Genomic DNA, 144,179 nt, shown 5'->3' with positions numbered 1-144,179 from the left:
AGGGAGACCCACTCTCATCATATTTATTTCTGGTGTCCATGGAGGGCTTGACAGCCTTAATTCAAGATGCTGAGAGAAGACGTTTACTAGCTGGTATCAGGGTGGCAAGGGGTGCTCCGAGTTTGACGCACATGTTCTTTGCAGATGACTCGTATATTTATTGCAAAGCTAATGGTGATTCTGCAGATCAGATTAATTTAATGCTTCAAACATACGAAAGAGCTTCAGGGCAAAAGATCAACAAAGCGAAGTCGTCTGTCTTTTTTAGTAGCAACACAGATCATGAGGTAAAGGAAGCAGTCTGCAATATGCTTGATTTTCAAGAAGCAACAGAGCAAACAACTTATCTTGGCCTTCCTAATGTTATAGGAAGAAACAAAACTGCAGCGTTTGGTTATCTTAAAAGTCGAATGCAGAATAGAATTGAAGGTTGGGACAAGAAATATCTTTCAAAGGGAGGTAAAGAATTGATTATTAAAACAGTCTCTCAAGCACTTCCAACGTATGCTATGAGCGTTTTTCTGATTCCTAAGCAGGTTTGCACTGAATTGGAGAGTTTGATGTGCAATTTTTGGTGGAGATCTTCAACTAAGAAAATGAGAGGCTTACATTGGATGTCGTGGGATCGTATGTGCACGAAAAAATCTGAAGGGGGTCTGGGATTTAGAAAGATGCAAGATTTCAATTTAGCACTCTTGGGGAAACAAGCTTGGAGGTTAGTTACTAGACAGGATAGTATGGTGAGCAAGGTGTACAAAGCGAGATACTATCCTACGGGTAGTTTTTTGACAGCGAAGCTGGGACCTAACCCAAGTTACGTGTGGAGGAGCATTTTGGAAGCACAGGAGTTGGTAAGAAAGGGGATAGCTAGGAGGGTTGGAAATGGAAGTACAGTAGATATAACCAAGGATCCTTGGCTTCCCTGTGTTGAGGACCCTTATATTCATACAGAGCACGAAGCATTAAAAGGCAGTATGGTTTCTTCTTTAATGGAGATGGATCAAGACAGATGGAATGAAGAGTTATTGAAAGATATTTTTGTTCAGAGAGATATCAGTTTAATTCTTTCGATACCAATAAATCGCAATGACAATGATTCATGGTTTTGGAGATTCGACAAGTTGGGCCATTATACAGTCAGAAGTGTTTATGATAATGTAAGAGTCAGTGTAGCGCATAATCAGGCAAGTAGTAACTCTGGTTTTTGGAACAAAATATGGAACTTGAAAATTCCGTTAAAAGTGAAGCATTTTGTCTGGCGAGCAGTTCGTGATTGTTTACCTACTAAGGATCGACTGATTTGCAGAAAGGTAAATGTGGACAATAGATGCCCAGTTTGTAATTTACAGGAAGAAACAGCCTATCATACGCTAGTAGTTTGTCCTGTAGCATAACTATGTTGGCAAAAGTTGGGTCATTTCTCTGGTATTAGCAGTTGTATGATGGACTGGACAGCAAAAAACTTGCAACACAGAAGGCGTAGTGAGGTAAATAAGGTGTTTATGGTGGCATGGGCTTTATGGAAGAATCGTAACGACATTGTATGGAATCAGAAAAGTAAGGAATACCGACGACATTGTAACATCAGCATTACAAGTCCTTAACAACTGGGAGAATGCACAAGATAAGTCCTTCGACAATACTATTGGGTTTGTAACTCAATCGGACGGTGATGTGCATTGGAAACAACCACAGATTGGAACTGTTAAGGTGAACACTGATGCGGCTTTGTTTGAGCATTCCAACTGTTTCAGTTTTGCAATGGTAGCTAGAGGTCATGAAGGAACAATGCCGGAGGCTGCCTCAAGTTGTCGACCAGGAAGCTTACATCCAGAACTTGCAGAAATCATTGGTATAAGGGAATCTCTGAGTTGGATAAAGAATAAAAACTGGTCATCGACGGTTGTGGAGTCTGATTGTCTGGGAGCAATTCAGGCTATTAGGTGTTCATCAATAAATCTCTCGTACTTGGGTCGAGTAGTTGATGAATGCAGAAAATTACTTGATGATTTAGAGTCACGAAATGTGTCTTTAAAAATTTGTAAAACGGTCCGCGAACATGGTAGCTCACTATTTAGCGAGATACTCAAGTTCAATAGCTGATCGTAGTTGGGATAGGGAAAATGTCCATCCCGATTTGCTTCATGTTTTGCTTGATGATTTGAAAGAGTAATAAAATCATATTCCTTTCTGGCAAAAAAAAAAAAAAAAATATAACCATTTATTTTTTTGCTAATCAAATATAATAATTTTTCACAATATGTAGGCCATTTAGCTGTATTTTTTGTGTGTCACATATAATCAGAAAATGCATGGGCAAAATGATCAAGCTTTCTATGCTCGCAATTTGGTCAATGAATCTGAAGTTTATAAAGTTAGTTAAATTAAGCAAAAACGGCGGGCAGAAGAAGAGATAAAGGTATGAATAATATATATATATATATATATATATATATATTATATGACTTTGGATGTTCTTATAATATAAATTAAACAATTACATTTCTTAAAAATTACTATTAAAATTTTTATGTATGTGTTCCGGCATGAGGTGATGTGTTATGTCAAACTGATGAAAGTAAATGATTCTGAGGACTGGTGGTTTTTTGGTTGTGATAAATGTGCTTATGAGTTATCGAACATTAATAATTATTTTAATAATTATTTTAAGTGCCCAGGATGCTATACAATCGATTTCAATATAATGCCGAAGAGTAAGGAACTTTTACATGAAAAAGGATATTAAAATAAAATACAGAGTAAAATACTAATTACTGAATTATATCGTTTTGTTTTTATTTTTAAAAGTGATTTTATTAAAAATATATTTTCATAAATATTTAAATTATCTTTAAAATTATTTTTATGATTTTATAATTTCAATAATTTTTATAGGAATTATAAAATTTAAAAAGTAATATTTTGCCAAATAGTTATCACTAAATGATTTTCTGATTGTATTTAAATGTAATTTAATATTAAATTCAAAGATATTTCAAAAATTATGAAACTTATGCTTTATTAGTGTTTGAATATTTCGAGAATTTTAAAATTATTTCGGAAATTTTTCGGGTTACTCACACATTTGTTCGTTAAATCGTAAAATGCGGGTTTGATACATAATTCAAAAATATTTTAAAAATTATGAAAATTTTATTTTATTAGGTTTTAAATATTTCGAGAATTTTAGAAGTATTTCAGTAATTTTTAGAGTTAGTTTCACTCGCAAATTTGTTCGTTAAATCACGAAATGCAGGTCTGAGGTTAAATTCAAAGATGTTTTAAAAATTATGAAAAATTATTTTACTAGTTTTTAATTATTTTGGAAATTTTAAAATTATTTTAATAATTTTTCATGTTATTTTCACCTGTAAGTTGGTTAGTTAAAACCAGTGTTCTAGAAATCGCTAGGCGTACTAGGGCGGTGAGGGTACCTTCGAGAGATTAATCGGCAAGTCGGAGATTAATCGGACCGATTAATCGGAATATTAATCGGAAAAATATAAATATTATTTTTAATTTTTATAATTATATAATGATCAACATGTCAAATATTTGTTTGAAAAAAGAAATTAGAATGGTATTAAACAATATCTACACATTTGACATGCGTTATGTACTAATTATTGAGTTTACAATATTAACTATATTTTAATTCACACTTTTAAATTAATTATAATATATTATTTTTATATTTTAAGTGAGAAAATAAATATATTAGATTACTTGTTATTTCTTACCAATACTTTATATTATAAATTGACATGATATTGTGTGAAATTATGAAATTAATGATTTAAAATTATAAAAACGTAAAAAAAAATATTTTTTTAATGATTTTCCGCCTAGACCGCCTATGACTGATTTTTGACTGTCTAGCCCGCCTAATCCCGATTTTGACCTGATTTTTTTAAAAAAGCCTAAATCACCGCTTATATCCGAGTCAGGGTGTTTTACCACCGCCTAGTGCCTAGACGGCCGCCTATACCGATTTTTAGAACACCGGTTAAAATGCGAATAGCGGGACGATAATGAGCTGCAGGGGTTCATATCAATCCTTTGGACGCGTGTTCGATTTACAGAAGTTGTTTGCCGCGTCTCTATTTTTACTATATGTGGCTTGAGCTGAGAATTAGAAATAAAAAACACAAAAAAACGCACGGATAGCACCCCTCACCCTTCTTTCTCCCTGTTCTCTCTCCCTTCTCCCTTCACTCTCCTCTCTCTCATCTTCTCTCTCTCACGCGCCAACACCCCCACCCACGTTCTCTTTCTTGTCTCTAGGATGGTAAATTAATCCGATCCGACGGATATCCGATCCAAAACCCGATATTTTGGATATAACGAACCCGAAATTTTGGATTTAGATTTGAATTTTAACTATATCGAACCGATACCGGATCCGAAATCCGAAGTCCAATCCAAACATGAAACCCGATTAAAACCCGTCATATTTATTATAGATTATATGTAATATTTTAGATGTAGTACATATAATATACATATTTTTCTTGTATTATTTAAGTAATAGTAGATTATTATCAAGATTGTCAACACTTATTTAGTTAATTATAATTTTTTATTTCCAAATCAGCTTTTATTATGTAAGATGTACTTTGTATATATTTATAAAAAAATAATTTGTGATAAAATACTAAATATTATGTTATCAACATATTTTAGATATTACTCACCGTGTCAACCCGTGTAATATAATGTGTTTAACTACTTATTAGTTAATATATTTTAATTTTAGTTATCATATAAATGTGATTAATAGTGTTTGTATTTATAAATAATATTAAATTTGACTACATTATTCATAATTTTGGATACCCAAAAAATACCCGATTCGATCCGAAATCCGACGGATTTGGATTTGGATAACCCGAAAATATTTGGATTTGGATTTTACAATACCCGATCTGCACCCGACCCGTTGTCATCCCTACTTGCCTCTCTGTTTCTCCCTTCTGTCCCTCGGTATATATTTTAATTTTCAAAAATTAATATCTTACAATTTGTTCATCCAAATTTCAATTGTTATATATAGAAATGATCAACGTTTCGATATCTACGCATAGGTATATATATTGCAAGGTTTTGAGAAGAAAATTTTCGGGACATAGTTTCCGTTTAAATTCATTTTCGGGGTATAGAAAAAGAGTTTGATTACTCGTAATGGCATTTTAGCGTGTGTATTTCTATGGCTATTAATTTCGGATTTTTCTGGAGATATTTTACGGACATCGGATAATCTCTTGGTGTGATCAGAATTTATTTTGGGTAAGGATTTTGAGATTCGGCTTTTGTACTTGGGTATATTAGTATTTATATTTTTTTAATTTCATAATTTTTTGGAGTTTATGTAGAATTCTTTTTTTTTATCGTGTTTTTCATTTCTGGTGTGTTTATACGTGCAAATATAAATTATTGTGTATTTAAATTTATTAATTTTATTAGAGTATAATTGGATGGTATTGTTTGTGATTGATTTTGAGGGGTTCTGACCCCAAGAAAAGTTCGTTTTACAAAGACGTTATTTCGAATTTTTTTGTAAAATATCTATTGCAATTTCAAATCATTATCTTTTATTATTTTCAAAAATAATAATTTGATTTAATTATTTATAATTTATTTTGATTAATTGATTATTCATTTAATTAATTGATTAATTCATTTAATCAATTGATTTTATTTATAAGTAATTGAATAAAGTGTAATTATGTATAATTGAGCCAAACAATATTCTAAAATTATTTTGAGCTTTTAAAAATATATAGAGGTATTGAATATTCAATTAATATTATTATTAATTAAATTATTCTTATTTTATTCATATAAAATAGATCGTTTGTCCGTTTAATACGAAACGAACGCGTCTAGACTCAGAAAAATATTCTGCTTTCATTAAAAATACTTTCGAAACATAAATTGTTTTGTTTCGAACGGTCTCTTATTTTGTAAACTATTCTGAGTCGCGTATTTATCAAAAAAGTCGTATTTTGACTCAGTTTTAGTTTTAAACATACCGAGTCAAATATTTTGACGATCTGAGTCATAGGTTATATGTATTATGTGATACGTGAATTATATGTTTATATGCTATATGAATTACGTTCGTACGTGGGTCAGGGGTATTGTGTTTGACTAATTTCTTTATATGCGTGTTATCGTATGGGTATACGATAGAGTTTTGACGTGCGGATTGTCGGATAATTATCTCTTAGATGATTAAAGTGTATCTTTTAATTATAGATGCAGATCATTTGAGACGATAAGAACCAGACGTTGGATAAAGAGTGAAATGGAATGGTATTGCATATCAGGCTTGTACCAACAGCATGAGCAGCAGACCAGAGAATTAGCAAAGTAAATGATGGTGATGACTTGAGGCAGAATGACTGAATAATTGTGATTGCAAGTGTGACTAACTGCTAATCACCAAAGGCAAGTATCCATATCTTCACTTATCATTCAAGTGATGTTTATTTGGAACCCTGTTAAGCAAGTTTTCTACGCTATTCTAATTCCAAAATAGTTCCATATCTTACCTATCCAACTGTTTATGATTATGTAAATATTGATTTTCTCTTCTCGGTTCATAATAGATAAATGTTTTACATATCATTGAGTTAAATGTTTATCATGCAAGTACTATCTGTTATTCTAAGTTTAAAATAGTTAAGTGTTTTTACTTATCCAAATACCAGATTTATAAATGTTTTATACTTTGAGAACAAATGGTTTTGTTGCGAGTATTCCTGCCCAAGTGAGTGTGGGGAAATTAAATTTATAGGGGTGTCGATTATTATGAAACTTTTCAATAAAAGGTTTTAAGATTGGATGGTTGCGTAAGAGGTCGTGGCGACAGTCCAGTGTGAGCCATGTATTATACTTGACTATAATACCTCTCTAGGCCAATATGTGCCTTGGGTAACCCTTTGTTTAGTTGGATATGCTTCGGCATACCGGTGTTGCTCCGCGGCTGATCACTGGCGGCAACACACCATCGTTCGAGGATTCCAATCTAAATTATTATTTCCAAATTATTTTGATAATCATATAATAAATGATTTATCCAGTGTTTCTTTTTTGAGTAAAATGTGAAATACAGTTTTGATTCAGTTTCTGATTAATGTTGATATTTAGTTTGTTGTTAAATATCAAAAGTGGTATTAATATAGATGATTGATGTTGACTTCAGTATAGGATGGTGTGAGCATCAAAGTTCGTATTGATATCTTATTTGATATGACATCAAAATGAGTATTAATATCAAAAGTTGAGTTTTGAATAAGTTTATGATTCAGTCTATAATCCTTGTTTCATATTGTTGTTACGGTATTTTTGTAAACACGGTTTTACGAGTTTTATTCTCGTCGAGATTCAAAGTATTGCTGAAGAATTTCACTCAAAAATACCGAAAGGGTTTTGAATACACTTAAGGAATCAATTTTGGGATTCCTTAACTAAATTTTCTAATTCAGCAATTATGTTTTTAATTGTTATGCTCTATTGCAGATACCGACTTCTATATCAAAAGACCATTTATATGTCATACTGAACTTGTTCAGCTTTTCTTTCGCTCATACTTGCCTATTTTTAAATTTAACCTTCCAGTGAGGATTAACTTGCGTTATTTAGCCGCGTAATTCGAGAAAGCGAATGAAGGAGCGTTTGGAAGGTGGTTGGTCCAGGGATTGCGGACTAGTGTAAGTTCTGTTGTGTAAAGCTTTTTGTATATATATATATTATAGTTGTGTTATTGTATAATTGGGCCTAGTATACTTCCTTTCAAAATTATACTAGCGGGTTAGTCTCGAGGTTTAGATTTGTTCAAAAAGAGTTTTAAAAGAAAGTGAAAAAATTATTAATGGAAGTAGGATATCTTGTTTCTAGAACTGTAACCTAAAAAGATCTTGGTGTAGTTTGGGGTCACAGATGCTATATTTCAGTTGCTGGCATTTATTTATTGATTAAACATGTTATTTGGATTGAGGTTTCATAGTGATGACCAAATCCTCTGACCCTGTATTTGGGGGCGTTATACATCTTATAGTGCTTTTCACTCTCAAGACTCAATCACTTTCCCTCATTTTAAATTTTTCATAAAATTAAACATTATTAATATTTTCTCCTTAAGCATCTTAATATTCCAGAGTATTTATATTGACACCATTACCTCCTGATAAATAATACCTTCTAAAAGCTGAAACTTTGAGCGGTTTATTTTTTTACCCTTCCTTTGTCAGTGCAGTACATGTGTGTGTATCAGAAAACATAAGGTTATACAAAATTTAGGTGGCAGAATCCAGGTCTACATCTAATAATGGGTTCAAGATCTAATAACCGATAAAGAAAATGACATGGGATATTTTGGTAGCTTTTTGTGCTTTCACTGCAAAACAAGCTAACCTACAAGGTGTGGAGTTGCAAATTCTTTACTGTTTCTAGCCAGTGATGGAGTAAGGTACATAAGTGGGGCGAATATTATAATTGATGAGATTTTATATGTATAAATCACTCGCTTGGTATCTTCTTGTATGAGATATATTGTGTTCCAAAATGAGATATATTGTGTTCCAAAATTTTCACTGGTTGCATGGATGTGTTGTTTCACCTAGATATATATAACATGCAAGAATTCATCTATATTTTGCACTCAATTATTAAGATGTTATTAGTTTCAGATATAAAAGTTATACAATAAATTTTTAAGTGATTGAAGACATTGTCAGAGTCATCAAATTGACATCGTCAGAGTCATCAAATTTTTAAGTAGTCCAGTTTTACTTTTCTCAAATTTTGACAAACTGATTTAGTCTAAAGTTTTACATTAGATCCTTGCTTAACAAGGTGACCCATATCAAGTACCGTTGTTAGTAAATAGACGCATACATTAGGATCATTTTGATATCAATCCTGGTATGTAAGGATCTTGACATAAATGGTATTAAAAGGTGGAATGACACTTTGATTTGATATTTTCACAAATGCCCACAAGTAGTTGATAGCCAATCTTATAACATATGTTACAAGATAATAGTTAATTAGCAAGAGCAAAATAAGTTAGTTACTGCTGATTTCTCTCCTCTGAGTGAATTAGCAAATGTCCATTCTTTGCTATAATTTGCTTTTATATTGTAAGTCCTGCAAGCTTTTGTCTAGGTTTCTTTTCTTCCTGGCAGTGCCTCAGCAGGAGGTGCAGAGTAATTTGCTAGCTTCTTTCGACTAAGTTATGTTCAAGTGGTATTTACATATGTCAAGCTTATGCATGTTTGGTTTATATATTTTTGGGTTTGACGGAAAAATTCATATTTGAAAAGGAAAATAGGTGTCTTCCGTTTGGTCTTTGTACTAATTGATAAGTTGTAGCTATTATCAATCAAAATAAACCTTAATAAACTGTGATGTCAATAGATTTTTAACAATGGTTTGTTAGATCGATTGTATCCTGCATATTTGTAATTCAGTAATGTCTTATAGTTTGTTTTATTTCAGAACGTGTTCCCTTAAGTGACAACACAAACAATCAATAAAGTCCTTAGGATGTCAATATAAATAACATTACGCAAGATGCAACCACTATTAATTCTACAGGTTTACACTTTTAAACCTGTCATTTTATTTTGGTACTGCATGTAATATTTCTTCAAGTATGTTTATAAATGTTGATGTTTTGTTATGTTGAATTCCTTAAAAATCAGGTAGTGTGTTGATGACTAACAGTCTGAGCCATACATTGGAAAGCAAATATTTTAACAATGTGAGAACAACTATGGTTGGTGATTCAATAGTTAAGCGGCGGGGTCGAGGACCGTCAATTAATACCTTACTCCATAACAACAAGGAAAATTTGATGTCAACATAAGGAAGTTTACTTAATTCCAACAACAGTGCTAGGGTAGACCATGTTAAGCGTCGAGGTCGCGGTCCGAGTATTAACACCATACTCCAGAAGAATAAAGTTAACTTGATATCAACACAAGGAAGTTTAATGACTTCCGATTTCAGTCTAGTGTAAAATGTCTCTGTTGTTGCCAACAATGGTCAGTACTATTAATAGTTGTATTTATTATCTTAATTCTAAACTCTTCTATAATGTGATGTCAATAGATTGTAACCATATTATTTGCTAGATCAATTTTACCCTCCGTATTTTTAATTTAATAATTATTTTTAGTTTCTTTTGTTTCAGAATGTATCCCTCCAAGTGACAATATAAACATATACTAGAGTCCTCAGAATGTAAATGCCAACAACGGCATAAGAGAAGACCAAGTTAAGTGTCAAGGTCGTGTACCGAGTATTAACACCATACTCCAGAAGAATAAAGTTAACTCTACATCGACACGAGAAAGTTTAATGTATTCCAACTTCAAAGCTAAATAATTTAGCTCTACACGGAGTCATGCGTCATCATGTATTTCTAATAATAAGTTTGTGTTAGGAAATGAATAACACACAGAGGGGGGTGAATGTGTTTTTCCATTTTTTTGAGCTTTTCTTGACCTTTTGTGGTTAAACAAAGTAAATTAAATCTTGTAGTAAAAATGTGTTCATGCAGAAATTAAGCTTGCAGAAACTAAAGAACACAAATCTTCAAAACTCGCTTAATTTTATATTAAAATTAAGAATGTTTTGCTACAAAATTTCTAGGATCTTTGTTGATAAAGAGCTTAGCTTCTTCTTGAGAGTGTTACAAGATTTTCTATCTAAATTGTTACTTCTGACTAAAGAACCAGTGTTAACTTTTTAACTCAGTTAACTGTTGGTTTACACAGTGTACAATAAAACATGTTATTAGCTTTTGTAAACAGTCACTTGTCATTTCCATTTATAAAAAAGTATATATTTTATTTCTGGCTTAGCATATCTTTAGCATCATGTGATTATCTTGATCTTCCTTTGTCAGTTAATCTTCACCATTGATCTTGCACATTCTTCAAGCTGCTTTTTGTAGACTTGTCAATCCAGCTGTTTGGATTGTTTGTTGATTGTTAATCTTGGATATTGAACTGATCTGCAATTTTGTACTTTGAGATTTTACCTCGAGATCTCCATTTGTTCTATAGAGAACTTGACATCTCGATAAGTATATTGGCTTATCGAGATCTCTAATACTCTATAGGAAATTTGACTTGTAGAGGTCTCTGAGTTCTCTATAAGTGAATTTGGCTTGTAGAGATCTCTAGTCTTCATATCACCACTTTGACTTATTGATATCTCTGAGTTCTCTAATGGTTTACTGACTTATCGATAAATCAGAGTTCTCTAGTCAAATTTGACTTATCGACAACTCAGAGTTCTTTAGTGAATTTTGGCTTATCGATATCTCTGAGTTCTCTAGTGAAATTTGACTTATCTATAACTCAGAGTATTCTAATGAATGTTGACTTGTCGATAACTCCGAGTTCTCTAGTGAATAAATGACTTGTCGAGAACTCCAAACTCCATGTCTTCAATTTGGCTTTTCGATATCTCTGTGAGTTCTCTAGTGCCTTTCCTGACTTCTCGATAAGTCATTTTGAGTTCTCGAATGACTTCTCTATAACACTAAATCTGTGACTTGTAGAGATCTTGACTTAGAATATTTTTCCTAAAACAGATTTATTCAACTCCAAGCTTCTTCATAATTCTTCTGAGGCATGATCTTCTTGATCTTCTTCCAGATAGAATTCTTAGGCTTGACACTGTTTATTGAAAAAGACTCCAGTCTGATCCTTTGACATTTTTACAGACTTTAAGTGTTACAAGTACAAAATACAAATTAAGATAACAATACAACTTACTTAGGGTTAAAAAATTATCTTAGTCTTGTTAGAGTACAGGCATGTCTTATACAATAGTTTGCATACCACTTTTTCAATTAAAATTTCAGGATAACTATTGTTTGCACCACCTTAAATGATCGGTTAAAGAAATGATCTGTTTCTTTTACTTAGTCATATTGTTACTTGCATGTGCGCTCTTTACATATACTTTTGCTACTGATTTTTTGCTAACAACTATATGGCCAACTAATCCATACTCAAGTAGCTTATATCTAAATTCTTGAAAACTAATATAAAGAATATAACTACAAATTAACAATAACTTGATATACAATAAAAGAACTAGAAGAATAAAATATAAGAAATATTATTTAGACCACTTTAAAACACGACCAATCGAGAGCAAAGCTTACTTAAAACCTCCTATACTATAAAAAAGCATAATACACATCTAAAAAATATAGTTTACTGAGAAGATTAAATATATTGTGCACGAGTGAAGCACGCTATAATTGATTATATAGTGTAGAGTCGGCCAACAAATGACCTAGACTAAAGTAACTAGCTTTTAATTTATTAAAGTACTAACAAATATAAATGTCAAACTGTATGTAATATTTTAAATGAGTTGTTAAAGAAATGACCTGTTTCTTCTCACGAGGACTCACGAATAAGTATATAAGGACAAGCCCTATAAACAAAATGATTGTTTTCAGACCACTGTTTCAAATTAAATCTAAGATAAACTATCTTTAACCTTGCTCACATTGATTCTAATTCATCCCATTCACATCTCAGGTTTTACAACAGCTCCAAATCAGACTTCTAAATCTAACTTTGAAAGTAACGCATCCAGAACATCTACTTGCCGGTTTGTGGGTAATCCAATATTTTTTCTTATGAAAACCTGATATTAGTTTGATACTTGCACTACTAATTTCATTATATCTATGTATTTTAAAAAGGATATCGACTTATCACAAATGAGAATTCCATACATTTGGATGATCATTCCCATAGGAATAGAACTTGCAGACTTGATGGGCCGGAAAGAATTTATAAGTAATTATGATTCATACTTTAAGCAATTGTGCGAAAATAGAGTGTATGCATTTATCATTAAATCACAGTGTGCTGGCAATTAAACTAATTTGATATTTTGATACAATGTGACATAAAACACCACCATGTCATTAATATTTTAACTAGGAGTGTATTACTAACTATTTTTATCATATTAATGAATGGTAAAAAGAAAAGCAATCTATCGAAAATGAATATTCCCAATCTCATATGATGGTGCCCGTGAAAATAAAAGTGGCAGACTTGATGGACCAGAAAGTCTTCATACGCACGGTATGATTCACTGATTTTTTTTACAGATTCTCGGGTTAACACGCTTTTGATAACTGTACCACTGTGTGTGCACATTGTTATTGTGTGCTGATAGGTACTAGAGGTCGTAAATCCAGTGTAATATCCTCATTTGTACAATCAACAATCAGGGAATCAGGTTATTAAAATGTTATATGTCTGCCAAAAATATTTTTAATAGCAAAATTATATCACATATACAAAGATATATAAATGTTTGATTACATGATTTCAACAGATTCCATGCAGAAGAGCACAGATCATTACCATAAAGGTTCAACTTCTGGAGGATGAAATTTGTTTTACACTTTTAATGAAGCTGCTGAATAGCTCCAGTATGAAAAAGAATATTTTGAAGAAATTATGTTAATAATTTTAAATGCTCTGTCAATTATGTGAAATTTAATACCATTATTATGTTGGATATTGTGTGTTGGCATAGTGATTTGTACTGTATTTTTTATTGTTAAGGTTGTATGGATTTGCCACAAGAAACAAATGTTGATACTTGGGAAGGCTATTAAAATCTAGGAGGTCCTGATGCACAATATTCTCTTTGTGGTGCATTTATGTGGGATCATGAGCGCAACAATAAGTCTAATAAAAATGCATCTGCAACATTCTCTCTATGTTGCAAAAATGGACAAGTTGAACTTCCTAAAGAGAAGCAACCTCCAGAACCTCTTGCATCTCTTCTCACTTTAAAACATTTCCGACTTAATATTAGGGTGTATAATGCTATGTTTTTAATATGTTCCAGCGGAGGAAGAATTGACCATAAGATAAATAAAGGCAGAACACCATATTATTTTAAAGTTGGAGGACAAAATTTACATTTTATCGAAAGTCTATTTCCAGACGAAGGTGAAAATCCAAAGTTTTGTCAATTGTACCTTTATGACACCGATAATGAGCTTTCTAATAGGCTGAATACAATAGGTTCAATTCGAGATCAGGTCGACCAAAATATTGTTGAAGCTTTGATGCAGATGTTTCATGAACATAACAAAGTAGTTGAGCAGTTTCTCACTGCACGCGAATGTTCTAAAAATAATACGCTGGATGAATATAGGTTGGTTTTAATATCTTCAAAGGCAGCTAATGGGTGTCCCAACATTATTGGTCCATCTAATGAGGTAGGTGGATTGATAGTACAAAAAAATCCAGACACACCAGGTTTTAGGGATACAATAGTTCATTCAAGACAACATGGTTTGAAGCGAGTCTGGGAGACCGATCTCTCCTTTATGCAACTACAGTACCCTGTCCTCTTCCCCTATGGAAATGATGGTTTTCATACCAAAATCCCACTAAAGAAGATCAACAATAAGAAAAAACCCGTGGTGGAAGATGAAATCGAAGAAGAAGAAAGAAAAAATAGGGAACATGTTTCGATGAAAGAATATTATTGTTATAAACTAATGATACATCATACAGAAGGTAAACTCCAAGTCTTATATTAAAAATGTGTTCATTCTACATAATTCGAGTTTAGCCATTGATTAGAAACTGTTTTTATATTACTAAATTTGTTATGTAAACGTTATTTTATAGGTCTGGCCTCTCATCTAGGCGGAATGTTGTGGCAACAATATGTTGTTGATGCGTTTACAGCTGTTGAATAATACAGGCTAGATTGGATTAGTAGAAACAAAACTATAATTAGGTCTGACCTTTACACTTCAGTTTGTGATGCATTTTGGAGAGGAGACAACGATCCAGATCACGTTTACAAGTGCATAATTTTACCAGCCTCATTTACTGGATCTAAACGTTATATGTCTCAGTATTTTAAGAATTCCTTAGCATTGTGTCGTGTTATTGGACACCCAACACTTTTTCCAACAATGACATTCAATTCCAAGTGGCCCGAAATTAAAGAAATGATGAAGCATCTTCCCGGTATTGACGTTTGCGATGTGTAATAACTCAAATTTTTGAGACCTTATAAAAAAATGTTTAATGAATAGTAACCCTGACAGACGGGAAAAACTTTTGAGCCCACACCATGTAGTGCATGAGAAAATGAGTTTCGGAATTGATATTACGACTATATGTTCCAAATGAGTGTATGTAAATGCTATTAGTTTTCGAAGAAAACGAACTTTGAAAAACGACCGTATTTACGACTTATCGAGGATTACGAGAATCACAATTTAATTACGAGATTAAAATCCTATGAATTTATATTTTAGTAGGATAAATAAAAATATAAGGAATAAATATGAAAGGAATTACATTGCGAACCATTTACGAGTTAGTATTACGGAGAACGTTAAGTGACCAAGCGAACGCGTAAACGATTAAATAAACGTAACGCACTAACTAAACCATGGTAAGGAAGTAACCATGGTTACTTCATCAAATAGTGAGCTAACCATAGGATGACCAAGCTAGCTAGCAAATAGTGTGCTAAGAAGCTAACCTTGTAGTTTAGCTTGTAAGCTAGCAAGCTACAAAGATATGTCCATAAATTTGGCAACAAAGAATAAACCTAGAATGTTATCCTAGGAAGAATATAATCAAGTTACAAAGATATCAAGTCACCTTTGAAGAAGCAACCTATCCAAGCATCCAAGAGAAGCAACCAAGTAGTATAAATACCCCCCCCACAAAGCTTCCATTCGGCTATTTTGAAGAAAAAAGGGGAATTGAAATTCAAAACTCCAAGCTCTAGTTCTTGTAAAATCACCCAATTAATTCCCAAGCCTCCTAGCCACTAAACTAAGGTAAGAAAAATCTTTCATCTCTTTTTATCAAGGTTTGATAGGTGGAATAAATTCAAGAAACTCACTAGTGAATAGTGTGAATAGTAACCTCTCTTTGGTTTCTTGATTTTAATGGTGGTTTTAGGTTCTAAAAATCATACCAAGCACTTCCGAGCCTCCACCATCCTCAAGAACACATCTCAAGTTTTCAAAAAAGGTAAAAATCTTTGACCCAACTTTATTTAAGGTTCATTTTTAAGATCCATTTAGTATGTGGTAGTAAACCTAGCTTACTAAGTGTTATTGATGAAATATTGATGATTAAGTTAAGTACATTTAAGGTTGGTTATTGTTGCCTCAAGAACATGATGTTCTTGAGAGGATTTTGTGTGTTGATGCTGATATGATGATTGTTGGTGGTTGTGTTGATAGTTAAGGCTTAAACGAAACCCCGATCGTAAACGTAACTTCGTTAAAACCAACAAACCGTAACCTTAAGTTTCTGCAGAAAATCCCGAAGTTGTAAACTGTAGATTATTGAAAAATAACCTTTGTTTAGGATAGAAAATGTTATAAGGATCGTTTAGGCGCTTGAATCGCTTGATTCCGATTTACGGATCAAAAGTTATGGTCATTTTAGTAAAAGTAATTTACGGGATAAAAACTGCTACGAATTACGAACTTTGAAAATATAAAAGATAGACTTAAAAGTATTCATAAATCATGAAATCTTTACAGAGAGTAACATATTGAGTTTACTAACTGTCATAAAAATTTCAAGTGAAAATAATGATTTCTAAATTTTATAAAAATATCGGAGCCGAGACCGCGCGAATAGAAACCAAGAATCCTTAAGCGGAGCCGACGACGATATTGAGAATGAACTCAAGATACTTAGGAAAATGAAGTGACCATAATGTGAATGTGACTTAAAAGAAATTTTAAGGGTAGAATGAGTTGAGAGGGTGTATAATGAGTAGCGCATGAGTGCGAGTTACCGTTAATTAGAACGGAACCTAACGAAATGAAATGTGTTTATGGTTATAGATTTCCGAGCGGAACCTAGAGCATCCTCCACCTCGAGATACCCAGGCAAGTTTACAAACCCAACTCCATTTTTTGCTGTTGTGTTGTGAAAGGATTATTTTACTATCATCGCTTAAATACCATGTTTGCCATGATACGTAGTTATTGAATTTTCGCATTATGTAGCGATGTTGTACGATAAGTATATATCGTGAAATGTTATTTCGCTTTAAGCGTGATATATTATATAAGACCGAGGGTCGGTCGGGATTTAAGATAAAACCCGGGAATCATTCCGGAGATATTATAGGATGAGTATAAGTCCATAATAGTACGTTCTAAAGGGACTCATCATCCATTTACGAAACATTAAAAACACCTCGAACTTTTATTAAAACGATTTGCCAACGATCATATTCCCTCAACTATATTTTATTGTTCGGATAACAAATATTATATACGTATTCCTTTACTATAGGAGTAGTATACTTCAACGTTTATTTATTCAAACCCGATTAATTATTATAGATTATTAATTATGTAGACACAAACTAGTTGAGGAATATTATTTTAAATAAATCTTTTAGAAAATAAACTCATTCGAGGTATGATTAATATCAATTATCTTTTAAATAATTATAGACTATTATTTAATTAATTATTACTTATTAAAAGATTATTATTGATTTAAAAATCATAGATCCTGATATAAAACATACTTTCTGATTTAGAAGTATCATTCGAATAATTTCAGATCGTCGGTGAATATCATCCCGACTTATTAATATTTTGAATATAGTTCCAAGAAGAAACTCCCCCCCCCTTATTAATTATCTGTTGACAACGGTCAACTCACATCCTTAGTACTTTCTCCGAAATTCTCGGAAGTACGTATATACATATATATACACTTATATCTTAGAGAGTTAAGCTATTTCTATCAACAAGCAAAATGCTTGGGGAACTTCGATGTGGTTCGAGTTCTCGAAATTGATAGAATTCTTTTAAAGGACAATGGAGGGGTAGACTCTGGTACTATGTGTGCTAGATGGACTACTAAAGGTACCGCAGGCGAAGGTACTCAGTGTACTCAGGAACTTGTGAAGTATGTGTATACCCGAAAATGGGACTCGTAGCCCGAATGCGGCAAGGGTGATACCCGAGAGATGACGGTTTTGTCCTTCTACTAGTAGAAAAGGTTACTATTTCCGTAGTACGACTGATCATCGTATGCGGGGGCTCCAGTGAATGTCCAAACTCTTCCAATTGGAATTGAGATGCAATACCGTAACCCAAGCCTAGGTGTTGGGATTACTATTAAGGTATTCGCAGGTTATAAGAACCCCCTTAAAGAATTGTTTTCGTAAGAAGGTGTGTGACACCAAGGAAAACTATTTTCGAATAAAACATATATATAATATATGATGCTATCATACAGTCCTTTCCATACTGTACATTATTATGCTAAGCATTATAGCTCACACTTGTTTTCTTAAATTAACACAACACAACAGTAAATCAAGATGCCTGCTATGAGAACCACATCCAGGAAACGGGTAGGAAATGGCCAGCTGTTCCGTAGATTGTTTGGTGTTGTACCTCAGGTAGTCAGAATAAGCTGGATTAGTTTTCAGTTGTTTATAGTTCGGCTTATTTATAAGTATGGTTTATGTAAGATAAGAAACAAGAAACGTATATTTGGACGGCGGACTAACCTTACCTAAAGGTCACTCCCCGGTAAGACTAATTATATTTGGGTTGTAATAAAAATTACTCTAGTGATGATGGTTCGTTTCCAAGACAATAACCTGTAAGTGTGTGTGTGATAAGTGTGGGGTCGTGAAGCGTGAGTATTTACATATTATAGTGTGAGTTATGTGAGTTTAGATGGCGTGGCTTCCGAGACTCCTGACCCCGGGTTTTGGGGCGCCACACGATGCCCCTGACATTATAACACGAGTATTTAAGCTAAAGCTACAGCAACTGATTGATCTTATAAAGAAAAAGAATTATTTTGGCAAGTGCATTGGAAGTGAGTTAAATATATCATGCTCTTATTATTTCTTACAATTTTTACAGTTGTTCTTAAAATAGTTCATAAAGTTGCTTCACTATAAAATTAAATTATATCATTACTGTAAAATATATAATGATATTCTTCTTCTTTTTTGCAATAGTCATGCACGTCATTAAGTTTCAGAAGAGAGGTTTGCCACATTGTCATATGCTAATATGGCTGCATCCGGATGACCAGAGAATTCAGATCAGATAGATGCCATTGTGTCTCCCGAGATTTCTGTCCAACATACTGATCTTTGTGGATATGATTTTACATATTCTCCGTGTATGGTCAAGGGTAAATGCATGCGTCATTTTCCTAAAAGGTTACTTTATCCTTATTGTTCTTAACATCTTTTCACTTTTTCAACTACATATCCTAATATTTAAACAATTGCTACATGACAATAGTTTTTTATGTTTTTAGTATCTTCTGATAGATATAATTCGAATACATGCTTTGACGAATGTGGATTTCCTATTTACCGTAGACAGAAGACCTCTGCAAGTGTTAAGGTCAAAGGTTCATTTCTGGATAATCAATATATTGTACCCTTCAACAGAGATTTGTTGATTAAATTTCAATGCCATATAAATATGGAGATATGCAACAACTCAAGGTCACTAAAGTACTTATTTAAGTATTGCTTGAAGGGACATGATAATGCAACAATGATGATTCAGAAAGAAAGAGGAAATTTGTCCTTGAAAAAGATAAATAATCAAGGGAAATCTATGGATGTGGTGAAGCACTATCTCGATGGACGCTATGTATGTGCTTCAGAAGCATCATGGAGAATTTTTGGTTTCGACATCCATTCACATTGGCCAACTGTCGACCATTTACCAGTCCACTTTCCAGGTGAGAAGCATATGAGTTTTAAAACTGGAGAATCTCTACAAAAATCTGTGATCGTGCCAACTCAAAATGAACTAAACTGGAGGCTTGGTTTTTAGCAAACAAGAATATACCCAGTGCATGTAACTTCACTTATTCAGAGTTCTCAAGTCACTTCACTTGGTTTCCTAAGGAATGAAAGTGGAAAGAAAGGCAGAGAGGTGAAGTTGTTGGGCGTCTTTCAGAGGTTCACGCGACGGCGGGAGACCTGTTGTATTTGCGCATGCTGCTAATGCGTAAAAAGGTTGTTTGTCATTTGAAGATTTATGAAATGTGAATGGTAATGTATATGATAGTTTTAAAGAATCATGTGTAGCTCTTGGACTCCTACTGGATGGTAGCCAATGGCATGAGGCAATAATCGAAAATGCTCACTCATCATTTCCTAATCAATTTCGCGAAATGTTTGTAAACATACTGGCATATTGTTCTGTATCAGACCCACTCAATTTGTGGAATGAGCACTAGAGTTGTTTTTCAGATGATATTGAACATCATAGAAAGAAAGCCACAGTAAATAACAACATACGTCTCTCTGAATCAGATGTAAAAATTATGATCTTGCAGGTATGATTTTATTTAAAGTGGAAAATAAAATTGGGCTTAGAATCAATTTATTGCATTAATTAGTTGTCCAGATGGTTCTTATTCTTCTTATAACTATATTAATTTATTAATTTATAGCTATGAATAATAGTAAATTAAACTACACCTTAATTGATTTCTTAACTCGCAGAAATTGAGAAACTCTTGAATGATATCAAAAAAAATTTAAAGGATTTTCTAACAATGCCTTTCCCTCCTGATGTATTTAGATGTACGGACTTAAATCGTTTCATAATAGAGGAGACTTCGTATGACAAGGATGAGATGAAAAAATTACATGATGCTAATTATAGTAAACTAAATGTTGAGCAGATGAAGGTTTATCAATCTGTTATTAATAGCATTGAGCACGATAAGGGACGTCTTTTTTTTGTTCACGATAGCGGAGGATGTGGAAAAACCTTTATATGGAAGACTATTTGTTGTCGATTGCGTTCTGAAATAAAAATTGTTCTACCGGTGGCATCATCTGGCATTGCATCCACTCTGCTACCAGGTGGAAGAATGGCGCACTCTCGATTTCATATTCCTCTAAAACTCTATCAAAACTCAACTGCAGGAATCAAGCATGGGACAAATATTGTAGAGTTATTGCATCATACAAGCCTGATTATTTGGGATGAGTCCTCTATGCAGCATCGTCGGGCTTTTGAATGCGTGGATCAAAGTTTGTGTGATATAATGTCCTATGTTAATCCTGCAAGAGCAAAAAAACCAATTGGCGGTATTCATTAGCTGTCATGACCTCAATCAACTCATACGCTTTATTATAACTTTTGGCCCATAAGGCTCCACCAGACGCTGCATCGAGCATAGGTCTAGAATGAGCGCCCAAACCATTGTAGAAACAATTTTATAATCATCCAATCAGGCATGCCATGGTGTGGGCACTTCCTTAGCATCTCCTTATATCGATCCCAAGCCTCACACAGAGATTCTCCAGTTTGTTGAGCAAACTGAGTAAGAGCATTCCTGATTGCAGCAGTCTTCGCTATAGGAAAGAATTTAGTGAGAAACTTTTGAGCAAGATCCTCCCATTTGGTGATATACCCTGGTGGTAGAGAATATAACCAGCACTTTTCTTTATCCCTCAGAGAGAATGGGAAGAGTCGCAGCTTGATAGCATCTTCAGTCACCCCATTGAACTTGAAAGTGTCGCAGATCTCGATGAAATCCCTGATGTGCATGTTGGGGTCTTCTGTAGGAGAACCCCCAAACTGAACTGAGTTTGGTATCATCTGAATCGTGCTCGACTAGATCTAAAAAGTGTTAGCTGAGATGGCTGGTCTGATGATGCTCGACTGAATATCATTGATCTTAGGTTGAGAATAGTCCATCAGAGCCTTAGGAATTTCTGCTTGATCTCCCATCACTACTAAAGTTGGTTCCTCGACTTTCTCTTTTTCTTCTACTTTCTCTTCGTCCTCAAAAACTTCCCTTCGAATCACTACAGCTTCTTCCTCGGCTTGATCCAGAGTTCTCTTACGAGCCCGCGAACGCGTATGCATACACGCTCGCTAGAGTACCAGAAACACGACAAGGAAAATAGTAGGTAAGTAACCATGTCCGAGTCAATGAACTTTAACGATCACTAATGACAAACACATAAACTAAAAGTTAACACTACAGTCCCCGACAGCGGCGCCAAAAACTTGTTAGTCGCTAAACACGCGCTAAAATTCATGCAAGTATACACGTTCGCAAGTAATATAGAATTATTTCTAGTTCATTCCCACAGGGACAGGCTTAGATTAACTTTGTGATTTATGCACCTATGCAACAATGATATGGCTATTATTCAATGCTAAGATGAATAACAATTTGAGTTTTGATTATACTATGATTAACTATTGAGAATTATACTAGAGAATATTAACTAAAGAGAGTAAAAAGAGTTAATTAATGTATAACACAAAAATGGGATTCTAACTTCATTAAGTACTTAATTCAATAGCCTTTTTGTTCTTAGACTTAGCATGTAACGATGATGACACTAATCAGATAACACGAAACTGATAGACGGCAACTTTCGTTGCACGAATATCATACTAGCAGACATCCACAAAAGAGATAGAAGCTGAATAGACACCAATTATATCGAGAACCTATATGTCAATAGAATTTGACAACATAACAGTTTAATGCAAAAGTTATTTATCGTGATTATATAGGCAAGTAAGATGGTTAAAATTACCTACGAATCATGCATAATAATAACACATGAACTATGCTAGCATGGCAAGTTCTAAACCCTTAAATTCACTTTTGCTTCATTAAGAATTAACACGCTATCTTATAAGTTTGTGATGCTCACAAGACGAATAAGCACAACCAATACTAGGTTATCATACAATCACCACACACTAAGGCATCGAAATAAATCAACTAAAGAAATCCACAAATAAATCCGCTAGAACCCCACAATAACAATTTGCACATAACCGGACTCATCATCAACGTGGGTTCCGATGAAAGCATGGTATAATAAACGTAGTCTTTATAAAAAAAAATAAACAAAGTATGAAATCGAGAGTATTAGGTTCAACAAAATAAGAAACGAGCATCCAAGATTACAACTTAGAACAAAGATTCACAAGAATAAACTAGATCTTCTTCGCCTTCGTTGAATTATGATATAGGTCTTCTTGTTGTCTTCTCATTAAACTCTGTTACGTCTCTCTCTTGAAAAACGTCTTTTATTTCGGTATATATAGCAGCCCATGCAAAGTAGAAGTCCTCCAATTAGAAGCCAAGTAGAATCAGGATTTTAACATCCCGAACCGACGTGGCCGCGCGCTTGATCAGCGCGGGCGCGCTGTATCTCTAAAGTTTGGGCACGGCCGCGTGCTGGCCTCCTGGATAAAATTCTGCTTTCTTTCTTTTCTTGCTGCAATAAGTTGGTTTCCCGAGCTTTATTCCTTGGACACCATCCTAACACCATATTAGCACTAAGACAATGATAATTCACCTGAATTCCGGATTAATGCCTGAAATGCAAAAACACCAGAAAACATATTAAAACACCAACAACTTGAGTACAAATACACCAATTCAAAACTTAATAGAGCATTATAAAGTGTCATAAATGCCACTCAACATACCCCCAAACTTGAATCGATGATTGTCCTCAAGCATAAATAGACTCAAAGAACAAGAAATAAAAATGCATGAATGCAACTAAATGAATGCAACGATCCCTAATAGAATAATTAAACCAATCAACAAGCAACATCTCAACAAATGCAGTTATTCGCATAAAGCTCAATCAAACCTTACAATTCAACCTACAAACCAGAGACGTGTGTGTGTGCAACTGCTTACAGATATACTATCGCAACTAGATCAATAATCATGACTCACTACTCATCAAAGCAATCGCAAGGTTATAGATAAAATAAAAGCTAGACACAAAATAACTTATAACACTTCAATTCTTATAATGGAGTTTTATATGGATTCATGCTTTTATTCACAACAAAACAACACAAGTATGCTTATTTGACTGTGCAATGAGTGAGGTCCACAAAAGACTTATACAATAGTACCCATGTAGCAAGCGTTAGGTTAGCGGATCCCAGACTATGAAAGCCTTAGGCCACCAGGCACAAAGTCCCCTAAGAACTTAATAACTCGAGTACTAAAGAGCCCACTCGTGATCAATTATACATAACACTTATTCTTTTTTCTTTTCTTTTTTCTTTTTTTTTCTTTTTCCATAAATTTCTGAACGAGTGTGTTTCGCTCCATCTCGTTCAACCCTAGACTACTCATATAAATATGAGCCGGCTACTAACCATTTGACACCTAGACACAACAACTAGCAATGAAATCAAATTTCTCCAATTTTTAAAAATCCATGTTATTTTATCATTAAGAGAATATCCTAAATTCTAAATATACACAAGCGATTAAACTTCGACAAACAAACAAACCATGACCATGATCTAGCACTCAAGCAACCTATAAGACTTAGTGAAATACAATTGTCTCTAGCATGCAAATCAATCCGACAAGAATTAACATCACTAAATACAACATCACTACACTAGCATCAATATCACAAGTCAATCGGAAAAAATCATCTAAGGGATCATGTTAATGCATGAACTATATGAACAAACTATCATAAAACTACAAAAATAAAAATAAAATATGATAAAAAACTACATGGCAAAATATGCAACTATATGCACTAAACTATCATGAATATGCAACTATATGCGACTCACATAAAACATATTCCTTCAACTACTACCCCCAAACATAAAATATTCACTGTCCTCGGTGAAGGTAATAGTAAGGAATCAGGCATACATAATCCGAATCAGGATCCTCACCCACAATGGGTGGAGTGTCAGGCGTGTCTGGAGGTGGATACACAGAGTCATCACCAAATACTGGCCACTGGATGTAAACACCAGTGGCTCTGAATGCAGTCCTTAGGGCCTGGGTGAGATCACGTGCAAACCGACTATGGATGTCATGCATCGCATCCAACCTCCTCGCTAGACGCCTATACTGCGTCGTGCTCAAACCAGCTCCAACATCTACTCCTGCTTCCTCCTGCTGCTGCTGCGATCACGAAGGACCAGCCTCTTCTCCTAAGTGAGCTCTTCAACCCGCCTCACGGGCATACTTTGAACCACCAGCGAACGTCTGATCAGCTGGCCTCTTTCCCGGAAGAAGATCATATGAATAACCAAGCCCCTTAGGATCGGGCTTACCACCATACCACTCCACCATATTTAATATGGTCGAACTATCGATAACAAAACTAGGAAACTGAAGTTGCTCATGTGCATCCCAACGAACACCAACTGCCGCACATAACTTCGTCACAATGGATGCATAGGGTATAGAAACCGTAGTACTCCCTCTCAAGAATCTCAGAATACCTTGGTGAATAACCCTACCAAGGTCCACATAGACACCCTGCAGAATTCCCCACAACAACCGTGCACGCTCCACAGTAACCTCATGCATATGAGAAGATGGCATGATATTAGCACAAATAAAGGAATTCCAAGCACGTGCAAACCTGTTCATACAAGAAGCAGGGAATGTGGCATAATCATTCGTGCCCCTCTTGAACTTCCAATGAGTCTCAAATACACACAGAGTAGCAACAATCAAATCCAGATCAAAGTCCTCTGGAGTCTTATCGTTCCAGGTGTCCTGATCGGGCTTCCTCGTGGGCTGCTCAATCACCCTCCTTATTGCATCCACACTGTACTCCACCGTCATCCCCCTGACCACAGTGAAACCATTCTTCTCCGCTTTTACATTAGCATAGAACTCTCGAACAACACTCATGGGCACAGCAGCAGGTGCCTCACAAAAAGCAACCCAGCCCGTCTCCAAGATCATCTCCAACAACTTACCATCCTTCCCCGATGGCAGAAAACCTCGCTCATTTGCTATAAGCTTTGAGAGAAGCCTCGTATACCCCACTTCAGCCTCGGGAGTAGAAAACCTCGGCCTCACACCACCCGCACGAAGAATCGGTGGTGTTGCAGCTTACTTCAGTTCTTTGTCTCTTGGGTTCCATTGGGATTGAGTAGAGAGAATAAGAGATATGTGTCTGAGAGAGAATTTGTGTTTGATAATTTGAGAAGTGGTGGAGAAGTTTGTGTATAAGTGTATGTATATATAGGATGTGAGAAGAGAATTATATATGGAATAGAATTGGGAATTGATTATGGGAATAGTGGGAATAATGGGTTTAATTTGGAGAGGGAAATTTGGGAGGTGGAAGAGTGAAATTCGTGTAGGAATTGATTTTTAATAAAAGTCCCCGATTTTCTCTTTAATTCCCAGCTGTTATTTTTTTTCAGAATTCAGGGACCAGCGCCGTCGCGGGCTACCTCAGCGCGGGCGCGCTCACCTTCTGCCAAATCGGCATGGTCGCGCGCTAGATAAGCGCGGGCGCGCTTGATTTTTGGAATTCCAGTGCGGCTGCACGCTAGATCAGCACGGGGGCGCTCAGCTTCTGAAGTTGGCCCAAAATTTTTTATTTTTATGATTTTTTTGTATTTTTCTTCTTTCTTATGGCTTCCTTTACCTAATAATGTACAACAACCTTGGGTTGCCTCCCAAGAAGCGCTTGCTTTACGTCGTTAGCTTGATGTAGAAACTCGAGATCAAACGGACAACAAAACGACACTAACCACCTCGCGGTTTGCCGTGTCACCATAGTAATGCTTCAACCTCTGACCATTTACCTTGAATGCTTGGCCCGGATCATTCTCAAAAATCTCCACCGCTCCATGTAAAAACACAGTTTTGACAACAAACGGCCGTGACCACCTTGACTTCAACTTTCCAGGAAAAAGACGGAGACGAGAGTTAAACAAGAGAACTTGTCGCCCTGGCACAAATGATTTGAGCACGAGACCCCTATCGTGCCACCTCTTGACTTTCTCCTTATACATTTTGTTATTTTCATATGCTTGAAGTCGAACTCGTCAAGTTCATTCAATTGAAGCATCCTCTTCTTTCCAGCTGCATCCAAATCAAGATTCAACTTCTTCAAAGCCCAATACGCTTTATGTTCGGGCTCCACCGGCAAATGACACCCCTTACCATAAACCAACTGAAATGGCGACATTCCCAATGGAGTCTTGTATGATGTTTTATACGCCCAAGCAGCTTCATCAAGCTTCAAAGATCAATCTTTTCTCGATGGACACACAACCTTCTCTAAAATGCGCTTGATCTCTCTGTTAGATACCTCGGCTTGACCATTCGTCTGAGGATGATAAGTCATAGCAATGCGATGATTCATATTATATATTTGCATCATAGTAGTGAACTTGCGATTGCAAAACTGTGACCCCCCATCGCTGATTATGACTCTTGGAGTTCCAAATCTTGTGAATATTTGCTTGTGAAGAAAATTCAGCACTACTTTCGCATAATTCATTGGCAACGCCTTAACTTCAACCCATTTCAACACATAATCAACCGCCAACAAGATATACTGATTGTTACAAGATGAGATAAATAGCCCCATGAAGTCAATTCCCCAAACATCGAAGACTTCAACCTCGAGAAGCACATTAAGAGTCATCTCATCCCTCTTGGACATATTACCCACACATTGACATCGATCACATTTCAACATGAACTAATGAGCATATTTAAACAAGGTCGGCCAGAAGAAACCTGCTTGAAGAATACGAGTTGCTGCTGTCTTTTCTCCACCATAGTGTCCTCTATAAGCCGTTGAGTGGAAATCTCGCAAGATCCCCCCCCGTTTCGTTGTAAGGAATACATCTCCTGATGATTTGGTCAGCTCCTTTTCAAAAGAAATGGCTCATCCCACATATATCACTTCACTTCATGCAGAAACTTCTTCCTTTGAGCATGTGTCAAGTCGGGAGGCATGATATTACTCACAAGATAGTTCACAATGTCTACAAACCACGGTCTTTCTCTTACACTCCAAACAACTGCTCATCGGGAAAAGACTCATTGATCAACGACTTATCTTATGAAGTAGCAATTGGATCCTCTAAACGCGAGAGATGATCATCGACTTGGTTTTCAGTCCCTTTTCTATCCTTGATCTCTAATTCAAACTCCTGGAGTAAGAGGACCCATCAAATAAATCTTGACTTCGAGTCCTTCTTCGAGACGAGATATCGAATTGTAGCGTGATCAGTGAAAACTGTCACCTTTATCCCAAGCAGATAAGATCAAAATTTCTCAAAACCATAGACGATAGCCAAAAGTTCTTTCTCTGTAGTAGTATTATTCAGTTGAACACCATTTAGGGTCTTACTAGCATAGTAGACCACATGAAATATGTTGTTCTTTCTCTGCCCAAGAACTGCTCCAACTGCGTAATCACTTGTATCGCACATCATCTCAAAAGGTTCACTCCAATCAGGTGCAGTTATGATAGGTGTCGTGATTAAACTCTTCTTTAAGAACTCGAAAGAAGCCACACACTCGTCATCAAACTTAAATGGGACATCCTTCTCCAGAAGATTACACAAAGGTTTAGAGATTTTTGAGAAGTCCTTGATGAACCTTCTGTAGAAGCCCGCATGACCAAGAAAACTGCGAACTCCCTTAACAGAAATTGGTAGTACTCATGCCCAGCCAATATGTCAAACATCTGATCAATAAACGGCAGAGGGAAGTGATCTTTTCTCGTGGCCTTGTTCAACTTCCTATAATCCATGCAAACTCTCCACCCCGTGACTGCTTAATTTTTATATAAAATTAAGTGAGTTTTGAAAAGATCTGTGTTCTTCATTATTGCATGTTTAATTTCTGCAATAACACATTTCACTACAAGATTTAATTTACTTTGTTCAACCATAAAAAGTTCAAGAAAAGCATAAAAATAGTAAAACACATTCACCCCCCCCCTCTGTGTGTTATTCATTTCCTAACAAGAAAGAATCTTTGGTATTTGGATAGTGGGTGCTCAAGGCACATGACTGGAGATTCTACCCTACTCACTGAGTTCAAGGAGAGAGCTAGCCCAAGTATCACTTTTGGAGATGACAACAAGGGTTATACAGTGGGATATGGCTTGATTTCTAAAGACAATGTCATCATTGAGGAAGTTTCCGTAGTGGATGGACTCAAGCATAATCTGTTGAGTATCAGCCAGTTTTGTGACAAGGGAAACTCAGTAACATTCGATTCTAAAGTCTGTGTTGTGACCAACAAGAAAAGTAACAAAGTGGTTCTCACTGGAGTGAGAAAAGGAAATATGTATCTAGCTGACTTCAACTCATCAAATGCAGAATATGTTACTTGTCTCTTCAGCAAGGCAAGTTAAGATGAAATTTGGATGTGGCAGAAGAAGTTATCTCATCTAAACTTCAAGACTGTGAATGAACTAGTTAGGAAAGATTTGGGAAGAGGCATTCCTCAAGTGGAATTCTCAAAGGATGGATTATGTGATGCCTGTCAAAAAGGTAAACAGATCAAGGCATCATTCAGGAAAGAAACTTGACTCAACAATTGAAGAACCTTTACAATTACTACACATGGACTTATTTGGACCAATCAATGTATTGTCCATCTCAAAGAAAAGATACTACCTAGTAATTGTGGATGATTTCTCAAAGTACTCTTGGATATATTTTCTAAAATTCAAAGAAGCTAGTGAAATCATCATCAATCACATCAGGCAAGTTAACAATCATCCTGATTTTAAAGTTAGAAGAATCAGGAGTGGCAATGGAACAGAGTTCAAGAATTCTGTGATGAGATTATTTTGTGAAGAGAATGGTATAATGCATGAGTTTTCAGCAACAAGAACCCCACAACAAAATGGAGTGGGGGAAAGGAAGAGAAGATTGCTTATTGAAGGTGCAAGAACAATGCTAGAAAAATCAAATTTACCTACATACTTTTGGGCAAAATCTGTAAACACGGCATGCTACACTCAGAATATTTCTTTGGTTAATCAAGCAAAATGCATGACACCCTACCAATTGTTCAAGAATAGGAAGCCAACCTTAAATTTTCTTCATGTCTTTGGTTGTAAATATTATATCTTAAGGAATCAAACTGATCAGCATGGAAAGTTTAATGCCAAAGCAGATGAAGGCGTTTTTGTTGGATATATAGTTGGAAAAGCATACATAGTCTACAATCTCATAACCAACATTTTTATGGAATCTGTACATGTTGTGTTTGATGATAAAAAGATTGAAGGACTGCAAGATGGAGATTTCCATGAAAGCCTCAAATTTGATAATGTTGAGATGATTTGCGATGATAGTGATGATGAAAGTGATCAAGAAATAATATCTAAGGACAATGCAGAATAATATATAACTAATGAAGTACATAATTCAACATCCGTCGAAAGACCAAGTGCATCATCCATTGAAAGACAGTCTGCATCATCCGTCGAAAGGCAAAGATCAACATCTGTTGATCCATCAATAGGAGTTGAAAATCAATATAGATCATAATCAGAAAGAACCCCAACTTCAAGTCAAAGATCCACAAACTCAGGGGGAGTTTCTTCTAATCAAAACTCTATCACACATCAAGACAAAAATGAGGCCTCTTCATCTAGAGCTAATCTACAATAATAGAGAAAATGGACTAGAGATCACCCATTTGAGATAATTATTGGTGATGCATCTTCAAGAGTGCAAACTAGGAAAGCAACTCAAGAAGAATATCTTTACAGCAGCTTTCTATCACAGGAAGAACCTAAAAGGGTAGAAGAAGCTACGTTGGATCCTGATTGGGTTTTAGCTATGCAGGAGGAGCTAAACCAATTTAAAAGAAATAAAGTTTGGAAGCTAGTACCCAAGCCCAAAGGAAAGAATCCTATTGACATAAAATGGGTATTCAGAAACAAGATGGATAAAAATGGCATAGTAGTCAGGAACAAATCTAGATTGGTTGCTAAGGGCTACTGCCAACAAGAAGGAATAGATTTTGATGAGACATTTGCTCCTGTTACAATACCTGAAGCCATCAGAATATTTCTAGCCTATGCAGCCCATGCAAATTTCAGAGTCTTTCAAATGGATGTTAAAAGTGCTTTTCTAAATGAAGATTTGGAAGAGGAAGTCTATGTCAGTCAGCCTCCTGGTTTTGAAGATCCCAATTTTCCAGAATATGTCTACTACCTTTTGAAAGCACTTTATGGACTAAAGCAAGCACCTAGAGCCTGGTATGACACTTTGTCAAAGTTTCTCTTAGAAAATCATTTCACAAGAGGTACTATTGACAAAACTTTATTCTATAGAAATGTTAATGGCTCTAGTATACTTGTTCAAATTTATGTAGATGATATAATATTTGGCTCTACAGATGAGAAACTATGCAAGAAGTTTGCCAAATTGATGCAAAGTAAATATGAAATGAGCATGATGGGAGAACTAACTTACTTTCTTGGTTTACAAGTTAAGCAAGTTAGTGATGGAATATTCATTAGTCAAACCAAATATATTAATGATCTTTTAAAGAAGTTTGACTTAATGGATTGCACATCTGCAAAAACTCACATGGCTACTGCAACTAAACTTGAATTAAACACTACTAAAAAGTCTGTGGATATTTCAAGCTATAGAGGCATGGTTGGCTCACTTTTATATTTAATAGCTAGTAGGCCAGATATAATGTTTTCTACCTGTCTTTGTGCTAGATTTCAGGCTGATCCTAGAGAATCTTATTTAGTAGCTATTCAGAGAATTTTCAGATATCTCAAAGGGACACCAAAACTTGGCATTTGGTATCCTAAAGATTCTGGTTTTGATATTACTGGTTATTCAGATGCAGATTATGCAGGTTGTAAGATTGATGGAAAAGGTATTACAGGAACCTGTCAATTTCTAGGAAACAAGCTAGTATCCCGGTTTAGTAAAAAGCAAAATTCAGTCTCTACTTCTACAGCTGAGGCTGAATATATTGTTGCTGTTAGTTGTTATGCACAGATTTTATGGATAAAAAATTAACTGTTGGACTATGGTCTACGGGTGAATAAGATTCTTATTTTCTGTGATAACACAAATGCTATTGCAGAAACTGAAAATCCAGTACAGCATTTAAGGACCAAGCACATTGACACCAAGTACCACTTCATTAGAGAGCATGTTATAAATGGTACAGTGGAACTTCATTTTGTTCCAAGTGAGAAGCAACTTCCAGACATCTTTACCAAGCCACTTAATGAATCCACCTCTACTACGTTGGTAAGTGAGTTAGCAATGGCACCAGTAGTCAACATCATGTCCCAAACTGGGTTTGTTTATGAGAAGAATAACTTCGTCGCACTGGTGAACAAGGAGATTGCAGCTTCTGAAGATTACCACAAAATGATTGATTTCATTCGAAGTTGCAAACTGAAATATGCTATGTTGGAGTCTCATGTCATCTATTGTGAAGTGGTTGAGGAGGTATGGACCACTTTTGTTTATAACTCAAAGGACAAAACAATTATCTTCACTCTTAAAGGTAAAAATTATTGCATAACCAGTGATATAATTCATGCCTATTTTTAATTGCCTGAGAATAACACACTAGTTCCACACACTGACACAGATGTAAACTCTATGCTTATTTCTATGGGTTATTCTTTTGACCTTTCCAAGCTAGGTGAGGTTAGAAGAAAAGGCCTTAGAAAGGAGTAGAGCTTTCTCTGTGACTCTTTTATTAAAGTCTTTTCTGGAAAAATTAGTAACTTTGATGTTATGACTTACTCAATCGTTAACATGCTATATATGTTGCTTAGTGACAAGTATGATAATTTCAGTGAGTCTGTCTTGTATAAATTAGGTTTTAAGCTAGGAGATATTAAGAAAAAGTCTAAAAACATAAATTATGCTAGATTCCTTATGTTGCTAGCTAACTTTGTTTCTGAAGATCTTATCATTGAGAACCCAACTAACAAGCTTGATTGTTGGGTTCAAGAAAGAAGGGTTATTGCTGATATGAACAGGGTAAATAACCTCAGTGGCGTTCCTCTAGTCTACTTGCCAATCATGGAGGGACCTCAGGTAAGTGAGGTAAATACTTCTGTCTCTGCTACTTCTCTACCACCAGTTTCTTTGCAGACAACTGTGGCTATGGCATCTGTGACATTGACCAAACAGGTGCCTACCCAAGCCACTAAATTAAAAGTTTCCAAAACCAAGTCTCGAAAACCCCACTCTAGTTCCTCTCAAAAGGGACTAGTTTTAAGATCTACTAAAACCAAATAGGGGAGTGTGAAGGGGAGTAAGTCTGATGAGGGACAGGGTGAACATAAAAGAAACCCTATGGATAAGGAGAGAGAGGTGTGTGTGACACTGCAGTTTCCCAACAAACTGTAGTGCTTAATAAGGATTTAAGCTCATTACTAGTTTCATCCTCCCAAAAGGATGTCACTATTGAAACAAGCTCTCAACCAAGAGCACAGGCCAAGAGAGTTAGGGACACAAACTTACCCTAAACTTACACAAGAAAGAAGAAATCCAAAACACTTGGGGATACACAGGGTGCACACATAGTGCAAACTGCAGCCAAAGACTCAGTTACAGCACCTTCTCAAAGTCAGGTTGTTGTGGCTCCTATAAATATGGAGTCACAGCCAAAATATTTAATCATAGAAGCACCATACACACAAAACTCACCCACAAATTCTTTGGATTTGGACATGATTCACACATCAATTCATGATTATCCATCTTTAACTCTCATGGAGAAGCCAAAATCTACAGCGAGTGAGCATCATCTTTTAGATGATTTGTTGGCTCACTTGCCATTTATTTCTGATTCTACTGAGCAATATGTGCCAAATCTTAAATCAATCACCACAGATTCTACAGTAGTTTCAACTCCAAACTCTGTTATTTCTACTATCTCGGCAGATATTGTTCATCCGTTGACTAGTGATTGTATCTCGACGGATGTGCTTAACAGCAGTCATCCGTTGAAACTCTCAATCACTACCTCGACGGATGTTTCTCATCCGTTGACTATCACTGTACCACTTAAAATCTCAACTATTATTACAAGTGCAGATGATTTAGTAGTTGTACAATCACTCCTAGGATTGAGGTAAGAGAGTGAACAGAGTGAGAGGCTGAGTTGCTCTCAGGAAAAGGGAGAGGAAAAGAGTGAACCTATGCAAGCTATTTCTTCCAGCTTGGCAAAAGTGAGTGAGTGGAGTCCCACCTTAGATGGTGAAGGTGAGGGTGGGAAGCCAAGGGGAGACCTTGATGCAAGAAAATAGAGAAAATGAGAGAAAAGCAAGTACTGAAGAATGGGAAGATCCCATTATTAGTGAATTAAGGGATGTCAATGAGGCTGAAAAGAAATAGCTATTTCAGCAAGATTATCAAGATGTCTTAGACTTTGTTTCTTATGAAGCTGAGGCATTTACTCACCATGTTCCAACTTATCAAGTTTTGGTTGAACAGGACAATGAGGCTGCTGAGAGAATTCTAAACTTGATGCACACAACTGCTTCAGTGCAAAGGGCCAAGGATGTAATCACTGCCATGCCCTCCACAGCTGGTGCTGATTTTGAATATCCAACTGGTGGTTCTGAAGACAGTTTTGGGGATGATGGTGAAGATGATGAAGGAGATTTCATGTGCATAGGGGGAGAAGCAGGTCCTAGCTCCAGTACAAACACTTCATCATGGATGTTTAGCAAAAAATACAGTGAGCACCACTTCAAATCAACTCTCTTCAACAAAATCCACCAGACTTAGACAGCTCTGCAAGCTACTACAGATTCCAACACCAAGAGTCTTCTTCAAGCACACCTTGAGTCTCTTTAATTACATAAAATCAAATCTTTAAAGTAAAATCAAGATGTTTCTGAGATCAAGAAAGAGATTGGACAAGTCAAAAAGGACATCTCAGAAAGATTAGAGTTTATACTTCCTGCCACTACAATGTTAGATATCACAAGGGAACTCGGGAAAAAATCTGATCTTAGTAGCAAGGTGGATTATTTGGACACCAGGATAAAGACTCTAGAAACCCCTATTACTCAAATCCAACTCCATCAAGCTCAACGACTCTGCTTCTTCAAAAGTTGGTAGCTGCACAAACCTCAAACTCTGCTCAACTTGATGCTAACAGAAAGGGGGAGAAAGACTCTATCATTCCAGTTAGCCAGGGAGAGTCAACTACTGAGGGGGAGAAAGTGCTCAACATTTATGTCAGCAAGGTAATAGTTCCAGCAATTGCCTTCACAAAGCCACAAATGCTTGACAACATTGATGTGATCAAGATAGCAGCAGCTAAGCTAGAGCAGAAGGAACAATGGCAGAAGCTTGATGAGAACATCGAGAAGAAATTTGGTCCAATTGAGAAACAAGACAAAGTCTTTTCTCATTTCTCTCAATTGAGACCAATTTCAGCCAATGACATGAGCTTAGGGAACATAGAAAGGGGTCAACCCTCAACAATCAAATCTCCAAAGGCCAATGTAATTTTTCAGCCACAGAGAAATTATCCAAAGAACTCAGACAAAAAACCATTGAACATGGCCTATGAAACTCCCAAGCATGATGAGAAGAAGCTTCTTGGAAGGTCTATTGCTTTCTTCAAAGATCCCAGAGATTCAGTCTTAAAGAAAAGAATTTCCAAAATCTACAGGAATGGAAAAATGATATGTGTGGTGACTGGACATCCACAGTTTGTAGAGGCTAAAAAATAAGAAAAGGTGAGGCTCAAACAACAACAAAAGCAAGCTGCTTTAGATGCCAAGAATCTAGCTAAAAATCCTGCAACCACGAATTCTGTAATGCTCACTGTGACAACTGAGACTTTGATTGAAGAAAAGCAAGTAGAACCAAAGCAGATTAAGAAAATAAGATACAAGCTCAAACCAAAGAGGAAGCTGGATTTTAATGAAGATAAGGAAGAATATATGCCTACTCAATCTACTACCTCAAGTCAAACAGCCATGCCCACAATGGAGCAGGCTGAATTTAAGGTCTATCCTGACATGAACTTCCATGATGAAACCATAGTTCCCAAAGATGAACCTGTAGATTGGGAAAGCCTACCACTTCCTGATCTAAACATTCCAATCCAAACCAAGCCGAGGAAAACAAAGAAGAGAGCAATCAAAAAGGTCAAGCCTGTCAAACTTTAATCCAAAGCCTTAGCCAAGCCCAAACTAACTGTCAACAAGGAAGATCAAGTCTTCATCTGTGACATCAAGAAATTCTCAAACATAAACCTCTATCTGGATGAGCTAGAAGAAGTTAGAGCTATGGATGCTTACAAACATCTTCCAGAGAGATTAGTCTTCAGGTACAAGGTTGGAAAAGAGCTAACTTGGCCCCTTCACAGAATTCTCAATGATGGCTATTCTGTTTTGGTGAAGATTTTCTCCTCAATCAAGAAGAACTTTGGGTTCATCATAGTTGCCAAGAAAATGGTACTAAATAAAATTGAGGAAATACGGAATAGATGGAGAGGATCAAATACACTCCCAAGAGTCCTAACAATTCAATACATAGGAAATAAAGTGCATCAGAGGCCATACTGGTTGATGGAGTTCAAAGATGAGAAATGTACCAGAAGATTCTTCAGATTGGAAGATCAGCTAAAAATTTCAAGCAATGAAACTCTCTTGGAGATGCAAGGAATGCTGGATAAGACAAATGAAGATGAATCTGAATTCTATAGGCAACTTCAACACCAGATTGAAGAAAAAATTGGGAAAGAAGTTCAGACAGTCAAGGAAATAAGTTATACTTGCTCAGTCTAGAGGAGCACCTTGAAAATGGCTTGTGACATTCTCTGTAAACCTTCCTCTACATAATTTTCAATAAATTTACAGCACTTGTTAATTTTATCTACTTTTAATCAGTTTTTATTCATTGGGTGTTTTGTTATCATCAAGTTTCTCTTATTTTATGCCTACAATTCCAGTAGACATAAATTGGGGGAGATTGTTAGGAATATGTTGTGTACTTGATGATAAGTTGAACAAAATACTTAGTAGATTTAACTTAGTGATTTTGTAGTTTTTGACGGATGATCACTTTAACATTCGTTGAACTTATGTAATAATAAGTTTAGTAGCATATTTATGCATATTGTAATACCTTAGAGAACTAGATGTTGTAGAATGTTTTAAGTCATGTTGACTACTAGATTGCTATGCAAGATAGGTTGGCTAATAATAAATATTAGATGCCTTGTAATCTTGTATAAATGAAATGAAGTTAACTGCTATGAAGACTCAACAGATGTTCCACAAGGCTTCAACGGATGTTCCACAAGGCTTCAACGAATGATCAACTAAAGCTTCAACGGATGTTCAACCAGACTCTCAACGGATGATCTAACTGAGGTTCAACGGATGAACAAATTGAAAAGAGCAGTTGATACTGACTTGATAGTCACATGCGTTGATTGCATGCAAATGGAATGTGGAAGCCTATTTACAGGTTTTAGAGAATAAATAAGTATTTCCATTTTCATGCTAAACTGAAGATATTAAAAGATGTTGGATGGAGAAATGAAGAAGCATGAAATTAGATTAGAAATAGTTTGTCTTATTTGTTTGTCTTTTTATCATGTAACTTGGTGATATATAAATCAAGGGTAGCAAGTAGAACTGTATCCAAGTTAGTAAACAATTACCAAAGAAATAGATAAAGCCATATATGTAAAGAATTTCTCTGTTCTTGTAAGTTCAACTTGTAAGCAGTTGTGTGCAAACATTGCATCACAGAGTTCTCATATTAATATATATCTCTGGTGGAAAAATTCAATCTACCAGAAAGTTTGTAAATACTTGTATTTGATTACTTTGTGTTTGATTTCTTTAATACTTTCATTCTGTATTTTATCTAAATCAAACACTATTATATATCCGTAGTAGAACAATTCTTAAAATTTAAGAAGTTTTCAGAATTACATTCAACCTTCCTTCTGTAATTTTTCGTTAGATTGTTTGGGAATAACATCTTTTTACATACATAATTCTCATTATTTCTTATTATTCTAGGATATTGCACCTTAAGCACCATAAAATCATCAAGAATATATATTAACCCTCATCACGTTTCTGTCAACACCCCTAAGAGAGAGGTAATATTGTATAAGTTTATATATATATATATATGAGATTTCTGGTGAAAAAATACTATTAAATGAATATTTAAATGACTAACAAAATATCAGTCTTTCGTATTTTGGCTTTTCAGGCTTCTTGTTGCTTAACAAAAAGCACTTTGATGTGATGGTGTGCCATGGAAATTTTAAATAGAACTTGCAGACTTGCAATATTTTAAATAATTTTGGTTTTGGATCAATAAGATTTATAACACTACTTTGTTCATGATTTCATGTTATTTTTTTTAGTTTGAGAAGTTGAGTTTTCAGATTTGTAATAAGTTTGACAATGTGGTTGTTTTGTTTGATTTCTCAATATTGATATATTTTGCACACATTGAATTTGTTTTACATTGACAAGTACTTAAACTCATGCAAAGAAGCAGTTTGTTTACAATTACATTTGCTTTAATTTTTTGGTTCTTCCGTGCCATAATACTTTCAAATAATATTTGCTTATGGATTAGTCTGCCATAGTTAGATTACATAAAAAAGGAGTTCAACATATGTCAATACTTATAGTTATACATTAGAATTCTAATGTAACACTCTAAAGACCAAATATTGTAATATATTTGCATACTCATTTCTTCCCAAGATTTGTTGTATAATAACATAATATATCTGGCAGCAAGTTCTGTATCTCTTGCAAACTCATTTGAGGCATTGTCCAAAAACACAACTCCCACGCATCCACTCCACCTCCATTTTCTAAATTATTTTAATTAATTTGTGCCAAACTTTGCTACTATTCTTATATTAAAACATTTTTCCAAAATTTAAGATTTTTTTATTAAGTGCAGATAGTATTAGCACGCGTATCGCGGGCATAGGTCCCTAGTTGTATCAATCCCTGATAGAAGGTAATATGTATTACTACTTTATCAAGAAAAATTATTTTAAAACTCTTACGTTATTTATTAAACTAAATAAAGTTTATTATAATCATTTTTTGAACAGATTTAAGGTTTCAGCTTATGTTGCAGAACTCTACCGACATCATTCAAGTGATATTTTTTTATCATGAAATTAGAAAATTAATATCTAAAACTATGAACAATATAACTGAATTAGTGTACCACATATAAGACGATAAAATTTATATATATATACATATATATACACACACATATATATTATGTTTGTGTTAAATTTAAATAACTCAATTATCATTCCTTATAATATATATATATATATATATTTGTTTTAGGCGGGAAAAACAAACAAGTTTCCGGTCATGCTGAAGGATCTTGAAGGCAAATAATTAACACTTACACTTTTATCGGATAAAAGAAATTTGGTAGATAGAAACTCGGTCTTTTATTGCCTCAAACTTGTTGAAGGTGATAATAAAAAAGTAATTCAAATCTAATATTATATATATAGTAATATATTTGTTCTATAATTTATTTCTTTGAACTCTTCATTGCACCAAATTATTGCAGCAAATTTGTAGCTGAATAAGGAGGCATAAGTTCAACAAATAAAAACCTTGGACCTTTGATATTAATAGTAGAATTTTATTTTTAAGACTAGATCTTTTTTAGAGTATTATGGTGTTGGTTAGTTTTATTTGATAAAAATAGTACTTTTAATGTACTTTTTAATAATTATGAGTGAACCGCTTAGTTTTTAAAATTATAAAGTTCGTAAATATTCATCATATTCTATTACTTTTTAGTTTCAGTATAATCCATTTTATTATACATGCATACTCACGTATCTCTTTAAAAATACATTTTACTTAATGATTTGCTTAAAATTTTATAATTTTAATAATAAAAATGAATGAATTTGTACGCACGGGAAAGATACTGGTAGTGATTTTATTAAAAAGCTTCATACACCAGATCATCATGATCGGTTCATACTTCCAGAATCGAAGGGGAGTGTTCATGATATAGTGGTCTGTGCAGAGTGTGGTCGTGCTACGGAGAAGTCCTTGATGCGCCGATTAACTGCAAATCTACTAATATAATAGTTTCTGTTGCGTGATTGTTGCAGTACGAGATTATTATGGCCGTGCTATGGTCAAAATGATTGTCTCTGGTTTTCCTCTTTTAGGGTGTTCTTGAATTTTTCCAGGATACTAGTATATGTAACAATATGTTGTCAATAAGCATTGCTTTAGGAATCTTTTGTGGTTCTATTAGTTTAAACCTCTCAACATAGAAATTCAAAGCCAGCTGAGAAATGGGAAGCACAAGCAATGAATATTAGAGTCCTCGAGGAGCATTAAATTTTAACTCGGCTAGCTGATGCCTTACGCCTACATGGGCATTACTTTAGACCAGCATACCCGAGTTATATTCGAAGAATTATATTATTGTGCTATTGTCGATGCGTATCTTATTTTGGTTTCTCCTTAATCGGTTCATGCTGTGAATACAATCTGTGATTAATACATATAAATCAAACAAGTGTGTGCGTGAGTAAATGAAATCAAACAGAGAAAGAAAAGATATAAGCAGAAGAGAGATCCTCGAGTCCAGTTGAAACTGTCTCCTTAGAGCTATTTCGCCTCTCATCGTATGTGCGAGTCGATAGCCTCCCAGGATAAAACGATGTAGCGGCGGCGTCACGGATAACGAGCACCTTCAGCGAGCTTGAACGAGCACGAAACTATCACCGACAGCGAGAGAGAGAGGTAGGGTTTTGTGTTTAGAGGCGAATGTGTTTTTGGTGTGTCTAACCCTAACGCCTTAGAGGTGTTTATATAGGTGTAGATTGACTTGTGCGCTACTCTTTTCCATAATTAAATATCATTAATTATGGAATCGGTGTAATACTTGCAAGCTACTCTATTCCATAAATAATCTAAAATAGAATCAGATTAAATATATCAAGACATACCCCATATCAATTAATCTGAAACAAAATCAAATTAATTTATTCCATAATATTTGAGCCAAATTCTAATGGAAAATAATAATTTCCATTATTAAGAGAATATCATCATATCTCACACATCTTTTAGTCATAATGCTTAAATAATTGACTTACCAATATGGGACTTATACCCATATTTTCCAACAATCCCCCACATGGGTGAGATTGGTGATCTTAGTAGCACACACCAGACAGACAGACAGACACAAGGCTTGACTTGGTGATAGTTTCCTCAATCAGATATAGCATACGATAGGTAGAGAATGCTCCTTAAACCTTTGCTCGAATAAGCATACCGACTTTACTGGTAGACAGTCGACGTGCTTGTCCTTGAACTGTTCGACCGTTTATGTAAAAGATGATATACTTATCACTATACCGTTTCTGACTAGTTCAGCTCTCATGAGTATGTCCATTTCGGTCATGGAACATCGTTCTGGTTCTGTAGGAGTTTCTAAAGAATTGTGCCTTGCAATTCTCCTTTGAAGTGGCCCCACTTCTCTCCCACATAGGTGATATTTATCTTATAGAGTAACCCGCGTTTACTCAACTAAATTCCATGCATTCACTCCTGAACTCCATGTATTCATCAAAGATCATTAAAAGCTCAAAGTTTAACCTCGTACCTTACGGGTCTCACTATTTCCTCATCATAGGAACAGGCCAGAGGTTACCCCCACAGTGATTTGGTCATCATGATTTAGTTGTCCCATTGAACTAAGTTTTTGGGATCTCCAATCAGCAATGGTTGGGTGTCCACCATGATGCCGTTAAGCAATAGGCTTAAGGCCCATCCCTCTCGATGATTTCTCAACCACTTCTCTTGATAACCCTTTGATTAGTGGATCCGCGATATTATCTTTTGATGGTATATAGTCCGCGATATTATCTTTTGACGGTATATAGTCAATAGTGATAATTCCGGTTGAGATCAATTGTCTAATGGAACTGTGCCGTCGTCGTATATGACGAGACTTTCCATTATACATCGTGCTCTGTGCTCTGCCAATAGCGGATTGACTATCACAGTGAATCCCTATTACAGTTACAGGCTTTGGACATCTTGGAATATCCTCTAGAAACTGACGTAGATATTCAGCCTCTTCGGCGCATTTATCTAGTGCCACAAACTCAGCTTCCATCATGAAATGAGTTATCACTATTTGTTTTTAGGATTTCCATGCTATTGCCGCTCCAGCTAATGTAAACACATAGCCACTCATAGACTTAAGTGCTTTCTTGCTAGATATCCAATTTACGTCAATATATCCTTCTAATACTGTTGGGTATCTGCCATAGTGCAGTCCATAGTCTCGAGTTCCCCTCAAGTACCTTAGTACCCTTATGATCGCTTTCCAGTGATCAGCTCTCGGATTACTCGTAAACCTACTCAACTTGCTAATTGAGTATGCAATGTCTGGTCTTGTACAGCTCATGAGGCACATCAGACTACCAATTATCCTCGAGTATTCCAATTGGGAAATAGCTACACCTTTGTTCTTGGATAGGTGCAAAGTCATATCCACGGGTGTCCTAGCTTTCTCAAAGTCATCCTTAAGAAACTTCTCAAGGATCTTGTCAACATAATGTGGTTGACTTAATGCGAGACCCTCTGATGCTCTAGAAATTTGAATTCCCAAAAGTATATTTGCTAGTCCCATGTCTTTCATGTCGAATCTTGATTTCAACATGTCCTTTGTAGATTTGATCACTTTATCATTGCTTCCGGGAATAAGTAAATCATCTACATATAGTGTCATCATGACATAGCCATTCTCGTTATCCTTGTAATAGGCACAACTATCACATTCATTAATTTTGAAGCCATTGGCCAGCACGACCTCATCAAATTTTTCATGTCATTTCATAGGCACTTGCTTCAAACCATACAATGATTTCACCAATCTATAAACTTTCCTTTCTTTTCCTGGGAAAATAAACCCTTCGGGTTGTTCCATATAGATTTCCTCATCTATGTCTCCATTTAGGAAAGCTATTTTTACATCCATTTGATGTACAGTTAGATTACACATTACAGCAATAGCAAACATCATCCTTATGGACGTTATTCTCATTTCAGGAGAATATGTATCAAAGTAATCAAGGCATTTTTGTTGCTTGTATCCTTTAATTACAAGTCTGGACTTATACTTATCAATAGTGCCATCAGTTTTCAACTTCTTCTTGAAAACCCACTTGCTACCTAATGGGTTGCAACCAGTTGGCAAGTCCACTAATTCCCAAGTATGATTCTGCATAATTGAGTCAACTTCATTCTTGATGGCCTCTTTCCACATAAGCCCATCAGATGAGGTAACTGCCTCCTTATAGGTTTTTGGGTCACCTTCTTCGAGCAATTAGGTCATAAAATCAGACCCATAGGATTTCTCCATTCGTTATCTTTTGCTCCTTCTCACTACCCTCACATTTTCATCTTCACTTTCGTCACTCTCATTATCGTCATCTACAGACTCATGAGATCGTTTAGACATCGTAGGTTGTTGGTTTCCTGGATTACATGGAAACATCGTCTCAAAGAATGAGGCATTCCTTGATTCCATAATGGTATTCTTTTGAATTTCAGGAAACTTGGATTCATGAACAAGAAACCGATATGTAGTACTGTATGGAGGATATCCGATGAAGATACAATCCACAGTCTTAGGACCTATCTTCACCTTCTTCGGTATAGGGATCAGTACCTTTGCAAGGCACCCCACACTTTCAGGTGTTGGTAGCTTGGTTTCTTTTTCTTCCATATTTCATAAGGACTTACATCCTTATTCTTGCGCATCGTAATATTTAAGATATTATTTGCGCTTAAGATGGCTTCTCCCCACATCGATTGTGGAAGCCCAGAGCTTAACAACATCGCATTCATCATCTCTTTCAGAGTGCAATTCTTCCTTTCAGCCACACCATTTGACTGAGGGGAGTATGGTGCAGTGACCTCATGGATTATACCATGTTGTGAACAGAATTCCCCAAACGGTTCAACATATTCACTTCCACGATCACTTCGTATTGTTTTGATTTTCTCAGTTTGTTGTGTCTCAACTTCTTCTTTATAATTTTAAATTTGTCTATAACTTCGTTTTTGCTTTTCAACAAATATACATAGCAGTATTTTGTACAATCATCAATGAATGTAATAAAATACTTGTTTCCTACTCTTGTTGGAGCGAATTTTAAATCACATATATCGCTATGTATTAGGTCTAGCACTTTGTTGTTCCTTTCCACACGTTTAAATGATGATCTCGTTAATTTTGCCTCAACACAAGTCTCACACTTATGTTTTGAATCAATAGTGAGTTTTGGTATGCATTCTTTTGCACTTAAACCTCGTAAAGTGTCATAATTTACATGTCCTAATCTAGCATGCCATAAATTAGGAGACTCAAGCAAGTAAGCAGAAGAATTCTTCATTTCATTATCGTCCTTAACGGACATCACATTGAGCTTAAAAGCCCATTGGTTAAATAACCCTTGCCTAAAACATACCATTCTTAGACAAAATAACATTATCTGACTCTATTACAATACGAAAGCCATGATTATTCAACAGAGAACCAGACACAAGGTTCTTGTGAATATTAGGCACATAAAGTACATTCTTCAAAGTCAGATTCTTCCCAGAGGTCATCTTCAGGATCACCGTGCCTTCACCTTCAATGGTAGAAGTCGTTGAATTCCCCATGTAGAGCTTCTCACCAGCATCGGAAGCTTCGAGGCTAGAGAAAATCACCTTGTCTGAGCAAACATGCCTAGTAGCACCAGTATCAATCCACCATTCACGTGGATTAGAACCGACCAGGTTCACTTCAGAGACCGTAGCACAGAGGTCTATATCACCCATCTCCTTGGAGTTATTATCAACCATGTTTGCTTCTTTCTTCTTGTTGGGCTTTTTGGGCTTCTTGCAGTAAGAAGACCTATGACCAACCTTATCGCAGTTGTAGCACTTCCCTTAAAATTTTGACTTCAAAATCCCTCCCTTGGGTGCCAGCTTTGCCCCTTTACCAGAACTAGTCTTATTGGGCTTGGAGCTTTGAGCATGCTCCACCATGTTTGCCTTCTCAGTGGCAACATTAACTTTCTTCTCGGACCCTCTGTTGTCTTCTTCAATACGAAGTCTAACAATAAGATCCTCCATAGACATCTCTTTTCGCTTGTGCTTAAGGTAGTTCTTGAAATCTTTCCATCCAGGTGGAAGCTTTTCTATAACAGCAGCGACTTGGAAAGACTCACTTATGACCATTCCCTCAGCATGAATGTCATGAATGATCACCTGCAGTTCCTGCACCTGACTAACCACAGTCTTAGAGTCTGCCATCTTATAATCAAGAAAGCGACCAACAATCCACTTCTTTGCCCCAACGTCCTCGGTTTTATACTTATGGTCAAGTGACTCCCATAAGGCCTTAGTTGTTGGCTTCGTGTTGTACACGTTATACAACTAGTCAGACAAACAATTTAGCACATAGTTCCGACAGATATAGTCGGAGTGCTTCCAAACATCAGCAGCATACACAGTCTGCACGTTACTCTCAGCAGTGAGCAACGGTGGTTCTTCCTTAAGGAGGCGATCCATATGCAACGTGGTCAGATAAAAGTGCATCTTTGTTGCCAACATTTGAAGTTTGTTCCGTTGAACTTATCAGGTTTTTCAGCGTGTGCAGCAGGCACAGTTGGCATAACAGGTCAGCAGGCACCGCATGTATAATCGGAGGAGTAAATCCTGCCGATATCTGTCCAAGAGGCACACTAAACTGTCCAATGACATTGTGTCCCACAGGCACATGTCCCGAAGGCACATGTCTAATAGGTGTCTGACCCCCATCAGATACTACGATCTGTGCGTTAGGGTTAATCGCCTGCTGGTGAACCCCATCAGATCCAGCGATCTGTGCGTTGGGATCAGCCATCACGTTTCCGGCGTTAATCATAGTTTGGTTCTCCATCGATCTGTTACTCAACAAAACAAGCAGATACGGATGTATCAGTCACAGATGTATAGAAAAAAATATCTTTAAGATTGTGAATACAATCTGCGATTAATACATATAAATCAAACAAGTGTGTGCGTGAGTAAACGAAATCAAACAGAGAAAGAAAAGATATAAGCAGAAGAGAGATCCTCGAGTCCAGTTGAAACTGTCTCCTTAAAGCTATTTCACATCTCACCGTATGTGCGAGTTGATAGCCTCCCAGGATAAAACGAGGTAGCGGCGGCGTCACGGATAACGAGCACCTTCAGCGAGCTTGAACGGGTACGAAACTATCACCGAAAGAGAGAGAGGTAGGGTTTTGTGTTTAGAGGCGAATGTGTTTTTGGTGTGTCTAACCCTAACGTCTTAAAGGTGTTTATATAGGTGTAGATTGACTTGTGCGCTACTCTTTTCCATAATTAAATATCATTAATTATGGAATCAGTGTAATACTTACAAGCTACTCTATTCCATAAATAATCTGAAACAGAATCAGATTAAATATATCAAGACATACACCATATCAATTAATCTGAAACAAAATCAAATTAATTTATGCCATAATATTTGAGCCAAATTCTAATGGAAAATAATAATTTTCATTATTAAGGTAATATCATCATATCTCACACATTTTTTAGTCATCTATATATTCTTAATGACTACTCCTTAATTTACCCATTTTCCAAATGGGTACCCATAACCCATATTAAGTATAAAATCACTAGATCCATGGATATATCCACAAAATTTATCCAATGGGTAAATAAATTTACCCATGACCCATATTAAGTATAAAATCTATATATCCATGGATATATCCATATAAGTTTACCCATTTTTTTACCCATCAAAACACTAAACATGGAAATTTTTTGAATTTTAAAATTTAAACATCTTATCTAAGGAAAGATTTGCATGATTTTCTCACATCTGTTACAACACTAATTCAATGATAATTATTGATTTCCTTATTCTCTCTCATCAATATATTCTTAATGTGTACTAGAACTAGCTTTTTTATTTTTTCAAATTCTGGATACTATCCAAACCCATGAATACTATCCATTCACTTTTACCACTATTTTTACATGTAAACATGGACTATCCATTTTATAAAAGGGTAATGGATTTTTCTACCCGGTATAATATGGACTATCCATAAAATTTATGGATCTTATACACCAATCTTCAACGTAATTCTAGCAACCCATCTTAACTACTAAAATTTGAACTCAGTTTTGCAGCCGATAGGCTTTTATCACACTCATCACACATATTTGAATTACTAGACATCAGTTATCTGCACAAACACGGTAAACATCACATGTTGATTCATCTGTGTCTATTATGCTTCTTATCGGATAAAACCTAATTTTTGAATGATTTTCTATTCATACAATCGTGTCATTTTTTTCCTTCTTTTTTCTTTCATATTCTTTCAGCGAATTTTTGTTATTTATGTGTTCATATATGTGTATGTGTATAAGATATTTGTTGTCTACAAATGTTTATTTTTTTGTTTGATTGAATTTACAGGATGTGAAACGAGGATGTCTTACAAAGATTTCTGATGGAGACAATTTACCAGATACAAATTCTAACAGATTGTGGGTATTTCTTGCTTCTAAAATCCGTATTTCCATAACATATATATGAATCCAATATTATCTTCTTAGATTATTTTCAGCATTCGAGCTTCTCAAGTATATTATGGACCTATCACACCTCATGTATTGAGTTTTGATTTGGATTTATTTTTTTGAGTACAGACAAATATTATACTCCCATAAAGTATGCTCGATTTAGATAAATTATTGCTGGTATATGCGAATTATAAGTCATATACTAAACATAAAGTTTAGCTTAATTCTAATCTCAATATGCTCACATTTCGATTTTCATCATATGACTAGATTGCGATATGTATATATATATTGTATTTACATTACTACTTGCGTAATACAGGTGAAGAAGTTCGAGAATGTGGAGTCCACTTCTTGAAAATGAAAGTATCCTTATTCAGATGATGGATACATGTACTCTATTGATGATGAAGTATCGTTTATTTGCTAAATCTAATACATGTATATGTTCTTTAGCACTTAACAATATTTTAACTTTTATAGCATCCTCTATTTGTTTCCATTCCTTATTATTTTTCTTTCGACTGTGACTCTCTAATTTTACAATTTACTACTCTGGTTTGTTAACTTTTGTAGATTGAACAGAAAATTCATATAATTTCAGATATTTAAACTATTCTCATCTTTCAATTCATGTTTAGTACTCTATATATAAGCAAGCATGGGCAGATGCCAAAAAACATATAGCAATATAGTACATTAGAGGCTTCCTCTCATGCTGTATTACATTAGAGTCTTATATGTACAATTCCTCTCTTATGTAGTTCTATGTCCAGACACCAATAGTGCAATACAGGTTTGTAACTAAATTGATGCACAGTTGGCTATAATTTATATCTAATGAAGAAACTAACCATATGTGAAACCCCTATCATATTTTATAATTTTGATGGTCTTTGTATCCAGGAAAAAATAGCATTGATGGTAACCAACAAAGCTATCTCACACCACCGCAAAAGGAGACTTAGTGTCGTTAATCTGTCTGGTATGCTATTGAGCTATAATAAAAAAATTATAATATGTTTATGTCACTTAAAATTAATTAACAAATTCTATGATTACCGTATATCCATTTTATGTGTGATTGTGTGTTAAGAACTATAAAAATGGTAAATATATCAAGCATATACACCCGTGTACACTGACATTATGTACCGACTTGCTGTGATCATGTTTGTTATGATGACCTTTTAATGCAGGACAAATTAACAATGGTGGTAACCAATCACACAATAACAGAGATGACTTAGTTCCTTTATTATGTCTGGTATGTTCTAGAGTTGCAATTAGACTTAAATTTAGTAGTGAGTATATAATTTTAAATTTACAATTTATGATTTATCTTAATCCGTCTATGTGATATTGTTCAGGTTTAGCCAATCACACTCTTTTGTAGCAAGTAACTTTAAACATAAAACTACAAACTACATTAATAAACAATCTTAATAGACAAATTATTAAGATTACGTAATATTTTATGTTCAATTGTGTTATTTGCAGCCTCTACATTTGTCCAATTCAATCTACTAATCGATCGTTCGGGTTAGTGTTATAATTATTTTTAATTTATATTTGAATTTTTCCGTTTAATCATTTTGGTCCTATGTTGAATTGTGTTATTTTTTATTTTTCAAGTAAGGTGTTGTCAATTAATGCTAATCGTTTTGGATTTAGTTTTAAGAATTAATTAATGGTTTGTCTTTATGGTGTTTCTTGGCACTATACATTGAATCTGAACTGGACTGAATTACTTAGGGTGTGGATGTTAACTTTATGGGTGAATTTTGAGCAAAGAATACAACTAAAGATATTGTTCCAACCGAAGAACTTACACATGGAAATGATGATCATACCCGTTCTGAGGTAGTTTCTCAGACTCAAGGATTGCCTGTTCAGAGATAACAATTTAACATTTCCCTTTACTTGAGAAAGCTTTAATAAACAATTAAGATAGCCCTTTTTGTTTCCTAATGTAAATCTATATCTTATGGAATGAATGTAGATGATAAGATGGAATACCTCGATTTTGTATGGCATTGTCAAGCAATTTGAACGCAACAAAATCTAAGCAGCTGCATCTGAAAAGAGGTAAAAACAGAAAGCAGTATTTTAATTTAGCAATGAAAAAAAAGCACTGTTCTAATCACTTTCAGTGTATATGCACATACGTAGTGATATACATATGTTTATATATATTAGGCATATTAGATTTGATATAGATTTTGGTTGTTGATTTGGGGATAATTTTTGCAATTGTATGATAGTTATTGTAATGCATTGTGATTGAAACAGAGATGAACTGAAAACTTTCTCGAAAGAAGTGGCTCATTTTGGAAATATTTATTCTTGAAACAGTTAAATACAGATGAAGCTGAGACCATTGGAGTTGCAATCTTAAAGTCTCGAGGTTTCTTATTCATACTGGTATTGGATAGCGGCAGAGGCATTTATTGGATTTATTCTCATACTTAACATCGGCTACACGTCAGCACTTATATATCTCAATCGTGAATTTTTTAGTTTGATCTTAATTTAAATAGTTAATTGTTATTAGCAATTATGGCTTTTGATTTTGGTATTTTATTATGGTTCCATTCCAGCTCATGTTTTTGCTACAATAGCATATAATTTTATGCGTTAATGAAAGCATGAAAGATTTATTAAAAAAAATCCTAACTAAAAATGTATATTGTTAGTTGTACGAGTTATTCGTCCTAATTTTATTAATGTCCGATCATGTGAACTCAAAATTTCATTAAATTAGATTGACGGCACAGAGTTAGGACACTTTTATCTACTTTTCAATAATTGCATTAACATTATATTTGCATATATTTTTAAATTCAATTTGAATTCAAAAACTAAAAATCTACGGGAGATTCAGCTTGCTTGATCCTCCTGCTTTCTCTTACACTTCTGGTGTACCCAACGAAGCCATGTCGAAGAGGCGGAGAGAAATGCACAACCAGGGTTTGTTGCACAAAAGAAAGCCTTTTTTGAAGCTCATTAGTCTCATTACAGAAGAATTGTTGCTACTAAGAAGGCAGCAGTTTTACACTGTTTATAAGTAGAACATTAGTAATAAATATCATGTTCTGCACTGTTTATTCGTTGGTGATCCATCATAGCTAGAATGTATTGAGATATGTACGCCATATCCTAAAGTGAAATATTTAATTTTTACAAATTCGGGAAAATTATGATGAATCTAAATTATGAGGATTATGGAAAGGTGTTTAACCTACATTGATCATGATAGGTAAAAAGTATCACTAATATATATTACTCAATGATTGATGATTGTTCTCACCAGGACATGCAGACCAATCCTTTCTTGCAGTTTGTGCTTTATGAAACGTTATTGAAGAATTTAAAGAAAAAGTGTTCTCTGAGCAAAAATGCTAGAAAATGGGTAACTTCATTGGAGGCAAGTAACATTTATAAACTTCTGTTGGACTGTCAGTTAGGTATTGAGACTGTTTTATCATTCTAATACTCCAGTTACTGCAACTATTGAACATATTACTTGCTATTTTCCTAGATATTTTGCTTGGGGATTTCTCTAAATTTAAAAAGAAGCCTCCAATGGCAAATATATGAGTTTGAAGTGAATAATCATGAAGATATAGAATCAGAACCTCAGAATTTGTTCTAAGAAGGCTCCAACTTAAAAGAGAACCCACTGGCTCTTTTCATGCTGTTAAACATACCAGTTGTTTTATCACCTGGAAATTCAGGTTCTCAGGTAGGTACAATAACTAACATAGCTCCTTGGCAATTCACCATTGGAGCCAGCACTGTAGATCGCGAGTTTCCTACTTATGCTACTCTTGGCAACAAAATCCACTTCAAGGTTAGTTTTTGAACTAACCTCATATGTTTCACTCATAACAACGTAACTATTTTTCTGGATATAAGTATTGTAGTTAAAACTGAACATGTGCATATTTTTCTAGAACATAAGGTATGTATGTATGACACCCTTAATTAACCCGGCTTGAATTTTCTTTGAAGATGTATCTCATAAATATAACTTTCTGTTTTCAGGGACAAAGCTTATCTAAAGCATTGCCAAACAATTTTATCCATTTATTAGCTCTAAAGGTGCTAAAGCTGCAAATGCCACTCTACAAGACGCGTAAGAAAACACATAAGCTACGAATATATCTTTACAAACACTATATGTGTAATGAATTAAATCAACTAACAATGACAAACTCAACGTTGGGTGAATCCTGTTGTTTAAATTTTGCAGTAAGCTTTTTAATATGTTGCTCTAAATTATGAGCAAAGTAGCTACACAATTTGATAAGTTCCTGAATGTTTCCGCCACTTCTCTTGATGCATATGCTTACATATATAGTATATGGAGATATAAAAAGGGTTACTGCAGTATAGTAAAAGTCCATTACCGCTTGCAAGTTAAAAAAATCTACATTCTGCAGCTAAGAATCACATTATAACACAATGTTGTGAGAAGAGATGATGATACAGGATAGATTCTAAAGTACTGCCAATTCTATCTATCTGATTGATAAATATTAAAGAAAAACCCTTCTTTGCACGTACTGCCACTGCACATAATATGCATTGTGTGAGTGTTCTAAAGTAACGGGCCAGTGTAGATAATGCGAGTATCGAACTTGAACATCAAGCCTATAGTATTTCTAAACAGGGATGATTGAACCCACCTAAACTCTTTTAGCAGGTCCAGTTGTAATGGTCCTTGCCAAGAATGATCCTTGCCCTTCCTTAAACAATTCAAGGAGGAACAGATTGGGGAGAATCGTATTGAAGCTCAAGTTCGAGGTATATTTGTTTGCTCCATCTTCCAGTGCAGTTAATTTTTATAATGGAAAAAAATTCAATATCAGTTGAACATGCAGGGACAGTAAATGGATCAAAACATGTTGTGAATGGCTTAAAACCGGCTGTCAATGGTTCAAATTGGTCCATATAGGTAAGAAGCTGAACTCAGCTTTTTGTATCTATTCTTTGATATCCGTTATAAAATTATAAATGTGTCTTCTATTTAAAGATGGGATGTTTGAGCTGTTTTTGAGTCCAATTTTAGATTTAAGGTTGGTATGCATTTATTTGTTGTTGAGCTTATTTTGAGTTCAAATTCTAGATTTTATAAAATTTTGGATTTTAGGCTGTTGTCTGGTAGGTCTTCTCATAACAGCATCTCATGTCGAGGTCCACATGCTTCTCTCATAATTACACAACTTTACATATGTTGTCTACGACCCTGATTCTTCTTTTTAATTAAAAGCTCCATTTTTAATATTCCAGAGCTTTACTTTAAAGGTGAACTGATGGCAGGTTGTGATATAGTAATGAAGGTAACGGATAATGGTTAGCTTAAATCTACTTTTTCTGAATATGCAGTGATATTAATATCATACTAATGGGAATATTCAACAAATCATGTATACTACTTTCTATACAAATAAAATTTATAAAAAAAATTGAGTGAAACCTTACAAATGGTGGAAAAGGTTTATGGGCAAGAGTTTTGGCCACTCTAAGGATTTTTAATGTGATGTCCTTAAATAACTAATCAGTTAGTTGGTTGCTCATTAAGTTGGTTGCAGTGCTAGATTAGTAAGTTGGTTGCTCAGTAGCCTTCATACTATGAAATGTACTTGGTTTCTATGTTTCAGGAGGATATAATTAAAAAGATGACTTCACATTGCCATTGTTAGTATGATTACATTATAATAATTTGACCTCATTTAAGCACAAAAAATTTAAGAAATGAATTAAGATGTAGATAAGTATTGCATCCTTTAGATTTTCCTGCAGAAGGATTGGAGGATTTCCTAGCTTATGGTTATAATGACAGAAGTATCTCCAGACCCACCTTGATACAATGTTAGTCTACTACAAAAAGATATTCACATAGATAAAATCTCTTTCACTATATTAGACTGGACAAAATATAATGTCATAAAAATAGTTTATGGATTACATACTTTTCTTTGACTTCTGATGATTAATTAAAACGAGGATTATACATTAGAGTTTGCGAGGGAAAGTGATTTACTACTGCATGCAGGAAAGACACAACCCTTAGTGATACATATCGACATGATTTATGAATAAAAGACTTCTATTAGAAAATTCGGCTGCCCGGGTTGTTTATGGAATTAAAAAAGAAGTTCAATTCTTTTTCATAAAAATTCAAATTTTTTCATATATGATATTTCATGATAAGTGACTGTTATTTTGATCTCTGTGTCCTGAGCAACAGTTTTTTAACAAAATTATTAATTTCAAATAGTACAATTTCAAAGTAAACAAAGATTAAAAAACAAGTGAACTACGTGCAATTTTTGCATGTAAACAAGGAAAAACAATTGATGCATATGACTACCTTCTATTCTTCTATTCACGTTCAATTCTTTTAACCTCTCATGGTAACTCTATGGTGATAATATTGGTGATGCAGTAATCTTTGGTGCAACAGAGAATCCTAAGTTTGGTACATAGTGGATCAAGGATGGAAAGATAGTAGGTGCATTCCTAGAGGGTGGTTGTCAAAGAACAAGGCTATCGCCAAGGTGGCCAAGGTGCAACCAACAGCTGACAATCTGGATGTGTTGACAAAGGAAGATCTCATGTTTGCTTTGAAGATCTAAAATTAAATATTTCAACAGTGGGAACACGTTTACTAAAATTTATTTGTATGTCCTTCGTTTTCAATATTTTACACACTATTTGCTTTTTAGATGTCTTTCGGATAAAGTATTTATTCTGATTGATTTGTGCAAGTGACAAGGCTATTTTCGATGCTCTTATAATTAAACAGAAGGCACTATATTACTCGACTCAAATGATAATGAAAACACGACGACAATCATCAAGACCATATAAGAGACACCTACTATACTAATGTTTGACAGTGCTGAGGATAAGCGGCTACGAGATGTGGGATAAGATGGCGAAAATGAATCATGGTCAAATAATTCGAGCTCATGTTCTCAGCTGGTACTTAAATTCTATTTTGGCTTTTTGTTTGGTGTACATTTAGTTCGAGTCTGAATAATTATGAATGGCTACCTCAAGTGTAAGTATGTTTGTCATGTTTGTCAGACAGTAGTTTAAGTCAGTTTATGGTGTTAATTTTATTTTGTACTAGATCTAAGACTTCGGTTAGGTCAAATGGGTGCTCCGGATGAGAATATATATTGAACTTGATAGTTGCTCTCAATGTTGATGTTCTGCGATTTTTCTTGAAGGTGGTACTATTTCCACATGTGATGATCAGCTAGAGGAGATGGACTAATTTTAAGTCTGGAAACAAGCCTTTCCCCGTATTCTTAAAATCGGTGAGCGACTTGGCTCCATTAGCTATATAGGGTAGTAATGTATGTGTACGGTGGTGCAGTATGGAATGGTAGTTGATTATTTTTAGTTTTGTGGATCTCAATTTATGCTCTGTAGCTTTTGGTTTTGAGGTAGTCGGCGGATTTAAGTGTGGCTATGAGGTATAAGCATGAGCTCATATTCCCTATTGATCAATATCATGTCCGGTTTATAAAAAAAACCTTTATACTAATACAACATATATGTACTTAAATATATTTTTGGAGTAATATTCATTTCATTAAATATAAAAGTATAAAATATTGACTATAAAAATAGTGTTTATTTTAATTATGAATTAATGAGTTAAGGAAGGATACAAGTTGGATTGTTGATTCATATATCTCATAAATTTAAAATATAATTAATTATTAAAATTAAAATGACAATGAATAATTACTATTAGATAATACTGATAAAATGTGGAAAGTACACAATGAAAGAAATAAGTGAGTTCGAGTCTCTAACAAGGGAGTTTACTTTATTATAAAAATTATAGGTTGTCTGAAGATTATTCAATATGTACAAATAAAATTTTTGAAATATTAGTTTTTACATTTAATCTTTTAATATGTGCATGATTGCTGATTAATGAAATTTATGTCATTTTTATCATATCTAAATTAATTTATTATGTTACCTTTTTAGAAACCAAAACACTTACTTGAAACTTAAAATTATTAGATTTGTTACTGACATTATAATTTTAAATTTCGATAATTTAAAAGATGGGCAGATTTACAAAAGAGGTATTACATGCATGTTTTGCTTCTAAAGTAAAATTTTATCTTATACTTCTAAAGATGGAAAACATTATCTGTTAAGAAATGCAGCATTTTGTCAATTTTATTAAATAATTTGAGATAAATGAATAAATAATAAAATACCATTTTATGAAAATATCTACTTTCGAATAATTATTCATGACGATACTTCCTTACTTCTCACCATTCCTAATTTTAATTTAGGAATGAATACAGGAGTTTAAATTTTTAAGAATAATTTAGGAATGAACCAATAAATAAATTTTTATTGTATCACTAAATAATTTAAAAATAATTTAATTTAATTACGTAATAAATCAAATGAGATATGTTGAAAATATTTGAATTTTACATAATTATTAGAATGAATTTAAAATTATGAGAAAAATATTGATTAACAATTTTGTAATAAAAATATATTACATAATTTAAGAAAATTTAAAAAAATAAGCCTTTGGCATTTTTTATAAGCAAAACTCTGACATTTTTTAGAATACTATGAAAATTATATGAGTTGTGGACGAATTTAAGTGTTTGCGGGAAAACAAAATCCTTTCTATGAATCAATAATTTTTTTATTGTATCACTAAATAATATAAAACTAATTTAATTTAATTACGTAAAAAAACAAATGAAATATGTTGAAAATATTTGAATTTTGCATAATTCTTAGAATAAATTTTAAGTTATATGAGTTGTGGACGGAATGTTGTGTTAGCGGAGAAAAAAATAGTGATTACTAATTTTATAATTATAATATATTACATCATTTTTGAATATAATACATAAATTTTTACAACTTTAAAAGTTAAGACTTAGCATTTTTTTTAGGTAAGACTTTGGCATTTTTCATAATATAGTTAAAATTATATAAGTTATGGACGAATTTTTGTGTTAGCGGACAAAAAAAATATTTACTGGGTTTTTTTAAAAAGTATTTAATTTTAAAAAATATATACTCAGTTTTGTTGTACAAATTATTAAAATATTGACTACTAAAAATGTAAAGGAGAAATGTTAAAATATGAGTTAAGAGAATTTTAATTGATTAAAATGTGAGAGAAAGAAAACTAAAATAAAATACTGAGATTTAAGAGAAAAAAATTCAAAATTGAAAAAATTTGGAGTAGTCGTAGCTGGCAAAAAGTCCCTAGCTCAAATAATTGACTTACCAACATGGTACTTATACCATATTTTCCAACACATGCTTCTCCAGACTTTATTATTTTAGACAATTATCTTAAGATCTAAAAAATTACAGTGATTAGCCTTTTCTGATAAATTCCGTTTTCAGATCTTATTACTTCACAGAAAAAGGATGCCCTGAAATCGCTATAAAAAATGAACTTTAAGATTAAAATTTTCAGAAGATTTAAAAAAATTGCAGTTTTAAATGAATCAATTCACTCAAAGTAACTTAATTCACAGATGGTTGAGTATGAAACATTTTCTGATACCAAGGCTTTATGGTTATAAACTTCAAATAAATTACCTATCAGAAACAATTTTCACTTACTGCAAAGTGTGTTATACAAGTCAGAAAACTTATGCAAAGTTAAAATCCAATTCCTTTACTCTTTTGTCAGGAATGTTCTTGAGAAATCTACCAAAGTAAAGCTGATTATATGACAAAACATGACCCCCCTCGAGCAATTTTATGAACAAAAATTCTAACCCTGGAAAAAGATGTACCAACAATTTAACCAGCAAAGCAAAGTATTTGGTTCAATTGCCCTTTAGTCCACATCACTATCCTCGTAGTTGCAATAAATATGAAACAATCTTTGTACACAAACTGCATACTCAATCAACACAATTTAGTCCAAAATAATTGTCATTGTGTGTGTTCTTTTTTCCATTCTAAATTTAGTAGCTTGCCTTAATGGCTGCAATAGTACCGGCTGGGAGTGCTAGGAAGCAGCAGGCAAGGGGTGATCGGATCTTGTTCTCTACCTCAGATGACAATGTCATGATGGAACAAATCCTGAGTACACATACTCCTGATGGCCGTGAGTTTTATATCAAACCCATTCCTCTTATCATTGAAGATATTATGCATCGTGCCAATGCACCCCTCCCCGGCGCTCTTCTTTCCGCAACTTCTCAGGTACAGTGTGATCCTGTAACGTGTTGGAAATTATAGTTTTTATGTATAAGGAATTAGAGTTTATTAAGTGCACTTGTTGCCAATTTTTTTTGCTTATTTTAAATCATCTATTTTTTTGAGTCCAAATTTCATTTCAGAAGATATATAAATTACATTTCAGACCATATACACAGAAATATACCACATTGGTTGATTAATTAATTGACCACATATTTTCTCATGATTCAATTTTCTAGAGAAAAGAAGCACAATTAGATGCAGTGGATGAGAAACTTTCCCACAGCGGCTTATCTGTTATTCTTGAACCTTTAGCCCACACTATTAATAAGATTTCTATTGAGGTATTTTATAACCAGTATTTCAACTATTGCTTTATTTCATAATTTTTACAAATGTTAAAGATTATTATAAGTGTTACAGTTATACTGCAAATGTTCTGGGGAAGGGAATGCACAGGCAACACCATTGTCACTCTTTAAAATACTCTCAAGGTACCCATGGGAAGTCAAGGTAGTGGTAGCCTTGGCGGCGTTTGCTATGATCTATGACGAATTTCAGCTAGTGGCACAGCTTTACCCCACCAACCCTCTAGCCAAATCAGTTGCAGACCTCAAGCAACTTCCAGATATAATGGAACGTGCGGAATCTTTGGAACCTATGTTTCAGTCACTTGTTAGCCTGATCAAGGCAGTACTTGATCTAACAAAGTGCATTGTCGAGTTTAAGAGCCTCCCTTCACAGTACATAAGCCCGGACACTCCAGAGATGGTCACTGTCACTGCTCATATCCCTATAGCTGTTTTCTGGACCATCAGAAGCATTGTGGCTTGTGCATCCATTGTTATGAACCTTATAGGCATTAGTCAAGAGTATGTCTTTGCTGCTGCTCTTTTTTTGATGAAATTTGATCATATATGTTGATGGATTAAAGTTATAATGTTGATGTGTTTGATTGATTAGATACATAGTGTTGACAACAGAGGCATGGGAACTGTATAGTTTGTCCCTTAAGGTCAATAACATCCACACCCACTTCAACAAACAATTGTCTCTTTGCCATCAGCACATCGGTATATTCTTGTGCATTTGTGTCTTTAAGTAATTTATGATATCATTTTATGCACGCGTATATGACAATCTACATATAAATATCAGCTTATAGAACACTTGTTTGGCTGTTTGAAACACCTCAAACTGACAACATTAAGGTCTTAAAGGCTTTGATCAACCCCAAAGACGATCAGCTCCCGTTATTTGAGAGTTCTACCAAGAGAAGGGTTAGCTCTCTATTGTTTTAATTAATCTGCCACATAATTTTTGAAAAATCACATGCAACCAAACAAATTTTAATTGTTAGCATGAATGCAAACAGGTAAGCATCGACGCACTGAGAAGGAAGGTTGTGTTGCTTTTCATTTCAGAACTTGACTTTTCCCAAGAGGAGCTTTCACTTTTTGATGCGATGTATCGAGAATCAATGCAAAATCCATCTAGGCCTGAGGGTCATCAACAAGTTGTCTGGCTTCCAATCACGGACAGATCAATTCCATGGAATGAAGAAAAGCAACAACAATTTGTGAAGTCGCAGAACACAATGCCATGGCTATCTTTGCATCATCCGTCAGTTCTGGATACAGCTGCCATTAAGTACATTAAGGACTATTGGCACTTCACCAAGAAGCCTATTGTCGTGGTGTTGGATCAACAAGGGAAAGTTGTCAACCTTAACGCCCTCCATATGATGTGGATTTGGGGTACGGGTGCTTACCCTTATACTAGCTCAAGGGAAGAGCAACTTTGGAAAGAAGAAGCATGGAGAATTGAGCTACTAGCACATTCCATTGATCCCGTGATCTTTGATTGGGTAAGGACGCTATGCAATCATTGTTGCATATAATATTACAAAATGCATAAAATTGACCACATTTCTTTTTGTAGATTTGTAAAGGAAAACACATTTGCTTGTACGGTGGTGAGAATATTGATTGGATCCGCAAGTTTACAACCACGCTACGATCAGTAGCGCGCGGTGCTAATATCCAGCTAGAGATGTTATATGTAGGCAAAAGCAACCCGGGGAACAAAATTCGAAAAATTATTACCACCATCCATGCTGAAAATCTTAGTCGTGTGTGGGAGGATTTGACCATAATCTGGTTCTTCTGGAGTAGGCTAGACAGCATGTGGAACTCCAAAGTGCGACTTGGAAAATCTGTTGAAAGTGATGAGATAATGAAAGAAATCATGATCATGCTCTGCTTTGACAATAGCGTTCAAGGATGGGCAGTAATTAGTCAAGGTACCGGAGAAATGGCTAAAGCAAAAGGTGAAAGGTTTTTGACGAGTTTGTATCGTTTTAATGAATGGAAGCATCAAAGTGACGAGAAAGGCTTTGTGCCCGCGCTGAATGAATTTATTCAAAAGCTTCGTACTCCGGATCATTGTGATCGGTTTGTACTTTCAGAATCAACAGAGAGGGTTCAGGATGTAGTGGTCTGTGCAGAGTGTGGCCGTGCAATGGAGAAGTGCATCATGTATCGTTGCTGCAATGAGTAAGTGCACATAAACAAAGCTAGCTTCAATCTTAGATGATGTTGATAGCGACTAAAATGTTTGTCTCCAATTATTATTTTAGTGTGTTCTTGAATTTTCCCAATGTACTAGTTTCTCTTTCTGATACATATGTAACAATCTGTTGTGGATAGGTTTTGTCCATAATTTCATATGTTTGCTAGTGTTTCCAGTTTCATGCGTGTGTTGTTTCTGTACAATGTTCATTCTGTTATTGGTTCTACTACACAAGCAGCTAAACTGGCTAGTAACATAATTTGGGCCCAACGAAACTAAAACCAGATCTCACGAGAAGGCCCGTTGTTTCCTAATCAAGGCCCGTTGTCGCACTAGCACCCCTTCTATTCTTACTCGTTGGTAATGTTGATCACATTTCCCAATTTTAATCTTAAGTGTGTTTTGTAAATGATGTATATTTTTTTATTATTGAATTTAAAAAATAGTAGTTTTAAAAATCATGATAATATTTGCTATCATTCTCACACTTTTATGGTTTAACCAGACCATATCCTCTTCTGAGATTCGATCATCTCTTCCAAAAATTATTAAAAAATTGAAATAATATACTAAATTTCATCTTATTTTACTTATTCAGTTTAATTTTATCACATAATTTAAGGTACATTGAATTTATAGTTCCGTTAATTTTATAAAAATTTAAAAAATAATCAACAAAATTATACTTTTAATAAATCTTAAAATATATGTAAAATTCAAAATGAATAAATAATTAGGAACTTAAGTAGTAATATAAAAAACATGCAAAATAATAATTTTTTTATATGTAAAATGTTAGAAACTTAAAATTAATGTTAAAATGAACCATAGGTAAATTTCATGACCGAGAACCTGCATAAAATATTTGTACACAATCCGAAAGTAAGAAACCGAAGCTACAATTAGAAAAAAAAAACTGAAACAGCACAAATAATAAAAAAAATAAACGAACAGAGTTGCAAAGTGGGCAACCGTGCGACATTGCTAAACTCAAAAGCATGCACGCATTAAGAATAGATGCTCCATAAATCTGCATAATCTAAGTAGAAACACAACCAAGGAGTATTAAAACATAAATCTGGAAATATACAAAAGTACGTAACCCCCAATACTAAAAAACTGCATGGTACTAAATGTATAGAATAGTTAGCGTTTTGTAGTTTAGTTAACCAATTCTGTCTCCAAATCTTTGACCCACTTACGGGGTTTTGGCACTGTTTTGGTCAAAGCTCTAAAGATTCACGGACAAAATCCCCAAGTAGAAGAAATTAAAATATTGGTATGATATGGTAAGCCCCACAAGTGAATACAAAAAAACACACACTAGTGTTTGATATTTTCAAGACTGTTTTTTTTTTTTTGTTACTTTAGTTTTTTTTTGCAAAGACGACAGAGAATCTATATCCCACTTACTCCCTCTGCAACTTCTCATTTAAGCTTTTGTTATTTGTTGGGATGCACTCGTAATATTTCTGTGCTTATCTTATATTCGGCTGACTACTATTATTGTCTTTTGCTGATTAATTACACAACCGCCCAAGAATTCGATTTCTTCATCTTCTACTAGAGGAAGAATAATTTAAATATTATACCAATTCTTTATTGTAATCGTGATTGTAAAAATATCGGTACTCTACAAGGTACCGATTAGCGATTAATCGAAAACATAAATTAATCGGAGTAAAAATAGGATACATATAAATTATTTTAAATTTATTAATAATATTAACCTATTATGTAAAATTTAATTACTCAACCAGGCCTATTATTTTAAACTTGGTATATTTTATATAACAAGTTTCCTTGGAGCATCTCCAATAAACTCTTAACTCGCTTTTTATAAATAATATATATTATTGGCTTTTAGTGATTTAATATGTATTCATCTCCAACAATACTCTTTAAATTGACTTCTTAATCTATATTTTATTATAAAAAGATCTTGAATTCACACAAAAAATATAAGTAACCGGAAAGATATAATTTTGTTATTAAGTATATATAATAAAATAATAGTTAATTTGATTTTTAAAATTGAGGATTAGACTCTTAAAATTATGATGAGATTTAGAGAGAAGTTAAGATGAGATTTAGAGAACCTATTGGAGCAATATTTTAATTCTCCCTACTCAATTTTTTAGTGAAGACCTTAATAGAGAGAATGTTGGAGATGCTCTTAAAACTAAGGAATCTACAACTATCTATTTATTAGTTCTATACTAAATATAAACTAGCATAATAATCTGTGTAATTATAATATTTTTAAAGCAATTCCAACAACATCCTTATATAGGCTCTTAAGTCAAATTTTGAACAAATGGAGATAAAATTTCTCTCCAAAAACCTTCATGTCCCCCTCTATAACATTAAAAGTTTCGAATATTTTTCTCACTTTTAGGAGTGAATATCCCATCAACTATTATTATATTGTAATTTTCTTACCCGTTATTTTATATTTAATGAATGAATATAAACAGGGTAGTAAGTGTACGTTTAGAATGAAACGATTAAACTTAATCTGTAGAATGTCGTTAGTATGTTTACAAATAAAAAACTAAAAATTAACATACATGCTGAATACAGAGTTGACCACAATCTTGAATTTTATTTAAATAAACTATATGTACTGTTCTATATTATTACTGAGTTCACTACTAACTTATAATTGACATACTCAATTTAAAAAGATAAAAAATGTATAACTAGAGTCAAAATGCCTTGCAATCATAATATACAATAATGTAAAATTTACATTATTGTTAATATTAAAGTTGATTTTAATGAAAAATATTAGTTTTTGAAATTCAACGTATGCAAGTATCATGTATGTATGGGAAAATGTTAGTTTTTTATTTACACTACTGTTAAGAAAGTAAGATTAAGTTATATGTATGTGTGTGTGTTAGCATGTAAATTATCTTACTAAAATTTTGATGGTTTCAATTATTTATATGTTAAATATCTGATTTATGTACATGTATAATCATTATTAACATCTAGTGAGATAATTGTTTACTTAACTAACATGCATTTATAATTATTCAAAAATTAAAATTATGTAATAAATAAATTGCTATAATTTATATATGATATATGAAAAACAATCCATATTTTTTTTTACGCAACTGGGTATCAATCATGGTTGTAACATAAAAATGAATTATATATTTTTAAGACTTATTATTGATATTCATGATTTTTTTTCAAGAATTCGAAAGAAAAATTGTAATTATATTGTTATTTAAACCGTTTTTAAGTTTTTTTCATTACGACTCTAATATTTCAATATATAATAATTTGATAACATTTTATACTATTGTCCTAAAATTAAAAAATTTCAGTTCGATGAAGTTTTATAAATATCAGTTGAACTGGTTAATTCTTTCAAATTATTGAACAGTATATATTTTTTTTCTTAAATAATATAAAATGCATTGAACAAATGCTACAAGTATAGATATATAACTTTTATTTGAATAATTCAAAATATTTGTAGAATTCATTTTTAAAAACTAGTTTTTTAAGTGAAAACTGAAAAAGAAATCGATTTAGTATATCATTGTAGTTTTAACAAATCTCGTGACATCTCATTTCAAATTTCAAATATTCTTAAAATCGAGACAAATCTCAAAAATAATAATACGTTACCAGTGAAGTTAGTAATTTTAATATAAATTATTAATTCACTTCATCCTATAAAGAACTCAAACACATTAATTTATATTAACATAAGATATTAAAAAAATTCACATTATTGGTAAGATATTATCGCCTAGCTTGTAATTTAAATTTACTAAACATCGTCAACGATATTTTTCGGCCGGGTCATGTAATCAAATTTCGAGTATTTTTTGGAAAATGGGTCAAGTTCTAAAATACATGACTCATTATAATTCGAGTTTATCTAAATATGTAATACCAATATAAATTATTTATATATAAGCGATTCTATTTTAAATATTTCTTTTTAAAATTAGATATGTACATTTTAATTTCTTGTTATAATAAAAAATATGTTAAAAATATATGAGATATATTTTCAAACTAAAAAATGATTAATGAATAAGATAATAATCCATTTATGTACTATGCCTAATTTTATATCTGGAATTCAATTCTTTAAAATTAACTGTGCAAATATTCAACTAACTATCTTTTTTTTTGCGTAATTCAAGTAAGTATCTTTAAAGTTAAATAAAATATTCATTTAGCACACTCACATATTATGTGTTTGATAAAAAACACATGTCAAAATATGGTGTAGTGGTAAGAGTTTGTATAGTTGAATGAAATAATCTGAGTTCGATTTCCACTAACCACATATTTTATATAAATACTAAAAACAAGGGTAATTTAGTCTTTTTAATGAGACTTTTTAATCTCATAAAATTATACCCTTGTTGGGCTATTATATGTAGAAGAGATTATACAAGTGATACACTCCTTACTTAAAATTGAGCACATTACAATTATTAATATAATTATTTCAATATTAAGAATATTGAATATTTAATAATAATAACTGTAATGTTACCGGTATCTGCCTCCTAAGTAATCTAATACTCCCTCCGTTCCGGCCAATTGTTATCTTCTGTTAGAGAGTGTCAGACAAATATTTTAAGATAAATATAAAATACAGTTCTATAACTTTTTCTTAAAAAAAAATTTCTGAATAAAAATAGGACATTTAAACTTTTACTGTAAAAAAGATTTTTTTTTCAAAAAAATTATAAAATCATATTTTCTATTCATCTTAAATGCACGGGAAGTAATTGCCTAGTCATGAAATCGAACACTAACAAGTACTAGTAACTGAAATTCACTATTTTGATACTTAATGTTTTACAAGCAAAATCATACTCTGTCCCAACCATTTCTTTACACTTTTTTTGGATGTCCCATCCAATTATTTATATTTCAAAACTTACCAAAAATAGTAAATGGGTCCCAACAGTTTCCTAGTTTTTTACCTTTTCACACTACTTTTACTCTACTATCTCCTTTTTATACATTAAAAATAAATGAATCTCACTACTTCACTCACTTTCTTTTTTTCTTCACTACTTTATACATATTTCTTAACCTTCGTGTCAAAATCAAATGTAAACAATTGGCTGGGACGGAGGGAGTATTTCAAGCATAGGTTGAAGTTTATACGGGCAATAGCGGAGCATGGAGAATGGAGATAAGCTAGGAACAAGACGAGGTTTGTTATTACAAGTTTGGTCCCGGCCATTTGTGCCTCCTCGTGAACAAACAACCAAGTCTAACAACTACTATCAAAATGTGCAGGGTCCCCGGGACCATCCTAAAGCTTCCTGACAACGTACGTGTCAGGTAGTCAGGTGGGCCACGTGTCAAATCCCCATACCATCTCAGGTGAAAAGAGTTAAAAACACTGATGCAGCGTTGCAGCTATCTGACACCCAAATAATGAAAAACAACAAATGTGTTGTTTCAATTGAATCTATAATTTTGATATGTATTGTCATTATCAAATACAATTGTCTATTCTCCTCGAAATAAAGATAAAACTTTGCATCTTTCTCACTATAAAATATAATCTCCATTAGGTCTTAGGGCATGGGTATTTTAACAAACGATGGTGTTTTTATTTCCTACGTAATTTATTACACACAGGCGAACTTTTCACCTCCTGTAATGAGACAATCACTCAATCCATGCACCAACCCCTTTGTTGGCCGCCTATGCATGTCATCTATCATGTTTGCCAGTGTGATATACTATTTACAAACATCAATTTTTGCTGTAGAAATTTCATTCCTTTTACTCAATTAATTGTAAAGAGCATCCAATGAGGTGAAATAGTTTCAGCTTTTACTTAAACCCTTAATTTTGCTCTTTTTTTCTAAAGTTTCTGGTATCAGCCTGTGTTGTGTGTTAATGGATCTGAAAACTCTGGAGTACAGGGTGCATGATGGAATGGTATCTCTGGAGGTCAAACCAATCCCATTGCAATATATGTATGCATCACTGCCACTTCGGATCAGTAGTCTCTTTTTATTATTACTACTGTGGTTTCTGCCCCCTTTTACCTCTCTGTCAAGCACCAACTCATTCACATGATGCTCTCTCTTCATCTCCTGTGTGGAAAACCGAGAGGTAGCTATTTCAGCCCCCCTTTATATAGCCAACTCATCTTTTTATCCGGTGGTTTCTTTACTGCTACTAACTAATTCGACCACTTTTGTACCCTTACACACATACTGTTTCGCTCTATTTTTGTCTAAGTTGTACCCATTCACTGATGAGTAACCAAGAATTACATTTTAAGTGTTTAGGATTTGATTTAAATTAAATTACATTATTTTTATTTAAATAATCATATATATATAGATTAAATATTTGAATAAAGATCGAATGAAATAGTCTTATACTTATTATTGAGCATGTATTACAACTTAAATATAATAAATTTTACAAAAAATCTGATAAATGAATTAAATAAATTGGTAGATTAATTCGTAGAAAAATGTATACATAATCATTTATTGATTATTGTGTTATATGTTTGTGTTCACGCATTATTCTTACGAAATATATTAACGAACGTGTTCAGAAATAATGTAATCAAACGCATTGCCGGACTTTCAAGTTGATTTATGGTGTTCTCGAAGTTTAGTTTGTATCTAAACAAAATCTTGTTTATTTTTAATTTATTTATAAATTGGACCGAATTCAAGCATAATATTTTCTGGAACAAATACGAAATTGTTTATAATCATATCTACTTATTTACACCTCTTGTAGGTAGTCTATGTACAAGACATATAAATAAAAATTACTCTTAGATTTATTAAAAAGCCAGCCATTTCTTCAACTACAAACCTAAGAAAAATTTAACATAAATGCATAATTAACTAAATATGACCTTTAATATCTAAAATAAAAAAATTCTTAAATACAATATTTATCCATATCATAATATGCTCCCTCAGTTTCACTCATTTATTATTATAGTGTCCGATTCGTATTTTAAAATAGATAAAAAATATAATTTTATAATTTTTTTTCAAAATTTTCCTAATGGGAAGGAAGTCAAGGAATAATATTTTTTGTGCTCCTGCATAACTTAGCAGACTATGATCTAATGTGATTGACTTTTTGACAAATTTAAAAATGGATAATGAAAAGAAAATCATAACGCAGCCGGCTAAAGATTCATACTAGTAGCTACTAAATCCACCATACTGTGTTTGCTTGTATAGCCTCTAATCCATATGGAAATTGACTGCGGACTGGGATCATACATGCTAAATTGAATATGCCTTTGTTCAGCTAATCATGTTTTTACAGCATTTAATGTCATCTGACAACCTTTGTATAAATATTTTTATATTACTCATAAAAAATAAATAAAAATGTAAATTTTTTATATCATTGTAGTCTTTAAATATTTAAGTTTCTAACATAGGATTAAAATAGTTATCTTAGGTTCATTTCTAGAATAATCAAAATAATTGTCATTCTTCTTACTATAAGATAATATTTAATTAATTAACAGCTAATAACTGTCATTTGTGTAATAATTAATTTTTGATAAATATTTTAAAATATTGAATTTTATATGATTCTCATTTGACATAATTTTTATTAATTTTTAAATATTCACATTTTTTTAATTTAACTAAAATCACATGGTATTTGAAACATTTTTCTTAACAAAACAAATAAATTCATAAAAATGTTTTTTAGGCCGGTCATATAATCTAAGCTTTGTTGTAAATTACTGCTGCATTTAATAGATAATATAAGAAGTGAAGAAACTACATTCTCTCTCAACATCTTTTCTTCACTGGCAACTCATAAAAGAAAGAAAGGAACAACTACAAGGCTAGTCTAGCTACTACAGTACTGTCCTACAAATTTTCGTCAAACAATCTCGTTGCCTCAAGAGCCGTCTCAGCACCGCCACTGTCACAGCCGCGGATAATCACATCAATGTCACAATCGTCATTAATATTATTGACATTGTCACCTTCTTGTTGAGCTGCTTCTTCAACAGTACTGTAATAACACTCCTCCTCATTGTCCTTATTGCCAGCGGCGGTTGAAGAGTTACAGTCAGTGTTGTTACTTTCGGTTGTAGCGCCGCGGCTGATTATTGGGACTGGATTTGTCAATGTGTGACCATCTCGGGGTGGTGAAAACACTACCGGCATGTATTCCTCCGCATCGCATGGAAATTTTGAGCTTTTGAAATGTTCTTTCAGTGCCTCCACCCCCTTCATATTGTTGTTATATCACAATTTCCAAATTTATGTTAATTTGGCATGCGTTGTTTAATTATTCTGGAATTTTAATTATAACTAATAAATACAACTTAATATATACTGCCTATATCAAAGGCTGAAGAAAATTTTCCATTCTTACCTGCAACCTAGCATAAGTTACTTGACATATCTTCCTCGAGTTAAAAACCTCCCAGTTCTGAAGGTGAAACGCCTTGTAAAGCCTAAATGTCGCCTCCGGGGAAGTCATGTTCACGAATCCATATCCCACGTTACACTTGTTACTGGATTATGTACACATACACACAAATATTAGTCTACGTACCATACATTTTATGTATCATGACTACCTTGTTATTTAAAAAAATACATGTCACGGCAAAACATAGTAGTACCGTTTTCAAATAACGTACTATGTAAAAAACAATAATGGTTCAAGTTTTAATATGGAGTGGGGAAGAGAATAAATTACACAAAATCAATGGGAAGATAGACAAAATCGTAGGAAGACAAGGGCTGGTCATCGCCGTCAGCAATCTGCTCGTTACAGTGAATGCAGTGGTTATCCAGCATGTTGAGCAGTAACTTCTGACTGCAGTTTCCAAATAAAATATAGTTTAATAATTCAAATAAAGTCAATAAATTAGTTTGGTAGCAAACTACAAGGAACAATAGTAATAATTAATAATTTGTTCAATGATAAACAAATTAGCTTAATAATTTGTTCAAGTGATAAACAAATTAGCAAAACCTGTATTTGTTGGGGATGTTTTTTATCATGACGGTAGTTCTAGGATCACTGCAGTTAGACAACAATACTGAATCTTCATGGATCAGGAATCTAGGATCATGCTCCTTTCCATTTGTTGATCCTATTCCTTTCCACCCTTTACCATTACAACCAGCTGCTGCTTTCTTATCGATCTCCTGCTTCAAATTATTTGTGCCGCCGCCACCATTGCCACTACAAGTTGCGCTACTTTTCCTTAAATTTTTCTTCGCAATCTCACCCCCTTCCCCGCCACTCAAACACAAAGACACTGCTGGCGCACCTTGGCCACTACTTGGTTTCCGGCTCCCATTAGGGTTTTTCGTATTCCTGGTAGGGAATTGAGGCTGCAAACGGCCACACTGTGTATTAGGAAACGGTGGTGACCGTTCATCAGACAATGCTTGATGCGGTGCCACCAACCGAGGACTTCTGAGTGGCTGACTGGAATTACAATTCAGCTTGTTATGCGGTGTTTTGTGAAATCTTTTGTTGTTTCCACCAGGCCGACTATATTCAATTATAAGATGCCTACCATTGAATTCTTTCCCATTCATTCCGACATAAGCTTTGGCCGCATCTCTTGTGTCATAAAACTCTATAAACCTCTGATTTTTCTTCATTGGCGTCTCTCTTGCTTCCTTCACACATCCTAAACATACAAACACAAACAAATTTGTCAAAATTAAGATTAAGATGAATATTCAAAAAACACAAATCATCTACCTTGTTCAAACATAGAAACACAATAGTCAACAAAAATAAGCAAAAAAGCATTAATTATACTACTTGGGAACTTGACAACAAGAGTTAAAAAATGTACCAAATTCTTCAAAAATTTGTTGGAGATAACTTGTGGGAACTTGACAATCAACATTGAAAATGACAAGACTGCCCTGATTAAAAGCTTCGGGAAAACCACCACCAACCGGGAACATAAACTGGGCCCACACAGCTCTCCCGGACACCAACCCAAACGCCGGCGGTGGCACAGGGACAGGAAACCTAAGAACAGCAGACTCATCATGATTCATCAACACAGCATCAAAGTGTTGTCTAAGTCTAAACTGATGTTGCATGTGTTGTTCTTGTATCTCAACAAGTGCTCTTTCTGCATGTCTAATATCATAAAAATGAACGGCCACGATTCCTTCTCCAACTCTCTGCATCTCAACAGCTCTTACATGTCCGTACACTTCTAAGTCTCGTCGCACCGTAGATTCACTCACTTCTGTCGGAACTGAGCTTAACAAAAGTGCTCGTGAAGGCATGTTTGAAGCTGGTGGTAATGACACAGGAAGTGGTGGCGGGTCCACTCTAATATATCCTGCTGGGGGATAATATTGAGGGTATTGTATTTCGGTAAATTCGTTTTGTGTCATATTTGTGTTCGGATATTGTATCCCTGTAAATTCATTTAGTGTTGTGTTTGGGTAGGAATAAATTATTTGAGGAGGAGGAGTTGGAAAGTGGCTAGGTGGGATAAATTCTTGGGCTCCGGGGTCTAGTAATCCGGTGAAATTGACGAAACCGGTGTTTTCCATAGTTTTCCGGCGGGGTAGGGACAAAACGACAGCGTTTGCTGGTAGGTTTCTTGAAAATTTCGAGTTTTGGTTCCCGAGTGAGTGACAGCAAGAAGTAGTACTTGGTTTTTGTAAGTAGTTGTAGTTGCCCTCTCTCTCTCTCTTTTAGGTATAGTATACTATTTTCTAGTTTTATGAGACGGTCTTTCTAATATGTTTGAGTCACACAGTAGTTACTATTCCATCCGTTCCTCAAAATGTTTTCTATTTATGTTGGATATGTTTATCAATGCACACTTTTGATTGTTAATATTTTTAAATTCGTATTAGTATTAAATATAAAAATTTCACTGTATTAAAGTACTGATAAATACGAATCCAACGAGATCACTCATGACTATATTTGATATTATAGATTAAACGTAAATTAGTAGTCAATCGCTTACCGTGAACAGTACCGAAAGTCAAATTAGACAACGTTTAAGGGGACGGAGGGAGTAAATTTTATGAGTTTGATGTATTTTGATTGGTAGAATTGTTGTAAATGCAGAGGATCCATCAATATTTATGATTAGAGGACAAATTAAAATACACCAAACTCATAAAATTTAGTAATTATTGTGTGTTCATAAAAAATTCCTTTATCAAATGGAATGGTGGGTGTCCATCTAATGCTAAACGTGTACTGTGGTTAATATATACTCCTCCAGTCCTTTGCGGTGTGTTTTTTTAACGAAAATATGTACAAATATTTATGACACAACTCTACGGGAGGTCGATTGATTCATAAAATAATATCGATTTGGAATTCAAGTACATGGCTACAATTCAGACCTAAACTCAAAAAAATTCAAATTATTTAGCTCGATACAACTCGCTTAGACGGTCACTCATTTTTATAGAGTAAATTTCAATAATTCGAGATTTTTTAAATTTAAATACAAGTTTTGAAATGTCGTAAGGTGGCTAGAGCATGGACCGGGAAAAAAGTTGAAGTTACGAGAATAAAGGAAGCTCGGTCATGGATGTGTGAAAGGAGAAATGATCATTGTCTTATTGAAACAAATTTTTAGACGTTTGCAATTGTGTGTTGTGAAAATTCATGAAAAACGTTCTTTCGCCTAATAGTAGAAGATTGTAATTTGTATCCAACTTGGGTTATTATACTTATTATCAGATCTCTTGTTCAATAATATGATATAACAATGGATTGAATATGAAACGATGTAAAAAAATATTCAATCACTGATCGATTATAATCGAAAAAAGTGATTTTGATTTGGACTTAGGTTAATCCGATCAATAGCATGCCTATCACTTTTTTGAAATTTTGAATTTATAACTTTCTAATTGATAATTTATTAGAGCTGGACGGATTCATGAATTTTAGGGCCCGTTTTAAATTTTTTAAAATATATAACTTATAATTTAAAGTTGAAAAGTGTATATGAACTTTGTAAATTATAAGTTATTTAGGTGTTTAGATAATTTTATATATAAGTTGGTAAGTGTTTGGTAAAACATAACTTATAAGTTATAATATTTTTGAAAAAAAACAAATTTTAATATAATAATTTTAACACATGAATTTAAAATTAAAAAGATAAAAAAAGACATTATTGAAAAAATATAAATTACTTAGTATTAACAAAAAAAATACTAAATATACATAAATTTAAGTGAAAATTGAAAACTGAAAACAAAATTTTTGAAATAACATACATTTGAAAAGAAAATAGCTTATTTTCTAGATTATTTACTATACCTATTTTCTCCTATATATATTCATGTCTGTAAACTTAAGCTGACAAAAAAAATGATATCATTAATTACGTTTAATATATACACAAATATGATATTGTATTACAAATTTGCATTGTTAAAAAAATATTGAAAATCTGCCAAATAAGATGGAACGAAATAAGAATGTTGGAGGTTTTTTGCGCTTTCTGCTTATGATAATATAAGACCGATTCAGTTCACATAAAATGTTACCCAAACGGTCGGTTGAAAGATGAAATGCTCATTTACCATATTTAAGTGTATTTTTGCTCCCCAAACAGGCACTTAGTTAGTGATGACAAAAAATCGAAGGATAATTTTTTAACCACAGAAGATTTGAACCTAAACTGCGAAGTAGGAGTATAATACTCCTGTTTGTTTATTAAGTTGAGTGACAAATAAAAAGAAAAGACTGATTATTGTATTAGGAAAATATTGTAAATTATAAAGACAAAGCAATTACTTTAAACATTGTTATTGGCGTTCACATTTGTCTCACTCCCCAAATCCACAATTTAAGAAGTAGCATTAGTACAAGTAGTATACTAGCTCACTAGGCTTCAACTATGTTCTGTTCTGGTATGTTCCCCAGTTCTATCCCACTACCAATGTACAGGACTGGCTATAGGTCCATATTATTAATGCAGTACTATATTTTATTAAATAATTTTTACAATATTATTAATTAATTTTTTAGATAAATAGAAAAACTTCACTTACCAATATTAAATCTAAAATAAAATACACATCACCGTATTATAATTTACGGAAGATAAGTTATAATAATAATCTGGATTAAATGGATCTAAATACATGTACATAAGTGAGTTTGCAGGAAGAGAAGGCCCTTTTTCAGGACTTGAGGAAAAGCAAGTGACGGTGATGTATCTTTCATCTCCAGGAAAGGATTGTCAAGTTCTACCTTTTTCTTCAAAGAGACTGTAATTCAGACGGAAGAGATTAGTAGTACTAGCATTTTGATGAGAGGCACCACTCAAGGCCATAAAAGACATTTACCATGTGCAGGTGAGTCATCCCCACGCCCCCACACTTTCTACATATACACAATTATTCAACATCAAACAACCTAATTAGGGGTCAAATTTTATAAACTCATTGCTTGTACTATGGTCCCATTTCCCTTCATTGTTCTGTTCGTCTGGTTTTATAAATGTTGCATGTGATTTATTTCAGTCCATGCAGAATCCTCCTACTTTAGACGTACACATATATTCCATTTCTTAAATATTGAATCAGTCTGAAAATAAGTTTTAATATATTTCTTTTCGAAATTTCCATCCTACTTCTATTTTAAAATTTTCGTTTTACCGGGCTCAATCTTGAGTTTTTGAAACAAAATCCAGTCCATTTAGATTATTTTTTTCATTTATATACCTTACAATTCACTATATGTTCTAATAAAATTCGGGATGATTAAGAAAAATAACAGATAAACTCTTAATCATTTGAACTGCTTTTAAATTTAATGTATTACCATTACCAAAATTGTTGAAAATAGGTTTACTATACTGTATGCACAAAAATTTTCACAAATAATTTTTTTACAACTTATCAATCACACCGTTCTTATATTGTCAGTATGCCCAAGTCAATCTAACAAACATTAGAGCCTAATAAATCACTTGTAACTGTAAGGGTATCTACTGGGAAGGTTCTGCTGTATACATAAAGGATTCTGTGGCACTCACTTTTTAGCTACCCATCTTTGATTTCTCCTCCATCCTCGTTTCCTAAAATCCTTAAGCTTTGTTTAATTGTTTTTATCTGTTATCTCTCAGAATATTTACATGTATGCCCGGACTGATCATTGTCTATTTCACACACAGACAAACGTGTAAATATTATGCTACTTTTAAGACTTTAAAGGATCATGTATCCTTGTTTGCCATCCCCCTTGTTACCAGGAAGGATCAGTGACTTGTGACCATAAAGATTTTGCGGCTAAGCCAGTTTTGAGAGACATGTTGCGTCTTTGCCCCTTGCACGAGATGGACCCTATAGCGTGACTAGTGCCGAGAGTTCAATAAGATGGGACTCAGTTGTAACTAGGTGAGTGTGTTTGGAACTTGGGAAGTCATGTCCCTATGTAGACTAATAGACATGCATTTTGAATGTGTGCATGTGTATGTTATGTTAGCACTTAGCGGCTGCATATGGGGTACAAATACAATAATGCTAAAGTAACACTATGATCAAGAATGTTGTTTAGGCGTGTCCCTTCGCCAACAAAACTTGCAAGTGAGAAATATGTGGATTTTTTGAGAAATGATATTTTCAGAGAATTTTTTAGTTTTGACTCAAATTTTGTAAACAAGTATAAGAATTAGGTGTTTGGTAGATTTTTATTGCTTGTTCTTGTTTCACAAATTGCATATTTCTCCGCGAATTCTCAACCTAGCTCAATATTAAAGGTCATTATCGTGTCAATAAAAATTTAAATTTGTGCAGCAGTGGTTGAGTTCTTGTATTTTTTGAAAAAGACCAATAATTCGATTAATGAGTGTGAGTTAGTTTTACTTATAAAAAAGGTCATTTTCATGTTCACTTGCCCATGTCTCTACAAGTTCTCAACTTCTCCACTCACAAAAAGGGATAGCATTTTCAACCAACTCTCTGTTCTAATTCTTAATTCAAATTAAACTCTCTATTCTAACTCTTAAATCAAAATTTAAAAAGGGAGAAATAAAATATTACTACAACAGACTTTTAATGGCTCTTCAAATCAGACTTTTAATGGCTCTTCAAATCAGTGAGAGCCTCTTCTATCCTCTTAATTTTAAGAATCAAGTTTCACTCTTAACTAATATTATAATATATTCATAACTATACTCTTTTTCTCTCTCCACTTCATTTACATTGTTATGGTTTCAAAACGTTTCTAATAATAAAAAATGAATTTAGAAGTCAATATAAATAGTATTATTAGAGATGAACACGTATTAAATTACTAAAAGTCAAATTATTTATATTATTTATAAAAAGTAAATTAAGAGTCCGTTGGAGATGCTCTTGTTAAAGAACTGCTCATTTAGTTTTATGCAAAGGACTGTCTTAGTAAGATAAGAGATGAAAGGGTTAACCCAAAAATGTGGACATTCCAGATCTACATTGATGAGCATGTACAAGCAGGGCGACGAAACGGAATGGAAATCAATACTTTGCGGCGATGGAAATCAAAACTTTATGATGCCGCCATTTACGGTATTCATCAGTGGCCACATGAATTGCAGAAATGTGAAGATTATTGATCTCATAATGAACTTTGTGTTTAGGAGTTGGAAAGCAAATCTCGCGACTTACATTACAATGACGAGGATTTTGTCAAGGGTTAGCTATTCCATGTAGCCATTGAACTACATGGAAAATGAAAGAACTGGATCTGTTTGCCAGATGATCTCATTTACAGCTTTAAAGTTAGTGCATGTCTTCAACATAAGAGGTACAACCATACAAGGCAGCATTTACAGGTATAGACTATAAGGCCATCTCCAATGGTTATGATCCAAAAATCTAAATTTGGATCACCAACTGATCCAAATTTCTGAAAATTCCAATAGTGTGATCTAAATATTTGATCCAAATTAATTTTTACATATAATAATATATAAATATCATATTAAGCAATTTTATCTTAAATTTATCATTTAATCATTATTAACAATTTATATAACATTTCATTAATTAATTAAATCAAAAAAAAATAATACACATAAAAATATTAAAATTGTGCACTTAATTCACGAAAAAAGACATTTATTGCAATAATTAACATACAAAATATAATTGATACACACTAATTTTTCGAATTAGTATATTCTTCCCATAAATGCTCAATTAATAAATCTCTAAATGCAATATGTGCCTCTTTATTTTTTATTTTTAAATTTTAATGAAATTATGTTTTCTCATTATTTTAAAAATAAATTTTGTTAACTATTAATTATATTCTGTTATAAATTATATAATTATATAATCAAAAATAAATTTAAAATCTCATAAATTACAAATAACAAAACCATTATTTTATATTAAATCAAGTGATCCAAATTTGGATCACCGTTTGGATCACTGTTGAAATGGAATAAAATTTGGGGTAATCTGCCCCAAATTTGGATTTTTGGATTACTGTTGGATTTGCCCTAAGGTTGGTTGAAATTTCTAGCAATGAATCTACCACCCACCCCCAACACCCCATTTCAATTTACAAAGTTCAATGGTGATATGAGTAAACAATACTCCCTCTGTTTTTTAATATATTATGTTTGACTTTCTAACACATGTTTAGGAGGTTTGACCACATAGTTAAAACAAAAATTAATTTTTTTTGGTGAATAAAAACTTTGATCTCATATTTTTATTAAAAAAAGAATTTTTTTAAAAAAAATAATTCTAGATATATGGTCAACCCTCCTAAATATACGTATCAAAAAGTCAAACATTATATATTAAAAAACAAAAAGAAGGAATAACTCATAAGATGTTTACATTAATTATGGGAATGCTTTGGTTTCTTAACGTACATGAAGCTATCTTGTGAGAGGACGTGTGTTATCTAATTATATAATAGCTCCTACTGGCCCTTTTGAATAGTAACTTCCACCCCTTTTTAGCATTGTATCCACCAAGTTGTAAAAAATTACTAAAGTTGCCACTGATTAGTTTTTTAAAATTACATATTGGATGAGAATAAAGATTATATTGGATGAGAAGAAAGCTTATGTTGAAAGCTTTTTAAGCTTCTCTTGGAAGGTAAGAATGTGTCCTATACACTTTTGAATTTGAAATTCAAATTCTAATTAGTTTCTTTAGGTTAATTAGTGACTTCTCCCTCTCTTTTGAATAGTGTCTTCACCCACTTGAATATTGTGTATACATGTGTGCACTTGAATAGCTTCTTACCTGTGTCTTCCATTTGAGTACGGGTTGATTCATTGTGCAAGGTATGGGTGGTGAAGAAGGTGACAAATTCTTTAACCTGGAAGATTTGAATGCAGATTATGGTCGGAAGTACAGAAGAACGAAATAATTGAATCGTAACAAAGAGAATGTGGTTGTCGACTTTGTTGTTGCTGATCGTTGTGCTTTATCTTCTTCCACAGGTAAGGAGTACGACCACAGGTGTTAGGTCCCAATGTGTTTGTAGAAGGGGGGGTTGAATACAAACAGTACCGAATAATCGAATTAAATGCGGAATAAAAAATGTGAAACAAAATTCAAGTTAAATAAAAATATTATTAAACTTGAAAGGTGTTACAACAACTGTATCGATTACAAGGAATTAATCTCAAATTAATTATCACAAATTTAGAATAAATTCGACATGAACTTTTTCTATTTTTGCAATAATTAGAATCAAATGCTAAACGCGATTTGAGATTAAGTTCTAGGGATTTTGATCCGCTAGATTGTTATACAAGAACAAGATAAAGATTTCTAGTTGATTGAATTTAACTTTACAATCTAGAAATTTAATCTTGAAGTTTGCAGATGAAAGATGAAATATTTGTCTTCTTTTTCTTTTCTGCTCTGTTCTTGTTTTGACTTGTATATTGGATGGATAAAAATGAACTGCTGCTTGTCTGCTTCTTTTTAATCAACAGAATAGAATTGAACTGACAAGACAATCCTGAGCTCAGCAAGACAATCGGTAGGACAATGGATTGAACTAGGAAGACAATCTGAATGAACTAGCATGATAATCAGAATGAACTAGCATGACAATCAGAATGAACTAGCATGACAATCAGAATGAACTAGCAAGACAATCCTCCTCCTAGTGTAACTTTCGGTGAGACTATTGAAAATGGCCTAGCATGACAATCGGTATGACAATCCTGATTGTCATGCTAGTTCATTTTCAATTGTCTTGCTGATTTAATGCAGATTTTAATCCAATTTAAATTCTGAAAATTCCTAAAATTAATTCAGAATTAATTAATCAATTAATTGAATTAATAAATAAATTATTCTTCGCAGATATAATTTATTTTCTTAATTAAATTAGATGACTTAATTAATTAATAGAGAATTAATTCTAGTCTTGAGCAGCAACCATTCTTCTGCAAATCTTCTGAAAATCACTGAGAATTATGAATCAATTCCGCCACTTCAACGTTGACACTCGATGTACTGTCTGGTTCATGAGTGACTAACTTCCGTGACGTTTCTTCATGTCTTGACTTTGACGCTTTGATTTTCTTCAGATTAAATCCTTGTAATTAATGATACTCTGACGAGATCTCTGTCACTTGATTAAATCCACGATCTTGATTTATATCACTGAGGCATGATCAACTTCTTGAACTTCTTCCAGTGAATTACCTCCTCAAGTCTGTAGATGAACCTTGTTTCTGAATCCTTTGACAGATATTACTTTGCGAGATCTCTCTGACGGTCGATCCACTATTTACTTATTACATTCTTATTTGAGTTGAGTTGAATCCTCGAATATACAAATAGGCTATGACATATGACTTACAATCTCCCCCTATTTGTTTGTTAGACAATAACACACAAATACCTAGAGGATAACTCAACTAACAAATAAGAAAAAGATATAAACAGAAATGCAAAGTAAATAGTAGAAAATTTCTGGACTAGATTTAACATTTTCCAGATTCCAAGTAGATGTTCCTCTAGACTGAACATATCTTCAAGTAGTTCCATCTTCACATGTACAACCACATTTCCTGTTGAGAAGCCCATATCTCTTGCTTCTCCCCCTATGAGAATCAACTGATTAAAGAAGATCACCTTCGTTTTACCACCTCTCCCGTACAATAGGATCCGCAGATAAAAACCAATGGTACTCCCCTAACAGCTTCTTCCCTTACTAGGAAATCACCTTGTGTTTACCACCTCTCCCGTACAATAGGATCCGTAGTTACAAACAACAATGGTGTGGTGTAGTGTACATGTAGGATCTTTTTCTTACTCCCTGCTATTTCTCCCCCTTAGTTGAGGAATCCTCCAAACTATTACTTAAGCTTTTATCTCCCCCTTAGTGAAGGAATGTATGCCGTCGTCTGAAGAAGTTCTCATATTTCACTTGGTTGGAAAAGAAATAACAAGTAGTTTCTCTTTCTTCCTCACTGTGAGTGTGTGATTCTGTTTAGTGTACCTCACATGAGTTTCGCTCTTCTCTCCACTCGTGTTTACACTCATTCTCAAAAGTGTATCACTCTTCTCTCATAGCTCCATAATCCAGCTGTACCTGCAAGGAAAATCACCTTAGCCATCCTTAAGGAGGTCACCAGGTGGTGCAATGGGAGTTCACAAATCCCCATCCTTGTTAAACTCGTCAGATGAATCTGAGTCATAATTTACAAGTTGCTAGTTTCCCTTTTAGGGTTCCAGATTTGAATTCTGGGAAGGTAAACAATGATCCAACGAATTTAGCATAAAGATCAAAGTTCCTTTCTAATGTCTGTGAAGACATTTCCTTGTGACTCATCAGGTAATATCTGAATCATTGTCAACAAGTTGCCGATCTGCGCCTATGTCAGATCCACTATCCGCAGATGCATCCAGGGAATTTAAGCCTGGGGAGGTAGACACTGACCACTGACATATGGCTTTTGGATCAGTATCCTCTCCTAACACCTGTAAAGGCAATTGGTCCACTAACGAACCTTGAACAATCGAATCTGACCTTAAAATGGTCGAAACTCTTGTTTCCGTCAACTCATCCTTTGTGTGTGTAACCTCTCCTTGTGCATCAAGAATTGATTATGTTTGAAGTGGTGACACTACATCGGATACCTTGGCCGACAGGCAAAATTCAATAGACGCACCCTGTTGAGAGAATGAATCTAGTAACTGTTTTTGTGCCTTTTCAGCCATTACATCTTTTTGAGAAGATGTATGGGGGCTAGCAGTTGTCTCGGTTTAAATACTACTCATCTATGTAGGAGACAGAGCTACTGGGTTGACTACAGAACCTTCCTTATGTGGTGCACTAGGCACTATCTCCCTCACGCTCATTCATACTACTTTTAGTGGTAAAAGAGTGTTGGTTGGTTCTGTTTTTGTGTTTGTCTTTACAGTCTGGGATAGACGTTGTGGGTTTTCAACCTCATGACTGTCAATGAAAGAAAGTCATTGGAGACTGAACCTGTATCATAGAACATATGGTAATAGAGAGAAAATGATTTACAATAGTGATGTCAAAAGATTTTACATGAAATAAGAAATCACTAATGTAGAAAGAAGTTTTAATTTTTGTTTTTCAAAATGAATGAGTTTTTGATAAAACATTGATCACTTAGGGTAAAGTCTAAGTAATTCTCATTCATGTCAAAAGCTTACAAATATCTGCAACATAATGTTAACAACATATCATTGACCGATACTTGTCAAGTACTTTAGATACTAATTGTTATGTTGCATAAACAATATACCACTGCACATATAAAACAATATGATTGTGCCTAGTGATAAGATAGTTATAAATATGACGACTCTACTTATTCATATAAAACTGTAACTTCTGTTAGAGTGTCATACCATGTCCTTGACGATTGCTTGAGTAGTACACTAGTTCATACCAACCTGAAGTGAGATTGTGAAGAAGAGATTGCATAGTCCAATAGATCTGCAGCTGCAAAGTCCATGAACTGTGGTGCACTGACTTCTTCTTTTAACTCACCAATCAGGAGTACACTTGTACACATCTTACTAGAGTACAATTCCAAGTGTAATGTGCAGCAGGTGCCTGATATGTCGTAATATTCTCAAGTCTCGTCACTGGTGCTATATGTTAGATATTGCTTCCTGATAATAACCTAGCACAATATACAAAATTACAATGATAACATTCCCAGCTTGTAAACAGCCATATCCCTCGGATAAACCTTTGCTGTTATCTCCAAAGGTAACTTGGGGGCCAGCTTTCTCAATCCACATTTGATAGCAGGGCTCTATCTCCGGTCATATGTCTTGATGATCCACTGTCAAGAATCCACACTACCGGTTATGCCTGTTTAATGCCCTGCACTACAAATGGATTAGACCTTCTTCGGAACCCAAACTTGGTTGGGCCCGGCATACTTGTAGAATTGTCCTTTGTCAGGCAAAACAACATTTTTAATTTTAATTGTCTCAACTTTCTCAATGACTGAACATTTGACCTTGTAAACAGCCTTAACAAATTTCTGTTTAAGCTTAGGCACAAATGTATCCTTTCTAGCCTTAGAAGGACTGACAGTCTTAGACCTATCATGCTTCTTGTTATTCACATGCTGACAAGGAGTAGTCTTATCATTAGACACATGCTTACCATTAAAATAAGCATACATCATATTAAAAGCACAAGACATACAATTGGAAACACCACATGCTTTATGAGAGTGATTAACAGCAGGCAATTTATGTATGGTAGACATGGCATTATTGTTATCCAACTCATGTGTGTCTGAGTTAGTCTCAGTTACTTTCACAACTTTGACTGGAACTTTCGACTCACTTGACTTGGAAACAATCTTCTCATAAGCATGATCCTCAGCACGTATTTCTTCTTGAATAACAGAAGAGGTCGCATCAAATGGTTCAGCAATTGATGCTTTATAGAGGGGTTCATCAACACCCTTAAGCACATGTGGTACTTCCCTCCCTTTAGCACAGACATGAGGAGGGGAGTTTATGCCTAATTCTCCAATAGCAGCATTGTAATCATATCCTATTCCAGATGTTTGATTAACAGCTTGCTTACTGTAGAACTCTTTAGCCTTCGAACAAGAATTGAAGTAGGCTCTAACCTTAGTCTCAAGACCGGTGATCTTGTCTTTGAGAATAGTTTCGAGTTTTCTATAACAGTCAACTCTATTCTCTAGAAAAGATACCTGTTCTTTTAATTTGTCTTGATTAATGTGCACAAGTCTTAATTCATTGACCTCTTTCTCAAGGTCTGTGATCTGTAAACTTAACAGTTCATTATCACGACGTGCACAATCTAAGTTACCTCTTAGATGATAAACCATTTCAGCATCAGAAAGTTTTACCTCTATTCTTGACGATGAAGCTTTTCCATCAATAGCCATAAGAGCAAGATTTCCTTCATCTTCATCTTCACTGTCAGTATCATCCCAGCTTCTTCCCTTTGCCAGATAAGCCCTTTCAGAGTTCTTTCTTACTTGCTTTGGCTTCCTACATTCTGTGGCAAAGTGTCCCAACTCATTGCAGTTACAGCATCTAATGGTGCTTCGATCAACCATCCATGTTTTGTACCCACCACTGCTGGTGATAGAGGATGAAGATCCACCTTTCTGCAATTTGTTGTAGTTGGACTTGTACTTAAGCTTGGGATTCCTCTTGAATCTGACATGGGAGAATCTCTTGACAATTTGGGCCATTGACTCGTCTTCCAATTGCTCCAGCTCTTCCAAGGAATAAAAATCATCACTTGATTGATTTGTAGTAGGAGGATCATATTCTGCTACTAACATATTTTCCTCAGCCTTGGAACACTGTACCATTCTCTCTAATTGTTGAGATTGCTGTTGTTGTTGACCTTCAGCTACAAGTGCAGTAGATGTGCTGACCATTCTATCCTTTCCATAGACTTCCTTCTGTTGAATCTGCTCCAACTCATAGGTTTTTAACACTCCATAGAGCCTGTCCAAAGAAATCTCACTCAGATCTCTAGCTTCTCTAATGGCAGTGATTCTATGTTCAAGATGAGCTGGCAGTGTTAAAAGGAACTTTTTGTTGACCTCCCTGATTGAATAATACTTTCCATTGATGTTCAGGTTGTTGATCAACGCATTGTACCTCTCAAACACTTCAGTAATTCCTTCTCCTGGATTTGATTTAAAATGTTCATATTCAGAGGTTAGGATTTCCAACTTGTTCTCCCTAACTTCCTCTGTGCCTTCATTAATCACCTCAATAGTTTCCCACATGTGTTTGGAATTTTTACAGTTCATCACATGTCTGTTCATCAAGGGATCAAGGGAATCAATTAATATTAATTGAAGGCTGGCATCCAAGGAGGCTTCTTCCTTCTCAGCAGGAGAAAAATCTTCAGGCTCTTTTGGATAGGTTCTAGCTTCAGTAGTCACCACACCATCTATTATTACCTCCGGTTCAATAACCATCGGAGTTTTTATACCCTTCTTTAACAAGTTTGAATATTTGGGATTTGCAACTTGTAAAAATAATAGCATCTTCTTCTTCCACATGATATAATTCTCTTTATCAAATTGTGGAATTTTAACGGTTCCAACTTTATGTGAAGTCATTATGAATTTTTGAATAAATAAAAATTCAAGGAGTTGAAAAATCACAAAAGTCTAGGATCTTGATTTGTTCGTTAATCAGAAGGCTCTGATACCAATTGTTAGGTCCCAATGTGTTTGTAGAAGGGGGGGTTGAATACAAACAGTACCGAATAATCGAATTAAATGCGGAATAAAAAATGTGAAACAAAATTCAAGTTAAATAAAAATATTATTAAACTTGAAAGGTGTTACAACAACTGTATCGATTACAAGGAATTAATCTCAAATTAATTATCACAAATTTAGAATAAATTCGACATGAACTTTTTCTATTTTTGCAATAATTAGAATCAAATGCTAAACGCGATTTGAGATTAAGTTCTAGGGATTTTGATCCGCTAGATTGTTATACAAGAACAAGATAAAGATTTCTAGTTGATTGAATTTAACTTTACAATCTAGAAATTTAATCTTGAAGTTTGCAGATGAAAGATGAAATATTTGTCTTCTTTTTCTTTTCTGCTCTGTTCTTGTTTTGACTTGTATATTGGATGGATAAAAATGAACTGCTGCTTGTCTGCTTCTTTTTAATCAACAGAATAGAATTGAACTGGCAAGACAATCCTGAGCTCAGCAAGACAATCGGTAGGACAATGGATTGAACTAGGAAGACAATCTGAATGAACTAGCATGACAATCAGAATGAACTAGCATGACAATCAGAATGAACTAGCATGACAATCAGAATGAACTAGCAAGACAATCCTCCTCCTAGTGTAACTTTCGGTGAGACTATTGAAATTGGCCTAGCATGACAATCGGTATGACAATCCTGATTGTCATGCTAGTTCATTTTCAATTGTCTTGCTGATTTAATGCAGATTTTAATCCAATTTAAATTCTGAAAATTCCTAAAATTAATTCAGAATTAATTAATCAATTAATTGAATTAATAAATAAATTATTCTTCGCAGATATAATTTATTTTCTTAATTAAATTAGATGACTTAATTAATTAATAGAGAATTAATTCTAGTCTTGAGCAGCAACCATTCTTCTGCAAATCTTCTGAAAATCACTGAGAATTATGAATCAATTCCGCCACTTCAACGTTGACACTCGATGTACTGTCTGGTTCATGAGTGACTAACTTCCGTGACGTTTCTTCATGTCTTGACTTTGACGCTTTGATTTTCTTCAGATTAAATCCTTGTAATTAATGATACTCTGACGAGATCTCTGTCACTTGATTAAATCCACGATCTTGATTTATATCACTGAGGCATGATCAACTTCTTGAACTTCTTCCAGTGAATTACCTCCTCAAGTCTGTAGATGAACCTTGTTTCTGAATCCTTTGACAGATATTACTTTGCGAGATCTCTCTGACGGTCGATCCACTATTTACTTATTACATTCTTATTTGAGTTGAGTTGAATCCTCGAATATACAAATAGGCTATGACATATGACTTACAACAGGTAAGTTTGTTGTTATTGAATACCTTCTCTTTGTATGTGTGAATATAAGTAAGACTTCTATTTTTGTTTGTTCAGCACCCGTACAGGATCAATGGTCAACGTTCATACTCCGTCAACCAAGACGAACCGATCACCTCTGTTTACCCCAGAAATAGTTAGTAGTGGGAGCCAAAACAAAACACCTACAAGTACAGATTCTAATTCTTACAAAATTTAAATCGCAAACATACTTAGGCTTATGTTCTGACTACCCATTGTTTTGTCTGTAATGCAGGTATATTGACGGAATCCACGCCAAATATTGTTAGGTTGGTGGGAAATAGGAGGAAACTTGGTGACTTGCCTAGGTCAGGCCACTTGAATGAAACAGCTGCAACTATTGTTTGTTTTCTTAATTTACTCTGTGTTTTTCTTGCAAAGCAACTGCTATTTTATGTTTATGAAGCAATAATGCGTTTAATATTTGGTTGGTAGAATGTATTAGTCCTATTGTTACCCCCCGATCAAATAGCAGAGTAAACTACATGAATCCTCTTGAAGGTAGTCATGACAGAACTCCTTTATCAGATGTAACAAATTTAGGTAGCGCCTCATTTTCTAGAAATATGTTGATAGGTAAATATTAGATTCTAGCATTGTTAAGCTTCTGTCTGTCTATCCTTATGATAACAGGAATAACTAAATAATAGTTGTTTTAATTATGAAACAGAGGAAACGCGATCAAACATTAATGATGTTTCGTTAAATGGACGTGAACCTTTGAATCGGAAATGGAAGGAAAATTATCTTGGATTTGGTAGAGAATTATTCGCAGATGAGATTGTTAGTGATGATGAGGAAGAAAGTAATGACTTTAATGAAGGTGAAATGAATGTGATATTGCGTCATTGTTATGTCTTACGTAATTATGATTTACCATTTAATATTTTCTTGCAGGTCCGAATGTGGTTGCTCCTTCATTTTTGTCTGATGATTCTGAAGGATCAGATTATGAAGCAAGTGATTGTGAATCAAGTGGTAAGAAAAACAAAGATGTACTCCTAAAAAAGTATCCACATTTAATTTTGTCAAACTAAAATAAAAAAATACAGATGATGCAGATTGTCTTAATTGGTCGCTTGATGGTGATGATGAAGTCATTATTGATGGGATGAATTCGGATTGTAATTTGATGCAGAGCAGACGTGCACAGTGACGTGTCGTTCCTGAGGAGTATGCTTCTTTGGGTGGTCCTACTGCCATATGTTCCAAATGTCATGCTCGGATGTGGAAGGAAGAAAGGGTAAATAAAGATGTGACTAAAGGTTGTCCTATATTTTCTCTTTGTTGCATGAAAGGTGCTGTGAGATTGCCTCCAATCCCTCCTACCCCTGAGTATTTGCTGGATTTATACAACGACAAGAAAAGAGGTCCTACTTTTCATAGATTGATTCGACTCTACAATGCAATTTTTGCCTTTACTTCTATTGGTGGTAACATAGATCATTCAATTAACAATGGAAGGGCGCTTTATGTATACATATTAAATTCAGAAGATGATGGAGTATGTGCCTGGTTGCATTGCTCCAAACTATCCTGACATCATATCAAGGGTGTTTAGGCTAAAACTTGATCAGTTAATGGTAGATATTAAGGACAAAAAACACTTTGGTGTTTGTATTGGAGGTAAGATTGTTTACCAGGACTTTCTTAGTTTAATTTATAATTACATTTTTGTTTGCATATTGCCAATATAATCTAAATTTTCCCGTTTTCCAGTTATGTATGTCGTCGAGTTTCAGAAAAGAGGCCTTCCACATGTACATATGTTAATATGGCTAGATGCTGATTCAAAAAAAAACCTCAAGCAGAATGTGGATAATTTTGTATCCGCAGAAATCCCAGATCCTTTATTAGATCCGGTTGGTTATGCAGCCGTGAAGGAATTTATGATCCACGGTCCATGTGATTTGCAAAATGTAAAGTCTCCATGCATGAAAGATTTACGTTGCATACGTCATTTTCCGAAAAAGTAAAATATAGGCATACCCTTTTTTGTGTCATTTCAGAATCCAGTAAGTTACCCTAATACCTAAACTTTGTAATAATTGAATGGTTTCAGGTACTGTGCTCGAACTACTTTTGATGACAGTGGCTTCCCGATGTATATGCGACGCAGGACAAACATTACTGTTGAAATAAGGAAGGCTGAGCTGGACAACCAGTGGGTAGTACCATACAACCGGGATCTTTTAGTCAAGTATCAATGCCATATGAATGTGGAAATATGTTGTCATGCACGCAGTCTTAAGTATTTATTTAAATATTGTTTGAAAGGCTATGATCGCGCTACCGTTCATGTCCAGAGAAAAAGAAAAAGGCAAGCGAATGACACTGATGAGGGGGGAATAGATGAGATAAATTCATATTTAGATGGGAGATATTTATGCGGTGTTGGATCAGCCTATAGGATTTTTGGCTTCCCTATCCATCATAGAAGTATATCCGTTGATAGACTTCAATTCCACTTACCAGGTGACAAAAACTGCACCTTCCGTGCCAATGAAGCGCTAGGGAAAGTTGCTGCCAGGGAGAAGAACAAGTTCAATAAACTGGAAGCCTTTTTTTATTTAAACTCTGTTGATGTTAATGCACGGAAGTACACTTACGATGAAATCCCACGGTTTTATGTGTGGAATGATGGTGAGAGGAAATGGACCATAAGGAAGCGTGGTTTTCAAATAGGTAGATTATGTTATGTGCATCACAGTACGGGTGAGCCTTGGTTTCTTCGTTTATTGCTTACGAAGGTACGTGGTGCCACCTCCTTTGAGTCTTTACGTACCGTTAATGGAGTATGTTACAGTACATTTCGTGATGCCTGTAAAGAGTATGGTTTACTTGACGATGATAAAGAATGGCATGAAGTGTTGACTCAAGCTTCTGCATGTAGATTACCTCCCCAGGTTCGACAGTTTTTTGTCCATATTATTGTCAATTGTAAAGTCACTGATTTGAAGATTTTATGGAGTACACATTGGAATAGCATGGTTGATGACATTTTACTCAGACGACGTCAAAGTTGTCCAAATACCTTATTCACTCTTAATGACATGCAACTGCAGTTCTATGCTTTAGGAGGCATGACACCTTTTTACATTACAGTGTATGACAAATTTAAAATTTTTGTGGGCTGAAAATGCAGTCCATTAATTGTTCGTCATTTTTTCTATAATTGGGTGAATGTTGTTAAATAGTTTTAGATATCAAATATTGCAGAAATAGATGAGTTGCTCCGGTCAGTTGGTAAATCCTTGAAGAAATTTGATCAGTTGCCTCAACCTCCTCGCAGCTATTTGAACAATGGAACAAACAATTTGATAATTGAAGAGACAAGCTATGACACCAGGAAGATGGAGTATGAAACTGCCAAGCTACTACATGACTGTACAGAGGAGCAGAGGAAAATATATGATGCAGTAATACAATCTATTGACACTAACGTTGGAGGGATTTTCTTCGTTTATGGTAGTGGGGGTTGTGGAAAGACATTCTTATGGAGAACTCTTATATGTAAGTTACGTTCACAAGGTAAAATTGTGCTTCCAGTTGCTTCTTCAGGGATTGCTTCCACATTAATGCCCGGTGGTCGGACTGCGCACTCCAGATTTAAAATTTCAATAGTTCTTGATGAATGTTCAACATGTAATATTGCCCATGATTCAGATATTACGCAACTCATAAAAAAGACACAACTAATAATATGGGACGAGACGCCTATGCAGCACAGGTACGCATTTGAATGCCTAGACCGATCATTGAAGGATATCATGAAAGTTGTTGATCCAGAACGTTATGCCATGTCGTTCAGCGGTATTACCGTAGTTCTGGGTGGTGATTTCCGTCAAATCCTCCCAGTAATTACGTATGGAGATCGTGCTGATATTGTAGCTGCCTGTATCACTAGGTCAAGGCTGTGGTCCATTTGCCAAGTATTTTTGCTGACAGAAAACATGCGCTTGAAACAAGGTGAGAGTGATAGTGAAAGTGAAGAGCTTAAAAAGTTTGTAAAATGGGTACTTGACATTGGTAATGGCCAGGTCAGTCCACCTCAAGTCTGCAATTTCCCAGTCACTGAAAATCAAATTTTGATTCCGTCTCAGTTCTGTGACGTACAAATTGAAAACACAGTTGATAACATCATTCGTAGCACGTACCATAATTTTTCTCACAAAGGGCAGAGTACACAGTACTTGAGCGAGAGAGCTATTTTGACCCCTACCAACCAGACTGTGGGCCACCTCAATTCTCTTATTGTAGAAAAGCTCCCCGGAGAATCTGTGTCCTATTTTAGTGTTGATGCTGCAGAGGAATTTGGTGGGACAGATGAGGATCTGAATGAAGCCTTCCCAATAGAGTATTTGAACTCCTTAAATGTAGCTGGGATGCCACCTCATGATCTGAAACTGAAGGTTGGGGTTGTTGTTATACTAATGCGTAATTTGAACCAAACCCTAGGTTTGTGTAATGGTACAAGGATGATTGTTACCAAATGCCTGAGATTCTGTGTGGAGTGTGAAGTAATCTGTGGTACGTTTGTTGGTTTGAAGCATTTCATTCCACGTATGGAGCTTTCTCCCTCAGATACAAAGATGCCATTCAAATTGGTACGGAAACAAATGCCTTTACAGATTTGCTATGCCATGACAATCAACAAATCTCAAGGTCAATCCCTGAAGACAGTTGGGCTATACTTACCTAAGTCAGTGTTCAGTCATGGACAGTACTATGTTGCTATTAGTCGAGTAACCTCACCCACTGGCCTCACTATATTTGTTGATGATGAGTCTGGTGCAGCTACAAATATCACCCAGAACGTTGTTTACAAAGAAGTTTTTTACGGCCTTCCAGAAGCTTAGTTTGTTTGAATTTATAAATGTGTAGGAATACATTATTGTTATTAAGTAATTATGTAAATCTGATTATGGAAAAATGTTTTACCGTGTTAAATACTTTGCTCTTAACCATTATATATTGTAAATTACGTTACGGATTGGTAGTAGTTTATTCATCTACAAATGTATTCTGAATTGTTTCATCTTACATGTAACATAATAAAGACGAATTACGCCTATGACCGTAAAAATAGGTGAAGAAAGGGGGTATAATTAAAATGTGAATAGTTGATCAAACGTAACAAACTTCAAAAGTACAAATAAGTACCGAATTAAAGTACAAATAACCTTCATGCCAGATTGGAAGTGCAATTAAGTAAGGATTACAACTCTGAATGTGTAGTTATTTTGGTAAATGAATCCTAGTCTGTTGCCTGCAACAAAGTTATTGTCGTAGGTGAAATCGTTCCAGCACAATCTAAATCGGCATGTTTTCCTCTTTCGCTGAACAGCGAAATACCAAGTACCATCTCCAAATAGAAGTCTGATGAGAGTAGATTTGGTCCATGGTAGAAATTCTTGGAGCATGTGTCTTGGGAAATACTATATGGAAGATAAAAAAAAAGGTTAAAGGGACAAGTACGGATTAAGCATGATCACATTTTTACAAGGACTGGGTACAGGTAATCTTACCACTCCGTGTCCTCTTTGATCAACATGTGACGGCAACAGAGTTACTGTGAAGGAAAGGGTATTTTCTTCTTCACCAAAATATACTTCTGGATTTGCTTGGGTGGCTCCTGAAGCGGCATAAAATTTTACAATTACTTATGTAACTATAACAAGTCATTAACCCATCAATTGAAATGTACCTTCGTCCACATTTGCCTGAGCCGCATCATGCAAAATCCCCGGTATTTGACTTCCTCCGATGATATCTCATTAACCAATCCTGGAATACAAATAATTAGTTATAATATTGCATACATCCCAACGATCACCAGCATAAAATATGCACATACATATGAAACTATAATAAGTCATTAAGGCATCAATTCAAAGGTACCTTACTCGACATTTGCCTCAGCTGTATCATGCAAAATCACAGGTAATTGACTTCCTCCTGATGAAATGTGATTAACCAATCCTGGAATAAAAATAATTACTATTAATTATGCATACAGGCCAACAGACATCCTACCTAAATGGACAGAGTACTGTTGTACCTGTTGTTTGGCCTGGCGATCTCTCCAAATGAGCATCTGTTATAAAGCAAACAAAATTGGTTATTCTGTATGGTTCTTTGGCAATATTCTACATACTGAAATGAAAAGTACCTGAAGAATCTGAATCTGACGTAGACATATCAGTAACCTCAAAACACAGTCTTTTCCACAGCTCTTTCAAAGACACTTTAGCGGGTGCAGAATGAAGAATATCCATACAATTTGTGCTAAATATTGTTAAGTATAGACTTGATGGACCAAGACAATCGAAGAAAATCCAGAAACTCTCCCTCACAGAATAATTGTTGAAAACTTCATCCAAATCGAACAAACTTTTATTGTGCTTAGAGAACTTAGCAATGTACTGCCACCCGTCACCAAACGACAGCCTAACTTTGTCACCCAGCATTGAACCATAAGTGTCTATAAACTTTGATGGTAATTCCTATATAGTACAAATATAGATGTGAAGAACATAAATGTATTAGCCACTCCCTAAAATTGTTACAATAAATGTAAGTTATGCAATTACGTTACCAGATTCCCGTCATGCAGCATGTCATGACTAACCATTTTGAAAGATTTTTTGGCTGAAATTCCACTTCCATGAACTGCCCAGGAAGAATACAACATGGTTAACAATTTTGTCATATACAGTTAAAGTTTTTTGAGGCCTGATCAAGATCTGCAAATATACCTTCAATTTTTGATTCATTGTCATTATCATTGTCAATGATACTTATATTCAACCTCTGCGAATGCTCTGTACGCGAAAACACACAAACATCCCCTTCTTTCAAGTTCACATATTCACGAAATTTTGTTCACTCTTTGTTAAAGAGCAAATTCCCATTCTCCCATTTCAAGTTTATAATCCAAGTACTTTTGTTCAGGCATAACTGAACCCATCCCAGGTTATTTGTTCATGTACATTTAATCGGGCGATTACATCATTGGGCAACACCTAACCAATATAGAATTAAAATTGAACTTAATAGTAGAAATAGCAAGCGGAACTGACATTCGATTTAGAAAAATGTAACCTGAGTGTAAGCATTTTTTTGAAGGTGTTCTCCCTCAATGTAAACTCTGTCACTTAGGCGGCTGTCACCCATTGCATTGTAGAAGAACCTTGCTGCCAGTTTCTCAATTTCGGCCGGACTAAAAATTTTCCGATCACGTCATGTACCGCACACTTTATGATATTGAATAGGCCTTAGTGGGTAATCAATCTCCACGGTATTACCATCAAATATTTGAACATGAAAACGTCCATGGTCTTTGTAATCAAGAAGGAAGACACTGTATGGTTTGATTGCATAGAAATCTATAATTTTTCCAACATTTCCTATGCATGCATTGGCACTATCCAACGAAAACATTGCCATGCATCACCATTTCTAACCCGGAGATACACTGTTCTGGTCAATTCATTTCCCATAATTTTTTCAAACTCCTCAGGCAAAGGCTGAATCGGGAAAATATAAATAGATAATTGTACTGACTAAGCAAATTCAAATAGAACTGAAGTACAAGTACAAGCCTTAATATAAGGAGTTGTCATCACAAAGTAGGAAACAACATACCAACTCTCCTTTGTTATATGCTTCTACAAAAACAGTACATAGCAATTGCATTCCTTTCATTATGAATAACACACTCTTCCTGCGTCAGTACGTATATGTCTAATAGTTTAATTGATCATATATATTGCACACATGAACAAATAGTAAAGATTGAAGAAAATAACTTCTTACCTTTAACAATGCGCAATGAGCCGCTCAGAACCTAAGAAACCCCTTTCTCAGTTTGTGGAAGTTACTGGACAACCCCTTTCCTCGGCTCTCCCCCTGCCTGTTCAATAACTGCAACTTGCAACTGTAATTGGGTTGTATGTGGTTCAGTTCAACTTTTTTTTAATTAAAATGTTGAGATTTTTTATAACTATAAATTATGTTATGCATTTATTAAATTTAACTAACCCATATATTCGGTCAAACATTATATCAATTCTTTATTATATCGATTTGAAGGAGTATACAATTTTTAACCAAAATACTAGATTAAAAAATTCTATTATTATATTATTGCACACCATTATAGGAAAAAAAAGGAAAAAAACATTTTTTATTAATATAATATATATGAATTTCCATAGTCTCTTGAATTTTAGCATTTAAGTCAAATGCATCTTCAACCAACCATATTATTAATTATAATTAAAACAAATCACGATTTGTAATAGATTTTTCTCTTAAACGTTAAATATTAATTTTGCGAAAGTAATTTCTATTTCAATATATATATATATGAAGTTTGTTTATAAACAAGATTTAGGCCGGTGAAGACTGACGACCATAATTAAGGGAGGTACTATACATTGTCTAAGATTACCTATTACAACCATTTGGTCTAAATCTAATTCCCAAATCATATATCATATATCAATTTTTTATTTTTTCGATAATTAATAAAAAGTTATTTTAATTCGTTGATACTAATTCACTTATGTTAACCTTTAGGCATACATATTATTCATTTGGATTTAGCAAATAATTTTCTTAAAGAACTGTTTCATATTTAGGTGAAAATTAAATTTCATTTCTTACAAAATATGTCATATATATACTAACATTCAGCAAAAAATGTAAAGAATATTTATTAAAAGAGAAGATATTATTTGATGATGATTACAAATATTTATGAAGTTATCAAATTTGATTTTGATCAATTGGTCATACAACTTAGTTCAGTAACCCACCCCTTTTATTTTAAATACATTTAGAAATAAAAGTTAAGTTTTTTTAAAAAAATTGCATTTCGAATTTTCACCAGCTATTCAATTTAAGCACTCACATATGTTAAAAAAGAACCGAACATGTTATTCATTTGAACTCAGAAAATAGTTTTTTTAAAAACTGTTTAATATTGAGGTGAAAACTAAATTTAATTGATTACAGAATATGTAAAGAATATAAATGTTCTGAGAAGTTAATTTTTTATTATGATTAAATATATCTATTAATTTATCTGTTACACAAACTATCTGTTACACAAACTATGAAAGATTAAAGTATAAAAGTGCCTAAAGTTATGACAAGTAATATTGGTGTGGACATGTTAATATACCAAAAGGAAGTGAAATGAAGAGAAACGGTGTAGAAGAGAGGCATGTAAGTAAGAAGAAGACCTGGCAACCAAATCATAAAACATGAAGGAGGCGCTAAATAACCATACAAATGGACTAAAAGTTCGGAGGAATTAGACAAATTATATATGTATATACATGCATAAGTGAAGAGGATGGCAAAGGGTGTACAACACAGGCAAAAAAGGTAGAAGAAGACATGGAAACCAAATCATAAAACCTGTTGCAAACGCTAAATAATCATAAAAATGGACTAACAGTTCAGAGAAACATGTTTATTTATATATGTGTATACACGCACAAGTCAAGATATTCACCTGTTGTTGGAAGAGGATGTCATTGCTCTGATTGCTCTGTTGATTGATGTAGCGTAAGAGAAGAAGAAATTTGATGCAGAGGAGATGATGAATGAACCGTTATGAGTCTGATGCATTGGGCTTTAATAGAGGTATTGGGGGAGATGAATAGTCCAGTTCTAACACATGCAATGTACCGTCTGTTCGTTCACCAATACACCGTATGTAACACCTGTGACTATTCAATAAATGGTGAGAGGACACACACGTTTTTTTTGGTTGGCCAAATTTGACACCCACGTTTTTGAAAAATGCAGAAATAAATAAAACTTACAAATTCATATAATAAATAATGAAATACTTAATAGTAGTTGTTATTTTAATTTGGACATTTTTAATTAAAAATAATAAACTTTATTAATTTATCAATGTATTTGACTAATTACAAATATTACTTAATGATTTTGAATTTTTTTTAAAAACATAAAATACCTTATTTTAAAAGTACAATAAATGCGACATTAATGTCAATAAAATAGTGTTTAAAATAATAGTAATTTTTATTTCACATAATGTTGTACCCTTATTCAAATATAAATGTAGAAATATTGAAAACTGTATATGCGAGTACGATAAAAATACGACCTAATATATTATTTTATTAATTTAAGTATGTACATAATTCTAAATGAAAACATATTTATTTAATGTCATAATTTTAAAAAAAAACATAATTTATTTACAGAATAAATATTATTAACTCACTGTAATCATATAGTTTGGTTAATGTAACGTATGTACATTGGGCTTTTTAGCTTTTTTCGTAGTTAACCCAAAGCCGCAATACTTTGGCTACGCACTTGGTGGTAAATCATTGTGTACATGTCGAAGATGTAATTTAAAAGAAAAGCATAAATCCTATTCTTTTCAGAATATGGTTTAACTTAGGAAATTTAATTATGTTGTCTAACCGATACGTTTTTTATGAACTATGTATATTCAAAAGCAATAAACTTTTTGCTCCTCCCTTTACATAAGCTGCTATTACATTTTGAACTAATGGCACGAGCAATCTGTTGGAACCAAGATTCCACAGGCCCGTAACTTATAGTATGAAATATTTACTTGGTCCAATTCAAAGTCACAGATTTTATGTAGTTGCTAACGGTATTATCTCACACGATTTAATTTTCAAAACATCCAATTGAGCAAACCTTTACTCAATGTATTTATTTAGCGTGTATGAACCATAATTTGACTACATTTTGTAAGTAGTACAACTACAACATGCCTTATTTGGCAAATATTTTATATACTACATATAATAATACGTGGCTACGTGCATACGAAACTAAAGATTAATGTGAAATTGTACTTTCAGATTCCTTCAATAAATTAAGATATCCCAGGTTTGGAATTAATAAGTTTAATAAAACAACTATAAATATAAATATTATTTCTCAATAATTTTATCACGCAATTAAAAAAATTTTGTAATTACAAATAGTACAATCATTTCTTAGCTTTCAAATTTTAAAATTGGTATTGTGTTATTCAAAAAGTTAAAAATTAAAAAAATGTAAATTACAATTTCCTAAACATCATTAACACACGATTTACTTATGTAATTTATGGCGTTTGGATTTCAAAAAATATCAATCACTTAATGAACTGAATGAATTAACTTACAAATATTAAAAATTAATTTGACCATTGGTTTCAAATAAATAAACCAAGTGTGTACAACGTAAATTAAATTTAAATTTTTTTTGATAATGTGAGAAAGAATTATTTATAGAATATAACTTCGATCAAATAATATGTCCACTACTATAAAAATAACAACCAAAGTTATGAAACAAATAAATTTACGTATTACTATATTTAAATTAGAAAATTATCAACACTTTGAATATATTATACTTATACGAGATATAGGTTATTTTGAAAATATATTAGAATAATTTGGAAGCTAGGTGTTTACCATTTTTTACTTCCATGAGGTCATACCATATTATTGAAATCTATGTATAAACCTCTCCCTGTATCAGTTAAGTTGAAGTTGGACAATCTACCCTGCCATTACGTGCCACATCTTCAACCAGTCATCAACCAAGTAACATGTGGTGTTACTGTACGAACTTAGGCACTAACTAGAGCATGATTAGCTTTCGGTTACATACCTCTTTAGTTACCATTAAGAAGCCTGAAATATACATACCATTAAGAAGTTAGGTGAAGACTTAGTGAAGCTCCGCCTCCAGTTCGCAGCATATCAGGTATGAATCTTTAAATCTGGCACTTACACTCTGCATTCAATAGTCTTACTTGAGTGACCTCTAAACACATTTATTGAACGCATCTGCAGGTACCTAATACTGAAGCAATAAGTTGCGTACAAATGGATCTACACAACTACGACAATTTAAGTGATGTGGATAGCTCAAGTTATGACTGGAAATGTAGAGTAAGAGTGCAGGCGCTGTGGAAAGGAATGAACAGAGAAACACAAGAATTTTGGGGTTTTAATATGCTGCTCATCGATGATATGGTAAGTAGCACATCATAATTACAACTGGGGACTACATGTCTCACTTCCACAACACCCTTTAATATGATGCTGATTCACAATATGCAGAACCATCGAATTCACGCTTTTTCAAATGCAAAATATTGTGCGGAGTTGACTTGCCCTTTGGTTGAAGGAGGCATTTACATAGTTGACAACTTTAAAGTGAAGGACTTTTTAGGTGACGAAACATATCGCCCTGTGAGAAACAAAAAACACATATTCTTCACCATGGACACAAAATTAAGCAGAGCAACTTAGCCGGGATTAGTAATTGAAAAATATGCGTTTGATCTTTTCCACATGACTGAAATTGAGAAACTTGCAACAGACAATAGGTTCTTAGTAGGTATGGATGTTATACTATTTTTGTAATTGATAACAACACCTATTACTACTAAAATGTTTTCAATTTTAGACATGGTTGGTTACTTGAAGAACCGAAGACCCCTCATTACTTCAACTAAAAATAGTCAGGAAAAACAAAGGCTGAAATTTGATTTGGTAGATGGGAGGTTTGTCTTCTAATTCGACAATGTGTTAGTGTTCTTTATAATTACATATTGGGCTACTTACTTAAGCAACTTTTCGTTACATAGGTGTTGCGTGTCTGTCACTTTGTTTGACGAATTTGGAATTATAATTGACAAAGCTCTGCAACAACTTGAGGAGGAAGAACCTATTATTATTATCAGCTGTGCTAGAGTGAGTTCGTATGAAGGTATGGGTAATGACACCCTCATAATGATTTGTATTACGTAATTAAGTTAAAATGTTGAGTAATAATATGCGTTACGGATATAGGCAGAGCACACCTTACAAACTACCCTGCAACAAGGATTTTTATCAATCCCGATCATTACAGTGTTCATGACCTCATAAACAGGTTAATTTTTTACTTAAGAAAATTTAGAAAATATAATATACCTTCCTATTTATGTTATGCAATGCCTTCAGATGCGATGAAATGACTGAAATGTCTGATGTTGATGAAGAAGACACCAAACAGACACTAACTGTGAGAGATATTACTCTGTTAACTGAAACATATATTCAGGTACTGTAATTATTTAGGTGGTATTGTCATTGTCATTGGAGAGGAACTAACTTATGATATTCCTCTTCAGAGATAAATTTTGTGTGCGAAGTTGTGATTGACAAGGTTAATGAGGATGATAATTGGTACCTAACAAAATGCACAAGATGTCTCCTTGAAGTTCCATTCATAGTTAACAAATTCAAATGTCAAAATTGTAAGAGGATCATACCACATCCCAAAAGAAGGTAATATGACAAGTAATTAACTTACAATACTATGAATATTGACCATTTTTTGCATGCATAATCAGTTTCTTTGTAATACAGTTTTCGGTTGGAAACAAAATGCTCGGATGACTCTGGATCGTTGACAATAGTTTTACCTCACGCAGCCGTTGCTCAAATTTCACAGAAAACTGTTGAAGATCTATATTCTCCAGACAAAAAGGTTAACCTCCAACATTGTACTGCAATAATTTTGTAAACTAATACATACATTTTACTGAAACCAGTCATTTACACGTGTAGGAACTGGGAGAACAACAATTCCCGCCATTTTTGAGAATGTTTGAGAAGCAGAAATACAAAATGACGGTCATCATTAAAGAGGAAAATGTCATGAAAGCTTCAAATGTGTACGAAGCTACTGGAATTGGTAGCGAAAATGAATCTAGTGGGAGCTTCACTCCGTCTTCTAACCAAATTGTTGATACAAATGAAATGTCAGCTATGAATGTAAGAGACTAGCATAAAAAGTACAATATAGGTTTAAAAAATGTGTAATGTATGACTACCTTCTTGCATGTAGGTATCACTGAACAAAGATACATTAATGCAAGCCCTGAACACAGCCAAATCTACAAGCAAGAAGGTTCGAGCAAGAAAACTTCACGCACTAGTGCCATTTGATGAAGAAGGTCAGATTAAGAAGGAGCCTAAATTAGAAAAAGTATGTAACCTGAATTTGACATTTGACAACATGTTATAATATCCCTAATTTTGTTGTCTGACCATCCATAAACTTTCTCCAGAAAAAGAAGGCTAAGTGAAGAGACTCAGGAGATTGATTTACATTGGGAATTTTATCTACGTAAAGCCAATGTTTGCAGTTGTAACTATTCAAACAATGTAATTATCTATTTTGTTAAGAACATCAGTTGTAATTGAATGCATTTAATTATGATAAGATATGAAAGAAGTAGTTGCCCATATTACTGACGCCAAACAACAAGTAATTATAAAGAAATTAGCATACATTACAAACACCTTACAAGAATACAAAATTTGCAAAATTGTCCACCTACGGCTACAAGCTATAAAAGATAAAGTGTGATAGAACAATTGTTCATTTTTGCCATTTGGAAAAAATAAATAGGTAATTTAAAAGCACACCACAATCAAATATAAAGGAAAATAAATAAAATTTTCCTTCATCATTTACAGTTATGGGTAAGTAAATGTTGTTATCAAAACAAACATAAGTGCAAATGATGGTAGGTGTTAAACATAACACATTATGGTTCTCTGACTATAATGAAAGTTATTTACAGCAGAGAACTTTCAACCACCAAATAATTGAGCATTGTACCTACCCTGTGAAGAGTAACATGTCCAAAGCAAAGTTTGACGACCTAAGTAGCCTCAAAGTTGGGAAGTTTGATTGGAAAATTAGAGTAAGAGTTACAAGGTTCTGGAGAGGAGCTACAAGAAAAGGCGAGATTTTCAAAAGTTTCAACATCATTCTCTTAGATGACAAGGTAAAGTATGTTATGAACTTTTACTATTATACATACAGATGCAGAATATAATGTCCATTTCCTGTAAACCCCCCAGAATAGCAGGATGCACGCTTTCATCCCTGGAAACGCAGATGACGCGCTAAGAGAGAAGTTCACTGTGGGCAAGTGCTATATCATTAGGAAGTTTGTTGTTCAGGCATACAAACCCGATGACAAGTTCTTATGCCTCGCAAATGATGTGCAGTTGGTTTTCTCAAAAGACACTCAAATTAAAGAGATTCAGGAAAGTACATGTACTATTGAAAACAATGCTTTTGAGTTCTATGATCATAGCGAGCTGATGGAGCTTACAAAACAAACAACTCACTTGGCAGGTGAAATCAATAAATAAATGTTTTTAACATGTAAACCTTGAACTGAAACTAACAATTTCAAATAATTGTATCCACAGATATAATTGGAATTGTGAAATTTTATCAGCCACTCACACATTTGGTTAACAAATTCAATGATGCTCAGAAGCAAGTTAAGCTAATACTCACCGATGGAAGGTTTATTTTCCTTCTACGTTTCATTTCCATATTTTTAGGTTATATTCATCCTTAATCGTCAAATATCCCGGAAATAATACGTAGGTCCTCAATCAATGTCACTTTCTAGTATACATTTGCTGAAATGTTTGATGAACAGATGAAAGAAGTTCATGAAAAACCTACTATACTGATTATTGCAAGTAGCCGAGTAGGATTATGAAAGTAGTAAGTTATTCCGTGTATTGATGAATCCATAACCTCTTTACGTTTTTTGACGCTTCTCTATATACATTGTGCATGTGTAAACAAATGTTTCCCTTCCAAGATCAAGTCGATCTTTCAAGTGTAGGGGGGACTCAATGTTATATCAACTACAATCATTATAGTGTGATGCAGCTAAGACAGAAGTAAGTAAAGAAATTAAATGGACATAATCCTTACACTAATGTCATGCATCTAACAATTTCAACATTCGCCAAATATCATTAGATTGAAACAACCTGCTTTCCAACAAGAATTGTATGCAATGGACAAACATGCAGCGGTGGAAATGCTTAATGTTGTGAGGATTATAAGCCTGAGGAAGGAATACATCATGGTAATACAAACCTAAACAAGTACCAGTTCTTTCTTCGTTCAATATTACAGTTTATGTACTTGTAGAGACAAATTTGTGCACACCTCATTATCACTGCGGTCGAAGAGACCGATCCATGGTACAAGACAATTTGCACACAATGCGTATAGAATTTGAGGAAGATCAATGGTATTGTATGCATTGCAATCGTATCATGCCTTGCCCCGACAAGATGTAAGTGACAGGTTACAAACTTCTCCACCACAGAATTTTATGTCTACATTTGACAGCAAATTAATACCTTCTTCGGCCTCTTCAATATACATAGATTCAAGTTAACTGTAAAGGTATCAGATAACACGGGTTGCATTGACATCATACTGAACGACCAACAGGTAAGAGCTGTCGTTGGAAAAAGAGTTGTGCACCTCCTCAAACAGGTAACATCTAATACTTTTACCTATGATTTCATGCCTCCTTCCAAAGACCGCTAACTTCTTACTATACTTTCAGATGGGAGAAGATAAGTCGTTCCCTTCAGAGTTGAAAGCATTGGTTAACAAGAAATACACCATCAAACTTATCATAAAGGAATTCAATATATTGGACAAGGCCAAAACATACTTTGCAACAAACATTTGCACAGTCTTCATCGATCCAAACCAACATCTAACAGAGGCCACAACCTCTATGCAGCAACAGACAACAACGGTAAGGCATTACACCCCAACCTTCCCCTGTCAGTATTAAACAACGTATATTCTCAATACCATTCTTCGCTTGACCGCCTTTTACAGGAATCAAGCAGCAGCTACCACCTGGACATGATGTCAAATCTTACCTTTCGGTCTCCTGCAACAAAATAGAAACCCAATCCATGAAACCAGTAGAGGACAAAGAATCATATTCTAATGATTTCCACAATCTATTTTGCTTGCATTTTGCATCCTGTACAATGTGAAACTCTATGTCCCCATGCTTCTACTTTTCCCTCCAACCTTCAAAGTGAGGAGGTTAAACTATTATGTAATGAATTTTATGGCTTTCAAGCGTAATCACCCTAAACTGTTATATTTGACAAGTGTGACCATGTATACGTATAATAATAATATAACAGTATGTGTAATGGCATAAATAATTGTAAAATTTATCACACCTTTCTATTTGACCAAATTAACTTATGATTATACTGAAAAATTTTATTACCTAATTTCTAGGATTCGGATTTTACGAATTTGGTGCTACAACTAACTTGACAAACCCACCCATTTTATTTCACAGTTATGAAGATCTTAATTAAAATTAAATGTAACCATACAAATTGTTATGGCTGTAATATATTATAATATAAGGATAAACAAAATTGTCTCTTCTTTCATAATCATGTCAAAATTTTGTCAGTTTTTAAATATAGTGTTATATAAAATACATGTTCCTTCCTCCAATTTTTACATTTTTTTTCTCAATAAATTGATTAACTTTGCTCGCTTTAATAACTTTGACTGAAATAAATAATTTTCAAATACAATTATATTACATCCTACGTTTAAAGGTACATTCAAATCCGAACCAAAATTATAAAACTAAATTTCAGAATCGAAATATAAATTTAAAAAAATAAAGAAAATTAATGCAAGAAATTATATTCTTCTTCTTAAAAATTACAATTTAATGTTACAAATTAATACGAGAAGCAATATTGGCACAAACTGATATAGAACTGAATAAGTAAGAGTACTCATTTGATAGTTGTAACCAGACCTTACTATTTCATTTCAATCTCCCAATATATTTGATTAACTAAATTATTTATAGAAGTACATGTAAAAAAGAATATATATATATATATATATATATACAGGAGCTTCAACGTTGCAATGTAAGACAATAGTTTTGACAGAAGTAGAAGGAAACTGAAGTACAAGTTGCAGAAGAGGAGTTGTATCGTGAACTGTATCTGCCAGGACATCAGGCATACTCCTTTTGAGCGGCTCGATGTTGCACAATACTAATTGGCTACTGACAGGATCTATATTTAGGAGTAGTAGTAAGTTTAAGTGAAGTAATAGTTCTGCCAAATTATAGAACCTTGAGTATACAGAACCTTGAGTATATTTACCTACCAACCAGCCCTACTAATTACGTCAGTCTGTTGGCCTTCCTCCTACTAATAGTTACTTACAAATGCCTTTAAACACTATTTTGCCAAGTAGTCCTACTATAAGTAATGTTTACATTAAAGATAGGTAATGAAGCATTACCTTTCCATGGTAATACACGATAAAATTAGTTTTCAAATAAAATGAAAATGAATGACAACATTTAGAAACAAACCACATTCATAAAACATTAGCGTAAACCAATAAATATGTTTACATCTGAATCCGATCATCCAAAATAAAACGACATTGTTCATCAAAAAATTAAAACATAATTAAAACGTAATTAAATAGAAACAAACATAAAACCAGCCACAATCTTAAGCCTTCAGAACCACTCATTCATCTTCATGCGGATCTCACCATGCTCAATCCTCAGAAGCCTAATCTCCTCAAGCAGAAGGTGCTGCTGCACCTTGAACCTATTGTTGAACTCTTCCTGTTGCATCGTCATGTGCCCAGTGAACTGCATGTGGCTCTCCCTCAGCTCCTCTACCATCCTCGACACAGCTGTCAGGTTAACATTGAGATTAGTCATGCTCTTTTCCATATTCTCCGACCTGATGAATCTCCGGTTCTCATATATGACACTTTTGCACTCATCGGAACTGCTACCACTGTTAGGACACATTAAAAAGGCCATATCATAGGAGTAAAATAAAAAAAATTCAAATCTAAGTTCACCAATAATGTAATAACAGGAAATGAAACGATGAGAATTTCACAAGTCAGTTGAAATAATAGGGAAAGAAATCATATGACAAGTACGAGGAATGAACCCAACCCTGGAAAACTACAAACTTTTACCCCCCGATTTAGCACTTATAACACATGAATCCAAATTTTAATAAGAGGCCTAAGTTAATCTATATTTGACACAAGGTATGAACCATTAATCTACACAAGTTGAGGCATAAAGTGACGACATCAAATATGGGTGTGGACATCCTATTATACAGCACATGAAAGTGAGAAGAGGACAAAGGTTGTAGAAGATATGCAAGTGAGTAAGAAGAAGACATGCATAATATGAAAATCATATAACAGTAAGCAAATGCAAAAAATCATATAAAGGGAGTACAAATTCAGAGAAATGGGAGTATTCACATAAGTATCTAGATGCATCAGTTAAGAGAATCACCTGTTCTTTGAAGTGGAGGCCATTGTTGTGATTGATCTGAACTTGAATGAAGTGGAAGAGAAATAGTAATATGAGTGAGAGGAGATGATGAATGAACCGTTTCTAATCAGATGCAGTCTGCTTTAATAGAGGTCTTGGGGAGATGAATAGTCCAGGTGTATCACATGCAATGGTCTGTCTGTTCGTTCACCAAGACACGGTATCTAACAGGCGTGTCTCTTCGATGAATGGTTAGGTAGCAGATGAAAACGCTTCAACCAATCAGTATTAATTATAATAAATAATTAAATACATAATAATAACTTTGATTTAAATACATAATTGTGACTTTAATTGAATAAAAAATTAAAAATCTGATTTTTACAAAAAATATAGATTACATTATTTTTAAACCACAAATGATGGCTCCAGTTATGTCAAAAAAATAGTATGTCAATCAATATACGATTAAAATTTTATACAGATTTTTTAAAATGAAACATTAATTGTACTTCATTACGTATATATTGGATACATAAAAGGGGAATTATTTCGACACTATAATCATGTAGTTTGGTTAGTGTAACGTAAGTACATCATGTAAATTCTGACGACTTTTTACAAAAGAATCAACATAATTCATATAAAAATAAAAAAAAATGATATTAAACAATTATCTTCAAACTTAAAATTTTCAATTTTTTTCCAAACCAATACATTGTTCAAGAACTACGTATAGTAATAAACAATTATTATTTGCACCTACGTTCATTATATTTAAAAATTAAGATATGTATTTATTCACTTAAATGAAACAAATTAAAAATACACTATTTACTCACATCTACATATTAACTCCTTACAAAAGGTTTTACAAACTTTATTATTCAAATTAATTTATATTAAGTACTAACCTAAAAAATATTGTAACAACAAATACTACAATTGGTAATGACATCTGAATATTAAAATTGGTATTTTGCTCTTAAGAAAGTTAAAGAAGTTAAACATACTAAATTTGTAAATTACAATTTGCTTAACATGATGAGTACACGATATTGTTATGTAATTTTAGGAATTTGGAGGTGAAAAACATATCGATGACTTATTAAATTTTTTCAAGTTACGTACATAGTTTACAATTACCTGAGTCAATTGTTTTGAATAAATAAACTTAAACTATACAAAGTAAATTAATTTTGAACTATTTTTTTTCCAAAAAAGTTTAATTATAGAATATATCTCCCGCAAATGATATGTCCAATATTATTAAAGCAAAAGTTGAAGTTATGGAACAATTCATTTTACGTATTACTAAAATTGAAATAAAATTTATCGACACTTTCAATATATAGACTTATGGAACAATTCATTTTACGTATTACTAAAATTGAAATCAAATTATTCAACACTTTCAATATAGACTTATATTACATTTAGTTGAATTTGAAAATGTATTTATTATTTGCAGAAACTACATGTTGTACATGAATGAGTTGATAGTTCCGGGTAAAGAACGCACCATATTATGTTTACCACTACTACTCTATAACTGTTAAAGTAGCTGAGAAAACCGTCAACGTAATGTTAAAATCCTCAACTGATTTCGATATCAGGTTCCACTACGGACTGAAAATAACAAAGAAGAGGAAGTAATTCAGCAAAAAAAAAAAAAATTATCGCACTCAATCCTTTCTAAACGGTTTTCACAAATATGTAATCTCATTCATTTAAATAACAATACGCATCCAAACTCCTAATTTTGGAAAAGTAGTTCCGTGTAATCAGATTGTCCTCTGAATTTATTAAAAAACTAACGCCACGCGAAGCGGGCATCCATACTAGTTTTTATTTGTTGCAGCTAGTGGTGGCCATTCGTGCGGTCCGGGCCGGGCTGACTACGGGTCGAGCACGTTAATTTTGGACACTGAACCGGCACGCTGGAGAAACGAGTCGGGTCGGGCCGGGTTCGAGTATGAAAAGAGAAAACCGTATTCGGCATTGTGACTCGCGAGCTCAAGGGCTTGTGCGAGCGTGCGGGCCGAGTCGCGCGGGTTGAACGAGTTGCTTGATTGTTTTTCGATTTTTGGCTACAATTTTAATTATTTATTACAAATATTTGTTTAATTCATTTCTACCAAATTACCTTTATTTTAAATAAATTTTTAATTCTTAGTAACTTTCATTTTTTATTTACTAAATTACTTAATTTCTAATCTTATTATTACAATATAATATAAGTATGTGTATGCTCCCATGTAGATGTTTTGTTAACTTCAAAAATAAAATAACAATGTTCATATTAATATATGTAAACAGTATGAAGAAATAAAATGAAACAACAAACTAACTATCATTTCATATGAAACCCGCGAGTCAGGCGGGTTGTGCGGGCCGGTCCGTGCAGTTCCACTTGGTCGTGCGGTTCATGTGCGGGCCGGTCCGGGTCCGAATATCAACTTTCTGATTCGTAACCGGCACTCCTGTTTCAACGAGCTGTGCGGGTTCGGGCCGGGTCGTTTCGGGCCGAATAAAATCGGGTTTCCGTACGAGCCGGTCCCGAATGTGCGGTTCAAACCCGCACAAGTGGCCACCTCTAGTTGCAGCCGTCTCCTATGGTTTTGCCACCTAGTTTTTTTGGGGATGCAGCTAATAGGCGCAGGTGCTAACTATCTTGAATTAGAACAGTACTCTGAAGCTCAAAACTAGAAATGTCTATTGTGTCCACTGTCCAAGGGAATATGCAAACTCGTTCACTTACCTTAGTTAACCAAGACGAATTGAAAGTGAGAGGTCGCCACTCGCCACCACCAGGCTCTAATTTTAGTAGGCACGGTTATTTTATGTAACCAAGCCTGGTCTTAAGAGTCGAGTTTAATGAAGTAGCAATTGTTTCCTAGTACTGTACATATCATGTAATCAAAAAACTGCATGCAAGTATCTCCTAATTCTAAAGTAACACTTATCAACAATGTTAATTCTAGATAATTCATCATAGCTCAATACAATTGTGTACTGTATTTACTTTTCTACTTAGCAGACATGCAGCACAAAGGATGGGCATCGTTGTAATGAATCAAATAATTTAGTAAGAGAATCATAATTTATACATTACTTACAGTAACCCAAGTTCATAAAATAAAGCCCAAAAAATATAACACTGACTGCCCAACACTCCGACAGCACTAAGCCCTATTTACCTGGGAGCCTGGCCAGTGGCCATGCATCCCAACCACCATTACAGATGCTTTCTTGTTACAGCACTTGTATTTATAATTATCATTTCCAAGAAAAATTGTGAGCATATCATTTGCCAGCAGCTAAAGTTCTGTTCATTTCCAAACTAAAGGGCTCAGGAAAGGAAAAGTGCGAGCACATCATGGACAATGGGGAATAATTATCTTTCCGCCAACTTAAGTAGACATTTTAACATTTTCAGATATTTGGAAGAAAGACTTGTACCGTTGTGCTAATCCAAACATTCCAAGGGTGCCCCCAGTATGAAGCATCACTACTTTTGCACCACCTACTTCCTCTTGACTTAGTATTGTAGATAGCTCCCAAGCAGCTAATGTGTATATGGGATCAACAAGGATACCAGTTTGCTGAGCTATTTGTTGGCATGTATCTACTTCCCCTTTCAAAACATTACCAAATCTGTAAGAAAGATGTATAACACATTGCATGGTGAGAAAATGTCTGGATGTGCATTCAGATACAAACAAGTACGGTAGAACCTCGATAAACAAATACTCACTCTGTTTTGATTTATTAGTCGTTTAAGGTCGGTGCACAAATATTAAGAAAGCTCCTCGACAAAGCTAAATCACAATTAATAAGGTATAAAATTCCTTGCATGCCCTCGACAGACTTATGTACTAATAATCAATGCTCGAAAAGAATAAGTATAATAAACAGGGGCAATCAAGGAATAAGTATAACCACATTGCTTCGGGTTTAGAGAACGTCCAATATTTAAAAAACAGGTACAACTGTCCAGAACGACTAATAATTCAAAACAGAGGGAGTACTACTTTTCCAGTCCTGCAATAATAGAGACATTGTATTTTTAACCTTGATAATTAAATGAAATTCTCTGGTCCCAAGGGTATTCATTTATTGAGGTTTAACTGTAAACACACTAAACCGTGGCCCTTTAAAATGAAAGAATAAATTTTATGACGTTGCAGAAGCACTAATTTGTGCAAATTCAGGGCAAGTAATAAGATATTGTTTTCTCTACTAAGCCTTGGTAACGTAGTACATATTAATTGGGATTTACCATACAAACAACAGTGTCAAAATTGAAAGAAAATCACAGTGATTGTAAAAGAAGACTTCCCATAATATGCTTCAGAAAATCTGTCTACAAAATTAAAAAACCAAAAACATGAAAAATATAGCTTCTTACCTTGAACCAACATATTGATAGTCATCTATTGAATTCATACCTATGAATTGTGACCAATAGACGTATGACAAATATATCTGAGGAGGTCACTACGTTTTTGTTTGTTTGTTTGTGAATATGGCACAAATCATAAATATTTTGGCTTTTTGACAGGAAATAGAGACCAAAGAAGAAGAAAGGAAAATATGGCAGAAGGTTAAAGCCACTTACTTCCTTGGATGACGACGTTCCAACCAATGTACAACTCCATCATTTAATTTTTTGACAACTTCAGGACTAAAAGGAAAAGAAGAGCAACGGAGAAATTCAGTAACCAAGCGTTGCTCCAAATTTCTGTATCCATCAAAAGTATCGGCCAGCATCACTGCGGTTACCTCCCATGGGAGCCTAAAAAAGCAACATCATTCTCTAAGGACAAGTGTCATGGTATTATCCAGGATAAAGAAAACTCAAAAAGTACAAGTTTTTGACCAAACTTGATTAAATTTGACAGGAGGACAATTATTATTAGCCAAGATTTACCCCAAACATAAGGCTGCAATTCCTAAACCAACTGCAGTTGTCCCGGTACCAGAATCTAAAACAACCTTAAGCGCCTGATCTTTCCCAAATATGTGATGTCGGGACAGGTAGTGCACAAGGCGAATCACACCTATAATAAAGACAAAGCAATAACAAGATGGATACATAAAATAAAAGCAGAAATGTAATTCAGAAGTAGTTCTTATACGATGGATAAGCACTAAGCAATATCAAGGAAATGAACAAAGTCAAACATATGTTACTAACAGGTTTTAACATCAGCTTCTAAAAAAACAGGTTTCAATATCAGGTCCATTTAAGTATATTCATCAATTACCTAGTAATCCTGCAGCATCACCTGCGCCTTCATTGATAATAGCAACTTTTTTTATTTTCTCAGACAACCGAGCTGCATTACTTTGAACTGAAATTGGTTTCTTTGATACAAGATTCATAAATGAAGCCTCAAATAAATCACTGAGCCACACAACAGATCCAGAACTTTCTGCTATAAACTCGGCATGACTGGCAAGCATCGTGTCCCTCTTTGCATATAGAGATCTAGGAACATAAGTGGCATTTCCATATAACATAGATATAAGACCATAGCCAGTTGCAGTTTCTGGTTGTTCTCCACGAAGAAGCAAATGTGAGGTTAGTCCTCTCTCTGCGCATGAAACAGCTGCCAGACATGCAAAGGAGTTAAAACTAACCTTTTTGAGATTAGTACGCTTTATAAGTTCACAGCTTTAATCTTAGTAATACTACGCCATGGTTTAGATGGATACATTAGAGCTCAAGGCCTAGCGGAACATTCTGATTTGACAAAATGAGTATTTATGACATACCAACAGCTGCAGCATGTGCACTTTGACACCCTCCACATGTGACCTATAAAATTTTCTCAAGAGGATATTATTCTGTCATGGAAGTCTCTTGAGATGCTAAGCTTAAGTTTCCTTTTTAGCATATAGTATATGCCTATATGGTTATTTAGGCAAGATTGTGTCAAAAGGATAAGTTTTGTCATGGATGTTTTTAATGAGGATATAAACTTGTGCACTATAAATAAATTTCTGTAGAGTACAATACATGTGAAAGGATGCATCCTTCTAAATCTCAAATTTCCGTATGTACAAGTAGCATAGTTCTAATTGGCGGCAAAGATGTATTACACAAGCAACTATACATAAAACCCAAAATCTGTCACAAGTATATATATGCACCTAATAGGTTAATATGATGAAGCGTCTACATGAACTAACACTATAATAGTTAATCATACAACTAACACTAAATTTCTAAAGGAAAGGGTAGCGTTGAACTAAATTAATTACAATAAGCCAAAGGTTGAATAGGGCTAATATCTCACCACATCTGTAACAGAATTATCTTCAAGTAGAGGAAGCAGTCCATCCAATTTCCTCGTCTTATTGCCATTCACCAACGGATGCAGCAAATCATCCCGGACAACATAGAAGGATGCATGATCTTTGCTATGTCCCAACATGCCATCACCCAACAAAGGATTTGGGTTGTTTTTGAACAATATATCTCCAAAATATCCACCTTGCTCTCGTTTGAGATGTTCGGACACCTTTATTTGGTGAATTTTTGTATCTGGGCTTACTAATGCCCATCTTCTATCAAGCAAGTTCGAAACAAACTCTTCGTCCCCTACATTTATTTTGTTTGTAACCTGACAGTAAACACGAAACAACATCAACTATTCTTTTGTCTCAATTGAACTACTACCAAATTCACCCATCATCAAACCATCATAACATTATATAAATTACAAATGTAGCATATAAACACAATCCACAAACTCAAACAATAATTACATTTATATCAACCATTTGAGCTAAAAATAACATCTTTAACTGTGTTTTTAACATTACAGGGGTTAATAAATAAACCCACCACCAAAACTCAAGCAAATTGTAATGTAACAGATTATACACCCAAAAGAACTTATATATGTGAATAAAGATTCAAACGTTATGTATATAAAACATATTGTACATACAAAAGAACTCATGAATGTGAATAAAAATACAAACTTTATGCATATAAACTCATAAATACAGAAATTAACCTGAGGGGTGGTTGAGAATCTGCAAGAATGAAACTCCTTTCTTAAAACTGCCGAGACAAAAGATTGTTTGTTTACAAACTCAAGTTTCATTTTTTAGGGATTGAAAATTTTGAAGTTTACTACTAGTAGCATGTCTCTCTTTATGCGAGAATAATAAAGGATTGTTTGGCTCTCAATTTTCCATTTTTTTCATTACGGATTCGGTGAGGCCGGCAATTGAAGCATAGGATCGTTATAGAAATCGGCCGATTTTTCAAAAATCATCGATAAATCGCTTAAAAATCGGTCAAAAATATTTGTCCGATTTGACAGATTTTCGATAAATCGCCGATTAATTATCCGATTTTTTAAAAATCGTCCGATAAATCGTAAATCGGTATCTCAACCGAATAGTTCCGATTTCCGAAATCTGTAACACTGCATAGGATAGGACTATTATACAAATTTGCCCATTTCCAAAATTAATCAATAAATCGGTTAAAAATATTTGACAAATTCGTTAAATCGTCAATAAATTATTCAATTCGTGAAAAATTGCCCGATAAATCACAATTCAGAATAGTTCCAAACTTCCAATTTCAAAATCATTAACCATATATAAGAGTATTTTGAGTGAAGTCATATAATCCTAAAAATTACCCGAAAATGAATATGACATTTTTTATTTATGTTTTTTGTTTATTTCATTCATGTTAATGCACAAGATTTTATTTTATTTATAAAAATTAACCAATTATATGAAAATAAAACTAGCACTTGAAAATGTCTTTACTTGGTCAATTTATATAAGAGAATTTAGTTGAAAAATGACTTTTATATATTTACTTAAAAAAATATTAGTCCCATAGCAGAAAAAAATAGTCCTCCGACTGTCTGAGGCTTTAGTCTGCCACCGGTGACAAGCTCACAAGTACCAGAAATATGTGAATGAAGTAGACATTGTAGCTGATGTTCTTGTACGATATGGATATCATTATATATATTGAATATATTACTAATTTACAAAAATATTGTTATTCTTAAATCACATAAACATATAAGAATTAACAATTAAATTAGGAGAAGAGTTTGAGAAAACAAACAGAGATTGAATATAATCTCGAGTCCGGAAAATTATCTCCTTAAAGCAGTTTTGCCCCGCACCATCCGTGTTTAGCGACCTGCTTCCCAGGATAAAACGAGATACTAGTATAATCGATAAATCGAAAACACTCTCAGTGAACTTGAACTGAGCCCGAGAACTATCACCGGAATATTGGAAAAATTAAGACTAAATAGACCGAGAATTAAAGAGACGACACTTATTTTCCCGACTTAATAAAACTTGTGCCCTAAGACTCTATATTTAGAGAGAGTTTTGAAAGGCCTTGTTTTTCTATTCGATGAGGTACATTGTATTTATAAGAAAAACCAAGGAATAGGTTTGTGCTACACTCGATGTGGTACAAAAACCATTTTTCACATTAAAATGTCACACTTTAGAATATCAGTTCTCATTCACCTTTTACTCATTTTGAGTGTGTAAATATATGTTGGAATCCCCTTGAAGTGGAGAATACGCTCCAATAAATACACACCACTAACACATAATGTGTCTCACTCATACTGAGTCTCAAAACGATTCACAACTTAGTCTAAAATACTAAGTCTGTCCAACAATCCCCCACAAATGAGATTGATGGTCCGCTAGCACGCACCACATAGACAAACAGACACGGAGCTTGAATTGGTGATAGTTTCGGCGGTCAGATATAGCATACGATAGGTAGAGAATGCTCCTTGAACCTTCGTTCGAGTAAGTATATCAACATTACTGGTAGACAGTATGACGCGATGTCCTTGAACTGTTCGACCGTTTGTGTAAACGATGATATACTTATCACTATATTTTTCCTGACTCATCTTGTTCTCATGATTATGTCCATTTTGGCCCTGGAACATCGTCCTGGTTCTGCAAGAATTTCAAAAGAATTGTGCCTCGCAATTCTCCTTTGAAGCGGCTCCACCTCTTTCTCACATAGGTGATTTTTATCTTATAGAGTAACCCGTGTTTACTCAACCGAATTCCATGTATTCAAACTTGAAATTCATGCATTCGTCAAATATCGTTAAAATATAAAGTTTAACCTCGTACCTTACGGGTCTCACTGTTTCATCATAATAGAAATAGGCCAGGGGTTACCCCCACAGTGATTTGGTCATCATGATTTAGTTGTCCCATTGAACCAAGTTCTTGGGATCTCCAGTCAGCAAGGTTGGGTGTCCACCATGACGCCGTTACGCAATAGGCAAGGCCCATTCCTCTCGATGATTTTACAAGTATCTCTGGGTTTAACTAGATTCTTTTGGCTTAAACAGATTCGCTCAGTTTAACCATCTGGTTAGTGGATCCAACTATTATCATTTGACTTTACATAGTCAATTATGATAATTCTCGTTGAGAATAGTTATTTAACGGTATTATATCCTCATCATAGATGTGAGACATACCATTGCATACACAACAATGTGATCCCCCAATTTGCAGATTGATTACACAATATATGCATATTGAATACACGTTTTCCTTGTCATTTAGGAATATCCTTCCAAAGTGGCTATCCAGCCTTTTAACTGAATTTATTTTATGCACCAGACTCGTATTTCATCATGAATCGAGCTAAGTTTAGGATTTCCATGACATGACTGCTAAGTGTGAAATGTATTCTCGAATGACTTTTAAGTTCTTAAAGTCAAATATCTAATTTACATATTATATTCACATAGTACAATTAAATATCTTTCGTATTGCAGTCCAAGCTCACGAGCACATATCATACACCTTAAATCTCATTGCAATCACTTTCAAGTGACCAATTTTCATTGTATTCGTGCATCTACCCAGTTTACCAACTATGTAGCCTGTAGACTTTGTACAATTTTAAAAGTACAACGGACTTGCAATCCTTCTTGAGAGATCTTTATTCATCTATGCTAGGAAAAATATAAATCCATTCTATATATGACAACTTTAGCTTCGTTGATCTCTTCAAGATACACAACACCAACATGTGACATGTATCATCTAAGACTTTTAAAGTCATGAAGATTGTAATCTTCAAATCAAAATGTTTTAATCTCATCAAGATTTTCTAAGATGATCCTCTTGTCATTACTTCCCGTAATGATCATATCACTCACATGCAATCAATTATGACTTGCATATCATGTGTAAATAACACATGCACGCTTGTCAATTCTCTGATTTTGAATCAGTTTGACATCTCATATTGACATATTTCACATTTATGAAATAACTTTACTAGTTATTACTCAAGACTTCCACTTTTTATTGATATTACCAGTTTTTAGCGTCCCAAAAACCAGAAATTTCAATTTACATCATTATCGAGTTTAAGCGTCCTTAAATCGGTAATCCTCATTCATCTAGTTACCAATTTTGAGCGTCCTCGAAATGGCAGCCATACCGTTTATTTTGAAGTCATTGCTTATCATAGCAATATCAAATTTAATATGCCATTATTTCATGTATATGTTGTTTCACTCAACAAGATCACCAAAAATACAGACTTTCTAATATTGCTTTATCTAGAGCAACCCTCAGGTTCACTTAAATAGATATTGCTCCAAATATCTATTTAGAAAGACCGTCTCAATATTCATTGATGCACTTTTAAATTTCACAATACGATAATTTTAGTATCATTTTAATGAACCTTATTCTCAAACTCGAGAATATTTCATAAAGAATATAAGGTCATCATTTTTTACTATAATATTTTATTTTTAGTCTGACCTTTTACTTCCTTCCGACCCACATATATTTTTTAAACAATATTCTGTCAAATAGAATCACTCTCTCTATTTCTTATCATCCTTTCTCCCACAAAGTACATAGAGAGAACATACACAATCCATTTTATAGTATACGTGCTAGAAAATCTTGATTTATTGACTTCTCAATAATAGTCAAATTTTCTCTTGATATATTCACTTATCAAGGAATTATGCGAGAAGCGCATTGTTTTTATTAAATTTACAGGTTTACCTTCAAACAAATTATCAAGACATTTGGGACTAGCAATTACCCAAGTCTTTTGCTCTCTACAGGTTCATCCTCACATTCATCCAATAACTCGTAATTTTATTTAGATGACTTTTAATTACAGATCTACTAGGAACTACTAGCTTATCGCATAAGCATTCCTAAACTCTGTAATAGTATTCTTACAAATCTCAAAAATTAGATTCATATATCAGATATTATTAGACTCGACCATTGTCTATGTATCCATCCAAAATATCTCAATTGATTTTGGATCTCATGCTACCAACAGAGGTATTGGTATCAAGTTTCGAGCTACCCCACAGTTCAACTATTTTCAAGAATGTTTCATTACATTCCACTATTCATAGAAAATTCAATAATTTTCTATTCTAGATACCCCCACAATTTTAATATTTCACAAAATGTTAGAAAATGGAAAGTTTGAGGCATGTTTTAGACATGTACTTAATGTAATTTCCTAAATCTAATTGTTGGAGGTTGTTCCTTGTAATGAGGACTTAAACTTTCATGTTTGGATCGAAGTCATTTTCTTAGTGTAATCCATAAAGAAATTGAGTTGAAGTTAGTAGCTTGAAAAGGGTTGTGTGGGTTTGTCTCACATTGATTAAGTAAGCGGGGAATTTTACTTAATGTTTAATTATAATATTTAATGACTTATTATATTATTTTAATATGAATATTGAATCTGAATATCAGGATTTGGTGTAATGCACTGAACTGATTATCCACCGGGGTACAAAGTGTGCATTATCCACCGGGGTACAAAGTGTACATTATCCGTCGGGGTACAAAGTGTGCATTATCCACCGGGGTTCAAAGTGTATATTATCCGATTAACCAATTTATAAACGCTGGAGTAGATCCGGGGTAATAAGTGAGCATTATCCATCGGTGTACAATGTATGGATTATCCATCGGTGTACTAAGCATTATCCACCGGAGATGGGTTGTTTCTGATTCTGAAAATATTCATTAAATGCATATAAGTCAGAATATTTACTTTAATTAATATAACATATTCAGTTATGTTTTGGGATGTAATATATATATACTGAACAAAACGTTTTGGAATATAGGTGGTTGAAATATACATATGTAAAAACCTAGCTATCATCTCCCTCTTTCTCTCTCCTCCAAAATTATATAGATTAGCATAGGTTTGGCGACTGAGGTCCGATCGCTGTTTGTACATCGCGTTGCTGTGAACCGGTGTGTTGTTTCTATTTTATCCTGGGAGGGTTATTGCAGTCTCTGAACACAGTAAGTGAGGGCAATAAACTCTTCAAGAACATCATCTTCCTCTTGAGGGATTGGTGACTCAGCTGTGATTGAAAGTTTCATTACACTAAGCTTTCTTTCTCTTCTTACTTTTCTTTTACAGTTGTTGATTATATTTTATTTACGACCTTCGTGTTTTGTTTTGTTATTGGTGTTATTGCCTAGTTCTTGTTATTGGTTATATAATTGCCTCATTGTGTTTATTCAGTATAGTAGTAATTTACTATTGTTGCTTTCCCAACAATGTTGAAGAGTTTATTTGTTATATAGCTATTTAACGAGATGGTTAACGAAGCTGATATTGTTGGTGAGACTCATGTTGTTGTTGGTTCTGGTTCTGGAGTTACTGCGTCCACCATAGATTGGACCACGTATACATTTCCACAACCTATTGATTTATCGGGCATGCCTGATAAATTCAGTGGGGGGGGCTTCTTTTTCTCGCTAGCAGAAAAAAGATGAAGATCTGGTTAACTGTTAAGGGTCTATGGCCAGTGGTACAGTATGATCCTCCTGTTGTGGATCAAGAAAAGCATGAAACTATGACTGTTTATGCGCTATGGACTGAGAAGGATGGGGTGGCTAGGGCTGCCATTCTGGATGCTTTAGCGAACACTCTGTTTGATGTTTATTCATCGGATGCTTATAGTGCTAAGGGGTTGTGGGAGAAGCTGGACCAAACCCATAAAACTGATTCTCAAGGTCTTGAGAAGTATTCTGTGGCGAGGTTTCTTGAGTTCAAGCTGGTGGATACCAGGTCCATGACTGAGCAAGTACATGAGTTTGAGATGTTGGTGCATGTTTTGGGTGAGTTTGGAATGGACTTACCTGAGAAGTTTAAGGTGATGGTTGTGATTGAAAAACTCCCTAAGTCTTGGGAGGAGTTTGCTCTCTCCCTGAAAAGACAGAAAGGAGAGATCACATGGACAAACCTTATGTTGGACATCTATGTGCAGGAACATCACAAGTCCAAACAAGGACATGTGATGCCTGTTGAACATGGGAGTAGTCCGAAGGTGAACGTAGTGACTGTTGGGCAGAAAAGGAAATCTGTCAGTAAGAAGGATAACACTAAACCGAAAAATGACAAGAACAAGGCTAAGAAACCAAAGGCAAAAAAACCTTGTTGGTCTTGTGGACAGGGTGGTCGTTGGAGTAAAGACTGTCATGTGAAGAAAACAAAGAAAGCTGGAGTGGTAGCTCAAGCAAACACTGTGCTTGGACTTGCAACCACTAGTGGGCATGTGGCTAACATGGTTGTTGGTGAGGTTGTTGCCTCTGACGCCAACGACGGGTATGTTAACTACAACCCTGAACTACTTTCCACTTATCTGTCCAATGAATGGTTGATTTATACTTGAGCTAATGTGCATATTTATGTTGATATTACTCTGTTTGTATCTTATCAATAGACTCATGGAGTGACAGTGACGATGGGGAATGCTAGTGCTGCTCAAGTGCTTGGAATATGAAACGTGGACCTGAAGTTTGCTTCTGGGCGGATTCTATCTCTCACTAGAGTGCATCATGTTCCCTCTATTCGTAGAAACATTATTAGTGGAAGCAGTTTAGTTAAGAATGACTTTGAACTTTCTCTCAAATGTAATAAAGTAGTTATTACACATACTGGTACTTTTTATGGCAAGGGTTACTTGTCTGACTGTTTATTTTTAATAAATGTGGAGCCTGTTTTAGGCAGTTTTATTAATGATAGTGTTGCACCTTCTGTTAATTATGTAGAATCATCTGATTTGTGGCACTTACGACTTGGTCATTAAAATTTTGGTGCTCTAAAGAACATGATGAATTTAGAGTTGATTCCAAAGCATGCCATTGATAAGAAAACTAAATGTCAAGTATCTGTGACTGCTAAATTAACAAGGAAACCATTTCATAATGTTGTTAGGGATTCTGACTTGTTAGATTTAGTACACACAGACATATGTGAATCTGGTGGTGTGTTGACTAAGGATCATTGTAGATATTTCATTACCTTTATAGATGACTGTAGTAGATATTGTTATGTTTATTTGCTTAAACATAAAGATGAATCACTAGATAAATTCATTATGTTTAAAAATGAAGCTGAAATATAAACTGACAAAGTACTTAAAAGATTGAGATCGGATAGAGGTGGTGAGTATACAAGTACCTCGTTTAATGAATTTTGCGCAAACAATGGTATAGTTCATGAGTTGACTCCACCATACACACATGAGTCTAATGGGGTGGCAGAGCGAAAGAACAGAACTTTTAAAGATATGATTAACAATATGCTGATTAATTCGGGGTTTCCTAAGTACATGTAGGGAGATGCTCTGAAAACGGCGTGCCATATTCTGAACAGAGTCCCTCTAAAACACATGGATAAGACACCTTATGAATTATGGAGAAAGCGTAAAATTAGTTTGAATTATCTTCGTGTGTGGGGGTGCCTAGCCAAGGTGCTTATCCCTGAACACAAGAGAAAGAAACTAGGACCGAAAACTATTGATTGTGTCTTTCTGGGTTATCTTGAAACCACAATTGCTATGAGATTTTTAGTCTTAAAATATGACATAGATGGTATTGTGGCGAATACGATAGTTGAGTTTCGTGATGCAATATTCTTTGAGGATGTATTCCCTATGAAGAATGGTATACCTCAAGGTACTTCTAATGATGATCCCACTCACACATCGAGTTCCATTCTCGATCATGTGGAAAGGATGACGAATGTGGGGGGTAATAACTTTACTCCTAACGAAGTAGAGGAACCTAGAAGGTGTAAGCGTTCAAGGCTAGTCAAGGACTTTGGAAATGATTACATCACTTACAATGTCGAGGACGAACCTTTAACTTTCCGCCAGGCCATGGATTCTTCGGAATCAAGGTACTGGAAAGGCGCTGTGAAGAGTGAGATGGACTCTATTGTTTCTAATGAAACATGGGAGTTATTCGATCTCCCTCTTGGGTATTCTACTATTGGATGTAAGTGGATTTTCAAGAGGAAATTAAACCCTGATGGCTCAGTAGATAAGTACAAGGCTAGGCTAGTTGCTAAGGGCTTTAGGCAAAGAAAATGAATTGACTATTTTGATACATACTCTCTTGTTGCTAGAATGACAACAATCAGATTTCTTATTGCATTGGCTTCCGTACATTGTTTTATCATCCATCAGATGGATGTAAAGAAAGCTTTTCTTCATGGTGACCTTGAAGAAAAGATTTTAATGGATCAACCTGAGGGATTTGTTGCTTCTGGTAACGAGAGGAAAGTATGTAAGTTAGTCAAATCCATTTATGACCTAAAACAAGCTCCTATAGACTGGCACAAGAAGTTTGATGAAACTGTTTTAGGCTTTGAGTTTTTAGTTAATGAAAGTGACAAGTGTGTCTACTATAAGGTTAGAGGAAATGAATGTGTGATTGTGTGCCTATATGTGGATGACATTCTGTTGTTTGGAACCAATATTGAGATTATTAACGAGATAAAGAGTTTCTTGAAAATGCACTTTGAGATGAATGATATAGGTGAAGCTAGTGTGATTCTTGGGATCAAGTTGACTCGGTCAATCGATGGAATAACCTTATCTCAGTCTCATTATATAGAGAAATCTATACTTGAGAAGTATGGTTATTCAAATTGTAGAATCGCCAGTACTCCATTCGATCCTAAAGTCGGCCTTATCAAGAATAGTTCAGGTGTTCCTGTGTCTCAGTTAAGGTATTCTCAGATTATTGGGAATTTGCAATATCTTACTAATGTGACTAGACCATATATTTCTTATTCCGTGTCTAAGTTAGCTAGATATACAAACTGTCCGAACAAGACTCATTGGGAGGCACCAGATAGAGTTCTTAGATATCTCAAGGGAACAATTTCTCTTGGCTTGCATTATCAGAGATTTCCGGGGGTACCCGAGGGGTACAGTGATGCAAGTTGAATAGTAAAGAAATCTGGTTCCAATGGAGGGACGGGATATGTGTTTACCCTTGCGGGTGGAACAGTGTCCTGGAAGTTGTCTAGATAGACTTTGATTACTCGGTCTACTTTTGAGGCTGAGTTGTGTGCACTTGATTCCACGGGGACGGAGGCTGAATGGTTACATGGACTCATGAGTATGTTACCTGTAGTAAGCAAGCCGCTTCCTGCCATTTCTGTTCATTGTGATAGCCGTACAACTATCGACAAAGTCAGAAGTGTGAAGTATAATGCTAAAACAAAGAGACACATCCAAGTTAGACTTAAGTCTATAAGGGGTCTTTTGTCTGATAGGATTATTGCTATTGAGTTCATATGAACTCTGGATAATATATCTGATCCTTTGACTAAGGGGCTTGAGTGTGCTGTGGTCCTTAAGTAGAGTTTGGGGATGGGACTGGTAACCCATCATGGTTCATCTACAGCGAGAACCCAATACACCTGAGAGGATATCCCTCGAAGTGTATTCAATGTGGTAATAACAAGTTGTAAGGATGAATCGGTAGTACCTTTACTATATATAGACCGATACTTACGTATCTGAGTCTATCCCCTGGAAACCTCAAAAGGTACTGAAACTGCAAGTATAGCAAGAGTTTTATAACTCTGAATGAGGTCAAGTCGTAAGACGAGATGTTAGCTGTACATCTTTGGAGATGCCCAGCTAAGCGAATGTTATTGCGAGGTCGCAATTAGAGGAAATGGTTATTCCTTGAAGCATTCGACGAACAGGATCGAGACACGACCATAACGTCTCAAAGCCGTAGATCTGACCATAGCCTTTGACTTGTCGTCGTCTATGGAGTGTGGTTATACTTCACGGATAAAGATTCAAGGTAAAATATTCCATCTATATCCGGTAGCCATCGAAGTAGAGGACTTAGGAGGGTTCAAACCCGGGAGGGTACCGACTCTGAAAAGCAAGTCATAATAAAATCTGATATGCATTTCTGTATGGATTTGTGGGGGATTGTTAGAAAATGGAAAGTTTGAGGCATGTTTTAGACATGTTCTTAATGTAATTTCCTAAATCTAATTATTGAAGGTTGTTCCTTGTAATGAGGACTTAAACTTTCATGTTTGGATCTAAGTCATTTTCTTAGTATAATCCATAAAGAAATTGAGTTGAAGTTAGTAGCTTGAAAAGGGTTGTGTGGGTTTGTCCCACATTGATTAAGTAAGCGAGGAATTTTACTTATTGTTTAATTATAATATTTACTGACTTATAATATTATTTTAATATAAATATTGAATCTGAATATCAGGATTTGGTATAATGCACTGAACTGATTATCCACCGGGGTACAAAGTGTGCATTATCCACTGGGGTACAAAGTGTACATTATCCGTCGGGGTACAAAGTGTACATTATCCGTCGGGGTACAAAATGTGCATTATCCATCGGGGTTTAAAGTGTATATAATCCGTCAAGGTAATAAGTGAGCATTATCCATCGGTGTACAATGTATGGATTATCCATCGGTGTATTAAGCATTATCCACCGAGGATGGGCTGTTTCTGATTCTGAAAATATTCATTAAATGCATTTAAGTCAGAATATTTATTTTAATTAATATAACATATTCAGTTATGTTTTGGGATGTAATATATATATATATATATATATATATACTAAACAAAACGTTTTGGAATATAGGAAGTTGGAATATACATACATAAAATCCTAGCTATCATCTTCCTCTTTTTCTCTCCTCCAAAATTATACAGATTAGCATAGGTTTGGCGACTGAGGTCTGATCGCTGTTTGTATATCGAATTGCCGTGAACCGGTGTGCTGTTGCTATTTTATCCTGGGAGGGTTATTGTAGTCTCTGAACACAGTAAGTGGGGACAATAAACTCTTCAAGAACAACCTCTTCCTCTTGAGGGATTGGTGACTCAGCCGTGATTGAAAGTTTTACTACGCTAACCTTTCTTTCTCTTCTTAATTTTCTTTTATAGTTGCTGATTATATTTTATTTACGACCTTCGTGTTTTGTTTTTGTTATTGGTGCTATTGCCTTGTTCTTGTTATTGGTTATATAACGGGTTAAATATCAAAGTGGTCACTCAACTGAACGTCATATATCAGTTTAATCATCAAAGTTAACGGGGTATCATTTGAATCACTAAAGTCATAATAAATATCATACATATACCTCAAAATATGTTCTCGAGAATTAAAATTTATTTTATGGAGTTCTATATATTTTTCTTGAAACCTATTACAACCAAATGAAAATGTATGAATTCTAGTATTTTGTATAATATAATAAGATTTTTTAAAATTTATCTACTATTTATTTTTAATTTTGTAGTCATTTTCTTTATTTAAATAAAAATAATTAGTAGATAAATTTTTAAAAATCTCAAAAAATCATCTAAAATACTATGAATATATAACTTTTCATTTGGTTATAATAGGATTTTAAAAAAATGTTTAGAACTCCATAAAATAAATTTTAATTCTCGAGCACATATTTTGAGGTATCTATTTGATATTTATTATTACTTTAATGATCCAAATGATACCCCGTTAAATTTGATGATTAAACTAATATATGACCTTCAGTCGAGTGACCACTTTGATATTTAACCCGTTATATAACTGACTAATTATGTTTATTTAGTGGTCGTACTATTGTTTTTCCCAACATATTCACCTTTTACTCATTTTGGGCGTGTAAATATGCATTAGAATCTCCTCGAAGTGGAGAATACGCTCCAATAAATTCACACCACTAACACATAACGTGTCTCGCTTATACAGAGTATCAAAATAATTCACAACTTAATCTAAAATACTAAGTTTGTCTTGTTGATACGTCATTCCTAAGCAGACATCTCTAAGTAATCCTATTACATTTTTCTTTATCCAAAGAATCTGCTCCATCTATTACCTGCATGCTGCATTGTGCAGCACTGCAGTCTAGAGAGAACCAAGTTTCATTCATTACATATCAATATTTTGGATTGGCAAAATGTAATATTTTCTCCCTGCCGTTTCATATACAGGTCCCAAGCTTTTATTATTATAGTAGACCTGCTCAACTGTTTTACAAGTGAAATGATACTCTGCATTGGATTATTTATTTCTTATTGATTCTTCTTGATCAGTCTCTGAGCTCTATAGCTAGCTATGATTCAAGTTATATGAAAAGGTACTCGTGTACAATTAACAGCTGAGCAATTTTTTTTTCCTGTTATGTTTTAATTTTCTAAATGCAGACATCACAGAAGAACAAGGACACACTTTCTTTGTTGTTTGGCCTTTAAATTTCTAGCTAGTCTAAAAAATGCAACCAACTACAATCAAATGTCAAATTAAGTGAACATCAGTCATGAGGGGCCTGGACAATGATACAGCTATATGAACACCTACTGCCTACTCAGCTGTCTGAGTTGAAATTTCTTGACTTCTGGCAGCAAATATAACATCTCCATCAAAAACCTAACAAAAGAGGAAAAATAACATGTAAATATCAAAAAATGAAAAATGCATTGAAACCTTGTACTACTTTGTTGAGATATTAATATGATTATGTTAAGATCAACTCCTAATACTTTAAGATTTTGCTAATTTAACATGATATTAGAATTTTTGTCAAAAAAAAATATAATAACTCTCGTGTTGTATTAATGTTGGATTTAAAATGGGACGAGATCTTCCCTAATAATGAAAAATCGAATTTATTTGTTACTCAATTTTTAATTAAATCTAGAAATATTGTACTATATATTGTATAGCCAAAGGAAGTTGTTGAGTTGTTTGATTGCAAAGTAAAGAATCAAACAGTTCTATTACGAGAACTAACAACAACATTAATCAATCCTTCTACACACATTGCAATTGTATTTATCCCCATTTTTATTTCTTGATTTAAATGAAATGAATAGAATTGAAAATACGACCTTTATTTTATCACCCAAAAATTAACATCTTCAATTTCACTATGATCTTCATCCAACATCAATTTTGCCTCTTTTTTCATAAAGTTTCAATCTTTTTGTTCTAATTTCAAATTCTCATGGACCCCATCTCACGCCCTGCTATTGTCATTGATAATGGAACTGGGTATGTGTTCTTTTTGATTTTATGTTGTAGATTCTTTGTGTTTTTTGTAATGCACACCAGATGTTTGATTAATGTCTCTGTGAAATTTTTTTAGGTATACGAAAATGGGGTTTGCGGGTAATGTCGAGCCGTGTTTTGTACAGCCTACTGTTGTAGCTATTAATGAATCTTTTGTTAAGCAACCGAGAAGTGCAGTGAAGAACAGTAATTGGTTAGCGCAACATAGTGCTGGGGTGATGGCTGATCTTGATTTCTTTATTGGTGATGAAGGAATTTCGAGATCGAAATCTAGTAATACTTATAATCTTAGTTATCCTATTAAGTATGGTCAGGTTGATAATTGGGATGCAATGGAACGGTATTGGCAACAATGTATATTTAATTATTTGCGCTGTGATCCTGAGGATCATTATTTTCTTTTGACTGAGAGTCCGCTTACTGCACCAGAGAGTCGGGAGTATATAGGTGAAATTATGTTTGAGACGTTTAATGTGCCTGGTCTTTACATTGCGGTGCAGCCAGTGCTTGCGTTAGCGGCTGGATATACTACATCTAAGGTTGGTTTTAACATCCTGATTATTCAACTTGATGGGGAACTATTTAAGATGATCTGTATTTTCAGGTTATCTAATCAAAAAAGATTTCGTCACGGGAAACTTAATTTGTTGCAAGTTCCAATACTAATTTACTGAAATTTATGTAGAAGTTTAATACTAATATTTAGTGCATTTTATCAAAAATGAAATATGCCTAGAATAGAAAGCAAGAGACTTTAAAGTTTCAGTGAAGAGGTTATAAGCCTTGTCTTATATACTTTAATGTCCAAAAACTTATGTGATCTTCCTGATCAATAAAGTACCATTCAATTTGCAACTTTAAACATTACTTCCTTTAGTTCCATCTTACAATACTTGGGTTTCCAAGTTGCTATTGTACTTTTTACACCCTAGAACTTGGAGATTTAATGTGACTGATGAGTTTATGAATCTTATCACAAGATGTTAATCTCTGCAAAAAGTGAAACTACTACAGTAAAGAGGAGTTTATGTTAATCATGAAGTTGATTACCAGTTCACACAGTCACACTGCTTTTTTATACCAAATGAGCGCGCTAATATATTTTGAATATCTGTTAAAAATACTTTGCACATTTTTCTTAGTATATTAACATAAATCTACACTTTTCAGTGTGAGATGACAGGAGTGGTAGTAGATGTTGGTGATGGGGCTACCCATGTTGTACCTGTTGCAGATGGTTATGTTATTGGCAGCAGCATTAGGTCAATTCCTCTTTCAGGGAAAGATGTGACTCTATTTATTCAGCAACTCATGCGGGTACTTAATCTAAAATTCTGTCTTTGTATTACTTTCAATATTATTTTGAACCTTAAGTAGAGTATTCCTAAAGGCAGAGTGATCAAATACGGATGAAATTATCCTTGACTTTAACTTAAATACAGTAGTTCTTATGGAGTATTCATTTTGACACTCTCTTATGCAGGAAAGAGGGGAGCATATTCCTCCTGAAGATTCTCTTGAAGTAGCTCGAAAAGTCAAGGAATCTTATTGCTACACTTGCTCTGATATTGTCAAGGTAATCTTTTGTAACTCTCTAGCTGAAACAAACAAAGACTTGTGAACTGTAAGTATAAGTATATATTTCATTGTGCGTGGACTTCATGCATGCTACGTTGAATGGAGTTAAAAAAGTATTTTATGTTGGCTTTAAGATCCTGAATATTTCTTTCGCAAGTTTTAAAACCTAATAGCAGCTGAAACAGAAAACCTGGTGTTCTGTCATTACAGTTGTATTACTCTAGCATATGGACTTAGTCTCATCCTCAGGCTTTCTTCATTCTTGATATTGATGTGACTTTTCAGTTGTGCATAGTGCAAATCTGTCTTTCCCAACTACTATAAGATTGCCAAATATCTATAAGCTTGAAACTTAAATCACATTTATACTTTAGCTATTATCTGTGCACTGCATCATTCAGGAATACAATAAGCATGACAAGGAACCATCAAAGTACATCAAGCAATGGAAAGATATCAAACCTAAGACTGGAGCACCATATACTTGTGATGTTGGATATGAACGATTTCTTGGTCCTGAGGTCTGCAAATCTTCTCTCCCTTTTATATTTGACTGTTAAATTTATTTTGGTTCATCAGTTTGCATTTTTAAGGGCCTCCTTTAATTTCCATTTGGTTTGAAAATATTGTAAGAGTCAAGACCTGATAATTAACGTAGTCATCATTTTGTTCATCTGTGCAACACTTTCATTTCTTGTTGTACCAAATGTTGAGTCAAGTCTCAAAACAGGTTAATGGAAAGATTAATATCGGGGATTGTTTAGTTTAATTGTGGCTATAGCTTTCTGGTACAAGCTGCTGCTTACAAAAATCCTTAGCAAGGTATATGCATATGAAGGTCTTTGAAATTCATTTTTTATAATTACCACAGGTTAATTATGATAAATCTCGAATACAGGAGCGTTGAGATGAGAGTCTTCACTAGTTTAACCTTTTTTTTGGTGATTGTTGAATTTTATTATGTTCCCTAATAATGACTTACCAGTCAAAAGACCAATCTGACAATATGCATGGGAGTTGTTAGTGTTACATAAATAATTTTTTTATAAAACTAACAAAATGTTATGCCCATGACATAGATGTTTTTTTTAATGCAATAATGCTATAAATAGTGTGATACTCATTTGGCCTGTATGTGCAGATTTTCTTCAGCCCAGAGATATACAGTGGTGAGCTTACTAGCTCTCTACCTGAAGTAATTGATAAGTGTATTCAGTCTGCACCTATTGATACAAGAAGGGCCTTGTATAAGGTGATCTTTTATAATAATTTAGAAATAGTTTTCGCTTTTATTCTTTAGATTTTGGAAATCAGCTAAAATTTACAGAGATTGATAGAGTAGTATTTTGAAATATTCTCAAATTTGGACCTCTTTTTTACGGTAAATATTGTAATGAGCATATCATAAGTCTTACCTGCTAAACTGATTTTCTTCTTTATTCTATGCTGCACTGATGGCTTACAATTAGTATATAGATTACTTCCACATTATTATGCATTTGTTATTTGTCTTTATTTCAGAATATAGTGTTGTCTGGAGGATCGACCATGTTCAAAGATTTTCACCGAAGATTACAACGGGATTTAAAAAAGCTAGTGGATGCTCGGATTCTTAAATCTGATGCTCGGGGAATTGGTGGAATCAAAGTAAGTTGTTTCTCATATATATTTCTGATTTTTTCTATATAAATAATACATCATCGACATGATTCATTCTTTAATACCAGGCAAAACCGGTAGACGTTAATGTAGTTAGTCATCCTATTCAAAGATGTGCAGTTTGGTTTGGAGGCTCTGTTCTTGCATCAACACCTGAATTTTTTCCTGTATGTTCTCTAAAACTCTACTTGGTAAAGTCATGTTAGTCATATCTTGTCTTCTTTATATAATTACAGCGTTAGCGTCTCATGCTTTACTTGAACACGTAACTAGGTTTGCCACTTTGAGCAGCAGAATTTAAGCAAAAATTAACTGTGCGTCATGTTTAAACCTATCAAGAATAAATGATCAATAATAATACTATGAAGAATAAGTTCAATTTGCAGAATGTATCACATCTTCACCTTTGTTAAGGTGGCACTGGATTAACTTTAATAGTTCACTGGTCATTTTGCTTAACATGAAGTTTTCTTCCTTGGGTTATACCACATGCTCGTGTTTCAGGACCTATAAGTATATTTAAGTCTAGTTACATAGATATGCGAGGATCTTTAATTTACTTTCAAATTTGTAGGATCAAGTAATACCATAAGGAAAATATATTAAGGTAATAGAGAAATAGGTTAAGTCGTAATTTGAATATAGCATTTAAGGTTCCAGAGAGAACCCTCTTAGAAAGAGAAAATGATATCCAAAATGAGATTCTAAATTTTTTTTGATTATTTTTACAAAATAATTATATATTTGCGTTTCAATTGTCATTATATGTTTTTAAAATCAATATTTGATTCATTAACTGAATGTTGAAAACTATGTAATGAAATTTTCAAAGTTTTTAACTAAGATTTAAAAACGGATTCGTAAAATTTATGAGCTCAGTTAAACGGACTCTTCAATTTTTCCATACCTGTGTTGATTGGGGACATGACATGGGCGTGGTCGTGTGGGTGTGAGATCGTGTGGGTGTGGGATTTGAGTTGGATCCTTCATATAAAAACTGGATACTTTGACTTCAAAAATTAAAGTTCAATATGATTTATAAGGCCTCACAACAACTTAATTCGAGAGAGGGATATCCATAGATTACTATTTTTATGTTAGTCTTAGGAATTATGCTATAAATATGACATAAAACAAATATGTATATGTTTTCTTTGTTTAGTAGAAGGCACTAATTTATAAATGCAAAGTATAAAAATTAGGTATAACTTCACTTATGTGAAAGTTATCAGTTGAATCCCCACACCCGTGTCCAATTTCGGATCCATATCCATGAATCCTAATTTTTTTATAAACTAAAAGTCTGACACGGATCTGCACCCGTGTATGACACTCGGGTAACATAGTTAATGAGAATCTAAAACAGAATCTTAAAATGTATGAAATAAAAAACATATTCTAATTTGTTTTTCATAATTTTTTATATTTACAAAAAAATTGTTGTTTGTGCTATTGGAAGCACAATATAGATGTAAAATATTTATACTATTTTTTTCATTTTTAATGTTATTTTTTTGGAGAAGGTTCTCTCGTTCTCTTTTTAAGAGGGTTCTCTTTTAAACTTTGACATAAATAAAATAGTGCGTCTGTAAAGAGAGAGACAGAGAAGTTAAATGGAGATCACTATTTCATAAGAGACCTTGGAGACCATATATGTTCATCAATTAAAATATTATAAAATGTATAGTTTTGCAAAGTATGTTGTATAAAAATCATTGTATCGTTGGAAATGTAGAAATTATGTTAACAAGCAAAACACGTATGTTCTCAAAGATGAACATTGTTTGTACAATAATATGTTTTGCAATGTTCTACTTGCAAAATATACAAAATTTTCAATAAAATAGTGATATTTGTAGATAACGATTCACAAAATAATATGTCTTGCAGTATTTTGCTTGCAGAACATATATGGTGATGCAAAACAAGGTATTAAAAATAATTAAAGGATAGATAAATGTGAATTAACCGCAAAAAACTCACGCCTAAGGTGATCCAACCGAAGAAGAATCACTACCCTTAGGATTTCTCAACAGCAGAAGAGAATTTTGTTAGGATTGCAACCCATAACAAGAGAGAAACAATTATCAATTCAATAATCAATCAATTCTATTCTTATAGTAAAAGTTAACATCAGCTTATATAGCCACATAAGAGTAAAACCCTAAACTTAGTGATCAAGTAACGATCTTCTAATAAAGGAAACAAATCCTTTCTTATTTTCTATTATAATCTAGAATATTCTTACACATATAATATAATACTAGTATATAACCCGTGCGATGCACGATTATTTTTATCATTATATATTGTAAAATAAATTTTTAATATATTGCCGTTGGGATTCGAACCTTATACCCTAGTATATATGCACCACGGTTATTTTTTATCATTATCTATTGTAAATTATAATTTTAATATATTGCTGGTAGGATTCAAACCTTATAATTTTTGTATAATAATTTTTAAGATTATATCTAACGGTTCTGATCAGTTTGATTTGACGGCTCTGGATTGAGTGACCAAGGACCAATAACCAAATTTTTAATGTTTCGTGTTTAATATAATAGTATAGATAAATTAAACCAAATAACATTAAGTCTAATCCTAACTAATAACATAAAATATATACAAACTAATATTTTAATTCTTCGTTTGGCATCATATGGTCTCCAAGGTTTCCAATGAAATAGTGATCTTCGTAGAACTTAACTTTTTTGGACAGAGGTTGTGTGTGGGACAAAGAGCTTAAACCTAACATCCTACTTAATTTGTAGTTTGATACTGTGTTTCGATGTTAGATTGGTCATATTAATTAATGTTATTGTTTTAAAATGCACATTTTTAATAACAAAAATCTAATTCGTTACATCGAGAGTGGTGTAGTGGATTTAATACGGAAGCACGACAACCTGTAAAGAAACCCAAAGAGATTTAGGCTGGACAATAATTTGGGCTATGGAATTCTATTAATTTGATAAATCTGAAATTAGTTGAATATATAAATAGTTATCTCTTTAACAAGGGAAAGCTATCTTTAAGAGTTCAATTTTTTGTAAGCAAAATAGTTTAGTATTACTTTAAGTAAGAATTGATTCTTGTAATCACCACATTATTATTTTTATGTTTGGGAATTTTCTTCTAGGAAGTATCCCAAAAAACCTGGCGTGTTAACCCTGTCCCTGTCAGTGTCAGAAACTTATGAAAGGCGTGTTCAGTGAGTATTATATTGCCCAATTTATTATGCTTCAAGAGCGCCTCACATTGAAAAGGGCTACTACTTCTAAACTTGAGAGCTTCTCGTTGACATGGTAACATCTTTTTGTTGGTGATGTGGATCTGACCAGGCAGGACCTCTTCACACAGATACCGATAGTTTTATTTTTAATCTTTTTGAGGCAGCAAATTAGTATAGTCCTTTCCTTAGTGAGCAATGAGTAGCTACAAGGTGAATGTGAATTTTTTAGTACGATCACCCACCGTGGATCCTAATTAGTAATGTCTACTTGACAGGCATGTCACGCAAAAGCAGAGTATGAGGAACACGGGGCAAGCATATGTCGAACTAATCCTGTTTTCAAGGGAATGTATCGATAGAGAGATCCATTTGAGCTGATAGTTCTAAAATTATCTGTAGTTTGTGTTGTTGCAAATCAAATTGCTAGTTGTATCTGAAGCCACTACTGGAAAAACATAGCTCTGCTTCGCTTTCATGTAGATATATACTGGACAGCCCTCAGGAGGTAGTATACATATTTTATTCCAACTCGCTTAATTCTATTCTTGCATTCTTTTGGTAGCTAGCAACTGCCTGTGGAGCCATGATATACAATGATGCTGTAGGTGGATGTAGTCGCGATTTCAGCTAAGAGATGACTGGCATATAGTTTCTAGAATAGTTTAGTCCTTTTCCATCTTTTTCATTGTAAATTGTAATTATTCCACTATAGTATGACAGTGTAGGTTTTCAATTCATACTGATTCAACTGCTGGTATAGCCATTGGAAATTTGATTTTCGGTTACTTGAAAAGGAATAAAACTAGTTGCCATTGGAAATTTGATTTTCGGTTATTTGAAAAGGAAAAAAACTAGTTGCCCACTATGTCTACCATGTTCGTTAGTTTGTGATTCCTTTCAATTTCAATGTACTAAACATGCGATTTGAGGGAGTATTTAAGATCTGGATGTGATAAACATTGCGCACTTAAATGACACAATTACTTTTTACACTTGCAATTATCCAAACAAATTTGTTTTAATTCTTAATTTTCTTTGAAAAAATTGGTTGTTGATGTGTTGCTCATAAAAGTATATTTTTAATAATAATTTTAGAAATATATCTAAAAGTCACCTGGAATTCATATTTGTGCTTTTACTATATCCAGTTAGAGTTTGTCCTCCTTTTATAAATACATCCTTCTCACTGCCTTAATTTTCTTATAAAAAGCGACGACTTTTTTTTATCTAATTTAATGGAAGATAAATTTTATTATCTAATTTAATTAGATAAATCTTATTATCTAATTGTCTTATGATGTTTTACTTATAATACGCATATAATGTCTATATTATGACATAGGTATTTGATAAATACAGTTTGGAAAAAAAAATTAAGTGCTACATCTCATGGAGGTACATATTTGTTGTTTGGTTAATTTACATGCAAAGTGTTTACTAATTAAACTGCAACAACCGAGTAGATTTGACAACATTTTATGATCTTGTAGCGTAGAATTTGGTGAAGAACAAAACAGAAAATGGGCAAGATGAAGATGTCAACGACATATTTTGCATTGCCTTCTTTTTGTTGTTGTGTGTAGATGGAAATTGAATTCTTAGACGTTACATGATTCATCACTATTCTCGATCCTTATTAAGATGATAATAATATTATGGTGTATCTATATGTACATCTAATAAATCTCTATATATTAAATAAATGTATAAGAAATCTCATAATTTAATGCCTGAGAAATATGATCTCGTACTATGTCAAATAAACGTTTTTAAGTATTTTTGAAATAAAATATTTAAGTTATGTATATACAAAATAAGCTGTTTTTTTTCCTTATGTGTATATATAGGAAAGTCTATGGAGACCACTATTTAATTGGAGATCACCTATGTTTCACAATCAAAATACTATAAAATATATTATTTTGTGAAGTATGTTCTATGAATATCCCCAATTCATTAAAATTATATATATATATATATTTTAATATGTATGAATATCCCGAATTCATTAAAATTATATATACATATATATTTTAATATGTATATTTGAAGAACTAAAATATGTATATTTAACAAAAAATGCGAATTAAAAAATAATGCAAAATTTTGTAGTTCACAATTTCGGTCATTACATTTTATAAAAATCAGATCATGTCAATTTTTTGCTTAAATATTTTCTCAATAATTTTGAAATTTGACTAAAATCAAAATCAGATATTTATTGATAATTACTCGCCGTCATCTTTGACGACGCCTCATATTTTGTCACTAAAAAGGTATAACAGAGGATACACAATAATTTTAAAATTGGAAGAAAATCAATATAAGATATTTATTAACAGTTTCTCCGCGTCGTCGGTCGACGCCTTATATTTTGTAACTAAAATGTAATAAAAGAGGAATTACAATAATTTTGAAATTGAAATAAAATCTGTTATTAATCGAGTGTTTCTCGGCTTCGTTTTCAAGGACGCCTCGTATTCTATAACTAAAAATTATAGTAGAGGATATACAATAATTTTAACATTAAAATAACATCAAAATAAGAAATTTATTGATAGTTTCTCGGCATCGTCGAATACCACGCCTCGTATTCATTAAGAGGACGTAAAATAATTTTGAAATTGGAATAAAATTAAAATAAGATATGAATTGACTGTTACTCGACTTCCATTCCGATGATACTTCATATTTAATCACTAAAAAATATAACAGAGGATATACAATAATTTTGAAATTATAATAAAATCAAGAGATAAGATATTTAATGGTAGTTTCTCAGACGAAGACAATGCCTCGTGTTCAGCAACTAAAAAAGTATAAAAGAGGATTTACAATAATTTTAAATTGGAATAAAATCAAAATAAGATATTAATTAATTATTTCTCATTCTCGTTTTTGACGATGCTTCGTAATCAATAACTTAAAAGCATAATATAGGATATACAATAATTTTAAAATTGGAATAATATCAAGATAAGATATTTATTGATAGTTTCTCAGTTTTGTCAAAAATGACGCCTCGTATTCTGAAACTAAAAAGATATAAAGAGGATATACAATAAATTTAATATTGAAATAAAATCAAAATAAAATATTCATTAAATATTTTTCGGTTTCGTTTTCGATGATGCCTCGTATTCTATAACTAAAAGGTATAATCTAATATATATAATAATTTTGAAATTGGAATGAAATCAAAATAAGATATTTATTGACAATTTCTCGGACGTCTCGTATTCTACAACCTAAGAGATATAAAATAATTTTGATATTGGAGTAAGACTAAAAATAAAATATTAATTTACAGTTTCTCAACATTCTATTCAACACCGCCTCATTTTTTATCACTAAATATTTAAGTGTAGCACTAGATACCCAAAATTGGTTTCAAAAATGAGTTCCAAAATGATGTGCCATTGGTGATGTAGCAATTTAGGCTATTTTATTTGGGAGAATTGATGTGAATCCATGAGGTCCATCTTATTTAATTATGCCATGACCAATAAACAACACATGATACATGAAATTTTGGAATGGTTTTGGGATTCAATTTTAGGCACCTAGCATTTCTAATATTATAACAAAGGATATACAATAATTTTGAAATTGGAATAAAATTAAAAATAAGATATTTAATAATAGTATCTCGGCGTCGTTTTCGACGACGCCTCATATTTTGCAACTAAAAAGGTATAAAAGAGGATATACAATAATTTTTTAATTGATATAAAATTAAAATAATATATTAATTGATTGTTTCTCTTCTTAATATTCGACGACATCTCGTATTTTGTAACTAAAAAATATATTAGAGGATATACAATAATACTGAAATTGGAATAATATAAAATTAAGATATAAGACGACTCTTATTATGCAACTAAAAAGGTATAAAATATAAAAATTAATTTTTTTATATTTCAAAGTTATTAAATTAAAAATGTAGCATGTTGAATTCTTTTTATGTATATTTAATAAAAAGTATGAATTAAAAAATAATGTGAAATTAATGATGCACAATTTCGGTCGTTATATTTTATAAAAGTCATACAAATCAATTGTTTGCTTAAATATATATTTATTTCTCAATATGTGTATTTAAAGTAGAAAAAATTCATATTTTATGAAAAGGTATGATTCGAAAAAGGATGTGAAATTAATGATATAGAGTTTCATTATATTTCCTCAAATTCATGTTAATTGTTAGGTCACACACACTGTAGAGGGGGTGAATACAGTGTATAGTACACTCAAATCGAACTTAAGAACTTAAGTAACAGAAAACAAACTTTATTGAAGCAATAAACTCTGTTACAGTATGGAACTGTTACCTCTCAGTGATGAACAAATATCACGAGAGCTGCTAGGGTTACAATTAATAATCTTCTCGAATATATGATAACACTTATAGTGTAAACCCTATGTCTGTGTTTATATACTACACAGTTACAAGATAATCGCTAATTGATATGGAATATAATTCTGCTTCCTAAAATATATCAATCAGATATCTTTTCTTCCAAGTATTCCATTCTTCACGGAATTCCTTCTTCATGCATATCTCTTCTTATGTTTATCTCGATCTTCTTTCCTTTAATCAGCTACTGTCCTTATCTGATCATCCTTCAGCACTTAAGTTCTGATATCTAACTCCTGATGAATATCTCCTGATAATATAAGTACTGATATCCTTAAGTCCTGACTTCCAGTATAAGTACTGATCAACAGTTAAGTACTGATTTATCCTGTTCAAGTAAGATCTGAAAGTTAAACATAAAACAGATTAGCCATGACATTATCAAATATATCTAACAATCTCCCCCAACTTGTAAATTAGCATAACATACAAGTTTAACAGATATTTGATGATGTCAAAAATATTAAGTACAAATGCATGAGAATTAGACTAGATAACTACAACTTACAGTCCTTAAAGCTTTACCAATATTCAACTTCTGATAACAACTTCAGTCTGTACAAATATCAGAATTTAAGCAGTTGTAGATCTTCGACTTGGCTTCATCATTTTCTGATCTCTCTGATGTCAGGAGTTGTTCTGAGATAGTTCTTCAACAAACATTTCTCAGCATATCTGAGTTCATCAATCATTCTCCTTTTGACATCTTTAAGCTCTGCAGTATCTTCACCAGTTTGAAAGATTGCAGCTCTGAGATCATTGATCTTTGCTTTTCTCAACTCCTGATCTAGTCTTATGACATAAGCTTTGTCAGACTCCAGATTGAATTCAAGTCCCTTAATACCAAGATATGTTCTGATCTGTGCAGTATTAGGCTTCATATCAACAATATCACCATTGTGATCTCTGTACTTTGGAACATATGTGCTGTCAGACTTAACAGAATAAAGCCTTTTCTGTCTCTGAATCTGTTCTTTTAAGTAGTTTGCAGCAGTCCCTGTTATTCTGTCATCCACTTGAAGTAAGAAAAGTACATGCTCCAATTCTTCAAAATACTTCAATGGAACGACATTTTGTCTTATATGATAAACCCTACCATCTGTCATGAAATACAACATGATGTATTCTTTCAAGTAGGTATGGTAAACCATTTGTACAGATTCCAGTTGATTCAATCTCTCAGGAGTTACTCCAATACCTGGTTCACTCAAGGAAGTTGGATCATTGGTAGTGTTGTGTACTCTTCTTTCACCAGCACTTCCCAATCCAGTTTTATCTCTTGCTTCCTTTCCAGTAACTACTCTTGCTTCAAAACCACTTGCAGTAGTCTTCAAAGATTGAGTCTGTTTTGCTCTAGTGAATCCTGGTAGGAGTATCTTTGATCTATCTTCTGATATCAAGTTAACTTGAGCTATGTCAGAGGTTACTTGCTTCTTTTGAATATCAGAACTTACAATTTCTTGACTCTGAACAACTTGAGCCATGTCATAGGTTGTTTTAAGAACTCTTCTTGAAGTCAGAGCAAGATCATCTTTTTCATTAGTAATTTCTTCATCCTCAGGAGGTACATAAACCTTGATAGGTTCACCAACCTTTTCTTTACCCTTGGATCTTGGATCTATCTGTGGTTGTGATCTAGCCAATGTTGCTTCAATATGTGTCCTTTCTTTGATCACAATGCCTTTGAGTTTTGGAAGTGACTTTTTACCAGAAGCTTCAGATTTGGATGTGACTTTCTCTGATTTAAGTCTGGCTTCTTCTTCCTTTAAACTTTCCAAGTCCATTCCTGGATTTTCTTGAAGAAATAACTGTCTTGACATTTCCTCATCAAGATCTAAAAGTTCATCAGAACTTAACTTTTTACCAGCAGCAAAACTTATTCTTTTCCCAGTATCAGAACTTGTCCTGTGACTAGCTTGTCTTGATGTGAATCCTCTACGTTGACTATGACCTCTACCCATTCCAGAGCTCCCTTGATCATCTTTTTCATTATCCTTTCCTGTCAGTGTCTTGTCAGTCTTGCATTTGGACTTAATCACTTTCTCCCCCTTTTTGGCATCAGCAGGTAGTAGAAGAGAGATAAGTAATTCCACTGAGGATTGGATGTCAGTAAGTTACAATTGCTGAGAAGCTTGATTTGTCAAAATTTCATCAATCTGAGCTTGTTGATGATCTTGAGTCTTCTCAATATAAGCAATCCTGTCAATGGTAGGTTGAAAGAACTTTTTCTTATCAATTTTCCAAACTTGTTCTTGTTTGATAAAGTTCTCCTGAATCTTGTGTAGCTCTGCATGAGTAGTTGAATGAAGACCTTGTAGATGTTTAGTACTCAATGCATTGACCCTAAGCTGGGTTTTAAAATCATCAGAATTTAACATTGCATCAGCTTTAGTCAAGTGCTCAGCAAGATGTTTTTCAGTTGGAACACATGAAACTGAGTTCCATTCCTTAGTCCACTCCTGACCTGCAGGAGTTTCACTCCAAGGTACTGGTGCTTCCCCGGTAATAAACTTCTTAACCAATTCAGACTTAGGAATAGTCTGTTGAGGAGTCTGTCCGGAAGGACCTGCTGCATCAGTATCTACAACATGAGCAGTTGGAGCAGCATCACCAGTATCTCCAGTATGTGCAGCATCAGAACTTAAAGAATCAGTATCTTCTGATAAGACAACAGTGTGAGTGGCAATGGAAGCTTCAGCATCCTCCAATTGCTGATCTTGTTCTAAGTTCTGATCAACAACCATATCCTGATGCTCACCTAAATTCTGATCATTAGCATCTTGATGCAGAGAAGGTATTGTCGATGACTCTGGAGTTTGAACAGCATCAGTAACAGGTGTTGTGGAAGGAATATTTGTTGTTGGAGCTTCTAAGAGAATTACAGCAGGCACAACCAAGTTTTGAACATCAATATCAACACTAGTGCCTGGATCAACTAAAGACACAGAGGGTGTGGTAGCCTTTTCAGAAACAGCTTCCTGAGATGGAGTTGATGGAGAAGAAGTGACTGGAGCAAATTCCTTGTCATGTGAGATCAGAGATTCCTGATCCCCTTCCTTAGCTGCTTCCTCTTCATCATCTGAAACTGGCCTTTTTGCCCTCTGTTTCTTGTATCTCGTTGTTGATTTGGAGTCCTTGGGAGTTTCAGGAACTATCATTTTTCTAAGCCGTTTGAGAAGCCTAGATCCTCCAATTCCAGAATCCTTCTGAGAAGTCACTTTCTCAGCTTCACTTACAATAGGTTCTGAAGAAGGAACCTGTTCCTCAGTATCAGATTCATCTCTCAGTATAGTCCTCCTCCTCTTTTGAGGTGTTTGAGGAATAGTTTTTGTCCTCTTTATCTTGGAGGATGAGGGTTGAACAGTCTGGGAAGAAGAGAGATAGGATTTGAGATAAGTCCTGAGGGTAGGTTGAGTAGTATGAGTGGTAGTTGCTGAAGATGATGGTTTTTGGGTGTTTGTGGTTGGTTGGACATCAGAGTAAACAGATCTATAAGTATCAGGATCAGCATTTACTAGAATCTGTTTTACAGACGGAGGAATCTGTAATGGTCTAACCACTGTTTTCTTTGTATCAGCATTTACCAGATCATTAAAGTATCGTTTTGCAACTCTAAAAGGTGGGGTTGAGGAACTGACTAATTGAGGTTCATCAGTACAAAAAGTATATATAAGTTGACAGAATCTAGCAAAATAGACAACATTTCTATCCTCTGTCATCCTATCCCCAATAGAACCAATTATTCCAGTTGCAAAATCAAAATGAGTTTGATGGATAATAGCATACCCTATATGCTGACTCAGAATTGGGATAGCATCAAAATTCGAACATTTGTTCCCAAAATCTTTGGTGATGCAGTCAAAGAAGAAACTCCATTCTCTTATGATATTAGCCCTTTTTAACTGCCCAAGCTTTGCCAAACTCTTTTAATATCCCAAATCAGCCATTAATCCTGAAGTGCTGATTCCTCTGGAGTTGAAAAAGTACAATTGTCTGGGAGATGTAGAGCTTTGCGTATTGTACCAGGAGTGACTGCATAAGATGAATCACCCACTTCAAAAACAATACTGGGAGTGCCATGTTTACCACCATCATCAAAGTGCCCAGTCCGCCAAAATGTCAGAACTTGTTGACTTGAAAAGACTTCAGGCTGAGTTAATGCATACCCAATCTCACTGTGTGCAAGAAGATCTTGCATAAAATGCAATTCAGATGGAGCTTCAGCATGATCAAGAATTGCAGCATAGTTGTTTGGAACAAACTTAGCTCCATCAAAGATTAAATCCTTTGGTGCCATGTGAAAAAATTGAGATTCAAGTATGCCTGTTAGGTGTTTGATATAATGTCTGTATGAAAAACCAACGTGAGAAATAAAGAGAAAGAGAGTAAAAGTAAGGAGAGAGATAAAATATGAAGAAAATAAAAGATTAATGAAATATTCTCTCTGTTGTACTTATACTTCAAAAAAAAATGTTACCGTTGGACACCTGTCAGACTTGCAGTAATAACGGATAGTTACTGGGCTCGAGAAAACATGAATCATTACTTACCCAGTTGCCTAGTTTCAAGGAAAAACCGTTCCATTTATAAAAAAAACAGTTTTAATTCAGAATCTAAACCGTTATCACTGATTGAATTTTTTTTACACTGCATCATTAATATTCTGAAAATAAATCACATAAAAATGACCAAGATAAATTAGATAAGTGCTGAAAACGAATCAGAACTTAATATAAAACAAAATTTATAAGGTCATCAGAATATCAATCAGGATTTATCAACTCAAGATAAAATAACTCAGAGACAACATCTTGAAGTAAAAACAACTTTCATTAATATATCAAGACAATACATTCATGAAATGGAAATTACATCAAGACTTATACAAGATTTTCCCTAAGCTTCTAAACCTAACATCAACAGCCTTAGTCCTGGCTAAGAAGCCTGACAAAGCTGATGATGAAGAAAAACAGGAAGAAGACGAGATTAAGTCATCTTCTTCTTCCTACTCTCGACAAACAGAATGGCGAGTCTGATGATTCGCTCTTGCTGGCGGAGAGCTGTCAGTCTTTCCTCCTCCAGTCGCTCCAAATGGCGATGGTAATCCATATAGAAGAACAGGAGATGGGTCAGTACCTCCTGTGGGACAGAGTCCCATATCTCCTCAGGAATGGCTGTGACATGCCATTCCTGCTGCCAGTCAGCACAACTTAGCTCCATATTGAAGGTTTGGTAGTTCAAAAATATGTTGTATCTGACCATTGTGATTTTGAAAGAAAAAGTATGAAGATAAGTGTGTGAGAAGAATTTGATGGAAAGGCTGATGTGAAGTGGTTGCTTATATAGGCAAGAGAATGCCTGGAGATGCAAAGAAATTGAATGCTGACAGGTAGAATTAAATCTACCTCGTCTCCCGAGACTTTGAAAAAGAATAACATTCATCGGAAAGAGGAAACATGGTTTAAAACGCACAAGAAACAAGAAACAGTGGACTGTTCAAGTATAAATACCAGTAATCCTAATCATAGTGACTATTAATCTTCCACTTCAACATATTCTAGTTTGAACTGAGACTGTTACCAAATTTTATTCACAGATAAGCCAAGTAAAGGATTAGACTGAGAATCAGAACTTAGACCTATACCAGAACTTAACAGTCATCAGAACATAATTTCTTAACTCGAAAAAAAAAGGAATGCCCATCTTAGTAAATCCTCATACAAGTTCTGAGTTATAGACTTCAGAACTTAATCATCAGAACGTGTAACTAGAACTTGTCCTCAGAATTTGTGCAATAATGACACAATGACTGTTTATCTAAAATAACGTAGACCACCACAGAAATTTTCATCATTCAGATGGAGTGATTAGTGTGTGCATTAAGCTAAATAACAGACAAAGAGTAAAGTCTGATTCACTTCAGTACATCTTAGAAATAAGACATAACTAAAATTTTGCTAAAGAGCTGTCATTGTCCTGAAACCTACTGATGAATGAGTTCATGCGTGAGTCCACCTCAACTGTTTTGTGCTAATTATATGCATCTTTTGAAATTCTATTTTACAGTGGCTTCTCAGTGTAAGTGAGTCACGACTGCTTATCAGAATTTATGCCATTATCAGAGTATTTCTCCAGTAATCATAGAGTGTGAAAAGTCACCAAGAAAATATTTTTCTTTTCAAATGCATATTTACTTAATACCAGCAATGCACTTGGGTCGTCCCTTCCACATTTTTACTCTAGATCTCAAAGGAGTACCTGATTTTTTTTTTTTTTTTTTGACAGGTGAGGTTTATCAGCACTTAGTACATTCAGCAGTTTTACTAGTATCAGAACTTAACAGATGAGTAACATTATTCTAATTTGTGACTTAGTAATAAGATATACAAAGTAAACTCAACTAAGCTCAATTATCAGAATTTGCTAGTGTCATAAGATTTCCACTGAAATAATTACTTCTTGCATGGGATCATTTGTTTATTGAAGACTACTAGATCAGTATCTAGCACAGTTATCCTCATAGGATTGAATAGTTACTTGAACAGACATATCACTTATCAGAGTTTAGAAACATATATCAGACAACAATTAGTACTTAAACGTGTATTTCAATTAAGCACAGAATAAACAAGGAGATTACATTCTGTAAATACTGAACATAAAGTCTGATGCATCAGAACAAAACTAGACAGATTTAGAAAAAGAACCTGAGACCATTCCAAGTTCATTTACCAATCTTGTAAAAGTGGCTTCACATAGTGGTTTTGTGAAGATATCTTCTAGTTGTTGATCTGTTGGAACAAAGTGCAATTCCACTGTACCTTCATCCACATGTTCCCTTATAAAGTGGTACCTGATGCTGATGTGCTTTGTCATAGAGTGTTGAACTGGATTACCTGTCATAGCAATAGCACTTTGATTATCACAGTTAATAGGGATTTTGAAATATGTTAACCCGTAATCCAGTAACTGATTCTTCATCCAAAGAATTTGTGCACAACAGCTTCCTGCAGCAATATACTCTGCTTCTGCAGTTGATGTGGAAATTGACTTTTGTTTCTTGCTGTACCAAGAAACCAATCTGCCTCCAAGAAATTGGCAGCTTTCACTTGTGCTTTTCCTGTCAATTTTGCAGCCTGCAAAATCTGCATCTGAGTAACCTATTAGTTTAAAGTCTGATTCTCTAGGATACCACAATCCCAGATCAGCTGTTCCTTTAAGATACTTAAAGATTCTTTTCACAACTGTTAAGTGAGGTTCTCTTGGATCTGCTTGAAATCTTGCACAAAGACAGGTAGCATACATGATATCAGGTCTACTAGCAGTTAGATAGAGTAGAGAGCCAATCATACCTCTGTAGTCAGTAATATCTACTGATTTACCAGTATCCTTATCCAGTTTTGTTGCAGTGGCCATGAGAGTGGATGCACTTGAACAATCTTGCATTCCAAATTTCTTCAGCAAGTTTCTGGTGTACTTAGATTGACAAATGAAAGTGCCTTCTTCATTCTGCTTGACTTGAAGGCCCAGAAAGTAGCTAAGTTCCCCCATCATACTCATCTGATATCTTGACTGCATCAGTTTGGCAAACTTCTTGCAAAGTCTGTCATTTATAGATCCAAAGATGATATCATCAACATAAATCTGGACAAGAAGTAAGTCCTTTCCATGATTGAGGTAGAATAGTGTTTTGTCTATTGTTCCTCTATTGAATCCACTTTCCAGAAGAAACTGAGCTAATCTCATACCATGCTCTAGGAGCTTGCTTAAGTCCATAAAGTGCTTTATCAAGCCTGTAGACATAATCTGGATGTTTGGTATCTACAAAGCCTGGAGGTTGTTCAACATATACTTCTTCCTCCAATTCTCCATTGAGAAAAGCACTTTTCACATCCATTTGAAAGACAGTAAACTTTTTGTGAGCAGCATAAGCCAAAAATATCCTTATGGCTTCTAACCTAGCAACTGGTGCAAATGTTTCATCATAATCAATTCTCTCCTGTTGAGAATATCCTTTTACGACCAGTCTTGCCTTATTCCTTGTAATTATGCCATCACTGTCAGTTTTGTTTCTGAATACCCATTTTGTACCAACAACAGATCTATTCTTTGGTCTTGGCACTAGGATCCAGACTTTGTTTCTTTCAAATTCATTTAACTCTTCCTGCATTGCTTGCACCTAAT

At 33.9% G+C, this 144,179-nt stretch overlaps 8 protein-coding genes and 1 non-coding gene across 12 annotated transcripts; 6 read left to right on the top strand and 3 right to left on the bottom strand.

Annotated features, from left to right (window-relative positions):
- The first annotated feature begins 38 nt into the window (after nucleotides 1-38).
- LOC141711921 (uncharacterized) lies at nucleotides 39-2,103 on the top strand. Its single transcript, XM_074514638.1, has 3 exons — nucleotides 39-1,310; nucleotides 1,456-1,487; nucleotides 1,554-2,103. Exons 1-3 carry the CDS (start codon nucleotides 39-41, stop codon nucleotides 2,101-2,103), a joined length of 1,854 nt encoding a protein of 617 aa, XP_074370739.1.
- Nucleotides 2,104-20,630: 18,527 nt separating this feature from the next.
- Nucleotides 20,631-21,182, top strand: LOC141711915 (uncharacterized). Its single transcript, XM_074514625.1, has one exon. It carries the CDS (start codon nucleotides 20,631-20,633, stop codon nucleotides 21,180-21,182), a length of 552 nt encoding a protein of 183 aa, XP_074370726.1.
- Nucleotides 21,183-21,320: 138 nt separating this feature from the next.
- On the top strand, nucleotides 21,321-21,427 carry LOC141680833 (small nucleolar RNA R71). The gene has a single exon (XR_012558427.1). It is a non-coding gene; the product is annotated as a small nucleolar RNA R71 (small nucleolar RNA).
- A 35,893-nt stretch (nucleotides 21,428-57,320) lies between these two features.
- On the top strand, nucleotides 57,321-60,525 carry LOC141671849 (protein SIEVE ELEMENT OCCLUSION B-like). 2 transcript variants are annotated; one of them, XM_074478245.1, is made up of 7 exons: nucleotides 57,322-57,774; nucleotides 58,011-58,115; nucleotides 58,195-58,643; nucleotides 58,735-58,844; nucleotides 58,930-59,051; nucleotides 59,147-59,638; nucleotides 59,713-60,525. In XM_074478245.1, the coding sequence occupies exons 1-7, from the start codon at nucleotides 57,550-57,552 to the stop codon at nucleotides 60,328-60,330; spliced, it is 2,121 nt and encodes a 706-aa protein (XP_074334346.1). In that variant the 5' UTR covers nucleotides 57,322-57,549; the 3' UTR covers nucleotides 60,331-60,525. The 2 variants fall into 2 exon arrangements, with proteins under 2 accessions (XP_074334356.1, XP_074334346.1); XM_074478255.1 differs by lacking the exon at nucleotides 58,011-58,115 and having other exon boundaries at nucleotides 57,321-57,774.
- Nucleotides 60,526-68,082: 7,557 nt separating this feature from the next.
- LOC141671845 (protein terminal ear1-like) lies at nucleotides 68,083-71,036 on the bottom strand. Its single transcript, XM_074478232.1, has 5 exons — nucleotides 70,187-71,036; nucleotides 69,346-70,015; nucleotides 69,067-69,186; nucleotides 68,737-68,878; nucleotides 68,083-68,588 (listed from the first exon to the last, which is right to left on the bottom strand). Exons 1-5 carry the CDS (start codon nucleotides 70,905-70,907, stop codon nucleotides 68,223-68,225), a joined length of 2,019 nt encoding a protein of 672 aa, XP_074334333.1. The 5' UTR covers nucleotides 70,908-71,036; the 3' UTR covers nucleotides 68,083-68,222.
- A 14,336-nt stretch (nucleotides 71,037-85,372) lies between these two features.
- Nucleotides 85,373-90,284, top strand: LOC141711906 (uncharacterized). The gene is made up of 12 exons (XM_074514613.1): nucleotides 85,373-85,386; nucleotides 85,462-85,574; nucleotides 85,661-85,733; nucleotides 85,832-86,001; nucleotides 86,096-86,248; nucleotides 86,323-86,403; nucleotides 86,478-86,549; nucleotides 86,724-86,830; nucleotides 86,919-87,051; nucleotides 87,145-87,397; nucleotides 87,488-88,506; nucleotides 88,645-90,284. Exons 1-12 carry the CDS (start codon nucleotides 85,373-85,375, stop codon nucleotides 90,282-90,284), a joined length of 3,828 nt encoding a protein of 1,275 aa, XP_074370714.1.
- Nucleotides 90,285-103,786: 13,502 nt separating this feature from the next.
- On the bottom strand, nucleotides 103,787-105,014 carry LOC141722264 (uncharacterized). Its single transcript, XM_074525035.1, has 2 exons — nucleotides 104,687-105,014; nucleotides 103,787-104,162 (listed from the first exon to the last, which is right to left on the bottom strand). The coding sequence occupies exons 1-2, from the start codon at nucleotides 104,707-104,709 to the stop codon at nucleotides 103,874-103,876; spliced, it is 312 nt and encodes a 103-aa protein (XP_074381136.1). The 5' UTR covers nucleotides 104,710-105,014; the 3' UTR covers nucleotides 103,787-103,873.
- A 1,910-nt stretch (nucleotides 105,015-106,924) lies between these two features.
- Nucleotides 106,925-111,865, bottom strand: LOC141671833 (D-cysteine desulfhydrase 2, mitochondrial). The gene is made up of 7 exons (XM_074478221.1): nucleotides 111,697-111,865; nucleotides 110,971-111,297; nucleotides 110,447-110,489; nucleotides 109,936-110,280; nucleotides 109,599-109,728; nucleotides 109,287-109,463; nucleotides 106,925-108,322 (listed from the first exon to the last, which is right to left on the bottom strand). Exons 1-7 carry the CDS (start codon nucleotides 111,784-111,786, stop codon nucleotides 108,079-108,081), a joined length of 1,356 nt encoding a protein of 451 aa, XP_074334322.1. The 5' UTR covers nucleotides 111,787-111,865; the 3' UTR covers nucleotides 106,925-108,078.
- A 12,833-nt stretch (nucleotides 111,866-124,698) lies between these two features.
- On the top strand, nucleotides 124,699-132,399 carry LOC141671819 (actin-related protein 3-like). 3 transcript variants are annotated; one of them, XM_074478201.1, is made up of 9 exons: nucleotides 124,699-125,082; nucleotides 125,177-125,639; nucleotides 126,271-126,417; nucleotides 126,584-126,676; nucleotides 127,080-127,199; nucleotides 127,820-127,930; nucleotides 128,200-128,325; nucleotides 128,406-128,504; nucleotides 131,487-132,399. In XM_074478201.1, the coding sequence occupies exons 1-9, from the start codon at nucleotides 125,036-125,038 to the stop codon at nucleotides 131,556-131,558; spliced, it is 1,278 nt and encodes a 425-aa protein (XP_074334302.1). In that variant the 5' UTR covers nucleotides 124,699-125,035; the 3' UTR covers nucleotides 131,559-132,399. The 3 variants fall into 3 exon arrangements, with proteins under 3 accessions (XP_074334302.1, XP_074334311.1, XP_074334292.1); XM_074478210.1 differs by having other exon boundaries at nucleotides 124,703-125,082; nucleotides 131,483-132,399; XM_074478191.1 differs by having other exon boundaries at nucleotides 124,714-125,082; nucleotides 131,851-132,399.
- The last annotated feature ends 11,780 nt before the right edge of the window (nucleotides 132,400-144,179 follow it).

This window comes from Apium graveolens, chromosome 1 (genome assembly GCF_009905375.1).
Source record: "Apium graveolens cultivar Ventura chromosome 1, ASM990537v1, whole genome shotgun sequence".
Lineage (NCBI taxonomy): Eukaryota > Viridiplantae > Streptophyta > Magnoliopsida > Apiales > Apiaceae > Apium > Apium graveolens.
This window is presented reverse-complemented; position numbering and strand designations above follow the sequence as displayed.

Bases quoted from the DNA above. Each gene is read 5' to 3' on its own strand.
- LOC141711921 (XM_074514638.1), top strand. From the start codon at position 39: ATGGAGGGCTTGACAGCCTTAATTCAAGATGCTGAGAGAAGACGTTTA. The intron at 1,311-1,455 runs GTAAATGTGGAC...TGGACTGGACAG, and splicing joins ATCGACTGATTTGCAGAAAG to CAAAAAACTTGCAACACAGA. The intron at 1,488-1,553 runs GTAAATAAGGTG...GTATGGAATCAG, and splicing joins AACACAGAAGGCGTAGTGAG to AAAAGTAAGGAATACCGACG.
- LOC141711915 (XM_074514625.1), top strand. From the start codon at position 20,631: ATGCCTTTCCCTCCTGATGTATTTAGATGTACGGACTTAAATCGTTTC.
- LOC141671849 (XM_074478245.1), top strand. From the start codon at position 57,550: ATGGCTGCAATAGTACCGGCTGGGAGTGCTAGGAAGCAGCAGGCAAGG. The intron at 58,644-58,734 runs GTATGTCTTTGC...TTGATTGATTAG, and splicing joins CTTATAGGCATTAGTCAAGA to ATACATAGTGTTGACAACAG. The intron at 58,845-58,929 runs GTATATTCTTGT...TATAAATATCAG, and splicing joins TCTTTGCCATCAGCACATCG to CTTATAGAACACTTGTTTGG.
- LOC141671845 (XM_074478232.1), bottom strand. From the start codon at position 70,907: ATGGAAAACACCGGTTTCGTCAATTTCACCGGATTACTAGACCCCGGA. The intron at 70,016-70,186 runs GTACATTTTTTA...TTGTATGTTTAG, and splicing joins ACAAATTTTTGAAGAATTTG to GATGTGTGAAGGAAGCAAGA. The intron at 68,879-69,066 runs GTAATTTATTCT...TACATAATCCAG, and splicing joins TATCTTCCCATTGATTTTGT to TAACAAGTGTAACGTGGGAT.
- LOC141711906 (XM_074514613.1), top strand. The intron at 86,550-86,723 runs GTAATTTGATGC...GTTGCATGAAAG, and splicing joins TGATGGGATGAATTCGGATT to GTGCTGTGAGATTGCCTCCA. The intron at 87,052-87,144 runs GTAAGATTGTTT...CCCGTTTTCCAG, and splicing joins CTTTGGTGTTTGTATTGGAG to TTATGTATGTCGTCGAGTTT.
- LOC141722264 (XM_074525035.1), bottom strand. From the start codon at position 104,709: ATGGCCTCCACTTCAAAGAACAG. The intron at 104,163-104,686 runs GTGATTCTCTTA...GTGTCCTAACAG, and splicing joins GCCTCCACTTCAAAGAACAG to TGGTAGCAGTTCCGATGAGT.
- LOC141671833 (XM_074478221.1), bottom strand. From the start codon at position 111,786: ATGAAACTTGAGTTTGTAAACAAACAATCTTTTGTCTCGGCAGTTTTA. The intron at 111,298-111,696 runs GTTAATTTCTGT...GTTTACTGTCAG, and splicing joins GATTCTCAACCACCCCTCAG to GTTACAAACAAAATAAATGT. The intron at 109,729-109,935 runs GTAATTGATGAA...TCTTTATTATAG, and splicing joins TGATGCTGCAGGATTACTAG to GTGTGATTCGCCTTGTGCAC.
- LOC141671819 (XM_074478191.1), top strand. From the start codon at position 125,036: ATGGACCCCATCTCACGCCCTGCTATTGTCATTGATAATGGAACTGG. The intron at 126,677-127,079 runs GTAATCTTTTGT...TGCATCATTCAG, and splicing joins CTTGCTCTGATATTGTCAAG to GAATACAATAAGCATGACAA. The intron at 128,326-128,405 runs GTAAGTTGTTTC...CTTTAATACCAG, and splicing joins GGGGAATTGGTGGAATCAAA to GCAAAACCGGTAGACGTTAA.